This window comes from Sorex fumeus, unplaced genomic scaffold (genome assembly GCF_029834395.1).
Source record: "Sorex fumeus unplaced genomic scaffold, SorFum_2.1 ptg000002l, whole genome shotgun sequence".
Taxonomy (NCBI): domain Eukaryota; kingdom Metazoa; phylum Chordata; class Mammalia; order Eulipotyphla; family Soricidae; genus Sorex; species Sorex fumeus.
Window position 1 is genome coordinate 33,232,307 of NW_026606059.1, and position 144,179 is coordinate 33,376,485.

Sequence of the window (144,179 nt, forward strand, 5' to 3'; positions counted from 1 at the left end):
TAAGTTTTATCATTTGTTTTATTGGAAAAATGAATAAAAACCTATATTTCCCTATTTATAGGTAGTTGGTATAGCTTAAATTTTTTTTAAAGAATAAATTGATTCTAGGTAAAACCATTTCTGTGCTTGTTTTATATTCAATTTATTTTCTATAATGGGCAGTCAAGTTTGCATCATATAGTTTACTGGAACACCAGGCTCATATTTAATAACCTGGCTTGGTGCCTGCTGGGGAAAATCACAGACCAGTAGTAGAGGAAATGGGCATTTTGAGCCCATGCATGGAGATTTCAGCTCCACCTTTACCCTGAGCAATCACACAATAAAAGCTACTTAACACTTCTAAGCCTCAGTATTCTCATTTGTAAAGATGAATCATATACTATACACGGGGTTGCTGATGAGTAAATAAAATGTAAAGTGCCATAGAAATGTTCAATTAATGTTTGATTTTAGCAGGAATAAACTTCTTTCACACTTTCACCAGTTTTTAATAGGACAGCTACCATTTAACCTTATTTTCTCCATAAGCACTGTCCACTGTCCTCCTGTTGTTCGATTTGCTCGAGCGGGCCCAGTAACGTCTCATTGGAGACTTTGTTGTTGCTATGTTTGGCATATCGAATAAATCACGGGTAGGTTGCCAGGCTCTGCCGTGCAGGCAAGATACTCTTGGTAGCTTGCCGGGTTCTCCGAGAGGGGCGGAGGAATCGAACTCGGGTCGCCATGTTGGCTGCATGCAAGACAAACACCCTACCACTGTGCTATTGCTCCAGCATACTAGTTAGTGCTCATATATTATCATTAGATAATACTGTCTATTATGGATATAGATATGTCAGGACTTCCTGAGACCCTCGGCAAAGTAAATACACTTAAAATGAATGGATTTTGATTCTATCAGAGGGAGTCTCCTGTTTTTCATTTTTTTAACTATATATATGATTTATAGGCATGATGAAAGCAACAAGAAATTTAAGTTTTTTGAATACTAGAGTTCTATTAAAATGTATCACATCTTCATTAACACGAAACTGTCTTTCAGTTGGACATAAGTGATCAGGAAAGTACTGAACATGTTTGCAAGTTTACCTTTGGAATGACAAAGTAGATATTATCATCCCTGTTTACAGAAAACTAAACGGAGGAAAAGAGCAGGTCACTAGCTTCAGACCCATGGCGAGGCATTCTGTGGCCCACAGTTTCTGTTCTCTACTGCTTGTGTAGAAGCCTCTCTGTCCGGGTCAGTAATCTGGGCCCAGGAGTTGGAGCAGCTAGTGGAGAACATTGGGTTGGGAGTCTGTTTTAACATTCGATATTGGAGTCGTGCGCATTCCAGCTGTTCATTGTAACTTCTTGCTCTCTAGCAGTCTGAGGTCTCACAGGTTTTCTCAGGGATGGCGCAGCCTGTGACTCTTTGGTTCCCACATTGCTCTGAGCTCCGGCAGCCTCACGTGGTCCCAGAGCTCTATTTCAATCTTAGGATTCACGGGAGCTTTCGCAAGCATGAGGCAGCCTGTGACTCGCTGGTTCCTGCATTGCTCAGAGCTCTCCCTGCTCTTTCCTGCAGTTAAACGTGGTACCAGAGCTCTATTTCAGCACCGCCCCCAACACTTTTTGTTGCGGGGTGCAAATTAGGCAGCGCTCAGGGCTTTCTCTTGGCTTTCCATTCGGGGATCACTCCTGGTGGGGCTCAGGAGATCATATGGGGTTCTGGGGGCCCAACTCTGGTCGTTTGTGTGCAAGGCAAGTGCCCAACCCTCTCTACTATCTTTCAAGACTTCTTGCTGCTTTTACCCAAAACCAGGGCTCACTGTTTTCCTGGGTCTGTCAAAATATGTGCAGGGCATCACATATTCTTAAGAACAACCACTCTGGGATCCCAGATATGCCACCAGGCACACACGTATTCAGGCTGAAGGACCTGGCTGTGGGGTGGAAAGAAGTCTAATACTTTTTATCAAAAGCTCCACAAACTGGTAGCCTAAACTTTTACAAGGTCAGAACTGAAATCAGCCTGTTGATCATGTAAGTCTGGAGAAGGACTTAGTGTTTGTTTCATGTACATTTTACATAAAACACCCTTTCAAACTAATTAAGTTTGGGTTAATAAGTGAAAGTTGAAACTAGGTGTAAGGTAGAGGCTTTGAAAAGTAGCATTTCGTATATAGTAGAGAAGTTAAAATTTCCAACTAGAGAATACACTCTGTAGGAATGTATATTTCTCACTTCTAAAAGGATTTTAGCTATGCTGCGGCATTTTTTTTTGCTTAGAATTTATCCATTAAATTAGGTGGAAGGGTCATAAAGCATTCTGTAGAAGTGGCGCTGATATATCACTCTTGAAAGGTGTTAATTTGGCTCTCCAGCTCTGATTTGTTTAGTAGAACATATTAATTGCTTGGTGGATAGAACTAAACCATTTTCGGCTTCAAAAAATTGGAAGCTCTGAAAAATAAACAGCCCAATCACTGCAGATCTTTCACTTTGATTTCAGTAGCTGATTTGATCAAAGATAGTATAAGTTTATTCTCAGAATTCTTAACAATTGCTTTAAAAATGGGATGTGATACCGAGCCAGTAGTTTCTATGAAATATACCTTTCTTTAGTGACTAAATCAGAATGAGAGAAATGAAAGTATTGTCACTCTCCTGTGGAGGACATTATCACACGAAAGAGGGGCAGTCAGGAAGGGGGAAGATGCTTTGACCCAAACTGACTATTTAATATTCACCAGCAGAATATTAAAGTTATTAATTCTTTTTATTTATTTATTAGTGAAACACCATGAGGTACAGTTATAGACTTACAAATTTTTGTGCTTGGGTTTCAGTTATACAATGATCAAGTACCCATCCCTCCACCAGTGCCCATTTTCTACCACCACGGGTCCCAGTATCCCTCCCCCCACCCCATCCTAACCTGCCTCTGTGGCAGGGCATTCCCTTTTGTTCTCTCTCTCCTTTTGGGTTCTGTGGTTTGCAAGAGAGGCATTGAGTGGCAATCATGTTTGGTCTATAGTCTACTTTCAGCATGCTTCTCCCTCTCGGGAGGATCCTCCCATCACGCTTTATTTGATGCTCCCTTCTCTATCTGAGCTGCCTTTTCCCCTAGCACGTGTGGCTGGCCTCCGAGTCATGGAGCAAAATTCCTGGTACTAATCTTGGCCACTCCTGGGTGTTAGTCTCCCATTTTGTTACTTTATGTTCCTCAGATGAATGCAATCTTTCTGTGTTTATCCCGTTCTTTCTGACTCATTTCGCTTAACATGATACTTTCCATGTAGTACTACTTGTATGTAAATTTCATGACTTCATCTTTTCTAACAGCTACATAGTACTCCATTATGTAAATGTACCAAAGTTTCTTTAACCAGTCATGTGTTCTCGGGTACTCAGGTTTTTTCCAGATTCTGGCTATTGTAAAGAGTGCTGCAATGAACATACAAGTGCAGATGTCATTTCGACTATACATTTTTGCCTCTCTGGGATATATTGATATATTCCCAGGAGTGGTATTGCTGGGTCAAATGGGAGCTCAATTTCTATTTTTTTGAGGATCGTTCATACTGTTTTCCAAAAGGGTTGAACCACTTGGCATTCCCACCAGCAGTGAAAGAGGGTTCCTTTCTCGCCGCATCCGTGCCAGCACCGGTTGCTTTTGTTCTTTTGGATGTGGGCCAGTCTCTGTGGTGTGAAATGATATCTCATTGTTGTTTTGATCTGCATCTTCCTGATGATTAATGATGTAGAGCATTTTCTCATGTGCCTTTTAGCCATTCGGATTTCTTCTTTGAGAAAGTTTCTGTTCATTTCATCGCCCCATTTTTTGGATGGGGTTGGGTGTTTTCTTCTTGTGGAGTTCAACCAGTACCTTGTATATCCTTGATATCAACCCCTTGTCGGATATGTATTTGGGGAATATCCTTTCCCATTCTGTAGACTGTCTTTGTATTTTGTTCACTGTTTCTTTTGAGGTGCAGAAGCTTCTTAGTTTAAGATAGTCCCATTTGTGTATCTTTGTTTTCACTTGCTTGGCCAGTGGCATGACATCTTTGAAGATACCATTAGCTTCAATATCATGGAGGGTTTTGCCAACTTTGTCTTCAATGAACTTTATGGATTCTGGTCTGATGTTGAGGTCTTTAATCCATGTTAATCTTACTTTTGTACACGGCGTTAGGCAGAGATCTGAGCCCACTTTTTTGCATGTAGCCGTCCAGTTTTATCAGCACAATTTGTTAAAGAGGCTTTCCCCGCTCCACTTGACTTTTCTTGCCCCCTTATCGAAGATTAGATGATCATATGCTTGGGGGGGGGGAGATGTCAGTATATCCAACCCTGTTCCATAAAAGTGATTAATTCTTAATATTAATATTGCAGTTCATTGAGTTGTACCTACTTTGTGCCTGTTTCGTCCCTTTTGAGACTATGAATACATTAGCATATTTAATTCCCAGAACTTCCACCTAGGGGTAGGGTATCATTCTCACAATGCAGGTGAAGGCTCTGCAGGCTAGGAACGTATGCCAAATGTCAAATATAACAAATGACAAGTCTTTTTTTTTTCTCTTTTGGGTCATAGCTGGCGATGAACAGGGGTTACTCCTGGCTCTTCACTCAGGAATTACTCCTGGCGGTGCTCGGGGGACCATATGGGATGCTGGGAATCGAACTCGGGTCAACTGTGTGCAAGGCAAACGCCCTGCCTGCTGTGCTATCGCTCTAGCCCCATGGCAAGTCTTTCTGATCCTTTACTTTCTTTGAATTTTTTTGTTATTTGGGTTTTATTGGGCCATACTTGGTGGCAGTCAGGAACTATTCCAAGCTCTGTGTTCAAGAGTGACCCCTGGCAATATTTGGAGGACCATAAATGGACTCATAAACTGTGGTTTGCTGTATGCAAGGCAAGCTCCTTCCCTTATGCACTGTCCCTCTAGCCACTTGAATTTTTGTTTGTATATTTTACAGTCACACCTGGTGATGTTTAGGGCTTACTCCTGGCTCTGCACTCAGGAATTTCTTCTGGTGGTGCTTGTGGGACCATATAAGATGCTGGAGATTGAACCCAGGCTGGTTTTATACAAGTCAAGTGCCTTATCCACTGTATTATTTCTATAGTCCCAGGCCACTTTTATTTTTAAATTTCAGTTTATTTATTTTCCCTTTCCTTTCTTCCTATTGTGTTGTCATGATGTTCATGTAGTCACCCACTTAGTCTTGGCCCTTGCACACTTGGTTGTAGTTGTACACCCTTTGTTACAGTGCTCATGGACACTTGTCTCTGGTGCCCTGGGGTTCACACATTGGTAGTGAATATTACAAACGCAGGGCTTGGATCACTCGTCATGTGGGGTGCTTCTGGTTATTAAACTTGCAGCCTCACAAATGCAAGGCAGGCATTCTGCTTTTGAGTTACAACCCTGGTTTCCAAAGCTGTAGTTTAAGCTTTTTCAATCTCACCATCTTTAATCACTTACTCTGCTTCCTCAAACAGACTTGCTAACTCACTGTTAAATATCAGAATACTAAGTTTTCTATCTGATTTAATATTTTTCTTGATTCTGGGATCAAAATCCAGAACACAAACATGAGAGCTTTGTGTTCTACTATTACATTCCTTTTCCAGAAACAACCATGAAATGTTCTTTAGACAAAACATTTATAATAATTTGAAAGTAATAGCAGAATATGAGAAATATTCTGCAGAATTTTTCAGGCCTATTGAGATATAACTGACAAAACAATATATTTAAATTATTCAGTATGATGCTTGGTATAACTATACTTTGCAGAAGGATTCCCACCATTAAGTTCATGAACATATTCATCACCCCATGCATTTTTGCCTTTTTTGTCAGGTGGTAAGACTTAAGTGCTATTCCTTTGGCAAATTTCAGTTGCATAATAAGTATTATCAACTACTGTCACCATAGACACTTTGGATCCTTTCACCTTATTTATCTTTATAAGTAGTAACTTGGTTGTTGGAATGAGACAGTGGGAAAAGAAGGGTTCTTTTGGACTTGAGATTGTTCATAGTAACCCATTATGTATATTCATTAGAATTCCCCATATGTGTATTAATTAGAAACAAGACCCTTAGCCATTCAAAAAGCATATGAACAAATCCCTTCTATTGAAAGACTATGAAGTGAAATTTTTTTTCCTTCTCCTTGGGCGCTGAGCCCTGGACCTATAGCTCCAAAGGGAAAACTATTCTTTTCCCCCCTTTTTTAAATAAATTTATTTATTGAATCACCATGAGGGCAGTTTCAAAGCTTTTGCGTTTAAGTCTTGGTCATACAATGATTAAACACCCATTCCTTCACCAGTGCCCATTTTCCATCCCCCAAACCCTAGTATACTGCCAATCCCATACCCTCTCCTTACCTGTGGGACAGATGATTTTCACATTACTATCTCTCTACTTTGATTACATTCAATATTTCAACACCAGACCCACCATTATTATTTGGGATATTACACCAACACTCAGATCTGCCAAAAAGGCAACCGTAGACAATTTATTTTCTATTTCTGGTTATGAATAACATATGCTGGAGCGATAGCACAGTGGTAGGGCGTTTGCCTTGCACACAGCCAACATGGCCGACCCAAGTTCGATTCCTCCGCCCCTCTTGGAGAGCCTGGCAAGCTACCGAGAGTATCTCGCCTGCACAGCAGAGTCTGGCAAGCTACCTGTGATTGTATTCCATATGCCAAACACAGGAACAACAAAAGTCTCCAATGGAGATGTTACTGGCCTGCTCGAGCAAATTGATGAACAACGGGAGGACAGTGAAACAGTGAAACAGTGGATAACATATGATGCTGCGTGGCTGCAGTAGTGGTCACGCAATTTTGGAATTCTGAAATTCTATTTATTTATTTATTTGCGGCCGCGTGACATCTTATTATCTCATTCTTACTTTGGACAACCTGGCTGGCTATCGAATGTAACCTGCCCACATGGCAGAGTCTAGCAAACTCCCTGTGGTGTACCCAATAGACCAAACACCAGTAACAATGATGGGTCTTATTCTCCTAACCCTGAAAGAGCCTTGAATATGCCACTTTTTAAAATCTCAGGGCTAGGATGAAGGAGACGTTACTGGTGCCTGCTCAAGGCAATCAACAAACAACAGGATGATCGTAATTGTGGTTTATTTATGTATATATATTTTATTTTTTGCTTTTTGGGTCACACCTGGCGATGCACAGGGGTCACTCCTGGCTCTGCACTCAGGAGTTACTCCTGGCGGTGCTCAGGAGACCATATGGGACACTGGGAGTCAAACCCGGATCGGCTGCGTGCAAGGCAAACACCCTACCCACTGTGCTATCTCTCCAGCTCCGGAATTCTGAAATTTTAACAATTAAATCTGGAGGGATTTCTGCCAAAAGCCACTGGGTTCCGAGATTTGTTTCTGAGTCTCTGGGATCTTGGCTATTAAGCAGCTTGATCAGGAGCCAGAGAGGTCGTTCATAGGCAGCAACTCGGGGTCTTGTTGGGGTGGGGAGGAAAGGGCCAGCTCCACCCCCATCTCATGAGCCCCGCATGTCTCGTCACTGCGGGCTCAAACCTGACTATCCAGTGGCCTCTGGAGGTTAGTGGCCACCGAGCTGCCAAGAGGGAGCAGGTGGAGGGACAGCACCCTTTCTCCCCTGGGGTGGCCCACGCCGGTAACTGACTGTGGGGACCAGATGCATTTCTGCCAAAAGCCGCTGGGTTCTGAGATTTGTTTCTGTTTCTGGAATCATGGTCGTTAAGCAGTTTGATCAGGAACCAGAGAGGCCATGCCTCCAGTTATATAGCTGAGCCAGAGGTGGTTTGTGGGTGTGTCTCCCCCATACCTAACTTTTGGCCATTTACTTTCTTGGTAAATTTGTCCTCAAGTTGTTGGGGTCTGGCCAAAGGCACAGCAGCAATTTTGCGGTATCTAGAAGTCTGAAGGCACCTAAATAATGCTGATACACTCACCTCACAGGTACAAATTGACCTGCTGGCAGCACCATACTCCAGGAAAAATATTCTTCAGTTGCAGAACTGAAATTACCAACTCTGGAGGAGGGGGCACTAAAGGTACAAAGGCAGTCCACTAAAGTGAAAATATTATTTACCCAATACCCATCTGATGATGGAATAATATCGAAGATATATAAGGCTCTAGTAGAACTTTACAAGAAAAAAATCCAATTCCATCAAAAAATTGGGAGAAGAAATGAATAGAAACTTCCTCAAAGAATTATAAATGGCCAACAGGCACATAAAAATACTCTGTATTGCTAATCATCAGGGAGGTGTAAATCAAAACAACAATGAGATATCCTCTCATACCACAGAGACACATAAAAAAGAACAAGAGCAACTAGTAATGGCAATGATGTAGGGAGAAAGGGACTCTTATCTATTGTTGGTGGTAATGCTGGCTGGTCTAGTCTTGTTGTAAAACAATATGGACATTCCTCCGAAAAAACATTAGAAATAGAGCTTCCATATGACCTAGGAATATACCCTGGGGCCCCAAAAACACACTGCAGAAAATCCATCACGACTTTTATGTTCACTGTAGCAGTATTCACAATAGCCAGAATCTGGAAACAACCCAAGCACCTGAGAACAGAAGACTCAATAAGGAAATTATGTTACATCTGCACAATGGAATACTATGTAGCCATCATAAAAATGAAGTTATGAAATTCAATTATAAATGTATGGACATGGAGAGTATCATGCTGAGTGAAATGAGTCAGAAGGAGTGGGACAGGCATAGAATGATTGCACTCATTTGTGGGATATAAAAAAGCATAGTATGAGACTAATATTCAAGTCAGTAGAAACAGGGACCAGGAGGATTGGATTATGGTTCAAAGCTTGCCACAAGTGGTTTGGGGCAAGGACAGTTAGTGATAGTTGGAAATCAGCACTCAAGAACTGAGTGCTTATAATAGGTTAAAGGGACAAACATGATAATCTTTCAGTACCTATATTGCAAACCATAATGCCCAAAAAGGGGAGGGAGAGAGGGAGAGAGGAAGAAAGGGAGACAGAGACAGCCACAGAGGCAGGCTGGGGTGGGACAGGAGTGGTAGGAGGGAAACTGGGACATTTGGTGGTGAGAAATGTACACTGGTGAAGGGACAGGTGTTGGAACATTGTAAGACTGAAGAACAATCATGAACAGTTTTGTAATTCTGTATCTTACAGTGATTCAATGAAAAAGTTATGAAAAATAAAGCTAAGGGAGTCCAATGAACTGTATAAGAGGAATATTGACTCTTCCCCAGTGTGTAGGGTGTTGGTTATGTTCTTTTGCAAATCTGTTAACCTGTGCTCCTCACAGATGCAATGTTGTAATAGAATGTTACCTCATTCAAGATAACAGCAAACCCTGCTTCTTTGCTATAACACAAATGTTGGCTCTTGTAGGTACAAGCTCCAGTTACTTTAGTAACAAAGTGTCTTGAGTGCCAGTGACTCGCAGATATGAGTCTAAAAAGTTGGAATGCTAGATGTGTGGTCCAAGCTCTTTAAAGCAAAGATGTGAGCTGGAGGCTGGTCATGATCATGTGAAGCTGTATCAGTGGTGTGTTTTATGGTGAGAGTGGGTCGCAGCCTTTCCTACCAGTTTTCATGTGGTTATTTTCTCATTTGCTCAATGTGTAAGAATTATTCTAGCAGTTTCTGGGTTTCTCACTGGAAATTATACCATGGTGGCTCTATCAGTGCATTGATAGGAGAGAAAAACTGTATAAGCTCCCTTTACTGCCATCTTGGGGCTGGAGTGATAGCACAGCAGTAGGGCATTTGCCTTGCGTTCAGCCAGCCGGGCCGAGCTGGGTTTGATTCCTCTGCCCCATCTCTCTCTCTCGGCAAAGCCTGGCAATATACCTGTGATGCATTTGATATGCCAAATACATTAACACATTAACATCTCAAAATGGAGACATTAGTGGACCCGCTCCAGCAAATCAATGAACAATGGGAGGACAGTGCGACAATGAACAATGGGAGGACTGTGCTACAGTGCTACTGCCATTTTAGTCCCTATTTGCTAGTTGATCTATCTCTGGTCTTGCTATGGTTATACAGCTGTCAAATTGGTTAAACTGTATTGAGCTGCATATTTCAGACTTGCTAGTGTGTTTTACTTTGTTATACCTTAATAAAATTAAAAGCAAAATACTATCAAGTTTATGTGTTTAGTACGTTATATAAAATGGGGTAGGTGTTCTTCCTGTGCTCAGTTGTGCACAGCCTAAATAAATACCAGGCCTTCTCAATTTCTGGTCATCTCAGAGATGGAACTGATGATCTGAGACCTAGAAAGGATCATTAAAGTCATAAACGTGGAGCTCTGGGAAGTTCTTATCCCCCTTAGGTTTCATCATATTCCTGCTTCTCTTCTTTTCCTTTCTTCTTTCTTTCTTTCTTTCTTTCTTTCTTTCTTTCTTTCTTTCTTTATTTCTTTCTTCTTTTCTTTCTTTCTTTTTTTGGAAACAGACCAATATGAGACTTATTCAGATCAAATCTTCACTCTGTATGTCTGCAACATCCTAGATGATGAGACAATAAAATTTTGTTACACCAGAAATGAAAAGAAATGTTCTTTTAGAGACTATCTCCATTTGGCCTCAGTGATCTGGGCTCAGTTTGAGTGAGCTCACTGACGGCTTTTCTTAGTAAGAAGAAAGGAAAGCTAAATGGAGTGTTATTAAGCGTTTCCTCTTTTCTACTACAAGGCATAAAATTTTGAAATAAAAAATTATCATGATTATTCACTGCAAAATGACTTGCTTTAGGGTTCTGTAAATATTTGGATTTCTAGAGCAATTGCATATTTGATTGATTAAAAATTTCTTGACAGAGACTGCTAGTTGGAAAACAGTACAGTTGAAGATTTAACAGTCACTGATAATTGAAATTTAGTCACACATAAAGATAATAAAGTATCATAGAATCATGATCACGATCATGGCCATCCTTTATTCGTCGATTGCCTTGAGCAGACCCCAGTAACGTCTCCTTCATCCTAGCCCTGAAATTTTTTAAAAAGTGCCATATTCAAGGTTCTTTCAGGGTTAGGAGAATGAGACCCATCATTGTTACTGGTATTTGGCATATTGGACACGCCACGGGGAGTTTGCCAGACTTTGCCGTGTGAGCAGGTTACATTCGGTAGCCTGCCAGTTTGTCCAAAGTAAGAATGAGATAATAAGATGTCACGCAGCTGCAAATGCAGCTGCACACTTCTGGGACCTGGGTTTTATAGTCTCTGGGTCTTGGCCGCTGATGGGATTACACGGCACCAGGGGGCCAGTTGGTGGGTGCGACCCCTGCCTACAGGAATCTGGAGGATCTGGGTGGAGGATGCTCAGCCCCGATCCGAGCAGGCTTGGAGATCTCAGCCCTGGGACCAGCATGCCTTTCTTCCTCTGCCGGTACCTTCATGCGTGTGGAAAGTGGTCTCAGCATGGTTGTGGCTGGTTCTGGAGCATCCTCCACCCAGATCCTCCAGATTCCAGTAGGCAGGGGTCACACCCACCAATTGGCCCCATGATGCCATGTAATCCCATCAGCGGCCAAGACCCAGAGACTATAAAACCCAGCTCCTGGAAGAGAACAGCGCAGAGTCTCCTGCCCCCATGCCTGGCTGTCCTCTCCGGGTCCCCTTGGAGGGGAGCAGGTTGAGTTTCCCTCCCTGCCCCGACCAGGGCTCCGGCAGCCAAAGACCTCCAGAATCAGCCACCTCCATGCTGAGACCACTCTCCACACGCATGAAGGTACCGGCAGAGGAAGAAAGGCATGCGGGTCCCGGGGCTGAGGTCTCCAAGCCTGCTCGGATTGGGACTGAGCATCATAGAATAAAAACACATTTAAAAAGTAAGCTTAATTTACATCAAATACATGCATATATATATTTGCCAAGATGTCGAAAATCAGATGGGTTGGACATATAATGCAATTTGGAGATGACCACTGGACTAGAGCTATTACTGACTGGAATTCCACAGGACATCAAAAGAACACCTGGCCACCCACCTATGAGATGGTCAGACTTCTTTGTCAAGACCCTGAATGAATGGTTTGAGGCTCTTTGTGTTCCTGGAGTGAGCAGATGCCATTGGGCTACACTAGCAATGACAGGGATAAATGGAGACGTTACTGATGCCTGTTCAAGCAAATCTATATATTTCTTGTATCACACACACACACACACACACACACACACACACACACATATTTGGTGTTTCTTGTGCCTAATTCCTGCCTCTGAGCTCAGGGATCAGTCCTGGTGGTATTCAGGGGACTATCTGGGGTGCCAGGGGTCAAATTCTGATGGGTTGCTTGCAAGGCAATCACCTTCCCTCCTATACTGTCTTTCTGGCACCAATTTATATCAACTTTTAAGCACTCTATTATTTAAAAAATATGTTCTGAAGTATTAAAGAATCAAGTATTTATTTTCAAATACGAATCCTTATTTTATACATTACTCTTGTAAAGTTCTCATCAAGATAATAATTTAAAAGTATTATTTGTTGAATGGGCTGGAGCAATAGCACAGTGGGTAAGGCGTTTGACTTGCACATGGCCGACCTGAGTTCGATTCCTCCTTCCCTCTTGGAGAGCCCGGCAAGCTACCGAGAGTATTTTGCCCGCATGGCAAAGCCTGGCTAGCTCCCTGTGACGTATTCGATATGCCAAAAACAGTAATAGCAAGTCTCACAATTTGTTGTGAGACATTACTGATGCCTGCTCGAGCAAATCAATGAACAATGGGAGGGAGGACAGTGCTACAGTGCTATTTGTTGAATATGTACTAGGCTGTGCTGAAGTATTTCATGTAAATTACCTTAGTCCTCTAAAGTGTCTTTTGGGAAAGAATATTAATTCTATCGTATGGTAAAATTTTTGAAAGTACTGATAATATTTTCTTAAAGGCTAAAAAATATGATATTAAGTATGGTTCTGCTGTGTGTTTTTTATAACTTGGACAATTGTTAGGATTTTCATGGAATTTCTTCACTAGACATAATATTAAATTAGTTGAGTGAGGAATATGGAATCCAGTAGAAACCTAAGACTTAATGGCTATGTAACATTTTTCGTTCATATTTCATTTTCTCAGTCAACTCCTTAAATATTAGTTACCAAATTTAATTATATTTCATTACCAAAAATATAAGCTAAAAACAAACTAATACAGTTTGCTAATTCCTGGGATATCATTTGTTCTTATAAGGGGGAAGTTTAAAATTTAAAAAATGATTTATGAATGATATATGATGAGCCAATAGTTTCTTTTAACTTCTTAAACATTACCAGTTTTGAATGAATTAATTAATGGAATATTTTCCATATTTCTTTTTCTCTTATTCTTTATGTGTGTGTGTGCGTGCGTGTGTGTGTGTGGTGTAAGGGGTGTCCTCCACGGTAGTGGATGGGGACACCAGAGATATATTTGCATTGTCCTATGGGCCATGCATTTCTGGGGTCTAATCCCTTTGAGCTATTTCCTGCTGAGTAGTGAGTGGGAAGGCAGAAAGAAACTAGAATGTTGAACTCTAAAGTGGAAAAACAACTCTAAAATAAAAAAATAATTGATTTGATGTCAAGAACAAATTTTACCGTTGTTTTATTTGAGTAATACAGACTTGATACACATGCATTGTCTCTAAGCAGCTTATATATAAATGAGCATAATATCTTTTTAAGGATTTTTTTTAGAAAGTCATCAAAAGTCAATTCATGCTGTGGTATGCCCAAAGGATCACAAATGCCCTTGCCTTTTGCAAAAACACAAACAGTGTAAATTCTGAGTAATAAAAAGTGTCCATTTATTTATAAATTAATCACTTTTAATGAGTCCTTTTTTGGTCCTTTAGAAACCAATAGAATAATATTCTCTCTTTTGGTTTGGCAGAATATAAAAATGTGTTATTCCAAATTCTGATTGTGTAAGTTGGGAGAAAAAGTGACATTTATCATTTAATTAGTTCTTTTGATTCAAGATCCAAAATTACAGTCCAAATTTCCTAATAAGCTGAAGGCTGTGAGCAAATGATAACATCTTGCTATTAATAATAGTAAAAAAGCAAACCTAAGGGACAGCAGCAGCTTGTGTTCTTATTTAATTGTTAGTGGGTTTGTGGATATTTTTTCCTGGAATGTTTATATTACTGTACAGTGGCCACTGATGCATCGTTATTTTATTCATGAGATAAAAGTTTGTTAAGAACAGACTGGAGCTATAGAATAGGAAACTATTTTTAAATATTTGCTGTAGTTTCTTGGCCAATTTCTTGTTCCATACATTCAGTGGATGAATGTTACTTTCTAAATTCCCTTTAAGATAAAAAAATGTGATTCTACAACAATTGCTTATGTAAAAGGTAGCACTGTAGCACTGTCCTCCCATTGTTCATCGAGCGGGCATCAGTAACATCTCACAACAAATTGTGAGACTTCTTGTTACTGTTTTGGGCATATTGAATACAAAACAGGGAGCTTGCCAGGCTTTGCCGTGCAGGCGAGATACTCTTGGTAGCTTGCTGGGCTCTCCAAGGGGGGCGACGGGGAGGAATTGAACCTGGGTCAGCCATGTCGGCAGCATGCAAGGCAAACGCCTTACCCAATAAATAGTATTTATATGTGTCTATAAGCAGTACACAAAATTTGTGTTTTGCTATAGGAAAACACATACACACAAACACAAACCTTTCTCTATTTTTTTCTTTACAAAGCAATTGCAAACAATATCAAAAGCAATGTCAGCTCTAACTAGATCTTCATTGATTTTATCTTGAAGCATGGCTGACAATGAACTCATTCTAGGAGTCAGAGCAGCATCAGTTTAGCTATTTACTCACTTAGGTTCCTTATAATTAGTATTGTCTTCAATCAGAGGTTTCTTTTCAGTACTCTTCAAAGGCCACACAGTCTGTTTTGTGCAGGCTCAACAATGTAAAAGGTAACTGGTTAGAATATGAGAAAACAGGCAAATTCTGTGGCATAGGATTGGTGACTGATGGTCAGGTTTATTATTTTGCGAGAGAGATACGTAAAATCTGAAGACATTATGGAGGATTCTTGCCTGGAGGCTATTTTTAAAACATAAAATAATAAAAAATAGGTCTGTAAAGTTAATTGTATTCAAAGAGATTTTAATTAAGTTATTAAATAGCTCTTTCTCTCCCAGTCCCTATCTCTGCCCTTTGTTTTTGCTTTGATGACTGGAGTTGGTTTGTGCTCATGGTTGGTTGTGGTGCTCCCACAATTTGGTTATGGTGCTCACTGGGGAGGAGGAGATGGTCGCACAATTTCGTTGAGATTCTTGCACTTATCCTTGCTGGGGGTCATTGTGATGCTCAAACAAGGATTGAATCTTGCCTACAGAGTTCACATAGCTGTGTCATTCCCCTGGGATTGAACATGCCATTGCTGCATGTGGTTCCAGACAGTAGAGACATGGGTACCATAGTTGGCCTATGTGGGAAGCACTGGAAACCTGATCTCCTGCAGGCACAAAAATGCAAGGCAGGCACTTTTTTTTAAAAAAAATTTTATTAGTGGAACACCATGAGGTACAATTGTAGATTTACAAATTTTTGTGCTTGGGTTTTGATTATACAATGATCAAATGCCCATCACTCCACCATGGTGAGGGTCCTGGGCCCCTTCTTTTTCTTCTTTTTTTCCTTTCCTTTTCTTTTTTTTTTTTGACTTTGGTCACTGTCACGTGTGCCTTTTAGGAAGCACTTAGTGGTTTTTGTGCCTGGGTGCTCTGAAACAATAATCACACTCACAAAATCTCCCAGAATCCTGTAGCATCTACCCACAATGGGAGTGCTTGGTTTATAATAACTTCTCATTGGGGATTTTGAATGCCTCCTTTGCATGCCCCTTTTGTGCTAGGATCCATAGCACTAGAGAATAAAACTAGAATTAGATATTTGAAGATATTTTTATTGCAAGATTTATAATATTCACAGGCAATAATAAACCTCAGTAAAATAATAGTAAACCTCAGTAAAATGAAAGAGGGCAAGATGGGTGTTGGACTTTCAAGAACTCTACTTTCAGTTTTATTCTAATCCTCTTTTAATTCCACTAATCAACATATTACTTTAAAGTTTACTTACTATAGCTGAGTAAGAGTGCAGGTAGAACATTTTACTCTAAATGCTTTTGCCAAGAAACGATGTTCTCCCACATCTCATTAGCAGGAACTTCTTATATTGCTCCCATATAAATAAATGGGTGGTAGGTAAATGCTATTCTTTTTTATTCCAAATTCTGAGCAGAATTTGGACCTGGAGTTACTTTGAATATTTTTATTTTAGCATTTTTTTGTTTTTAGGGTCACCTTCAGTTGTGCTGGGTGGGTTACTCCAGGCTCAGTGCTCAGGAGTCACTCCCAGCAGAGCTTGAGGGATTATCTGGTGCTGAGAATCAAACCTGAGGCACCCATGTATAAAGCATGTGTTCAGCTTGTCTGACCCCAACTTGGGCATTCCATTTTTTTTTTTTTTTGGTTTTGGGCCACTCCCAGCTGTGCTGAGGCTTTGTATGCAGGACTCACTCCTGGCAGTGCTTGAAGGATCATGTGGGATACTGGAGATCGAACCTGGGTCAATCGCATACTAGGCAAGCATCCTACCCCTGTACTATCATTCCAGCCCCAATTTGGGCATTCTTATTTTATAAATAATATTGTACCTGCACAACAGAATATTATAAGCTTAGAAAATTGTTCAAGATATCTCTGAAGTATTTTTATTAATCTTATTTTTGTCTAAAACATAAACAGTCATATGCTTCTGATTCAGTTTTTTAAAAAAATTATTATATTTTTATAAAGTCATAATATTTGATCACATTCAAGCACCAATCCTACCACCATTACACCTTCCCATCACCATATTTCAGATGTTTCCATCCTAAACCCATCCCCTTTCCCAAAGCAGAACAAAAATAATTTATTTTTGTATTATTTGTTATGAATAAACCACTGAAAATTATTCAAAATGTTTCCTTAGAGGGAAGTGTGTGAAGATTGTTGTATTTCACCCAGGGACCATTATGCCCTTCTATAAGAGATTACTAACATGTTGTTAAAGGTTGAGCCTTGTGTGCTTATATGTGTCTATCTATCTATCTATCTATCTATCTATCTATCTATCTATCTATCTATCTATCTATCTCTCTATATATATCTGTAAAATGTATTTTCTTGGTCGCCTTCTACTTTAAACCCCATCAAATGTGGTGTGCTACTCTTGGAATGATAGTGGTGTGAGGTAAGAGATGTCGCATGACTGTGAATGTGGCCACATGGACCAGGAATAGGTTTATTCGTGGGTGAGGTGTTGAGTATGGTGGCCGTTGAGTTCTGGTGGTTTTCAGCCGCTGGATGCTGGGTTCTTGGGGCAGGGAGGAGAACTCACCGGCCCTCTTCCGGTTTACCCCGAATGAAACAGCCTGGCCGGGGGTCCAACAGCATGGCTATGGCGAGTCATTTGATCTCTCTTCTGAGACAAGGACAATGAGTCTCTAGATTGTGGTAGTTGATGAGATTATTTAGTACCAGCCAGAGGTGTCCTGAGAGCATGACTGCTAAGTTGCTGGAAATAGGGGGATATGGGAAGAGGTCACCCATTTCCGGTTCTGTTGCACCTGAAGTTTTCAGGCTACTCACCCATTTTTGATGTACCATTTTTTAAAAATATGGATCTTGTAATTGGTGCTGGATTTTCACTGATCCAGTTACATTTTATAAATTGCAATTTCTTGCACCACTTCTGATGACGGGTGAAACTGAAAGGTTAGCAGCTTCAAAGGAGGAAAAGGCAGTGACTTTAATTTCGCTGGCCTGCCCCAGAAATGAACCCTTTCTTGGCTTCATTTGGATTTTGGTATAATAAAAACACAGATTCATCACTCTATGAGGGCCTCAGGAATCTTAGGAAGTCCTGTGGTCATGAGTGGCATTCCTTACCCTTCTCTTTGATGAGAGTTAAGGGACATTTCTGAGTTAAAACAGTTTCTAGACCTTTTAGCTAAGACAACTGGGTTGAGTTTATGGCCAGGAGAAGGGGTCTGACTGCCCGAATAATGGGGGTGAGCTTCTGCTCCTGCCTGTGAGTCCACAATATGAAATTTGCGCATTAAAGAGATGCTTGCTGGCAAATGAAAGTTTTGCTTTTCTAATTTTTTATAACTTTGGGGGTATAATAAAGGTCATCCAATTTTTCAGATTCATCCATCTAAACTTTTTTGGTCCATCTGTTTTTGTCCTGGCACGCACAGTAGTAAATTCTTCATTTCAGAGCTGCTTCGCTGCTCTTCCAGAACAGAGAAAAAGAGAGCACTCAGAATTATTATTAATTTCTAAATAAAATGGGCCAGGTCTTATGCTCTCCTAAAAATGGAAACAGGTTTTTTTTTTTTTTCCTTTTTCACAAACCGTACAGGGGGTAAGATTTTAGTGCTGTTTGTGGGAGAGTGGCTGTCAAACTCTTTGTATGAAAAGGCAATTAACTGTTTGTTAAGCTGGCAGCGGGGCCCTGGAGAAGGGGGAGGAGCGGGAGATGAGAGGGTCAGGTTCTGATTCCCTTCGGCAGTCCATGTGGCTCTTTCCTGGCAGACCGCCCCTTGATGTCAAAGTGAGCTGCGTGCGCCAGGAATGAGGCAGTGTGAGGAGAATTAGATACCAGGTCTGAGTAGTTTGCATTTTTCTTTCTCCCCCACCCGTCACCCCTTCTCCCCTCACCCCCTCCATCCCCCACTTTTTTTTTAAATGGTGACAATTTTCAAAATAAAGCAACTTTACTTTCTGGACCGAATAAATCTTACAAAATTATTTTAAACGGGTGTCTTAAGCTTAAGTGGCCGTTCTGTGGCTATGGAACGGAGCACAAAGTTGAAGTTGAAAAGGGGAAAATTGAACGGAGTTATTAGTGTTGTTAAAACTCGGCTGAGTGGGAGACTTGTTCTCAAATTCGTAAGCGTGACTGGTCATTTACCAACTGCAGGGAAAGTTAGGTCACTGACTAAACAAATAACCTCTGGGTTATTTGTTCTTGTTTCTGCCATTAACATGCTTGGTGTCCTTGGGTAAGACCCTTCAAATCAGCTTCTTCATTTATAAAGTGAGGATGGATAAGGGCAGGAGAGGAGCCTGGAAAATGCGATGTTTAATCAAGCCTTTATAATGTTTTGGTGATGTGGTATACATTGTTCTGTGCCTAATAAATGATTTTTAATCAGGAGAAGGCTTATGAAAAGGCTGAGAAAATATGGTAATTAGCACTATGGGACTAGACATAATTAAGTACAAATGGCGCCTCAAGGTCATCTGGTCTGAACAATTGCTTCAAGGTAGGAGCATTTCAAACCATTTGATCTAGTCTTTTTATTTGAATTTCCTGATCACATTTGCTGGTGAGGTGAAGAGTGGTGTGCATGTGTGTGATTTAATTCTGTGATTTAATATTGTATAAATAATTGTGTTTTCAATGTGTTCCCCCATACCAGATAAATGCTCTGTATTTGTCACTGTAACTTTATGCGTAGAGTTTAAAAATATATAGTACCAGTTCTTCTCATGTTAATAATTGATTATTAAAAATGGAAACAATTTCAAATTTACAAAAGAATTGCAATAGTGGCACAAGTTATTTTTATTTTTTTTTCTTAAACCACCTGAGAGCAACTTGCAGTCTTGATGTATCATCATCATGAATGCCAGGTGCCTTACCATGACTTTAGATGGAATGCACAGACTTATTCAAGTCTGCCATCCTTTGTAGTAAAGGAATTCAATCCAGAAGCATGTGTTGCATTTAAATGTTTTTATAGTTTCTATCAGTCTGGAATAGTTCCTTATTATTTTCATGAATTTCATGATCTTGACAGGTGTGATGATTACATGATAATTATTTTATTGAATGCCCATTAATGTGTGTTTCTCTGATAATGCCTAATAGTTAGATTCAGATTATTCTCTTTTGTTTCTTGGCAAGAATGATCACAGGATTGATACTGCTTTCTTGTTGCAATTTATACGATGGTATGCAGTTTTATTCATCTCATTGCCAGTGATGCTAACCTTAATACCTGGATTAAAATATTGTCAGAAAGAATAAAACATTGTCAGGTCCTGGAGGCCGGGGGACAAGTCAGTAGTAAACTACTTGCCTCAAAAGCATGCGGCTGTGAGGTCTGTCTCTCAGCACCACCTTACATGCTGAGCATAATCTCAGTTGCGTGGCAATCTGTGATCCCTGTAGTCAGAAATAGTACGTATCTGGTTCACCACAAGCAGGTGTGTGCAAAACCACAGCTAACCTGTGCAATTAAAAAATGAAAGAGTATAAACTTTGTTGATTGCAATAATAAAGATAAAGGAAAGTGAATAAGCAAAAATACTGACTCCTTAGCTGTTTTGTAACCAGAAAATATTTTGTGGGAAATATTTTGAGACCATGTATATTACATTCCTTATCAAACATTCACTCACAGGATTTAATATTCATTATTTCTTGGCTAAATTATCACTGTCATGATTACCAAATGGTTATTCTTATCTACAATTCTTCTCATATTCATCAGATGGCTTATCATTGTTAAGAAAAACTTTATTTATATTAATAGAGACTCAGTAATTATTTCATATTTAATAGTTTATAATGGACTGCTATCATAATTTTTTGATACATACTCAAGATTTGGCCAGTGGGAGGGAGCCTCTTTCAGCCAACTTCTGTGTCCATTTGATATGTACCAGTCTCTCTTTAAATGTTTCCATATCCTCTGAAACAAGATGCTCAAAAATCACTTTTATTTTTCATGCCCCAACTTTTTAAATTTTTAAAAAATGTTATAAGGTAGTTCACAATATTTGATTACATTTAATATTCAAATACCCATCCCACCACCATTACACCTTACCACCACCAATTTTCTTAGAATTTGCACCTGAGTGTGGAAATATCGGGCTGCAGCTGAATCTCACCAAAATAATGTTCATAAAAAATGAACTAGCTCCTGACATTCCATTTCTCTCAACGGAACGAACATCTCCAAATGCAACAGCTATGTGTACCTGGGTCGAGAACTCAATATGAGGAACGTCTTGGTGCCAGAGCTGTACAGGAGCAAGAGAGCAGCGTGGAATGCCTTCAAAAGCATTGAGAAAGTTGCTAAGAGGACAAAGAAACGAAAACAGGATGAAAATGCTATTCAGGTATCCCAAAGCGGACTCAAAAGAGCTGTGCTTGGAATATCACATTTCACTCAAGTGAGAGAAGGAATCCGGAGTTCCAACTGTTGATTATCAAGAATCTGGGACGCTGTCTCATTTGCCAAGGCATCGAAAATCAGATGGACCAGACACGTAATGCGATTTAGAGACGACCGCTGGACTAGAGCTATTACTGACCAGATTCCACAAGACATCAAAAAGACACGTGGCCACCCACCTACGAGATGGTCAGACTTCTTCGTCAAAATCCTGAACAAATGGTTTGAGGCTCTTTGTGTTCCTGGAGCAAGCAGATGCCATTGGGCTACACTAGTACGTACGTGACAGGGACAAATGGAGACATTACTGGCGCCTGCTCAACCAAATAGAAGATCAACGGGATGACAAGTGATACAAGTGGTACCACCAATTTTGGGATGTTTTCATCCCAAGCGCCAATACCTGTCCCAAAGTAGAACCTAAATGATATATTTTGTATTGTCTGTTATGAAAAACCGCTGAAAATACTTATAAAAAAGTATCCGTAGAGGAAACAATACCTGTCTCAAAGTAGAACCTAAATGATATATTTTGTATTGTCTGTTATGAAAAACCGCTGAAAATACTGTAAAAAAGTATCCATAGAGGAAACAATGTAAAGATTGTTCTATTTTGCAGGGGCCACTAAGACATTCTTTAAGATATAACTAACATATTGTTAAAGGTTGAGTGATGTGAGCTTTCATCTATATATCTGAAAACATGTATATAAGCACATATATATATATTTTCCTCTATGATTTGTTACCTACTCTTTGAACCCCATCAAATGTGGTGTGGTACTAATGGAGAATGGGTAGGGAGTGTCTTATGATGTGTTCAGGAATACGTTCACTCGTATGTGAGGCTCAGCTCGGGTGTGTGGGGAGTGGCCTTGAGCGTGTTGGCGGTTCAGTTCTGTATTTCGGCTGCCGGGTCTGGGTCCCTTGGGGTGGGGAGGGCTCTCACCTGCCCTCCTTTGGGGTGCCCTGAGTGAAACATCCTGGCACAGAGTCTGGTGGCATGGCTATGGATGTGCCCCAACTTCTTTTTTTAAATTTTTAAAAATTTTTTCCTTTTTATTAGTGAAATACCATGAAGTACAGTTGTAGATTTATAATTTTTTGTGCTTGGGTTTCGATTATACAATGATCAAATACCCATCCCTCCATCAGTGCCCACTTTCCACCACCATGGATAATATCCCTCCCACCCCCATCCCCCCCATCCCACCCTGCCTCTGTGGCAGGGCATTCCCTTTTGTTCTCTCTCTCCTTTTGGGTGTTGTGGTCTGCAAAAGAGGCATTGAGTGGCAAACATGTTCAGTCCATAGTCTACTTTCAACATGCATCTCCCCTCCTGGGAGGATCCTCCAAACACCCTTTATTTGGTGTTTCCTTCTCTATCGGAGCTGCCCTTTCCCCTAGAATGCCCGGCTGACCTCTAAGCTATGGAGTAATCCTTCTGGTGCTGATCTCAGCTATTCTTGGGTATTAATCTCATATTTTGTTACTTTATATCCCCCAGATGAATGCAATCTTTCTATGTCTATCCCTCTCTTTCTGACTCATTTCGCTTAGCATGATACTTTCCATGTTGTACCACTTGTATGTAAATTTTATGACTTCATCTTTTCTAACAGCTACATAGTACTTCATAGTGTAGATGTACCAAAGTTTCTTTAACCAGTCATCTGTTCTTGATGCCCCAACTTCTTAATCAGTTATTTTGTTCAAAGATATCTGGGTGGCTTTTGGTGAAGAACAGTATTTACTATCATCTGTGATGCTAGCGTGCTTGTTATTGTTGGACTGTCACTGCATCATACCTCTTAGTGGACAGAACCAGGGAGCATATACTTTCATGTACATCCACTAGACATATCTATACACACCTGTCTCCATTGAAAATCACGAGTGTATATCAAAGCTTAAATTAGAATTCAGAAACAGTTCGTTATTTTTTTTCTCCTTGGCTCCCATTATCTTGTATATACTTATATAGTAGATCAATCTCCTGTATTTAATCAATCTTGCCAATCACCATTCAGTGATTTCTTTACATCTATCTACCTAGATATCTATACCTAGGCATACAGATAGATATAGATATCTAGATAGATATAATGTTTTTATATATCTCCATATAGAATCTTTAATCTCCCCGTATTAAAAAATGACAGGAAACAGAAGTTCAGAGAAAAACTAATTTACATAGCCAATAAATGACAGACCTGAGATTATAAAACAGTATGGCTTCAAAAACCATCTTTGGGGCATGGAGAAGACTCCAAGGACTAGTATGCATGATTTGGAGAGGTCTGAGTTCAATCCCCTGTACTTCATGATCCCTGAGGACTGCTAGAAATGACTGTTCAGGAGTATCTTCTGAACACCACTGGATATGGACCTCCAAATGCAAAAATCAACCAAATGAAAGAGACATATTTAAAACAACCAATTCTCACAGCTAGGCTTGATAACTCTAGACACTTAAATTTGGATACACATGTAATACACCTTGAAGACCACAAGTATTTTTAATGTTTCACTCTTCTTGCTTTTTTTTTAAAATATAGGAGTACTGCTATTTATTAAGGCATTGATTAAGCTGATTAAATTGGGCATAAGTTCCACATAAATTTTTTTTCTTTTTGTGTCAAACCTGGCGATGCATAGGGGTTACTCCTGGATCTGCACTCAGGAATTACTCCTGGCAGTGCTCAGGGGACCATATGGGATGCTGGGAATTGAACCCTGTTGGTTGCGTGCAAGGTAAATGCCCTACCTGCTGTGCTATCTCTCCAGGTCCAACTTTTTAAAAAATAAAAACTATTGAATATCCATGAGATAAACCATTATGAAGCTGTGCATAATCAGGTTTCAGTCATAAAATGATCAAGCATCCGTCCCTCGACTGGTGTACTTTTCCCACCACCAGTGTTCCCTGTTTCCCTCCCACCATCATCCAATACCCCACCCTGCACCCCTAGCCTCCATTTATGGGAGACACTTTCCTTCTTTCTCTCTCTCCTTTTCCTTTTGTGCATTATGGTTTGCAACACAGGTGCTAAGAGGTGGTGGTGTTTGTTCAGGGCATTCAGTATTTTTATCGGGATGATAAGTCTGAAGTAGCTTTCTAATTGGGTGGCAGCGTTGGGGTGTGGATGTGACTGCAGAGGCTTCTGGAAGTACAAGGATATGGAGGAATGTAGCCCATCTGACCCCGGGAAAGCCTGGAGATTTCAGTCACAAAATCCACATACCTGAATTTTCAGCAGATTATATGTTGGTGAGGTCTTTCCTGAGATGGTGGAATCAGGCCGGAAGTATGGTGTGGTGATTTTGGATTGTGGAAACAAGTGGCTGCCAGGGGCTCTACTTGGGTGGGCTCTAGGCTGACCTGCCCCCCTCCGATTTACCCCAGTCTGTTCAGCTATGCATGGATACAAGAATAACTGCGGCTTTTGATCTCATTCAAGATTTATTTATGGGTCTCTAAAATAAGAGATAAATGAACTCTGATAAATGAACTTGTATTACTGAGCTGGAGGTGGTTTGTGGGCCTGGCTCCCACATACCTAACTTTTGGCCATTTAATTTATTGGGAAACTTGGTCCCAAGTTGTTGGGGTCCAGCCAAAGCCACAGTGGCAATTTTGGGGTATGAAGAAGCCTGAAGGCTCCATCAGGCCAATGATGCACTCGTCCCACAGGTACAGATTGGAGGCAACATACCATAGCTCTTACATATATGCTTTATTTAAGGTGCAGCTTATTTAGACTTAGTAGTGTTAATCTCACTAAATTAAACTGTTACCTTAAAAGTAATAGACAAAAATATTCATCAAATATTAATTTTTCATAACAGTTCCATTTTACATAATTTACCCTGACAAAACTGTGGACTTGAGATTTAGGTGTCAAATGGCATTTTTTGGTGATTCATCAAACTGTAGTTGTAAGATGCAGAATCATCACCAACAGGAACCTAAACTCAGAAGGAAGTGGGATAGTTTAGAGATGGCTCAAACTGGGAAAGAACCCCATATTTAGGAAGCAAAACCAGAATGCTTTTGGAGTCATTTTAATTACAGATGTCCATGGACTCCAAACATATTGCTGCAAATGTTTATGCATGTTTTTTATGTAAAATGACTTCATAAATTGAGACCACATCATGTGCCCATATGCATATAGCGACATAACAAAATTATTCGATAGAATTCTTTCCTAACACAGCAGGCTTTAAAAATTTTGGAAATATGAACTCTGGCTTTCTAATTAGCTGACTTACAAACTGGTTTTTGCATTTACATCAGAGAGATTTTACTTCACTTATCTATGCTTTTTCCGACCTGTAGGATGGAAGTAATTGTACTATCTTAAGCTTTTTGCTGAAGTATGTTACTAATTTAAGAGGGATATGTTAGAGATATGAAGAGATAATCTAGTCTAATGGCTGTCTAGCTTTTTCTTATTCTGTCTTTTAAAGAATCCAGGCATGAGATCCCTTTATAAAAATTATAGCTAACATGTGAGTATTGATCTATTTTGGTAATAACTTACTCTGCTAAGTATGGAGTCTGGTCTGTTACTTTCTCTTCCCTTTTGGAACCATTAAAGTCAGCGGGAGCACAGTTTAAAAACCACTGATTCATCCATATCACCTCATTTTACATTTGAAAAAAAACAGGCCCTAAAGGCAAAGTGACAAGGGTACTCTGAGCAAGAAATTAGAGCTGAGGTCCAACCCCATGTCTTTTGACTCCTACTCAAATGGTCTTCCTAGTAAACTTTTATTTTATTCTGAATTTTCACTCTCTTTTTTGATGTCATAATTCTATAAAAATTCTTATAATTCTATGAAATTTAATGATATTTATGTATTGATGATACTATGATTTTATGGCACACTTTTCTATTTTTGCTGAGTATTTTCCATTTTTATCACAAGTTGCTACTTGGTTGAATTATAGCCACTTGAAACAACATAGTAAAAAAATTCTGTGGCTATGAATGTTCACAAAGTACTTTTCCTTTCCAGTTCAAAACATCATTTTAATTCATTCTTTATTACTAATTTATGGGGGTGATAAAATCTAAGTTATCAAAAGACATTTCAATTAAATAAATTGGATTTTATACTTTTTCTAAAATACTAAAAGCAAACTGTTAGTCACATGCTCTTCTTGTATTGCACTTGGAGAATGCAGATAAATAAATACAGGATTCAGGCAGTCTTTCAATCCTTTTATTCCTTTCCATCCCATTCTCTTCCTTCTACTTTCAGTTCTCCTCTTGAATTCACAACTAGTAGGAAATTCAGATGTCATCATAACTTATCATAACTTATCATCCAAGTTCGGTAGGATTCAGCTAGAGTCCTTCTTCCATATGTGTCCTTTCTTTCATGATTTTACTCTTGTTTGTAGATTTCACTTAGACTTTTTTCTTTGATGAATCCAGATCCACCTATCTCCACAGATAATAGCATCTAATCTTCACTACACAGGCATTAAGAGGTAATATGATCTTTTTTGGGACATTTTTCCTTTGATTCTTTAAAATATTTTAATACTTTGGATATTTAAATAATTAGTGCTGTATAACTTGGAGCAATAGGATAGCAGGTAAGGCATTTGCCTTACATGTGGCTGACCCGAGCTGACCCTGGTTTGATTCCTTCGCCCCTCTTGGAGAGCTTGACAAGCTACCAAGAGTATCCCGCTGGCATGGCAAAGCCTGGCAAGCTACCCGTAACATACTCGATATGCCAAAAACAGTAACAACAAGTCTCACAATAGAGACATTACCGGTGCCCACTTGAGCAAATGGATGAACAATGGGAGAACAGTGCTATAGTGCTATATAATTTATTGTCTCTACTGTAAGGATCTGGACTTGGAATTGTTTATAGTATTACAGTTGTGAACTATGTGATTGGTGATAATTATTAATTTTTTGTGTTGTTGCTAGGAAAGCTCAGGGGGAAATTTGTAGCCAGCCATTAGAAAGTTTTAGAACTTCTTAGAACACTTGTTACTTTTTCAGTTTCACCCAATGACCTTCTTTTAATTTTCCTTCTGCTTTCCTTTTGCTTTTTCAAACTCAGTCTTTATTTAGGCTATACCTAATCATGGTCAGGGACTACTCCTGGTTCTGTGCCTTGGGGTTACTCTTGCTAGCACTCAGAGGACCATATGTGGTATCAGGGATTAAATAGGCTTGATCACATGCCAAGAAAGCGCCTTATACCCTGTACTATCTCTTCAGCCCTTTCCTCAGTATTTTTATTCAATGTTGATGTATTATAATTTACATATGTTTTATTAATCATCTTAATTGACTTTTGGAAAAAATGTAGCAAAAAAGACATGGTTTCTTGTTAAACTATAGATTTTTTTGTTTGTTTTTTGAGTCACACCTGGTGGTGCTTAGGGGTTACTCCTAGCTCTGCACTAGGAAGCACTCCTGGGGGAACCATATGAATACTAGACATCATACCTGGCTCAGCTGTGTGCAAGGTAAGCTCCCTACCCACTGCACTGGCTCTTTGACCCTTAAACTACAGATTTAAGCAGCTAGCTAAATGCAAAGCAAGGTTATGCAATTCATGATATTCTGTTTGGCTTCAATACAAGACACACTATTGCAGTGTGCACTAAGATGTGTGTTTATCTACTAAACGACAAAAAGAAACTATTATAAATGCAAAATCGAGAAAAGTTTTGCAAGAGTTTTTTGAAAGTGTATTTAGAAGGCTCTTTCTTTTTCTAGTTAGTGCTTGTTTTCATGCACTAACATTTATTTTCAGAATTTGCTTTACATTATGCTTTCCTCAGAAAGCACTAGTTGTATTACTTATCAAGTTATCTGTGATGATCAATACTTAAATTTGTTTCTCTTACTTTTGTTGTTACTATTTTAAGGACCGGGGATCATACACTTAGTTGTGCTCAGAGGAGATGACAGTTGTGATGTAAACCTGGGCTGGAAATTACATTCTAATTTCAGCATTGTCGGGATCCCAAATGGAAGAGCTTCCAGGATTGCTCTCAGCATGCAGGGTCGTTCTTGAATTTACAGTCTCATACTTACTGGGCAGATGGTCTTACCATTGATTATCCCTGGCCTCTACCGAAATTCACTTAATAAAATTTGGGCCACACCCTGAAGTGCTCAGAGGCTTGGCTTTCTGCATGGGGGTTGTTATTGGTGGTGCTAGGTGCTAATGGTGTCAGGGTCAGCATATGGGTCTATTGCATGCAGAACATGCTCAGTCTACTGATCTGTCTCTCCAGTCCTACCCCCATTTGCTTTTTAAAGAGTTTTTTTTATTTTTGGGGTCACACACAGCAATGCACAGGGGTTACTCCTGGCTCTGCACTCAGGAATCACCCCTGGCGGTGCTCAGGGGACCATATGGGATGCTGGGAATCGAACCCAGGTTGGCTACCCGCTGTGCTATTGCTCCAGCCCCTTAAAAAGTTTTTCAAGGCACCATAATTTACAAAGTTACTCATAGTTGAATTTTAGATATACTGTGTTCCAGCCTCGATCCCACCACCAGTGTCATCTTTCCTTCATCAGGGTTCCCAGGTTCCTTCTCACCCACATTGTTTTGTATCTTTGTCTTCCCAGCCTGCAACCTTGACAGGAACATTAAAAAAATTATTTATTTATTTATTTAATTTTTGGCTTTTTGGATCCATATGGCAATACTTAGAGGTTACTGAGCTCTGAACTCAGGAATTACTCCTGGTGGTGCTTGAAGGACCATATGGGACACCGGGGATTGAACTCTGGTCCTCAGCATGCAAGTACAGCCCGACCCGCTGTACTATCACTCTAACCCGAATAGGAACATTTTTAAGTTTGGTTGTAGAATTGCTGGCCCTGTGGTTTGGATATTTAGGTATGCCACTTTTATATACCACTGAGGTACTGTAATTCCCTTGACCCCTGCTCCTCACTGCTTCCCTTCTGTCATTTCTTCTGAAATCCTGCTGGATTTCTTCTCTGGGGCTAAGGATGACCTAAGCATCCCCCCTTATTGCAATTGCAATCCTTTGTTCAATTTGAAGTTGACTTATTTACTTGCATTTTTAAAACTCCATTTACCAGTAATATAGTTACATTGTTGCGAACTCAACCTTGCTTTTCTGTGATGAGAAGGGGAGCAGAAATTGGGAGGAAAGATGTGTATTATTGGTTAAAGATATATTTTTATTTTATTAAAAATTAGTACATAGGTACCTATTTTAGAACACTTCAGACTGATTAAAAATACACCTTTAGTATCCTGCCAACTACGCCAAAAAAAAAATACATCTTAGTCAATCAGAAAGAACTTATGGAGCATAAGTGTTGTATAAGGAGATTTTTGTTACACATGCAATTTATATCAACTGTGTTTAATCAGATAGCATATTTCAAAGTATTTGCAATCTCTACATGTCCAAGAGCAATGGGAAATAATGACCTTGTTCAGTAAATGATAGGCTTCAAAAAGTCTAACCTGATCCAAAGAATACTGTTCTGATCCAGGAAAGACTGATCAATATCTCATGAGTTCTGCTCTCAGATGGCATAGGTCACATACTGGGCTCAGAAATATGCTATTCAGTGAGTATGACCAAAAGGTTATTTCCAGAACCCCGGTCTGTTTTAAGGGATAAAGAAATGTTTCGTCTGAAATATGAGAGAGAAATCATGATGTTAATGATGAAGATGGTAGAAACTGTAAAGTAGTTGTAATTTATTTATTCATTCTTTGTGCCAAACACTATGTTAAGCATTTTACATTTGTTATCTCATTTAATCCTAACACCAACCCTATGAGGTAGGTTCTATCATTTTCACACTTTATACAGATGAGGGAATAAAACATTAGGGAGTTTACTAGACAGGGTAGGCTAACTACTCTTAATAACCTCAACATCTGTGATGTCTAACACAATCAAGGCTTGTTTCTCTCTCAATGAAATGACAGCCCTGGAAAGGACTGCTCTGCTCCATATAGCCTTTGAGACCCCAGCTCTATCTCCCTGGTAACTTTGCCTTATTTAGAATTTTTGGATTCACTCCTGTATATTCCATACCAATCTGAGGGCCAGGTGAAGTTGGGAGGGTGTACAATGATCAGTGACAGTGCACATAAAGGGTGGTTGTTCTTAGTTGCTCTGCCCAGAGTGACCATTGTTTTTGCTATTATTTCATGGATGAAGATTCATAAAGATGGCTACACCAAATTTCAAGGGATCTGGTGTATGTGACTTTAGGAAGAAGAGGGTTGATAAACCAATGTCTGCCACAGAGATTTGACCCAAATCACACATCTTTGAAGGGGCAGAGCTGAGATGCAATCACAGAACCCCTCCCCAAAAGAGAACGTGTTAGAATGGTTGGTCACAAAGCAAATTTATTTAAAAGTTCTATTGTGAAGTGTTAAATTTATAAATTAAACCGAGAAAGAAACCTAGAGCAATAGCTTAAATCTATTAGTGACCTGATGAGAATATGAATTACTTTTAGGAAATGGGTATAGACCCTCTGCTATAGAAATGTCAGGCAGATTTTTATACAAAGAATTTTGTTGGTTTTCTTAATGTACCAAGAGGCATATCTCTAATGATAATTCCAATGACACCTGGATTTATGCAATTATGAGTAACAAAGTGGTAAGAAAATGGACAGGTTTTGTTAATAAAATCACACAAAATAGTTCTGTGTATATTGAGTTAAATGTGTATATGTGTATTAGAGTAAGCAAAATGAAAAGTCCAAAATTTAATTATTTTTCACCTGTAAAATAAAAAGCATTTCATGACCATTATCAGAGGGACAAGAAACAGTAAGTGTCAGAAAGGATAAGGAATGAAGGGATCCCTTGTACACAGATGGTGGGAATGTAAATTGGTGCAGTCATTATGGAAAGCAGTATGGAAATTCCTAAAAAATAAAAAATAGAAATTCCATATGATCCAGTTTTTCACTTCTGAGTATTTACCAGAAGTATAAAAAAACACAAATTCAAAGAGATATATGCATTTTCACATTTTTTTTTTTTTGCAGCATTATTCACAATAGCCAGATGTTAGACCCAATTGTCCAATGATAGATGATAGGATAGGATAAAGATGTGATATATTTATACAATGGATACTATTTAACTACTAAAAAACCCCGTTCAATTTTGAAATTTATAATAACACAGTGGGATCTAGAGGGTATTATGGTAAGTTAAATAAGTAAAATAGAGAAAGGAAAATACTGCATGATTTACATGTGTGTGGGAGATAAACAAAATGAATGAACAAAACAGAAAAACACAGTTGGACTGTAGGAACAAAACAGTGGTCGCCATCAGGGAAGGAGGAAAAAAGGATAAATTGTGCTAATGGGGTAAATTGTATAATGAAAAATATAAAATAGACTTTTAGTATTACTGATTTATAATCCTGAACATTGGAAACCCAATGCTTGAGTTGTAATCCAATGCTACTTTAATAAATTTTAAACACAAAAATTTGAGGACATTTTAGGTCTTGGAGATAGCATAGTTATTAGACCAGGTGCCTAGCACACCTGGAGTGTGCCTGACTCAGGTTCAACCTTCACATAGTTCACCATGCATGAAGAGGTTCAGCCCTTGGAGGCCCTCGTGCAGCTTCAGAGTTGCCCCATATTATCTACCTGAGCATCAGGGCAGCACAGCATTCTCTGGTCCCTACATCTAGTCTCTTACCATGTTGACTGAGAATCACCAGAAGGGCTCCCTGGACATACTGCACAACACTGATGGGGGAGAATACCCTCAGAAAAAATATGAGACCAATTCAATGCTTTTAGGAAATGAGTATCTTTACTGGTTAATTAACTCTAAATTAACTAATGAAGATAGTCTTTCATTATGTATTGAGCACTCAGTGCTTATCAATAATAAGCATATCAATAATATCAATCAATAATCAACAATCTTTCGACAGTATTGTTCCACTGGAAGGAAATTTCCAGTGAAAAAGTCCTTCAGCTGTATTCTGGTGGGAGACTGTCCAGCTCTCTCACCAGACCACTCAGCAGCATTCGCAGAGGGCAGGAGCACCAGAGCATGGCCTCCACCAGTGACTTTCACCTCTCCCCCACTTCCGGCGAAGCCTTACCACAGCTTTTCTCCCCAAATCCCTATTTCATTTGCATTCATCAATCAACCAGGTTAGTAGTTTTAAAAGCAAATATTAAAGAGGGAAATTTCCAGAGCAGGAAACAAAGAAAATCATCATGAGCTTCATCTTTACCAGCAACAAATGAAGAAGTTGGAAGACCTGGAACAGGTGGCATCAGGATTCTACCAGGCCTCGTATGGGGTTTCCGTTTCACTCTGAGCCACATCCCCAGGATGTAACAGGCAAGTTTTTTGTTTGTTTGTTTGGTTTGGGGGCCACACCCAACAGTGCTCAGAGTTTACTCCTGCTTCTGTGCTCAGGACAGAAGACTCCTCGAGGGCCTTGGGGAACCATATGGGGTGCCAGGAATCAAACCTGGGAGAGCTGCGTACAAGGCAAGCACCCTACTTGCTGTACCTATCACTTCAGCCCCTGCAGCAGGCAAGTTTGACAGAAACCCCTGACATGGTAGAAGGCCAGACCATTGGAAGTATTTGGCAATGGTTAGTTTGAGATCACTGTGTACCTGCTGTGGTTGATGAATCAAGGTCATACGATAGAAGGAAACCAAGTGCAGTGAACGAAAGAGAAAGAAAACGGACGTGATGTTAGAGAGGAAATTCTACTTTGTCATAGTTGGGCACAGGGTTTGGTTATAAGGACTGGGAGACGAAAAAAAACCAGAAATATTAGCATTTTATTTGGGATTATGTTTGCTTTGTGGGGAATATTTACCAACCCAGGTCAGATAGTGAAGAGGCTGATTAGTGAGAAGGAATTAAAACCTGCAGTGGTACCAAGGTTGAGAAATACACAGAAACTCTCAGATTATAGATGGGGGCACCAAAAGGCTAGATCCTGAGAGTGAGTGCAAACCAGATATAAACCAAGTTTTTCATGAAAGCCAACCACATTTCACATTCTCTGGGGCCCCCCAAACTTCAATCTCAATCTCAAGTTTAATCAAGTGCATCCTTTTTTTTTTTTTAAGTTGAGTCACTGTGAAGATGCACAGTTACAAAGCTGTTCATGATTGGGTTTCAGACATAGAATGTCCCAACACTCATCCCTCCACCAGTGTATCTTTCCCATCACCAATGACCCCAGTTCTTCCATTCACTCCCCCTGGCCCTGTATAACAGGCACTTTTCTTCTTTCATCAAGTAAATCCTAGATTGCCAGTGACCTTAAACTCCTGGCAAAACAATGAAAATTGGTTTTTTTAGAGTAAAGACCATCCTCAGTTTCCCATTATTATAGTAAGCTTTTACTTCAACTATGAAGTATATTTCACTGTGCAAGTTAACTAGGCACACAAGAAACAAGAAAACATGAACGAGAACCAGCATAAACAACAGACCAGAAACAGATCCATGGGACATCTGGATAGTGGAATTACCAGAGGCAGACTGACACAAACCATGTTTTTATGCTTATGGAGACAAAACTCAGTCCCAAACATTTCATTAGGCAACTGAAAACTATAAAATGTGATTTTACAAATATGAGGAAAAATAAATTGAAAACCCTAGAAGTGAAAAATAGAATAATTAAATTGGAAGTGTCATTTAAAAATTAGTATTCTCTAGTAACAAAATATTATTAAATAATGTTTAATGAATAATAATAATTGAATAATTTTTTATTTCACTTTTTTACTGCTATGTTTTGATTAACCCTAGATTTTTCCTTCTGTTTTTCTAGTTTGTAAAATTTCAGGTAAGAAAAATAGGAATTGTTAAACATTCTCATCCTCATCATTCTTCTTTGTTTTGTTTTGTTTTGTTTTTGGGTCATGCCTGGCGTTGCACAGGGGTTACTCCTGGCTCTGCACTGAGGAATTACTCCTGGTGGTGCTCAGGGAACCATATGGGATGCTGGGAATTGAACCCCGGTTGGCCGTGTGCTAGGCAAACACCCTACCCTCTGTGCTATCGTTCCAGCCTTGCCTCATCATTCTTTCGTGACAATTTAATGATAGTTTTCTTATTTAGTATACATGGTATTTTGGTTTTTGTTAAGAACAGATAGAGTTCCTTTTGTATATAAAATTTTATTTCTACCTTTTCTTTATCATACTATTTTCTATGGGATAACCAAAAATACAAGCATACTTCATCCCTCCTACACATACTACATTTGGAACAAGGCTTTTGTAAGTCTTCTTTTTTCATTTCCTCCTTCAATAACTGACTAATGTAGTTAAGAGACTTTAAAGAATAATGGAACTTTAGAGTGAGAGGAATTGTGACTAGAACTCCAAGTCCCTTCACTTCTGTGTATTTTAGAGAATCCTGTGAATTTGGGGGTGTCGAGAGTTACTGACTGGTCTAATTTTGTTAGCAGTCTCACAGCTGACTGGAACTCAGCAAAACAATTCTCTTGTCCTTTGTTAGCATTTGTTTGACTGTGATATTGTTGATTACATTTTTGGAGAGTTTTATAACTCTTAGATTGCATATTTGAAAGAAACTGTACTGGAAGAAGACACACCAGATGGCATAAAGGGGGGAAAAGCCAATCTAATCTAAAATGTGGTAATAAATGAATTTTTATTTAATTAGTATGCTAATGATTAATAGGAAAGTCAATACAACTGACACAAAGATATATTAGAAGTGTATTATAATAAACACTCTGATTTGTGCTTCTCTGGTCTGTCAGATTGACGTATCCCTTGCTTGTATATTATGTGGTTGGTTCAGGAGTAGAGAGAAAAGAACCTATTGTTGATAGAAATAACACTGAACTTCTTTTGGTCAAATGCCTTTGTTTTGTGGGATACAGCAAAATGCAGTGGTTAGATATCATGAAGGATTTGATAAAACAGCAAGAAATTCCAGTTCAAGTCAATATTTATTTAAACCAGATAAGGGCACATTCTAGTTGCAGGAGTTAGGTCTGTGTTTTTTAACTCTAATTCATACTCTATCACTGAGGTTTAAAAGCACAGTTCATGTTCCCAGAAAAAAGGAATAGAAAACAGAAAAGAAACTAAATGTTTTAGTAGTACAGATGAATGAACTGGGGATCAGAAGGAGGCCAAGTAGAACAGGAAACCTCAGGGCAAAGTAAGAAGGCAAGTCTCTAGATAGACAAACACAACTGGGGCCTCTAATAAGGGCTGCTTTCAGAGATCTGCAAGCTGGGAATGGTCATCCTAGGGAGTGTGCATGATGATCCCTGGAACAAAAAAAGAGAAGTGTTAGCATTGCCATTTTAATGGTTTTTAAATCTCATCCTTCAAAAAGTATACTTTATGTATATGATATATAATGTGTAGTACCATAACATAATCTACTTTTATCTACAAATACGAATCACATATAAATGCATATTTCAAGGGACTGCATGCTCAATAATCTTTATTTATGAGTTGCTACATCCACCTCGGAACAAGGAAGAGAATAAACAGGCCACTGAGGCTGAACCTGTAGGTGACATGATTCTTTGTCCTTAGAGGTGCACAGAGCAAGAATGCCAAGAACTGGAAAAATTTGAGAATTTTGTATAGATTTTTAAAAAAATCCCCCCTTCTGCTTTCCTTTCCTCTTTCCTTCTCTCCTTTCTCCTCCAAGTATTTGATCTTAATGGAATCTAGTTCTTTTATTCTACTTCTTTATTCTAGGACAAGGCTTTTTTGTTTTTGTTTTGTTTTCTGACTTTGAGCCATACCTGGCAGTGCTCAGGGGTTTCTCCTGGCTCCGAACTTAGGAATTACTCCAGGTGGTGTTCAGCGACCATTCTGGATGCCGGGAATCAAACTCCAGTCAGCTGCAAGCAAGGCAAATGCCCTACCCAATGTATGATCTCTCTCGGCCCCTAAGAAAAGTTTTAACAACTAGCAAAAACATCATTTGAAAACTTTATATTAAAATATTTTATTTTGGATTTTAGCAATTTATCACAAACTCCAAAAAACTTATAAAAACTACAGTGCAATCTTTCAGGGATTAATTTTTGGCATAAACAAAATGATAGCTGTTCTAATAACAACTCACATGACCATTTTTAACTTCTATTGCTTTACCATTGTCACTATTGCCTCTGTAATTTAGACTTTTATTAATTAGAGCTTTGAGTCAACTTTCATCTTTTCTTTATCTATCTTTATGTCTCGTGTTTGCAATCTAGGTAACAGCATTGTTTTATCAATTAGATAACTTAAACCTCAGAATAAAGGCTGGATAAAGCTCACGGAAAGAAAACTAACATTTTTATAGCACATAATAATAAATTGACCAGAAAGATTTCAACTGAATGTGCTAGAACTTTGTCATGCTACATAACATAGTAAAATTTATATAAATCAGTAAATATTTACTGAAAATACCTAAAATTCTGGTTGCTTTGCATGTTTCTGTAGAAGTAGAAGGGGAAATATAGGAAAGTATAAAATGTATTGCTACTTCTTGAGACAAAATGGTTGGGATGATAACACATATAAAGTCAGCTAACAAACAGTTCAATATATAAGTTCCAAGTACATATTAAAGACAAGATTTTAAAAATTGAGATAGAAATGTTTATTCCCTTAAAATTTATTTATGTATTTTTTCAAATAATGTGTAGATTTTTTTGGTCTATTTGATGAGGATGAAGGTTATACCTATTAAAATACATAAATTTAGCAGTAGAGAAATTTAATTACTTGATTTGGCTTCTTCCATTCATCCATCTTTTATCCATTATTGATCCAACATTTACAAGTCCTTATTATATATTAGGAAACATGATAAATAATGGAATTACAAAGGTTTCCTCCCATTTACAGATAAAAAATATAATTTGACTGAAAGCTATTTAATGAGTGACTCAGTAGGTGAACTATATGACTTGGACATGAAGTGATTTGTTTATTCATTCATTCAATGATGTATACATACATTAAATATTTATTGTTATGTACCAGGCAACATTCTCAATAATGGAGCTCTACAGTTAAAATAAGAAAACACGCTGTCTAGTCTATAGAGTAAATAGTACAACAGAAGAAAACAAATACTATATGATTACTGAATTACAATAATGAAAATGCCATAAAGGACCAAATCTATGTGGGTGATGTGGGCATACAAGCAGAACAGCTAATTTATTTAGCGATAAAACAGTTTCCTTAGCAATCACCACGGAAGCCAAGATATTTATGATAACTTACAATTAGTCAATTATAGAGTGATGGAGTATTCTAGGGAAAAGAGGTGAGAGCACATATGTTTTTACTGAGGAGGGAAGACACATCAATGTATTTTAAGGAGGGAAGAGAATGTGAGTAAGTCTTGGTGGGGAAGGGGCTGTCCTCCTAGGATTATGAGGATTAGGAAGAAAGTTGATGTGTCTGTGTGCTGGATAAGAAGTCCTTTGTAAGGAATGAAGCATGCAAAGCAAGCAATAATACAATTATGCATAAACTTTTGGTTTGTTCATTAGAGTTCTCCAGGGAAAGAGATGTCTGTTTGTCTATCATCTATCTTTTATAACTAAAGAGATTTGATTAGAAGGAGTTTTCCTGTGTAACTATGGAGTCTATGTCCTACAATTTAATATCTGAATGCTGGAGATGGAAAAAAGCTGATGATATAGTTCAATGTGAGTCTTAAGGCTAAGAATAGACCACAGATGGAGTAAGAATTCATCTATGGGCAAGAGAAGATCAATGTCTCAGCTTAAGGAGTCAGGAAAAGGTAGAGAATGGATTCTATTAAAGCATTCAATGGACTGGATATGTCCACCCACACCAGGGAGTGCAGTTGGCTGAACTGTCTAACAATTCACACACTAGTGTGTGAGGATATTTCCAGAAAACTAGAATTGGTAGACAGTCAGCCAACTGCACTCCCTGGTGTGGGTGGGCATATCTAGTTCGTTGAAAGCATTAATGGAATTCATTCTCCACCTCAATACCCTCACCCAGTGGCTGGAGTGATAGCACAGCAGGTAGGGCATTTGCCTTGCACGTAACAAACCCGGGTTCGATTCCTCCATCCCTCTCGGAGAGCCCAGCAAGCTACCGAGAGTATCCCGCCCACATGGCAGAGTCTGGCAAGCTCTCTGTGGCTTATTTGATATGCTAAAGACAGTAACAAGACTCACAGTAGAGACTTCACTGGTGCCCACTCAAGCAAATTGATGAACAATGAGAGGACAGTGCTACATTGCTACCCTCACCCAGTATACAGACTAATGTTTTATGAAACATCTGGGCACCTCATGCTTCATTCTAATTCACATAAGATTAAACATTATGACACTTTATAAAGATTGTGATTATTTTGCAGTCAGTGAGAAGTATTGAAGATATTTTCCTGGCAAGGATATAAAGCGATGTGCATTTTTCAAGTTTTCTGTGGCTGCTGTGGATTTATGTGATCAGAAATGGGCAAAAGAAGAGATGTGAGACTTCTTAGGTGGTCTTCTTGCAGGATACATATCTTTGCTTTAGAGTTCATTTTCCCAAAGATATTCTTTTACTTTAGGTAAAGCAAAAGAGTTTTCCCTCCCCTCAGAGAGAAAAAAAGAGCGTCAGATATGTTCAAGACAGACCACTGACCTCTCCAGAAGGGTCAAAGACTCAAAGATTATTTATTTATTAAATTTCATTTTCATAGAGTTGTTCACAGTGATTGATTACGTTCAATATTTTAAGACCAATACCACCACCATTACACCTTCCCACCACCATTATTTCAATTTTTCCCAGCACCACCCATGCCTGCCCCAAGGACAGATGCTAAATAATTTGTTGTGTATTGTTTGTTAAGAATAATTGACTAAAATGATTCAAAAAGTTTTCCTTAGAGGAAAGTGTATGAAAATTGTTGTATCTCATCTTGGAGCCATTAAACCTCAGTATTAGAGATCACTAACATGTTGTTAGAGTTGGAGCCTTGTGTGCTTATATAAATATGTATGTATATACATACATATATATATATATAGGTTATATACACTGTCACTGTCACTGTCCTCCCATTGTTCATCAATTTGCTCAAGCAGGCACCAGTAACATTGTGAGACTTGTTGTTACTGTGTTTGGCCTATTGAATACGTCACGGGTAGTTTGCCAGGCTTTGCTGTACTGGTGAGATACTCTCGATAGCTTGCTGGGCTCTCCGAGAGGGGCAGAGGAATCAAACTAGGGTCTGCCAGGTCATCTGCAAGTAAAGCAAATGCCCTACCCACTGTGCTATTGCTCCACACACACATATGTGTACATATATATGTTTTATCAAGATTGGTTGTCTTCTACCTTACACCCATCAAATGGAGAGCTACTCTTGGTATATCAGTGGCAGAAGTATAAGCTGTTGTGTGGCCACTTTTCTATCCACTCACCCCTGAAATCATAAAATTTCACAAAGGGTGCTAGAACTGCAGTTAATTTTTTTTAACTGGATGATGATTTCCAGAAGTATCTCTACAGAATATTGCTATCTTCCAAGATTCATTTGTGAGTCTCTGGATCATGGCCGTGAGTGGGCATAAAGGGCAGCCAGAAGTGGTTTGTGCCAGCGTGATTGCCAGGAAACCAGAAGCACAGGGAAGTGGGAGGAGGGGCCCATCTCCAACTTCGGACAAGACTGGAAATTTCAATCACAAGTCCGGCATACCTGGGTTTTTCAGAGGATTCAATCTCATGTGTGGGGGGTTCGGGGCAAGTCTGTGAAGGTCAGCTGTGAGTGTGGCGGTGATTGGGTTCTGGAGGTTTGCAGCTGCCAGGGTGCTTTTGGGGCTGGCAGAGGGACACACCTGCTCTCCACCCAGGTGCCCAGATGAAATCAACCTGGCTCAGGGTGGGGAGACATTTCTGCAATGTATTGCTCTCTTCCAAGATTCATTTCGGGTATTTATTTTTTATCATTTTATTTTCACAGTTTGAAATTTTACCAAATGAAACAAATATGTAACAAATATAAATTAAACCACAATTCTAACTCTGTGAAATTTATTTTTGTTTAGAAATGAAAGTTACAGGTGGAATTTTTATGATGGTGTTGATCTGCATCTCTTGTTTGTGGTTCCCTTCAAAAATTCTGAACACTTGAGACATCTACACTATAAGCTTTCCTGTACGCACAATATACATTCTGACATCACCTCAGCACTCTTCATCATGAAGCGAATTACTCACATATCACTGTCACTGTCACTGTCCTCCCGTTGTTCATGGATTTGTTTGAGCGGGCCCAGTAATGTCTCCATTGTGACAATTGTTACTGTGTTTGGCATATCGAATACGTCATGGGTAGCTTGCCAGGCTTTGCCGTGCGGGCAAGATACTCTCGGTAGCTTGCCGGGCTCTCCGAGAGGGGCGGAGGAATCGAACTCGGGTCGGCCATATTGGCTGCTTGCAAGGCAAACACCTTACCTGCTGTGCTATCGCTCCAGCCCTACTCACATAAAAGAATTTTATTTTAAATTTATTTTTATTAAGACATAGTGATTTAAAAAGTTGTTCATAGTAGAGTTCTTTCAGGTGCACAGTGTTCCAACACCAATCCCATGACCAATGTTTCCTTCTCTCCACCAATGTCCCCCATGATCCTACCAACCTCCAGTCTTCCCCCCTCGGCAGGCATATAACACATTTATTTCATATTAGTTGGTCCAATAAAACTTAAAGGAGTGGAAAATAGAGTTATCAAAAATAAATCAATGAAAATCTATTTATGATGATTGTAATGATTGTTATATGTTTTTAACTTTTCTTAATTTAGTAGAGGACAGTCATATGCACCATTTGTGAGTGTCACACTCAATGCCACATGATGGTAAGTTTTTCCTGTCCTTCAGAGGAACTCTTTCATTGCTTTTTGCAAAACTGGTTTCAAGCTATGAATTCTCTAAGCTGTTGCTTGTCCATGAATAATAGTTTAATGAATAGAGTCTCATTGAGAGGTGTTCATTTGGTTTGATAGATCTGCTGCACATCTTATGGGCTTTCCATTGTGTGTAAATTTTTTTTTTTGGATCTTGCTGCTTGCAGTATTCTGTCTCTATATTTGAATTTTGTTATTTTGAGTACAGTGTGTCTTGAAGTTTTCCCAGCCAAATCTATTTTTTGCTGGGACTATTTGGGCCTATTGAATCTTGATGCCTATATTCCTCAACTCTGGGAAATTGTTTTTTTTTCTTTTTGGGTCACACCCAGAGATGCTCAGGGGTTACTCCTGGCTCTGCCCTCATAATTACCCCTGGTGGTGCTTGAGGGACCATATGGGATTCTGGGGATTGAATCTGGGTCAGCTGCATGCAAGACAAATGCCCTACCCACTGACTGTACTATTGCTCCAGCCCCAACTCTGGGAAATTCTTATCAGTGATTTATTTGACTGTTGTTTCTTCAGCACATTTGCCTTCCTGTTCTTCAGGGACTCCAATGATTTTTTTAAATTCTTGCTTTTGAATTCATCCCATAATTCTCTGGTGGAATGTTAATTCCTTTTCAGATTATTTCCCACCTTCTGTTGCTTCCTAATAGTTTCCTCCTCTTCTAGGAGCTCCTTGATCAGTTTCTTTTATTCTGCTATTCAGAGTTTTTATTGACTTTATAAATATATATCATCCATCATGTTCTTTATTTTTGACATTTCTGACTGTAGTAGTTTTTTATTTCAACTTTCATACTTGTGCTTTGTTGATCTCCTGTGCTATCATTTCTTTGAACATTTTGAACATAGTCACTTTGGGGTCACTAAAGAAACTGTTCGCGCGTTTTTACTGCTGTTATGTCTTTGGCGATATTGTTTTTGCTCATTGATTCTGGGCTTCTGTGTGTTTTCCACATTGTTTTTCTAGTGTTCTTGCTGAGCTGTGGGTGAGTTTTGTAATTAGCCCCGTTTGGAATATGCTGAGGAATTGAGGGATTGAGTTGTAGATTGCTCTCTGTGTTTCCTGTTCATCCTGGGTTGGGTTGATGGAACAGCAAGCAGAAGATCAGGAAGGAGCTAAGATGTGGGCCTTTAATATAGCTCAGCTTGGGTATGGAGTCTGCTGGGTCTTACCCGGTAGGGAGGTGCTCTGCCTCCAGTTCCAGAATAGACCCAGTGATGTCAGCCAGAGGCAGGCCTCATCTGGCCTGGTGGAGCAGCAAGCAGAAGTTCAGGATAAAAGATTTTTTAATGCTCCATGCATTTTGATTGGTGTTACGAGGTTTAGAAAAATAGCCTGACACCATTGGTATAAAATGAATAGACAGGAAGCTTGTATTATTTAAGCCACGTCTTCTAGAACTTATAATCATATCTGTCACATTATAGGTGTTCAAAAAAATGTAAGGTTAAGAAGTGATGATAGAATTTCTCTGTAGCAACTGTGCTAATTATAAGTATTGAAAAATACTTGTTGACTTCAATGGAATCTCTTGGAAGCTAGAGAAGAATGTTAAATTGATGTCTTAGAATAAATGTGTAAATATTATGCATATTTAACACTTAATATTGAAGGTTTCCATAGAGACAAATTATATGTAAAACTCTTGACATGTTTTTATCTGTTTCTTCTAGTTTTTCTGCACCTCAAAAATGTTTTTGTTTGTTTGTTTGAAACTAAACCCAATGGATTAAACCATCTGCCTACTGTTTTCAAAATGAAAGAATTATTTTCTCCCAAATGAATGAAATATCCTAGAATGTAAACCCTTAGAGGGCAAGAATTAATATTTTTGTGTTATTTAATATTCTGCAAAGAAAAATGCAAAACCATACGCACAAGAGACACTAATAAACACCAGCTGATTATGATGAAGCCTTTTGAAACCAGGCTTAAAATAGTTTTTTGTTTTCCTATTTGTCAAAATGTTATCTATATTTAGCAATACAAACTTTAAAATAGATTGCTCTTTGTTTTCCAGACTGTCAAACACCCCCCCATGTCTAATGAAAATTTTAATAACTGACTTAAATATCTGTTAGATGGTTTTATAGTGATTAAAAATAAAGTGAAATTTATTTATCTTCTGAATTTTACATTTGTGCTAGTGCTTTTTCTGAATCACTAATCTATTAATTTTAAATGTTAACTTAACTTCTAACTTCCCACAAGACTTAAGATTATTGTAAAATTGCTGACAGTATAAAGTCCATTCAATAGAAAACTGCTATTTCTCTTGCTGTGGTTTATTTTCTTGTTTGATTTTTTATACACAGTTGTGCTCAGGGATTAATGCTGGTGGGTTTGGGGGACCATATGTGGTCCAGGGTATCAAAACCCAGGTTGGCTGAGTGCAAGGCAAGCACCTTACCCACTGTGCTATTTCTCCAGTCCCATCATAGGTCATTAAAAAATGTAATAATCTTCATAGGTAGAAAGAATGGGAACTTAGTCATTCTTTTTCTAATTAATAATCTCAGAAAATAGCTTTTGATAATTCTCAACAGGTTTCCAGAATGCTTGGATGGGGAATTTTATTCATCAGGGAAGAGAGAATGGATGGGTAAGGCATCTCATTTTTCTGGAGCTTCTACTATATGCTAGATGCTATTTAATTGACCTGTTTAACCCTCAAAACAGGTCAATTAAATTCAAAACAACTCTACAATAATGCTGCTCATTTTGAAACTAAAAAACTAATGAGAGATTGTGCCAGTTTCCCAAGACTACACAGATAGTACGTGGAGGAGAGGGATGCTACACCTAAGGGTGCTACACCTAGTAAAGCTATCTACTCCCACCATGCGAGGCTGCCCCCTCAATGATGTTAAAAAACTCAGAACAATTTTGTTCATTCTGCCTTGAGTACGCGAGACACAAAAGAGAAAGATTTCTCTATCATGGAAAAACTCTGAAAAAGGAGAGAGTAATCTGTAGAAAAGGATTTTCTCATCTTTAATACCAGAACCGCCCTGCCCCTGGCATATAAATGGGTTTCTGACAGGTCAGGAGAAAGTTTGATACAACTCAGCATGATGGGCCTCTTTCCAACACTCTTTTTGAATGGATTATCAAAGAAACACTAATATTTTTTCTCATATTCAAGTTCATTGTTACATTTTATCTACATTTAATCACTTAATAACTGCCACTAACCTTTATTTAGAAATACCTTAAAGTATATGAAGTTTGATGCAAAAGATATGAGGAAGAAATATCATCAAAGGCAAAAGATACAATAGCTCATTGTAAATGAGACTGCTAATACTCTCTGCCCTCTTCGATCTTGTTCATTTATTTTATTTTATTTAAATTTTGGACCACACCTGGTGGTGCTCAAAGCTTACTCCTAGCTCTGCACTCAGAGATCATTCCTGGTAGGCTCTGGCAACCATAGGGGGTCCTGGGTATTGAACTTGGGCCAGTCACGTGCAAGGAAAGTGCACTACCTACTGTTTTATCACTGCAGCCCCAATTTCAATAGAGCCTAAAGAAGCCAGAAGATTCAGGCATTTTTTCCCAAACTCTGTTTAAGATATTTGTATAAAATATATTTTGATAATAATTTAAAAATATTTAAAATAAAAAGAACAAATTGTTGTCTTAGTAATGTTTTGTCTTATAACCAATGGTGGATAAGTTGGTGATTGTTGTCATATCATCATGATCACGGTGGGATAGGTTTTTTTTTTTAAAATTTTTAAATTTTTATTAGTGAGACATCATGAGGTACAGTTGTAGATTTACAAATTTTGTGCTTGGGTTTCAATTATACAATGTTTTTACTTAATATTAAAATTATGTTTATATAAATACAAATATAACATAGAATCTAGAGCTGAGGTTTATATTTACATTTCAAAAAACATATAGGTCTCTCCACCCCAGTTTAAGCTCCAAATAGAAACTTCACCATCAACTTTAAATCTCTGCTTACCTATTCCCAATCAGAAGTTCCCACTGAATTTTCTGGTTAGTATTTTGTTTTTTAATTTATATATTCTTACCCACACATTTTTTTGCTGCTTTTTTGGGTCACACCTTTGGTGCTCAGGGGTTACTCAGGAATTACTCCTGACATGCTCGGGGACCATATAGGACTTTGGGGATTGAACCCTGGTTGGCTGTGTGCAAGGCAAACATCCTACGTGCTGTAAGGTCACTGTGGCCCCTCTTACCTACACCTTTTTTTGGATTTTTTTTGGGGAAGGGTAATACCCAGTGATGCTCCGGGGTTACTCCTGGCTTTGCACTCAGGAATTCCTCCTGGTGGTGCTTGGCAGACCATATGGGATGCCGGGGATTGAACCCGGGTCGGCCACATGCAAAGCAAACACCCTATCCACTGTGCTATCGCTCCGGCCCCTCTTACCTACACTTTTACAGGTAACATGGTTCATAGTGTTATCAATATTTATATTTTATACATAGAATACTTATTTTTAGACATGAAATGCTCCACTTCCACTCCCGAAGTAACAATATCCTTCTTCCACTTAGCCTGCATCTGGCCCTTCTCATCTTTTGTCTTCCCACCTCTCCTCTCTTAGTAAACCCACTTCATGTTTTAGTGCTGTTTAACCAGAGTCATCCAGTGATGCTGAGTTTCAACCCATGCTTTTACATCTCCCTGCTTTCTAAATTCAGTCCTTTTTCACAATTGAACGGTTTGTTTTTATGGGATGTTGAGTATTCCCTCACTTTATTATTTTACATTTCATATACGAATGAGATCATCTGGTATTTAAAAATTTTTCCTGACTAATTTGGCTTAACATGATATCTGTTTTTTCTTTTTGAGGTCACACCCAGCAATGCTCAGGGGTTACTCAGGAATTACTCCTGGCAGTGCTCGAGGGATCATATGGGATGCTGAAGATCAAACCCGGGTAGGCTGTGTGCAAGGCAAACTCCCTACCTGCTGTGCTATCACTCCAGTCCCCTTAACATGATATCTTTTAGTTAATCTGTGATGTAACAAAAGGTAAGACTTCATCATTTTTTTAAATAGCTGAAACATATTCCATTGAGATTTATGTCTCTCTATCGATCTATATCACACTTTATCCATTTATCTGTTGATGGGTACTTGGGTTGTTTCCAGATCTTGGCTATTGTAAAAGTGCTGCCATGAACATAAGTGTACATATGTATTGTTGAATTGGGACCATAACCAGCAGCACTCAGTGCTCAGTACTTACTCCTGGCTCTGAGCTCAGGGATCACTTCTGGTGGTCTGAGCACCATATGGGGTGCTGGGGATCGAACCAAAGTCAGCCATGTGAGAGGCAAACACCTCTGCTATACTATTTTTCTGGCTCTGAATTAGTGTTTTTGTGTTGTTGGAATAGATACCAAGGAGTGAAATGACTGGATCATATGGTAGTTCTATTTTTTTTTTTTTTATGAAAGAAGTCTCCATACTGTTTTCCATACAGGCTGAACAAGATGAAAGTCCACCAACAGTGTTTGAAGGTTCCTTTTCACCACATCCCCATCTTCACATATGCTTGTATTCCTTTATAAGATATTGCTTGTTGCATATTTTTAACTCTATGAGTTAGAATTATATTGTTTTTTAAATTTTTTCACTTAACACTACACCCTTTATATTTAGGGTGCTGACACTTAATATTTATCATGTACTGATAATGAATTAATTTTCATTATTTTCCTCTATCTCTGTAGCACTGTCCTACCATTGTTCATCGATTTGCTCGAGCGGGCCCAGTAACATCTCCATTTTTGAGACTTGTTGTTACTGTGTTTGGCATATAGAATACATCACGGGTAGCTTGCCAAGCTTTGCCGTGCGGGCGAGATACTCTCGGTAGCTTGCAGGGCTCTCCGAGAGGGGTGGAGGAATCGAACCTGGCTCGGCCAGGCTGGCTACGCACAAGGCAAACGTCCTACCGCTGTGCTATATGACCTAATTCATTCTATTTCTAATGAACTTTCTTTTTTTTTTCCGGTTTTTAGGTGACACTTAGCAATGCTCAGAGCCTACTTCTGGCTTTGAACTTAATGATTTTAAAATATTAGACATTCTAATATTCTAAAACACTCCTTGTAGTGCTCAGGGGACCATTTGGGCTGCTGGTGGTCGATCCTGGGTTGTCAGTGTGCAAAGAAAGTGCTCTACTGCTGTATTATCACTTGCGCCCTCACCCTCCACTTTGGTTTTTAAAAGTAGACAAGTTACAAGTTTCCTTCTCTGTTTCTGACCCTAGATTTTTTGCTTGCTTTTAGTTGTTGTTGTTGTTGTTTTTTAAATCTTTTTGCAATGTGTAAACTCAACTACTTTTTTTTTTTAATTTGGTTCTGTTTTGTCTTTGGGCCATACCCGTTGATGCTCAGGAGTTTCTTCCGGATCTGCACTCAGGAATCATTCCTGGCAGAGTTCAGATATGGGGTGCCGGGGGTGGAACCCAGGTTAGCTGCATGCAAGGCAAGTGTACTCCTGCTGTACTATCACTCCAGCCCCTTCAAGGTATTTGTTTAAGAGAAATTTAAAGAAATGGTCCTTATGTCCAGATAATGTAGTGTTGGGGTTCTTAGGAAATACAATGTGTTAGGAATGAAGTTTAGTAGCATTCTGTACTACCTTGCTAATGGGTAGCTTCAATATTTTATCTATGGCTATCTGCTAGAAAAAGACATCTAAATCTTTACTACAGTATTATTACAGTTCTCGTCATTTAGATTTTGGGAGGGCCTCCCCAGCAATGCCGGGGACACAGCTATCACTCCCAGTAACTATTGATCCAACTGTGCAGGTCTCACAGTTTGGTATTGAAGTCTGGTGCTGCAACTCAGATCAGGTCATATACCGCTGGACGTCTCTCGGGCCACACTCAGAAGTGCTGGGATGGAGTGGAGAGGAATGTGACACAGGGATTAAACTGGAGTCTTTACACATGCAAGTTACATACTCTTGCTCTTTGAACTAGCTCTCCACTCTTAATTTAGATTTTTTGGTATGTGTGTGGGGAGAGAGAGAGTCATACCTGGCAGTGCTCAGGGCTTATTCCTGGCTCTGTGATCAGGGATCACTCCAGGCTAGACTTGGGGGACCATTGATATGGTGCTGAAAATCGAATTTGGAGTGGCCACATGCAAGGAAAGTACCCTGTCCTCTATACTCTCTCTCTTGCCCCCTAATTTAGATGTTCATGTGCAACATAAAACTGAATGGATTATTTAATTATGGGTTGGAAAAAATAGTTAAAAATGAATATAGTATGTAGTGAGAACAATATACACTTTACTAAAATGTCATACTAAATAAAATCATGCATCCTGTATTAGAAATGGCATATATTGCTGTTGGTTTGATCTGCCAGTTCGCCTCCTTCCTAAATACATGCTCCAGGATGTTCTGTGCTTGTTATATCGAGGCCCTCACACTACAAAAAATTGCTCAGGTCTTTTTTGTACTTGTTTAAAAATCTCTTTATAACACTCTTTTATCTTGCAAATTTCTGAAAGGTAAGGCACTCAGCACAATTTTCAGAGCCTGGTGTTGATTAGTTAATAATCTAGGACTACACTGGTCATCTCTTTGTTTCTTTTTGATGTTTTTGTATATTTCTAACCTGCACAAGATGTCATCTCTGTCCATTGTCTTTCACCTCATCAGTTGAAGCGGGAGGCCAAACGTCTCATCTTGACAGTATAGACTACTCGATAGAGATCTGAATCTGATCTAGAATACATTTTCTAATGGCCAGGATGAGGGACGTGAAGGTCCTTATTGTAGAGAATAACTTAACCTTTATATTTAAAGATGTCCACAGGAATATCGGGTTAACTGCTTCATCATCTTACCAAATTAGCAACATAAACTCCCAATTTATCAGATCTTACAGCTTAAGCAGGTTACTGGAACCCTGATATTTATGCAGAAGAAAGTGAATATTTTTCTGTCGTGAAATTTGAGAAAAATCAGTGCTCTCTGTCACATATACACACACCTTAAAAAGCACAGGGAGCTGAACCCCGGTGGAAGGTTCCAGATTCAACCATCGAAGAAGGATAAAATATTTGCCCTGACTTCAGAAGCAACATTTTCTCCTATTACAGAGGGAGGATGGGAGTGGAATTTACATTTCAACCAAAAGCAAAAAGAGCAATATTTAGTCTCAGCTAACAGACTTTCCCAAAGCCCTATTGTAACTTAAGCACACTGGTGGCAGCTTTTTACTCATAAAAATACTTATTACCAAGCACATACAACTAAATGAACCAAATGTACAAAGTGGGGGTTTCTGTTTAAATAAATAAGCACCATTTGACATCTGGTGAAAGTATCTACTCAGCACCCTTTGTTCTCTTTAGCTTACACGGATGAGGTTTTAAAGTTGAGAAACTGCCCTGTTAAGGAAAGCAAGCACATGAAGAAACATGACTATTAGTTTTCCTTTGCTGCAAATGTCTGAAAATTTCACATCTAGAGTCTGTAGTTATTATAGGGTTTGGCGTGTGGGTGGCTGAAAATATGGTACTTGGCCTTTTGGTGCCAAACTTTCACGCGGCTTCAGCTGTCTGTATACAAAAGACATGGCAGAATGTGTCGCTTTACTTTTAATATTCGGAATTGTTTGCCTTGCCAGTGGAATAGTGAATATGTGGATGGTACTGTTGATCTCGGAGCCTGCCAGTCTCATAGAATCTTAATTGATGAAGTCGCTGTTCGGAACAGAGCGAGCATGTGGGTGGGGGGATGGCTTCGTGAAAATCTGCAAATTAGAAAATGCTGCCCTGGGAGCCATTTCCTCTCGCATCCCCTCACCCCCACACCCAATTTTTCATTTCCCCTCCTTTCCTGCCTCAAATGAATATTTTACTCAAATGATTTACTCAACCCTCCCCCATCAGTAGGAACGGAATGCACGTTTTAAAGACTCCAAAGGGTCATTCTTTGAATTTCTTTAAATTTTTGTCAGTTTGGGGGAAAGGAAAAAAAAATCTGGAACCATCTAGCACTGGACAGTTTCCTCTGGAAGTTTGATATCGTAAATGTCTTGGATCTGAAGAGAGCTGTGAGCTGTGATCTACGATGGCCATTTTTTTCTTTCCAACTGTCTGCATTTTTGTGTTCCTCCCTGAGCTTTCTCTTTCCGCTTCTCAGTTTTTTTTTCCTGGCTCGGTTCTTTATTCTCTGCATTTTAATCTAGTTAAATGGAGAGTTATTAAAACCTTAACTTCCAGGGAAATTGAAAAGATGGCAAAGTTATCTTACCTAGGGGAAGTCGTGAAAACCACATTTCTGGACAGTTTGAAAAATAGTGATTTTTTTTTCTGGCATGAATCCATGCATGACTTTTTATTTTTCCTTTTCTTCTTCTTCTTTTCCTTTCCTTCCTTCCTTTTCTGCACAATTTGTGGGTGCAAAATGAAAATTGGGAGTTCTGTCCAAATGGTATAAAATTTCAATATTTGACAGTAGAAACTCCAGTCCCTCTTAGAGCTGGGGACACTGTGGGGCATGAAAGTCTGAAAGCCATTGAGGTTGGTCAGGAGAAGGGAGAGTGAGGAGTATAGAAATAAAAGGTGAAGGAATACAAGGCCACTGCCTTAGGGTCGTAGGGAAGCCGCTGCAGCATGGTTCTTGGCCCCTCAGAGCCTTTCTGCCTGCCTCAGTGTCACTCAAGGTGTTAAGAAATATATATTTTTCAGTTATGTTCTCCCGTATACTTGCATACAAAAGAATCAACAGCTTTGTTTTGCCAGGCTGAGTATATTTTCATATGTAAATCCTTCTATATCTACTAAAAAAAAAGGTTGAAGTCATTGTACTAGAAAATCTAACAAATAATAATAAAATAATATTTTTTTCAAAAGTTGTTGAGGAGGAACTGGAGAGATAAGGGGGTTGGACTCACCTATGGCCAAGCCTGTGTGATCCCCAGCACCCCAAAGGGCCCTCCAAGCACTGCCAGGAGCAATTCCTCAGTGCAGAGCCAAGAGGAACTCCTGAAGTGTTTCTGGGTATGGCCCAAAGACCAAAAAAAAGTTGTGGAGGAAAAATTTTGTTTGTTTTTGGGCCATATCTGGTGGTGCTTAGGGTTAACTCCTAGATCTGCTCTCAGGGATCATTCCTGGCCTGGCAGGACTCAGAGGACCATATATGTTGCTGGGGATTGAAACCAGGTTGGCTGTGTATAGGACAAATTCCCTGTTCATTGTATTACATAGCTCAAGCTCCTCTCCCGCTCTCTTCGAGGATAATAAAGTACAAATAAAGTAGGGGTTAGGGGAGGGATAAAAAATGGTAATGCACTAAGTGCATAGTATATAAGCCATGCGATCCTTTACATTTGATTGAGGAAACGGCAAATTTGGTTTTTTAAATTGTAAAAATATTCATAACATAAAATTTAACTTTTTAAATATTTTAAACTATATTTCTCAGTGGTACAATGCATGGTCACATTGTTATGTAACCGTCACCATCACTCATCTGCAGAATATTTTCTTATTCTAAATGGAAATTCTACACCCATTAAAATAGTAACTGCTCATTTCTCTCTGGTAATCACCATTCTTTTTTTGACTATGAGTTTGACTACTTTAGATATCACCATAAAATTGGAATCATGCAGTATTTATTTTCCTTTGGGGACTGGTTTTTATGAACACAATATTTTTAGGGTTCATCTTTGTGTATTTCAGAATTTTCTCCTTTTTAAGGCTGAATAATATTCTATTTATGCCACATTTTGTCTCTGCAGTGGGCAGTGGATTGCTTCTACCTCTTGGCCATTATGAAAAGAGATGTTATTCACATGAGTGTTCAAATATCTGTTGGAGTTCCTGCTTCAATTTTTTTCAGGATATATATATATATATATATATATATAACCGGAAGTGGCATTGCTGGACCATATGGTAGTTCTATGTTTAATTTCTTGAGGAATATCAATTTAGTTTGAGGGTTTCTAGCTGCCATCTCAAGAAATATATAAATCATATGATTCACAGAACCCCTAAGCTAAACACACATCATCTGTTTGTGAGACTAGAAAAAACTTTCTCCCACGGAAAGTCATGAAGAAGGTGCCTTGTTGTGTGATGATTAAGTCCATCTGTAACAGCTTTAAAAGGCAAGATCATGGGTGTTTCTAGAGGTTGTTCACTGTAGTTCCCGGTACAATGATAGTGCAGGTTGATGAACACAGGCCCAGTGGATGAGGCTCTGAGTCAGACTAGATACTCCTAGGATGGATGTTGAAAAGAAGAATATGGTTAGTAAGGGAGAGAGAAATTATGAAGTGCTTCTAAGGGAAAGGGGAATTTTCTTTAAGAAAGCATTCTTTGTGCTTTGCCATCCAGGAGTATTTTTTCCCCTGGATAAGCTGCTCTTTATCTGTCTCTGTAGCAAACCTTATTGCTGATTAACCACGGCTTTCATAAACTTCAAGTGGGCCATTCAGACTGCCTTACCGCTGCTTAATGTCCTGTACTGAGTTCGTTCTTCCCGTAGCGCCTACCAAGTGTTTTGTTTTCATTAGAAATTCACCGCAACTTGTCTACTGAGGGGAAAGAAAAGGGAAATGATACCCCAGAGCTCGGCAAGCCCATAAAAATGGCAGAGATTCCTGAAGAAAACTGCACTGAACCCCAAGGCCCCGGCTGCCTGCTCTGTAATGAAATGCATGACTACAGGAGATAATAATAATTGCAGCAATGGCTCGTTACAGCTCCCGGATGATTTGGTGCTGTCAGGAGTGCGCTGTCCTCTGACATCCCAGGAGGCGAATGGCATCACTGACTGCAGGCCCTGATTGGGGCAGTGAAATATTGCTGGCAAAAATTAAAAGGTCCCCGTGTCAAAATAATTCATGATATGCATATCTTCCATTCTGATGAAACGGCTGATATCTGGATTAGCAAGATAATAAAACTGATCAGGCTACAGTTAAACAATTTAAGTTGGAGAGCTGTTCATTTTGTAGGTGTCACTTGTCAGATCAAGGGGTCAAAGCAGAATGAAAGGCTCTCCCCAGTAACCTTCTGATGATGTGGATCTGGAGTGTTCTTCATGATTTGTCCAAAGTTTTCATCATCGGGCTGCCGACTAGCATTACCGCAGCAGGCTGTATTCTGACATTCAAATCCCCGGAATGACAGGTTATTAGGAGAGGAGAACTGGCTTTACATACATTAAGCACCATATCTCTGACCTGTAATGTGAACTGATAGTGATATTGTAATTGAGTGAGTCTGAAGAAGAAGGAGGGGGACCTTTATTAAAACATGGGGCTAGAAAGGAAAGCATTTATATTTCTGATGACTTGTGGGTTTGTAAGGTAAGCTTTTTTTGGTGATGATTTATTTTCCATTTCTAAAAGGCTGAGTAGTGTGCATAGTGTTTATTTGGAGTAGCGGTTGTTTAACTGAGATAAAACAAACTCTCTCAGTCTCCTCTACATGCTGAGCAGGCACAGATCAAAAGAGATTTGTTCTATTAAAGGCAATAGCTTTAAAATGAACAAAGTGGTCCCAAGTACAACCTGAGGCTTGAACTCAGGACATTTGCCTCACAGCTCTGGCTTCCTGTCCTATTCTGTTGAGTCTGAGTTCTCTTCCCTCCGTGAGCTAAGCCAAGGGGGCATGAAGAGGGTGGCCTCCATTATTGGTGTCAGTGACTCCATTCTGGGGCGCTGTCGTGCACTGAGTGACTAATTTAATGTGCATTAATGGGGTCTCAGGTGATTCCCTTCAGACTTCTCATAAAAACCTAGTCAAAAGAGTAAGGCAGGAAAATCACCCCATTCTAGATTGGTTGTAAACCCTTTCAAGCACACTGATTCCTTGGTGACCATAAAGAAACTCAGTGTGTGTGTGTGTGTGTGTGTGTGTGTGTGTGTGTGTGTGTGTACACATGGATTAGGAAAAGTTCCAGTATAACGTGCACTGTAACAGGCCTAGAGAAACCAAAGTTCTGAGTTGAATTTAGGTAATGAACTAAGTGATTCTGGGCAAGTTTACCAACATTTACATCTGTAAAATGGCAATAACAGTTGTTATGGCATGGGAGAAATGACATGGTGGACATGGGAATCATTATAAACTACAAGGTCATTAATGACAAGAATATAACTGACATATCTGGTATTTGAGGTCTGTTTCATAAAAATCCCTCCCCCCAGTCAAATATGATACTTTAAAACCCTTTGGAAATAGTTATATTCATTTTTGTTCTTGCTGTTACAATAATCACCTTCTTTTCATTTTCTTAAGATTTAGATTAAAAGTTGTATGTGCAGAAGAGTTATGACAGCTTTCACTGAAACTGAGGCTACTAAATATCACTATTCTCATTTTACTGTAATGGTAAAATAAGAGTATTCCTAAGTGCCAATTGTGAGCAGAAAGAGAGAAGATATAAGGATGGTACAGAAATTTTGACTAGAGATACTGAGTAAATAATAACATTTTTAAAAGTAATAAATGTTAAGAGACGGACAGTTTCTTAGTATAAAAATTTAGGATTTTGTTTAGGATATAAGTTTGAAATCTATTTTAAACTTATGTTTCCCTTTGCTAAAAGTTTAAGAATAGTATCTTTGAATGATAGCAGAAATGTGATAACTTAACAAATTTAAAAATTAATTCATATAAATTAATTTTTGTAAAATAGATACTTAATGAATAAGGGGTCTTTTTAAATTCAATCAATCTATTTAAAATCTGTAAGACATGTGTATAGAATGTTTAAAGAGAACATAAGGCTTACTGGGTTGCTGTGTTAAAAAAAAATAGAGTACTAATCATTGTGTACTACAATAATACAGGAATGCTTCCTAGAAGAGGGAGACCAAGGAAAATAGGTTAATAAATGGGAAATATAGGGCATGCTAAGAGAGAAAAAATCATCTGTTTCTTCAAATATCTGTCTGACTGAAGGATATAAGTATAAATATATAGTAGGAATTTATGATTTAATAAGAGTGCAATTAAAACTGGAAGTAGAGATAGAAATAGGGTTTGAAATAACGCAAGAACAAGAACACCTAGCATTTTAGAGTAGCTGTAAGGAGTAACATAGATATAACATGGTCATGGTCACAGTCCTCCCGTTGTTCATCGATTTTGCTTGAGTGGGCCCAGTAACATTGTGAGACTTGTTACTGTGTTTGGCATATCAAATACGTCATGGCCAGGCTTTGCCATGCGGGGAAGATACTCTCCGTAGCTTGCCGGGCTCTCCGAGAGGGGTGGAGGAATCGAACTCGGGTTGGCCATATTGGCTGTGTGTAAGGCAAACGCCCTACCCGCTGTGCTATTGCTCCAGCCCAGATAAAACATGAAAGATATGAAATCATGTGTTCTAGATACTTTTCCAAGGTTTACCAGGGTTAAGAATATGTGAGACAAGTCAGATTAATTTAGTGGTAAAACCCACTCTTGTACACAAACTAAAAATATTTTCAGTTGCCAAAGGATTCCTGATTGAGAGTACCAGTCACCAGGATCTTGAAGAACTGACTCCAACTCTCCACCTGCTAATGTTAAATTGACTCTGCCTAGTCCATATATGGTCATAGGGATGACCACTAATTGGGTGACACAGGAGAAGAAGAATGATTGAAAGTGAGACTTTTGGGATAAAACATGGTAAAAAATACTTTGTGCTTATCCATTAAAAATTTTGTCTGACTGGTTAAAGAAACTTTGGTACATCTACACAATGGAGTACTATGTAGCTCTTAGAAAAGATGAAGTCATGAAATTTACATACAAGTGGTACAATATGGAAAGTATCATACTAAGCCAAATGAGTCAGAAAAAGAGGGATAGACATAGAAAGATTGCATTCATCTGGGGGATATAAAGTAACAAAATATGAGATTAATACCCAAGAATAGCTGAGATCAACACCAGGAGGATTACTCCATAGCTTAGAGGCCAGCCAGGTATTCTAGGGGAAAGGGCAGTTCAGATAGAGAAGGGATCACCAAATAAAGGGTGTTTGGAGGATCCTCCCAGAAGGGGAGATGCATGTTGAAAGTAGACTATGGACTGAACATGTTTGCCACTCAATGCCTCTTTTGCAGACCACAACATCCAAAAGGAGAGAGAGAACAAAAGGGAATACCCTGCCACAGAGGCAGGGTGGGAGGGGGGGTGGGGGGGATATTATCCATGGTGGTGGAAAATGGGCACTGGTGGAGGGATGGGTATTTGATCATTGTATGACCAAAAATCAAGCACAAAGATTTGTAAATCTACAACTGTACCTCATGGTGCTTCACTAATAAAAAAATATATATATAAAAAAATTTGTCTGAGACCACAGTGGCAATTGAAAGTAGTTTTGTTCCATCCTGGATCTAAGTCACTTTCTTCAGCGTAGATGCTTTGAACCAAAAAGCTAGACTTGTTAGACACTTATGAGAATCTATATATAATCTTGTTCCGAGTTTTGGGGCCATTTGATTTTTGTTTATTTATTTTTAAGTTTTTATTTAAGTGCTGTGACTTACAGTATGGTTAGTGATGGTTTCATGAATGCATTGTTCTGTCATTTGGGGTCATTTTTATAGGTAAAAGTTAGATAAAAAGCATTTCGAATCCCTTTATATTAGGATTAAGGACTGCACTTGTATTAGATGTCCAGTGAGTATGATCCTACTCTAATTTGAAAAAAAATACACAAAAATCAGCTTTCAAGAAGTATTGTCAGTGTCTGGGGGCTAATGTACAAGAGAGAATGAAAGAAAGGATGATTTGGTATCACCCAGTCTTTTTTTTTTTTTCAATTGAATCACCATGAGATACAGTTACAAGCTTTCATGTTTGAGTTACAATTATACAATAATCAAACACCCATCCCTCCACCAGTGCAATTCCCCACCACCAATGTCCCCACCCTCCCCCTGCCTCCATGGCAGGCAATTTCCCACATACTTTCTACTTTGGGGCATTATGGTTTGCAACACAGATACTGAGAGGTTATCATGTTTGGTCCTTTATCTACTTTCAGCATACATCTTCCATCCTGAATGATTCCTCTAACCATCATTGTCTTAGTGATCCCTTTTGTATTCCAGCTGCCTTCTTCCTCAGCGCATGAGACAGGCTTCCAACTATGGGGCAATGTTCCTGGCTCTGTGTATACTGTCCTTGGGGTATTACCCAGTCTTACTTTGGCTGAGATGCTCCTATGAGAAGTCCCATTTTGTTATCTGTTTAACTAATTTTTTTTGGAAATTCACTTCTTCTGAAGCAGTTCTTCCCATCACCATCAGGTCCTGCTGGGTTGAGAATAGAAATTTTTCTGAATATATATAGCCTGCTGTTTATTTACAGGTAATCATAATTCTGTAAAAATGGTAAATGAAATTAAAAATGAGGTATTTAATTAAAGCTCATCAACTTTTAATTTATGTTGAAACTCTAAGTAAAAGAATATTAAATTTCAATGTGTTACAAGGATCAGGCAGATAATATAGTCTTATGTAGGGTCTGTAATGTTTTTGGCGTAGTTTGAACAACTTTTGTTTATAAAATAGTATTTTTTTTTACTTTCTTGTGAATCTTTGGTTTAACAAATGTTTAATATATTGCTTAATTCAGATATATGTCGCTAGTCAAATATTCAATGTAGATCAGAGGTTTTTTGAATATGTTGATGTAATTTCTATAAACTTTTATATTGCATAGATACAAAATGTTTCAAGACTTTTTAGCTCAAACAGCATTTTAGGAGAATCTAGGATTTCAGTTCTCACCTCCCATCTTTCATTGGCATAATACCCTTTGTCTTTAGTTAATTAATTAATTAGCTTTTGGTTTTTGGCCACACCTGGCAGTGCACAGGGGCTATTCCTGGCTCTGTGGGCATGAGTGGCCCCTGGTGGTGCTTAGGAGATCATACGTAATTATGAACATTTGAACCAGGGTCACAGCTGCAGCCACGTGCAAGATAAATGCCTGCCTTATCTCCTGTGCTGTCTCTCCAGCCCCTATCTGTTGTCATTATCATCAAGATCCCATTTTCTCTAGTCCTAAAATAGATGGAAAGAAACACCTTCTAGTATGTGCTCTCCACTTAATCAGAAAGACAGCAAACTAGGGAGCCAGAGGGATAGTACAGTGCGTCGGGCGCTTGCCTTGCATGTGGACAACCTGGGTTTGATCTCTGGCATTCCATATGGTCCTCTAAGCACCACCATGAGTGATTCCTGGGTGTAGAGCCAAGACTAACCTCTGGGTATCACTGGGTTAGTGCCTCCCCCACCCCCGCCCACCAAAAAAAAATGAAAGAGAGTAAACTAGAGAAAGTCAGGGCACTTAGGACTTTGTCTGCAGAGTCTAAGGAATAATATGGTCCAATCTCATTTCACAGGGACAGTTTTTATTCTCACACACACAGAGTCTTGGGGGCCACAGCCGCAGATGTGCTCAGGGCTTACTCCTAGCTCTGTGCTCAGAAGTCACTCCTGGTAGCCATCAGGGGACCACAAGGGATGCTATACCCAGGTCAGCTGTGGGGAGGCAAGCACCTGATCTGCTGTACTCTCTCTCTCCAGACCCTATTCTTATAATTTTTAGCTGGAAAATTTGTAACATTTTGAAGAAAATTAATGAGGTAACTCAGTCATCTTCCTTGCAGCTTGGCCATTGGAACATATACTTGGAACCCGACAGCATAAATTGGAATCCCTGCACCATAGCTATGTGATTGCTAGATGGGATATTCATATCCCTCGGGGATTCCGTTTCTCTGTCTATAAAAAGGAAAATAATGGTAAATAGTAATAACCTCACAGGGTTTGTGATTAAAATAATTAGTGCTGTGTCCTCAGATTAATGTTAGGCAATACAAGTTGGTCACAATATTCCATGATGCCTTTATTTCCCTCTTTGGATCTTAGTGAAATAAGACTTTGCTCTTTTCCTACCTTCCTTTTGAAACCCTGTGGTTGCTGCTAGCTATAACCTGTATTGCGTCTTAGGAACATTGTATTTTAAGACATTAGTTTGTAACACTGTTAAACAACGTCCAGTACTGAAATAAAAGTCTTACAATATATGAAACTCTAGCAGAAAAGGGGACGGGAGGAGCTGGGAAGAGGCTCCAAGGAGGGAGCGTGAAGGCTGGAAAGATTTAAGACAGGAGCTGCCCCCCTCTGTGGGCCGAGAGGAGTCCTCACGAAGCTGGCAGAGTTCCTGGCAGGAGTCTCTGCAGGAGCCAGTCCCTAAGTCATGTGGTTCTCCTTCTTGCCTATAGGGGGCAATACCGCAGCTCTGGTCATTTGTTCCCCGTGCCTTTCTCTGTTCCTTCCCATTTCTTTTCTGAATTACATTGTTTTTACAGCCCATCTAATTTGGGTGTGAGCTTGGCCAGCCTCGTTGTCATTTTAATATATATTATTTCAGTTTTTCACACAATCTGTAATTTATTTTATTGACTTTCTAATAAATAGGGGGGGAAAGGCTCTTATTTCCATATGGACTGTGCATTTTGGAGAAGCTTCTCATGGCTCAATACTAGAGCAAATCCACTCTGGCTCATTTTCATCCCTCCCATCTGAGGTTTATGTGTCTCTCCTCTCCTAATTTTTCATTAGAATATAATAATAGTCGGAGGAAAGGGTGATTTGATATGTGATATATTTCATTATGTTCTTATGGTAAGGGTAGCGTCTAAAGTGGGAGAGCATCACTAATTTTTCGGCACAGTAATTTATTCCGCAGTATTTAAATGTTGTAATTTTCACACGGAGGCACATGCTGCCACATCTATCTTCCCCTGGACCAGTCTGTCTTGCTCTTTCCTTTTCATCTGTTTTGTTTTTGCATATTTTTTTCATAAATTCGACAGATGGCCTCTTGATGAATCCTTGATAATACTGTCATGTAAAGCAGCTAAGACTAGAAATCATCTCGCAACAATTTTTCATTGCAAAGGGAAAATTGAATAGAGACAAACATCACTAAGCCCATAACAACAGCCACAAAATATCCACTTCCTGTAAATAAAGAGGACAGGCTTGCCTCCTCATGCTTCAGTACAAACACCAGCGTCCTTTTAATGTCCTCAGAATATTTTATGTTGTGTTGGAGATCCCCCTTCATGCCTCGGGTTGTTGAGATTGGTGGGTTTTCCTATTCCCAACTTGCAGTCTTTCTGCATGTCCTTTCCTCTCGCCCGACCCCCTTCCCCCCCTTTTCGGTGCCTCATAATTGTGGATCAGGTGAAGTTTGCGTCCCCTCATTTCAAGGTCATGCACCAGTAGGACCATTTTCCTGACTCAGAGGGCACGTAATTTCACAGCCGTGTACTCCTCATTAATCCCCCCGAGTGGGGGCTTGGGAAGTTCCAGATCACAGGTTTGTTTTTGTCTTGTTCTCTGACTCAATGCTTCACAAAGGGATTAGATTAACCCCTTTGATTGTATTTGTATTGCACTGCATCATGTTAGAAATAAGTGATTTCTTTTACCCTCTCTCCTGCCCTCATACCCCGCCCCTTGCCATTTCCTGTCCTCATATTTTTTCCTCCCATTTAATGAATAGGCTGCAGTTCATTAAGGGGAGATTTGTAATAAATACAGGCAATTGTTCGCTTACTGGTTGCAATTATGGCTTTCTTTTCTCATACTTATCAGTAATATCTGCATCTACGTTTTTTATTCTTTCAGAAATAAAGGAAAACTCTGGAATTGCAGAATAGTTTTTCTATTATCTTCCAAAAACCTGCCTATGAAATCTAATCTCCAGAATTATCACAAAGATGAATATCTATTATCCAATGGCTGTGCATTTAAGTCCCTCTAGATCTGTATCCTTGGTTTCTGAAATTCTAAATGTCCTAAAACTTTAGCGCAGCACTGTTGCTTTGTAATGCTGGCTCCTTGGAGTAGGCATAGTAGTTTAGACAAGATCTTTCTAATTTAAAAATAGCTTCTTTCTTGTCTGCATGTCTCCACTTCAAGCCCCCTTCCCCCATTCCTAATTCTGATAGCTTTTGTGACTTCCAGCAACCATGAAAGGGACCCATCTGGGATTCTATGAGTTCTTTGATTGCCAGCGTCATTGCTACCCCTCCTTGTTACAGGTCCTCTCCCTACGGCAGCCATAGTAGCTCTCATAACCCTGTTTCTATCAAGCACCATAGACCTCCCGCAGAGGCAGGTGTTACTGTGCCCATTTCACAGAACAGAAAACCAAGCTTCAGAGGCCCTCATATGGTTAGAAGGATTGCATCGGGGACTGGCCCTCTTTTCCTACATTTCACACTTCGTGTTGTCTCCTTTCTCTGTGCCGTCTTGCTTCCTCACATCCAAGAACGTACTTATTGAAAACCCAAAAGCCCCGTTACAAGCTTTTTTTTTATTTTAATTTTATTGAATCACCATTAGATAGTTACAAGCTTTCATGTTTGTGTTACAATCACACAATGATCAAACACCCATCCCTCCACCAGTGCACATTCCCCACCACCAATATCCCCAGTGTACCCATTACAAGCTTTTATAGAGATATGAACACAAAATGAAAACTGTCCTCTGTTTGGGAAGATAATGCATCCTTACTTTTTTCCTCCTCATCCCTCAGACGGTGCACACTAGCAGGGAAATAAACTGGGGAGAACTGTGCTCAAATCCAGCTTAAGAGGCAGCCTATTAACTCGCTTGGCCGGTTGCCTTTTATTCCAGGAAGCAGTGGCCTTGAGAGCATTGTGCTGTCAGCTGGACCGAGTTTGAACACTGGCTTCTCTGTACACTCAAGTTATCTTATTTCTCCAAACCCAGAACATAGGTTGTTGGGATTATAAGGCATCTCCCCATTTTTCAAAGTTCAAGTAAGTTCAAGTAACATCACATTGATTTCTTGAAAGATGTTCATTACTTAGTACCTCTTTTCACTAACGGAATGAAATCTAAAGAGGATTTTAGCTTTTTGGACAAGAGGGAAAAAGCAAAACAGTGTTTAATGTTTTGTTTTTGTTTTTTCATGCAGTCTTTCTAGAAGCTACCCATCACTGGAGCAAGCTTCCTTTTGCCAAACTCCTTTCTCAGGAATTACGATATACAGATTGTGTATGTACCCTATCATTCCTGCTTTTACTATGAATGAGTGCCATTTTAGGGTTTCTTGTTATTTGATATGATATTTGGGGGATGCTGACTACTTTTTTTTCCATCCAAATTACAGGTAGTTGTTTCTTCCCTTCACAGCTGATGCCTGAAGACAGGTTTCACCGAAGTATTCGACTTTTGGGTGGGAGGAAGACCTGTATGTGTAAAGACTAAGCAGTCTCTAGTGGGGCAAGGGAGATCGTGCAAATGACTGCCCCTAGCACTTCTGTATATGCCCCGCATTTTATATATGTAAATATATAAAAATTATATATATATTTTTCTCTAGCTCTGAGAAAAAATCAATACATGATTGGTGTTGGTTTTATTATTGTTGGAGGTATTATTCTATGTATCAGCCTACAAAGGAAGACAAGGAGGAGCACATCTGAAGGGAAACTAAAGCCGGAGTTTCTTCACTTGCAACCAAGAGAGCTCTACAGCTGCTTGCTGTGAAGGACTAACAGGGAGAGAAATCACAGGGCACTGCTAGGGATGAATAATTATAAGAAGGGTTTAAAGAAACTGAGCTCGGTTTTGTTGGGTACTGTCAGAAATTAGGATCAGTTTCATGATATATTGTCAATAGTGATGTTGTGGGGTTTTCCTTTGTTTGTTTTGGGGGTGTTGGACCAGAACTGCCACTGGTAAGGAAGCAGAGATATTATTGTGAGGAAAGTTTCTGTGTGGCTGCAGACATGGTATCTTAGGAAGTTATGGCTATAATCCCCCTTTTCAAATGATTTAATTGTACTTTTAAAATTATTTTTATTTAGACACTATTATTTACAAAGTTGTTTATAGTAGGGTTTTCAACTTATAGAGGTCCTACCTCTAATTTTCCTACCTGTGATTCCATCCCTCCACTAGTAACCTCAGATTCCCCCCCCCCCCCCACTATCCTGACTACTTAACGGATACAATTTTTGTATTGCAAATTATATCGCCCCTCTCAGAGTGCCCGGCAAGCTACTGAGAGTATCTTGCCCACATGGCAAAGCCTGGCAAGCTACCCGTGGCGTATTCAATATACCAAACACAGTAACAAGTCTTAAAATGTTACTAGGCCCGCTGGAGCAAATCGAGGACAGTGACAGCGACAGTGACATATATAATTTACAAATTATAAGGTCAATCATTGTAGTTTGGGTCCTATGCTTTTACTCATGATGTGTATAGTGGGTTAGCTCTATTCAATATCTTGCCTCTAAATCACAGAGCACCTACTGCCCTCTAGTTTTTCCCTCTCCAGTTCTCTCCTTGGGATTTTTGTTTCTGTGGTCTAGAACTAATAATTTGCCAACTTTTGATACTTTCAACTCCTTTGACAAGTTATTCTGTAAACTATAGATTACTGAGAACGTCTGGTACTTGTCCTTGTCCTTCTGACAATTCATTTAACATAAGATTCTTCAATTATGTCCCAGCTGCCAAATTGCATAATTTCATTATTCCCTGTGGCTACATAGCATTCCATTGTGTGTGTATGTATGTGTGTATATATATATATATATATATATCATGATTTCATTATCCACTCATCTGTCATTGGACAAATGTAACCCCTTGTAGGATAACACTGTTTTGTCCTTCCTGCATAGCCTCAGGTAGTTTAGGTTTATGGGTTGCTCCCATACAGTACTGTATTTATTTGTAACTTCTTTCTTTGTGCTCTGTTGACTTGTAAATATTGTTTTTCTCTTCTCCCTAAGACCTTTGCATAGTTTATTCAGACCAATGTCCTTTTTGTATGGACACAAGAAGACAGTATATGCTATGCTTTTGTAATGTGACTCTCAGTGATATTTTCCTCCTGGGCATCTGTTCTCTTACCTAAACCTCAGCTATCTTTACTTCCTAGCGCCCCCCCAAAGCAGGGTCCTGAAGAGGGACTGGATGGAACCAGGGCAAGCGGTAAGCGGCATTGAGATGGACCTGGCCAAACTGCCATAATGCTTAAGTTAAGAGCTTGGTCATGGACACATGTTGTCATGATCCAAAAAGTAATAACTAGATCTGGACCCTGCTAGGGTTAGGAATGATTAATCTGGCCTGAGTACTATAGTCTGAGTCTGTGGCAAGATGTCCCCAGGAGAGTTGCCCTACAAGCCTCAATGTTGTCTCTTACTGTGTCCATACAAAAATAACTAGTATTAAGATGTTGATAGAGTTATTGGACTGAGAAAAGGAAAAAAACACCATGAGAGATCTTTTGCCTGAGGCAGTCAGGAAGGGCTTTGGAATACCTCTTAGGTGGTGTTCCCTTTGAAACTGGTGGGCCCTCAGGAAGGGTTGATAGAAAGCTTTGTTCTGAATTTATTTTTTAGTTGAAACAATATTGATTTACTTTATATAAGTCAATTGTGCAGGCTTATAAATCACTATATGTATATACCATATTATGCTTGTCACGAAAATGTCTAGCTTTCAGGCATCACTTGCTTTACTCTGTCCACTTCACTGACAATTTTTCCTTTTCATAGCAGCCATTTTGTCTAAGAGGGTTCCCCCTTTATTTAATTTGTTCACTCATTTTGTGTTTTTTAAATATTTATTTATTTTTAGGGCTAGAGTGATAGCACAGCTGTAGGGCGTTAGCCTTGCGTGCAGCCAGCCTCGCTGAGCCGGGTTAGATTTCTCCGCCCCTCTCGGAGAGCCTGGCAAGCTACCGAGAGTATTTGATATGCCAAACACAGTAACAAGAAGTCTCACAATGGAGATGTTACTGAGCCCGCTCGAGCAAATCGATGAACAATGGGAGGACAGACAGTGGTTTTAGGCACAGTGATTTACAAAGTTATTCATAATAAAGTTTCAAGCATAAAATGTTCCAACAACATCCCTAGTGTCAGCTTTCCTCCACCAATGTTCCCAGGTTCCCTCCCATTCCCAGTGTTTTGTATCTTATCTTTCATTTTTGAGTAAAATCATGTAGAATTCATATATGAGTGCTTCAAGTAAAAACTTCATTTTATGTTTGTAAGAATGCTATGAGAAGGTACTATCATCATCTTGATCTTAGCTGAAGAACTTGAGGGAGGGAGCAGTGTAGTAACTTGCCCAGAATCACAACTAGAAATGACTCGTGATTGCTTTTTTCCGCTCTCACCATATTCCTCATGGAAAGAGAAGCTCTTTATTTATTTTTCATTTTTTTTAATTAATTAATTTTTTTATGAGTGAAACATCATGAGGTACAGTTGTAGATTTACAATTTTTTTGTGCTTGGGTTTCGATTATACAATGATAAAATACCCATCCCTCCACCAGTGCCCATTTTCTACCACCATGGATAATATCCCTCCCACCCCCATCCCCCCATCCCACCCTGCCTCTGTGGCAGGGCATTCCCTTTTGTTCTCTCTCTCCTTTTGGGTGTTGTGGTCTGCAAAAGAGGCATTGAGTGGCAAACATGTTCAGTCCATAGTCTACTTTTAATATGCATCTCCCCTTCTGGGAGGATCCTCCAAACACCCTTTATTTGGTGCTCCCTTTTCTATCTGAGCTGCCCTTTCCCCTAGAATGCCCGACTGGCCTCTAAGCTATGGAGTAATCCTCCTGGTGCTGATCTCAGCTATTCTTGGGTATTAACCTCATATTTTGTTACTTTATATCCCCCAGATGAATGCAATCTTTCTATGTCTATCCTTCTCTTTCTGACTCATTTCGCTTAGCATGATACTTTCCATGTTGTACCACTTGTATGTAAATTTCATGACTTCATCTTTTCTAACAGCTACATAGTACTCCATTGTGTAGATGTACCAAAGTTTCTTTAACCAGTCATCTGTTCTTGGGCATTCAGGTTTCTTCCAGTTTCTGGCTGTTGTAAAGAGTCCTGCAATGAACAAACAAGTGCAGATGTCATTTCGACTATACATTTTTGCCTCTCTGGGATATATTCCCAGGAGTGGTATTGCTGGGTCAAATGGGAGCTCAATTTCTAATTTTTTGAGAATCGTCCATACTGTTTTTCAGAAGGGCTGAACCAGTCGACATTCCCACCAACAGTGAAGGAGTGTCCCTTTTTTGCCACATCCGCGCCAGCATCGGTTGCTTTTGCTCTTTTGAATGTGGGCCAGTCTCTGAGGTGTGAGATGGTATCTCATTGTGGTTTTGATCTACATCTCCCTGATGATTAATGATGTAGAGCATTTTCTCATGTGCTTTTTTGCCATTCAGATTTCTTCTTTGAGAAAGTTTCTGTTCATTTCATTGCCCCATTTTTTGATGGGGTTGGATGTTTTCTTCTTGTGGAGTTCAACCAGTATTTTGTATATCCTTGATATCAACCCCTTGTCGAATGGGTACTGGGCGAATATCCTTTCCCATTCTGTAGACTGTCTTTGTATTTTGGTCACTGTTTCTTTTGAGGTGCAGAAGCTTCTTAGTTTAAGATAGTCCCATTTATCTATCTCTGTTTTCACTTGCTCGGCCAGTGGCGTGGCATCTTTGAAGATACCATTAGCTTCAATGTCATGAAGGGCTTTGCCAACTTTGTCTTCAATGTACCTTATGGTTTCTGGTCTGATGTTGAGGTCTTTAATCCATTTTGATCTTACTTTTGTACTTGGTGTTAGGCAGAGTTCTTTTTTTGATTTTTTATCCTTTTTTTTTTTATTAGTGAAACACCATGAGGTACAATTATAGACTTATAAATTTTTGTGCTTGGGTTTCAGTTATACAATGATCAAGTACCCATCCCTCCACCAGTGCCCATCCTCCCCCACCACGGGTCCCAGCATCCCTCCCACCCCCCATCCCCCCCCCCGTCCCACCCTGCCGCTGTAACAGGGCATTCCCCCCTATTCTCTCTCTCTTCTTTTGGGTATTGTGCTCTGCAAGAGAGGCACTGAGTGGCAATCATGTTTGGTCCACAGACCACTTTCAGCATGTCTCTCCCACCCTGGGAGGGTCTTCACAGCACCCTTTATTTGGTGCTCTCTTCTCTATCTGAGCTTCCCTTTCACCTAGCACATGTGGCTGGCCTTCAAGTCATGGAGCAAAATTCCTGGTACTAATCTCAGTCATTCCTGTTGCTTTATGTTCCCCAGATGAATGCAATCTTTCTGTGTCTATCCTGCTCTTTCTGACTCATTTCGCTTAACATGATACTTTCCATGTAGTACCACTTGTATGTAAATTTCATAACTTCATCTTTTTTAACGGCTACATAGTACTCCATTGTGTAAATGTACCAAAGTTTCTTTAACCAGTCATCTGTCCTCGGGCACTCAGGTTTTTTCCAGATTCTGGCTATTGTAAAGAGTGCTGCAATGAACAAACAATTGCAGATGTCACTTCGACTATACCTTTTTGCCTCTCTGGGATATATTCCTAGGAGTGCTATAACTGGGTCAAATGGGAGATCAAATTCTAATTTTTTGAGAATCGTCTATACTGTTTTCCAAAAGGGTTGGACCAGCCTGCATTCCCACCAGCAGTGAAGGAGGGTCCCTTTCTTGCCACATCCGCACCAGCACCTGTTGCTTTTGTGGATGTGGGCCAGTCTCTGTGGTGTGAAATGATATCTCATTGTTGTTTTGATCTGCATCTCTCTGATGATTAGTGATGTGGAGCATTTTCTCATGTGCCTTTTTGCCATTCTGATTTCTTCTTTGCGAAAGTTTCTGTTCATTTCCTCGCCCCATTTTTTGATGGGGTTGGGTGATTTCTTCTTGTGTAGTTTAACCAGTACCTTGTATATCCTTGATATCAACCCCTTGCCAGATGTGTATTTGGTGAATATTCTTTCCCATTCTGTAGGCTGTCTTTGTATTTTGGTCACTGTTTCTTTTGAGGTGCAGAAGCTTCTTAGTTTAAGATAGTCCCATTTGTCTATCTCCGTTTTCACTTGCTCAGCCAGTGGCGTGACATCTTTGAAGATACCATTAACTTCAATATCATGGAGAGTTTTGCCAACTTTGTCTTCAGTAAACGTTATGGATTCCGGTCTGATGTTGAGGTCATAAATCCATTTCGATCTTACTTTTGTGCATGGCGTTAGGCAGAGATCTGAGCCCACTTTTTTGCATGTAGCAGACCAGTTTTGCCAGCACAATTTATTAAAGAGGCTTTCCCTGCTCCATTTCACTTTTCTTGCCCCCTTATCGAAGATTAGATGATTATATGTTTGGGAGGAGGTGTCAGTATATTCAATTCTGTTCCATTGGTCTGCAACTCTGCCTTTGTTCCAGTACCATGCTGTTTTGATTATTACTGCTTTGTAGTAGAGCTTGAAGTTAGGTAGGTTGATTCCTCCCATTTTCTTTTTCCCGAGAATTGCTTTAGCTATTTGTGGGGGCTTATTGTTCCATATAAATTTCAGGAGTGTTTGCTCCATTTCTTTGAAGAATGTCATGGGTATCCTTATAGGGATTGCATTGAATTTGTACAGTTAGGCAGAGTTCTGAGCCAATTGTTTTTGCATGTAGCCGTCCAGTGATGCCAGCACAATTTGTTAAAGAGGCTTTCCTTTCTCCACTTCACATTTCTTGCACTTTTATCAAAGATTAGATGATCATATGATTGAGGGGAGATGTCAGTGTATTCAACCCTGTTCCATTGGTCTGCAGTTCTGCCTTTGTTCCAGTACCATGCTGTTTTAATTATTACTGCTTTGTAGTAGAGTTTGAAGTTAGGGAGGTTTATTTCTCCCATTTTCTTTTTCCCAAGAATTGCTTTAGCTATTCCTGGGTGGTTATTGTTCCATATAAATTTCAGGAGTGTTTGCTACATTTCTTTGAAGAATGTCATGGGTATCCTTATAGGGATTGCATTGAATTTATACAATGCTTTTGGTAGTGTTGCCATTTTGACAATGTTAAGTCTCCCGACCCATGAGCAGAGGATATCTTTCCATTTCCTCATGTCCTCTTTTATTTCCTGAAGTAACGTTTTGTAGCTTTCCTTGTAAAGGTCCTTTACTTCCTTAGTTAAGCTGATTCCTAAGTACTTGATTTTCTGGGGCACAATTGTGAATGGGATTGTTTTTTTCATGTCGCTTTCTTCTCTCTCACTCTTTGCGTATAGGAAAGCCATGGACTTTTGGGTATTGATTTTATAGCCTGCAACTTTACTATACAAGTCTATTGTTTCTAGGAGTTTTTTGGTGGAGGTTATTGGGTTCTCTAAGTATAGTATCATATCATCTGCGAATAGTGAGAGCTTGATTTCTTCCTTTCCTACCTGAATGCCCTTAATATCTTTTTCTTGCCTAATCGCTATTGCAAGTACTTCCAGTACTATATTGAACAGCAGTGGAGAGAGTAGGTATCCTTGTCTCGTTCCTGATCTTAGAGGGAAGGCTCTCAATTTTTCCCCATTGAGGATGATGCTTGCTGTAGGCTTGTGGTAGATGGCTTTAACTATGTTGAGGAAAGTCCCCTCTATACCCATTTTGGCTAGGGTTTTCATCATAAAGGGGTGCTGGATCTTGTCAAATGCTTTCTCTGCATCTATTGATATGATCATATGCATTTTATCTTTTCTTTTGTTGATCTGATAGATTATGTTGTTTGATTTCCGAATGTTAAACCTTCCTTGCATCTCTGGGATGAATCCTACTTGGTCATGGTGTATGATCTTTTTGATGAGTAGTTGGATTCTATTTGCCAGTAGTTTGTTGAGGATCTTTGCATCTGTGTTCATCAGGGATATCGGCCTGTAATTCTCTTTCTTCGTGGTATCTCTGTCTGCTTTTGGTATCAGTGTGATATTTGCTTCGTAGAAACTGTTCACAAGTGTTTTTGATATTTCAATTTTGTGGAAAAGCTTAAAGAGGATTAGGAGTAAGTCCTTTTTAAAGATTTGGAAGAATTCACTTGTGAATCCATCTGGGCCAGGACTTTTGTGCTTGGGGAGACTTTTTATTACCATTTCAATTTTCTTGATAGTGATAGGTCTGTTCAGGTATTCCAGGTCTTCTTGGTTCAGCCTTGGGAGTCTGTAGGAGTCTAGGAATTTATCCATTTCCTCAAGGTTTTGATGTTCCGTGGCATAAAGCTTCTCAAAGTACTCCCCGGGGATCCTTTGAATTTCTGTAGTTTCTGTTGTAATGACCCCCTTTTCATTTCTGATTCGGTTTATTAGGGTTTTCTCTCTCCCTTTCTTTGTGAGTTTTGCTAGAGTCTTATTGATCTTGTTAATTTTCTCTAAGAACCAGCTCTTGGTTTCATTGATCTTTCGGATTGTTTTTTGGTTTTCCATCTCGTTAATCTCTGCTCTGAGTTTTATTATTTCCTTTCTCCTGTTCCGGTTGTTCTAAGAGAAGCTCTTTAGAGACATTTGGCCTTCCCAGAATTTTCTTTTCAAATATTTCTCATAGCTTCTTTTGTGATTAAAGCATAAGTAAAAGAGAATTCCTTAGTTCTCTTTGCCAAGTAGTATCACTGTACTTTAAATGTGCCTATGGTTTTAATTTTTCTACTTCATGATTATTAGCCTCCTACTATGCCTGATTTATAAATGAAACTTTATCATACACATGTATTTATGTTTGGGAGGTAGCTAGCAAATGATATGTGTGAGTTCATGGGAGTACGGGAGAAACAGGGGAAGTGAAACTTGTCCTTAGTGTTCAAACAAAATGTCCAGGAGAGCATTGTCATTGTCAAATTTATGATGAGAAGAAAACTTCTCTGGAGTTTTATGAACATCTTCAAGTTTTCTCCTTTTTGCTACAACAAGGGGGAGCAAACCTAGGTCAGTTATAGGTGATGTCACCTCTGAGAGAACTCTAACTGATACTATGACTGAAATATTTTTACATATCAAACTCATGCTCACTAAAGCCATGGCAATTTGTAGTTGCCATGGAAACTCATAAACATTGTCAAATATGGTCAGGACTTTAGATTCCAGGTATATTTAACAGGTCTGGAGAAGAGTGGGAGGGAATAAGAAAAGCAAGAACGTGAAACTATAAAAAGACGTCAAGCAAAGACTTTGGTGTCCTCCTTTGCGTTCCTGTGCTTATGGAAATGTCTTTGCTTTTTCTTTTCTGCAAATAAAAACATTGTTTTATCCCAGCTGAGTGCTAGCTTCCTTTCCTTTCATCCTGTATCTTTAAAAATAAAAGCTTGCTTTGGGGGCGGAGTGATAACACAGCAAGTTGTGTGTTTGCCCTGAACATGGCCCACTTGGGTCCAATCCTTGGCATCCCATATGGTCCACTGAGTTCACCAGCACTGATCCCTGAGTGCAGTCAAGAGTAAACTGTGAGCAATACTAGGTGTGGCTCCAAAACAAAAATAAACAGACAATAAGTAAAAGCTTGCTTTCATTATTTCTTGTTCTCCATGAAATCCTTCTTGGAGGAGCTCAGTAGTCAGGGTCAATGAGATCTGTGTGTACTGGTGTTCTGGCCCCCTTTGCTTCCCAATATGTATAGGAAAAATATTGAGATGTGGTTCAGTACTGTGTGTACCTTCAGGCATCCACTGGGGGTGCTGGAATGCAACTGGCTTCTCTATGCACTTTATCTAGAGTCAAGAGATGGAGGTAAACTGAAGGCTTAGCTTTAGTTTAAAATGTTCTCAACTGTTTGTGCATATATATATATATATATGTATATATATATATTCATGGCAAGGCCTGGAGAGTTAGTAAAGCAGATAGGGCATTTTCTATGCATGCAGCCAACCTGGATTCACTCCCCCAGAAACCCATACAATCCCCTGAGCCCTGCCAGGACTGACCCTTGAGCACAGAGCTGGATGTAAGCCCATGCACAGCTGGGTATGGCCTAAAGACAAAATAACGACATAATTGTATTTTTGCCCCTTAGATTCTTCACTGGGCTGGAGTGAACACAGTGGTAGGCACAGTGGTAGGGCGTTTGCCTTGCACGCAGTCAACATGGCCGACCCGAGTTTGATTCCTCCGCCCCTGTTGGAGAGCCCGGCAAGCTACCTAGAGTATCTCGCTTGCACGGCAGATCCTGGCAAGCTCCCCGTGACGTATTCGATATGCCAAACACAGTAACAACAAAGTCTCCAATGGAGACGTTACTGGGCCTGCTCGAGCAAATCGATGAACAACTGGAGGACAGTGACAGTGACAGTAAATTCTTCACCACGAAGCAGGTAACTATGTGTTGTTCATATTCTTTTGCTATGACCCAAGGATTAAAAAGTTTTCAGAAGTAGCACTGCATAATAACATAATTAAGGTTTCAGTTCTGCATAGTCATAAGTCAATGTCTGTACATGTTACATTAAGTAAATAACTAAAAGTCTAATTCTAGGCTTCATCATACAGCTGACCCCATTCACCCACTCTCCTATTCTTTTTGCTTCTGACAATCTAAAACTTTTGATGAAATCATGTATATAAGGATATGTTAAGACAAGTTCTGGTCTCTTTATGTGTCTCTTCATTAAATGTTATTTGTTAAATAGAGAAGCTTATAGATACATTTGTGATAAACAGCTATTAAACCTTTTAATAGGAGTTTGCAGATACATATGTCAAGGAACACCAGTTTGGTAGTTGGGCAGGATTGTGTGTAATGTAACCATGTGGTGAATTATTAGACTGAGGTCACAGGTCTGATGGTGCTGAAACCAGTGTTAATTTCTCAGTTCACGTTGGGGATTTCCATGTGAAGAATTTCTCTTTCATAGCGATCTTTGTGATTTGTTCTCTTCTTTAGCTTGGGGTGAAGCAGAATGTATGTAGCAGCATGCTTCTGTAACCATGTATGTAAGAGAACAGTATTATCCTGGTATGGTGTGCATATTAAAATTCACAAATTTCCATTAGCAGGAACTTATTCTGCATCATCTCAACTCCTTGGGGACTGGCTTATTTCATTTATAATTAAAAATTCTTTTACAATTTATGCACAAATGCAATTTGCCTTTCTGCAAGGTAACTCACCGACCTCTCTTCCTTCTCACCTATTTATTCTTGTACATTAAAAAAGAAAAAAAATCCTAAGAAGCCTATATTTTCCAATAAAATGCCTGGAGATATTTCTGAAAGGAAGTTAGAAAAATTCCCACATTCTGTTGCAATTCCAGTACTAGCAGAGGCATCAGCTGTTCGCAGCTCTCCCTTTGGGACAACAAAATCAAACAGTAATATCCCTGATATGGACAAAGCCTGGGTTTCAATTATTTAGCAAGAACCACAGTTGTGCAGGGAAAGCAGCATGCCAAAGTGGACTACATGCAGTCATAGGAGGAGAAAGCTCACTATTTAGATTCTGCCCTGATGCACTGCACTGCTGACAGAGTCCCAGGGCTTTCTGTACTCAGCTATTCAGTTCCAAGACCACTTTCTGAGCTCTTGGTCATGCTGTAAATATTGAGAGAATACTATCTCTCTGGTGCACCTGGTGACTTCCTTTTAGCCTTTCAGTTGTTAGGCAAAATTGCTCACTCCTAAGAGGCAAATTCTGATCTTTATCATCTGGGTGGTCAGAAATGTCCTAGCCTTTGGAGCCGTTGTATTCCACATCAACCCACTTGGATGCGAGAACTGGTGTATCTGGTGTTCTCAACATAAAGTCCCAACTATCACTTGACTATTGCGTTGGTTTGAAGGTATTTTCTAATCTGTCTAAATTTGAGACACACTCAAAAATGAATAACCTTGCATGTTGTCAATCTTTAACACTTAGCATGCCCCTTAGCTCCCACCCTACCCAATCAGGGAAACATAAAACACTGGTTTTTAGATCAAAGTCCACTTAGATGCAATGAAAAGTTACAGTACAGAATGAAACAACTCTGGACCTGTTTTATTTATAGAATGGGAGCAGGTAGAAAAGATACTGTACTTTCTTGTGAAGATATATATGGAGCATACTGGAGGATTGGATGACAGTTGCCAGTTCGTGAAATTTCTTTGATACAGAAGATTCTGAAATACATTGGAACATACTACTTAACATTTCTCCTGTCTTTTCTCATACCTAGTTGGGACTGCTCTCTTTTATTTCTCTTTCTTTCTTTCCTTTCTTTCTTTCTTTCTTTCTTTCTTTCTTACTTTCTTTCTTTCTTTCTTTCTTTCTTTCTTTCTTTCTTTCTTTCTTTCTTTCTTTCTCTCTCCTTCCTTCCTTCCTTCCTTCCTTCCTTCCTTCCTTCCTTCCTTCCTTCCTTTCTTTCTTTCTTTCTTTCTTTCTTTCTTTCTTTCTTTCTTTCTTTCTTTCTTATTGAGTCACCATTAGCTACAGTTACAAAACTTTGTACAGGTCCTTTACCTGTACAAAGCTGATTCCGAGGTGCTCTCTTTTAAAAAGACAAAATTTATCTCTTGTTACCAAACTGTAGTGAAGTTTTCTTCTACCTGGCTTCCACTCCCTTCTTTAATTTCTTTTCTTATTGAAAAGGAAGGATACTTAAAATTTGAAGCCTACTATATATAGAACATAAACATTAACATTGATCTATATTTTGAGTAGTTCATGATAATTTTTTTATATTTCTTATTATTTACCATAATGCCATTAAAGTAATAGTTTTACAGTTTTAGTGGTGTGTTGCAGTTAGCAGGTGATTGGATAAAAGCTGAAAAGATTGAACTTTAATGAAAAATGTTATTAATAATAAACTAAAATTTCATTATGAATGTGTAGTAATATAGTTTATGTTACTGATAAAGCAGAACAATATATTTGACTGCTACTGAATGTAACTAGGGATATGATAGTGCTTTTGATAAGGAAATAGAAACAAAATTAATTATATGATATGTTTATTTTATTCACTCATAAAGTAATTTTGGAATACCTGCTAGTATTAGGAATTGTACCAAAGGCTGAGGAAATAACAATAAATAAAACATGGTTGCTGTCCTCCCTAATGCCCTGGTATGATATGAGAGAAGATGTCAAAGAAATGAACTAGACTGACAAATATAGCATAAATATCAGGTAAAAGTAAAAAGATGGGTGTGAAGATGTAATAAAAATGACCAGGAAGAAGAGTAAGAAAAAATTAGCCTTGAAGATTGCCTTCAATAAGAAATGTCCTTTTTATCATTTTCTCTTTATTTTTATTTTTTTATTGAATCATTGTGAGACAGACCCTTACAAAGCGACAAATGAGTACAGTCATTTTATATCTGACCCTTTCCTTCTGACTCATTTCACTCAGCATGATACTCTCCATGTCCATTCATTTATAGGCAAATTTCATGACTTCATTTTTCTTAAAGCTGCATAGTATTCCATTGTATAGATGTGCCATGGTTTCTTTATCCATTTTTTTTGTTCTTGAGCACTGAGTCTGGAGCGAGATCACAGTGGTAGGGCATTTGCCTTGCGCGCGGTCAGCCCGGTGGAGCCGGGTTCAAATCCTCTGCCCCTCTCGGAGAGCCCGGCAAGCTACTGAGAGTATCTCGTCCTCACGGCAAAGCCTGGCAAGGTACCCGTGACGTATTCAATATGCCAAACACAGTAACAACAAGTCTCAAAATGGAGACGTTACTTGACCCGCTCGAGCAAATTGATGGATAATGGGAGGACAGTGCTACAGTGCTACAGTGAACACTCAGGTTGTTTCCAGGTTCTGGGTATTGTGAACAGTGCTGCAATGAACATAGGAGTGCAGATGGTGTTTCTGCTGTGTGTTTTTTGAGCCCCCAGGTTATATTCTCAGAAGTGGCATTGCTGAATCAAATAATAGATTAATTTCTAATTTTTTGAGGAATGTCCATATAGTTTTCCAAAAAGACTGGACCAGTTGACATTCCCACCAACAATTAAGGAGAGTCCCTTTTCCCCCACTGCCGCACCACCACTATTGCTCTTGTTCTTTTGGATGTGTACCAGTCTTTGTGGTGTGAGATGATATCTCATTGTTGTTTTGATTTTCATCTCCCTGATGGTTAGTGGTGAAGAACATTTTGTTTCATGTGCCTTTTGGCCATTCAAATTTCTTCTCTGAGAAAATTTCTTTTCATTTCTTCACCCCATTTTAAAAAAATTTTTATTAGTGAGACACCATGAGGTACAGTTGTAGACAAACTTTTGTGCTTGGGTTTCAATTATACAATGATCAAATACCCATCCCTCCACCAGTGCCCATTTCCCACCACCACAGATTCCAGTATTCCTCCCACCCCCCATCCCCCCCATCCCACCCTGCTTCTGTGGCAGGGCATTCCCTTTTGTTCTCTCTCTCAGGTGTTGTGGTTTGCAAAAGAGGCATTGAGTGGCAATCATGTTTGGTCTATAGTCTACTTTCAGCATGCTTCTCCCATCCTGGGAGAAACCTCCAAACACCCTTTATTTGGTGCTCCTTTCTCTATCTGAGCTGCCTTTTCCCCTAGCATGTGTGGCTGGCCTCCAAGCCATGGAGCAAACCTCCTGGTACTAGTCCTGGCCACTCTTGGGTGTTAGTCTCCTATTTTGTTACTTTATGTTCCCCAGATGAATGCAATCTTTCTGTCTATCCCTCTCTTTCTGACTCATTTCGCTTAACATATCCTTTCCATGTAGTACCACTTGTATGTAAATTTCATGACTTCATTTGTTCTAACAGCTACATAGTACTCCATTGTGTAGATGTACCAAAGTTTCTTTAACCAGTCATTTGTTCTCGGGCACTCATATTTTTTCCTGATTCTGGCTATTGTAAAGAGTGCTGCAATGAACAAACAAGTGCAGATGTCACTTTGACTATAATTTTTTTGCCTCTCTGGGATATATTCCCAGGAGTGGTATTGCTGGGTCAAATGGGAGCTCAATTTCTAATTTTTTGAGAATCGTCCATACTGTTTTCCAAAAGGGCTGAACCAGTTGGCATTCCCACCAGCAGTGAAGGAGGGTCCCTTTCTTTCCACATCTGCGCCAGCACCAGATGCTTTTGTTCTTGTTTAACCCCATTTTTTGATAGGGTTGGATGTTTTTTTCTTGTAGAATTCATCCAGTGTCTTGTATATCTTTATGGTTAATCCCTTTATCAGCATGTAGCTGTCCAGTTTTGCCATCATGATTTATTAAAAGTGAATTTCCTTGCTCCACTTCATATTTCTTGCTCCCTTGTTAAAGATTGAATGATCATATATTTAAGGGTGTGTATCAGGATAGTCACCCAATTCCATTAGTCTGTGGGACTGTCTTTATTCCAACACCATGCTGTTTTAATTACTATCACTTTGTAGTAAAGTTTGAATTTGGGGAAGGTGATGCCTCCCATCTTCTTTTTTCCAAGAATTGCTTTAGCTGTTCGTGGAGGTTTATTGTTCCACATGAATTTCAAGAGTGTTTGATCAATTTCTTTGAAAAATGTCATGGGTATCCTTATAGGGACTGCATTAATCTGTATGATGCTTTGGGGAATATTGCTATTTGACAATGTTAATTCTCCCAATCTATGAGTAGGAGATGAGTCTTCATTTATTCTACTACTTGAAGTAGCATTTTGTAGTTTCTTTGTATAGGTCCTTTACCTCCTTAGCTAAGGTGATTCTGAGGTGCTTGATTTTCTGAGGCATGATTTTGAACAAGATTGTTCACAATTTTTAATATCAATGTCTCCTCTTTCATTATTTGCATATAGGAAAACCATGGGAAAATGTTCTTTTTCTTAGGAGATACAAGCCAAAATATTTAGGGGCCAAAGAGTAATACTTAGAATTTATTCTCAAAAGAGAAAAATAATTCTACTTGTGTGTTATAGAGAGAGAAATATAGAACAAATGTAGCAGCATAATATTAGGTACTGGTAAATCAGTGAATGGCAGAGCCTGGCAAGCTCCCCATGGTGTATTCTATATGCCAAAAACAGTAACAACAAGTCTCACAATGGAGATGTTGCTGGTGCCTGCTCAAGCAAATTGATGAACAACGGGAGGACAGTGCAGTGTAGTGGTATATCAGAGTGAAGAATTTCATTATTCTATCTATGCAATTTTTCTATAGTTTTCATTTTTAAAAAGTAAATAATAAAGATTTTATTTTCTCAGCACTTTTATTTTTATTGATAAATTGATTGATTGATTGATTGGCTTTTTGTGTCACACCTGGCAATGGTCAGTTATTACTCCTGACTCTGTACTCAGGAATTACTCCTGGTGGTGCTCAGCGTACCATATAGGATACTGGGGATTGGCCGTGTGCAAGGCAAATGCTCTACCCGCTGTACTACTGCTCCAGCCCCTCTCAACATTTTTGACACTTTAAAATTTCCTGAAGAAAAATTAGAAACAATTGAGATTATATTATATTTGCACTGGGGAAAACCAGTTCATATAGATTACCTTTGAAGTATTAATACTGAATTTATAAATAGTCCTCAAATATCTGGAGGAATTAGTTGGTGTCTAAGTGATTTAAAGTTTAGATAAACCTGAAAAAAGTCTTCATTTTTTGATGAAGTAATTAAAATCTGTAAAATTACATCATGGGATAGAGACCTTTCTTCAAATTCTCATTATATAATAGTTGTTTGAATACAATGTAAAATTCTATTGATTTAAAGCATATCTTAAGAGTTATTTTTATAAAACAAATCATGTAATATTTGTTATCCACTTATATTGTGCCTTAATGAAAAGAACTTTTAATATCTATTCTATGGAACAAAAATTGACACAATTGTGAACTAGTCACATCCCCTTTATACTGTTTCTGAAGCACTTTCATCCTGGTTCCTTGGGAAGCTGGTAATTGCATTCACAATCATATTAATTACAGTTTCCACTACCAGCTTCCTTTTGAGGACACCATATGCCAGGCATCATGCTAGGCATTTTATATTTGAGGTATATCTCCTTGTAAACATATAGTTTAAAAAACTCACTCTGACACTTTTTAATTGGCATGTTTAGTCTATCTGTATTTGATATACTTACTATTATATTTGGGCTTTATAGCAACCATCTAACAATTTCTTTCCCATCTGACCCTTCTATTTTATTTTTTTTTATAATTTATTTATTTATTGAATCACTGTGGGAAGAGTTACAAAGCTTTCAGGTTTAGGTCTCAGTCATGCAACTATCAAACACATTTCCCTTAACCAATACTTATTTTTCACCACGAAGAACCCCAATAGACCCCCATCCCCACCCCTCCCAATGCCTGTGAGGCAGATGAATTCTAGTAACACTCTATCTACTTTGACTCGATTCATTGTTTTGATAAAAGATGCACCATTATTATTTAGAATTTACCCCCCCCCCCCCAATCAGATATGCTGAAAAAGCACTGTGAAATAATTTGCTTTCTACAGTTGGGTTCAAGAATTAAATGATGTTGCGTGGCTGCTATTGCGGCCATGCGGTTTTGGATTTCTGCTATTTTACTTATTAACCCTGGAAGTATTTCTACTGAGAGTCAGATAATTAAGAGATTGGTTTCTGTGCTCTGGAGCCATGGCCGTGCCGGAGAGCCGCTTGTGGGGGCCAACTGGTGACCTCGGTAGGGTGTGAAGGATGAGCCGGGAACACACCACTTCCCATGAGGTTTTAGTCGCCCCATCACCACCGGCTCATACCTGGCTTTCCATAAGGCTTCAAAGCGACTGCCATCTTTCTTTCCAGAGGTGACCCTTCTATTTTATGTGTCCCTTTCTCTTGTTGTCTTTCTTTGGATTAATCAAAATTTTTATTATAGCATATTTTCCTTGTATAGTCAGTTATTCATCTTGTCATTTAAAATTGTTTACTAGGAGCTGGAGCAATAACACAGTGGGTAGGACGTTTGCCTTGCACTCATTCGACCTGGGTTCGATTCCCAGCATCCCATATGGTCCCCCGAACACTGCCAGCAGTGACTCCTGAGTGCAAGATCCAGGAGTAACCCCTGTTCATTGCTGGCTGTGACCCAAAAAGAAATAAAATTAAATTGTTCACTATATAGATTATAATGGGCTGGAGAGATAGCACAGCAGGTAGGGCGTTTGCCTTGCATACGGTCGACCCAGGTTCATCTCCTCCACCCTTCTTGAAGAGCCTGGCAAGCTACCGAGAGTATCTTGCCTGCTCGGCAAAACCTGGCAAACTACCCATGACGTATTCGATATGCCAAACAAATAACAACAAGTCTCACAATGGAGATGTTACTGGGCCTGCTTGAGCAAATCGTTGAACAATGGGAGGACAGTGCAGTGCAGTGCTTTCACTGTCACTGTCCTCTCGTTGTTCATTGATTTGCTCGAGAGAGCCCAGTAATGTCTCCATTGGAGACTTTGTTGTTACTGTGTTTGGCATATCGAATACATCACGGGGAGCTTGCCAGGCTCTGCCGTGTGGGCGAGATACTCTCGGTAGCTTGCCGGGCTCTCCGAGAGGGGCGGAGGAATCGAACTCGGGTCGGCCATGTTGGCTGCGTGCAAGGCAAACGCCCTACCGCTGTGGTATCGCTCCAGCCCTACAGTGCAGTGCTATGGATTATAATATGCATTCATATTTAGTCTAATACATATGGTTAATTTAGTCACTTCTATAATAGTGCTAGAATCTTAGAATACTCCTACACCATTCATCTCTTCCCAACTTTGCAGTATGCTTTAATTTTGAACACATTTTAATCCCCAAAAGTTATTATTTTTTTTCTAACAGTCAATATTTATTTAGATTTTTCTGACTTAGTCTGCTCAAGCTACCATATTAAAAAGTCACAGACAGGGTTGTGTTAACCAACAAAAAAGTACTATTTTCATGGTCTGAAAGTTGAGATGCTCAAGATAAGGTACTAGAAGGACTGGAGTCTGATGAAAGTTCCCACTATGGATTTTTGACAGTTCATGTGTTCACGTGGCTTTTCCTCAGTGTGTGCACAAGACAGAGATATCTCTTATATCTTTTGTTTGGGGGAGTAGTAGTGGGGGATGAAAATCGAAAGGTTAAGGGCTTATTCCTGGATCTCTGCCCCAGGAATACCTTCTGGTAGTATACTGGAAGCCAAATAAGATCCAAACAGAACCTCTACTCATTTCATCAGTCTTTCCCTTTTCTTATCATACCATCAAAGTTTTTTTTACCAACTTTAGAAATTAGTTTTATTTTTTCAGTTTGTTTGCTTTAGTTATTCATATTCTATGTATGGGAGAAGCCATAAAATAATAGTTTTTCAATTTGTTACTTATTTTACTTAGCATAATCACCTCACATGCTACACGTTCTGTCTCCAATGTATGAGTTATATATTTTAATAGCAGATAGTATTCCAGTGAGCATATATAGCACTGTGGGGTTTTATTTTATTTTGTTTTGTTTGGGGGCCACACCCAGCGGTTTTCAGGACTTACTCTTGGCTCTGCACTTCAGAATCACTCCTGGAGGGCTTGGACCAGATGGGACTCTGGGGATGAAACCCTGGTCAGCTACACTCAAGGCAAACACCCTACCTCTTATACTATTTCTCTGGTCCCCAATACCACAGGTTTTTATCCATTCATCTGTGGATGCACATTTAGATTTATTTCTTGTTTTTCATATTACGAATAAAGCTGCTATGACCATAGCGAAGCAAATATTCTTTCAGAGGACTGTTTTCATATCTTTCAGGTCTGTGCCCAGGTATTGGTATTACCAGAGCACAGGGATTCTCATTTTATAAAAAGCTAATCTCCATTCCTTTTTTCTATTAGAGACTTGTACCAATTTACATTTTTACCAGCAGAGTTCCTATTTCTTTATATACTTGCCAACATTTGTTGTTTCCAATATTTTGACATAGGCCATTTTCACCAGTATGAGGTGATATCTCACTGTGGTTTTGATTTGCATTTTCCTAATAATATTTTTTTTTCATGTATCTAAAGACCATTTATATCTTCTTTGCAAAAGTGTCTTTGTTTGGGGGCCACATCCGGCTGTGTGCAGGCTTACTTCTGGCTCTGTGGTCGGGGATCACTCTTGGCAGAGTTCAGGGAACCATATGTGCTGTTGGGGACCCTGATTGGCAGCATGTAAGGCAAGTGACATATCCACTGCACTATTTCATTCATTAAGTCTTTGACCATTTTTACTTTTTGTTGTTGAATAGTGTGAGTTCTTTATATATTTTGGATGCATGGTATTCAAATATCGTCTCCCACTCATTAGGATTTTGTGATACTTTATTTACTGTGTAAAATCTTTTAAACCTGATATAGTCAATTTGTTTGTTTTTGTTTTTGTTTCCTTTGCAACTGGGGTTGACTTTCCAACTATATTTCTGATGTTGGTGTATTGTAGTATATTGCCTGTTTTCTTCTATATATTTTACAGCTTGGGATCTCCTATCCAATTGTTTATTCCATGTAAAGCTTTGAGTTTGTTGTTAAATACTAAATAGCTGTGGGTTTTTGTTTTTTCTTTTTACATATGGCTGTCCAGATTTCCCAATACCATTTGTTGGAGATGTCACTTTCTCCAGTGATTGGTCTTGGCTCCTTCTTAACACTGCTTTTACTATATCCCATAGCACCAATAGCTTTATCTCTTTTGATTTTTTTTTTCTTGAGGTAATTAAAATTTTTTCCTTTGTTATTCACATGGATCCAAAAGTTATTCAGAAGCATGTTGTTTAGTCTTCATATATTTGCAATTCTTCCCATTTTATTTTGATTCCAAGTCTTATACAATTGAGATCAGAAAATATGCTTGATATGGTTCCAATCTTCATGTATTTGTTAATATTGTCTTTGAGTCCCAATATACAATCAATATTTGAGAATGTTTCATGTCTACTTGGTAGAATTCATGCGTATTCATTTTGGGGGGGTTGTAGAGATGGAAGGACATAAATCTACTAAGTCCATGTCATTGTTTACTTCATGTAATGTCTTTATATACTTAATTTTTTGGTGGATTATCTCTCCACTGGTACAAGTGTATATTGAGAAACGCTGCAGTTTTATTGTTATCAATGTATCCCTTATGTTCTATTTGTACTTGTTTTGTTTATTTTAGTGCCTTTGTATTAGGTGCATTCATATATTGACTACCTGTGACGTATTCGATATGCCAAACACAGTAACAAGAAGTCTCAAAATGGAGACGTTACTGGGCCCGCTCGAGCAAATTGATGAACAATGGGAGGACAGTGTAAAAAAAAAAATATATATATATCTTCCTGATGGACTGACCCTTTGATTCATATATAATCTTAGTCTTTGTCTCTTATTGCCATTGTTGATTAAAAATTCATTTTAATTTTTCTGTTTCCAAATTTTTTTTTATTAAAGACTTGTGATTTTCAAAGGTATTGATGAATTTTAGGCATATAATATTTCAACACCAATCACACTACCAGTGTCAATTTCCCTCCACCAGTGTTCCTATATGAAAGTTCATTTTATTATATAAAACGGTTCACTGTTCACTGTCCTCCCATTGTTCATCGATTTTCTCGAGCAGGCCCAGTAACCTCTACAGTGTGAGACTTTGTTGTTACTGTGTTTGGCATATCGAATACATCACGGGTAGCTTGCCAGGCTCTGCCGTGTGGGCGAGATACTCTCGGTAGCTTGCCGGGCTCTCCAAGAGGGGCGGAGGAATCGAACTCGGGTCGGCCATGTTGGCTGTGTGCAAGGCAAATGCCCTACCGCTGTGCTATTGCTCCAGCCCATATAAAACAGTAGTAATTTCTATCTCTTTTTGCATTAAAACTGTCTTGCAAGATCTTATTTTATCTTTTTACTCTGAACCTATGTATTTTTATTTTTATATATCTGATGTGACTCTAGTATACATGACATTAATCAGTATACCTCAAAGGGGTTGATAACAGCTCCTGGAGTCACTGGAGTACAGTGCAGTTCTTTTGTTTATTTGTTTAAAGAATGTAGATTTCCGGGAGCACAGAATATTTTTTCCTGAGAAGAGGAAGTAGGCCACAAAAGTTGGGAACCTCTGATATAGATGGATCTTGTTTTTTAAGTTTTTTATTTTATCAATCCAGCCATATTATTCCTTTTGATTGAAGAGTTCATACCACTTAGGATAATTATTGGTATAAAGGACTTTCTGTCATTTCACTGTTTGATTTATGTTTCTTTTGTGTCCACCTCCTATCTGTTCCAATCTGCTTCATATGTGGTTTCCCCTAAAGATTATGTGTGTGTGTGTGTGTGTGTGTGTGTTTTTAAAATTTAGTCTACCAATTGCCTCTGCTCTAGATTTTTGTGTTGAGGTTACAATAAGGGTTACGTCAAATTTACCTATCTAAAAATGTCTTTTTATTTACATATGTTTTTATTTTCTAGAATCTTTAGTTTTTTTGGTGGGAAATACTACCTCAGCATTTGTCTGGCACTAAAACTAAGTGCAATCTCACACTTGCTGTGGATACTTGCTAAGCTACTGAGCAATCTTCCAGGCCCTTTGTCACTGAGAACTCTCAACAGAACAGCTGTCAGAATGGCCTTCATGCATATCACGGCTTGAGAATTTGATTTTGCAGCTTTGCTTTTGTCACACAAGTGCTTTAAGTCACGAAGTGACTTAAATCCATCACCTTTTAACTGTGAAACATAGACAGTGGAATTATCTTTGCTCATGAGGAGCATCCTGGTTTGGAATCATGACCTTGCACTTGCCAGGCAAGCATTTAACTCATTAGGACATCTTCTAGACCTCCTTAAAATTTTCTTTTTTTATACAATGATCAGATTGTATAATTGAAACCAAAGCACAAAAAATTGTAAATCTACAACTTTAAAAAAAATAAAATAAAATAAAGGGGAAAAAAAAATTTTCTTTTTTTCTTTTTTGTTGTGGCATCATCTCATTATTAAAGATTTTGAGATTTTATATTTTTCCTCTTCTATGTTTTGTTGTTATTTATATTTCTACTACTATATTACTATTTATCACCAAAAAATTTGCATTCTTTGCTTTCCTGTTTTCATGTAGAACTTGTTTTTATGAAGACGGTCTAGTGATGGTAAGATCTATTAACTTCTATTTGTCTGAAAAAGTTTATTTTTCCACTACTTTTGATTGTTGAATGATCTTTTCAAAAAGATAAAGTCTTCTTAGCTGAATTTTTAAAATATATATTAGAGGTGTGAATATGTAATTCTAGCTTTTTAAAATGTAGGATTTTTGCTAACAGTAAAGTAAGTAAAGTAGCTGTAAGTAAGTAAAGTAAGTAAAGTAAGTAAAGGGCTGGAGTGATAGCACAGCGGGTAGGGTGTCTGCCTTGCACGCAGCCAGCATGGCCGACCCGAGTTCGATTCCTCCGCCCCTCTCGGAGAGCCCGGCAAGCTACCGAGAGTATTCGATATGCCAGACACAGTAACAACAAAGTCTCCAATGGAGACGTTACTGGGCCCGCTCGAGCAAATCGACGATCAATGGGAGGGCCTTTTGCTAACAAGTCAGATGAAATCTAATATACCTTTATATATATTTTTTCTTATCAGACTTCATATTTTTTGACCATTGATTTATGATAACTTAACAACGATATGTCTTTGTATAAATTATTGTGGATTTAAAAATTGGGGGGGGGGGTGTCTCAGGACTGGAGTAATAGTATAGCAGGTTGCGTGCTTGTCTTGCATGCAGTTGGCCCAGGTTAAATCCTTGGCACCACATAAGATCCTCTGAGACCACCAGAAGTGATTCCTGAGTACAAATCCAGGAGTAAGCTTTGAGCACTGCTGGGTCTGACCCCAAACCAAAACCAAAAACAAATGGAATGTTTTCTCTGCTTTGTGTATATTTGTGGTTATTTTGTTAGATTTTGGAAATTTTAGTACTTAAAATATGCTTTTTGTTCTTTTGAAATGCCCATTACCCTGCTATTTGTCCTTCAAATGAAGAAATATTTCTCTTAAATTTTATTTTTCCTGCCACATTTTTCTCTCTCCTCTTTCCTTTGAATCATTACTGTAATATTTAACTCTCGTTTTCTGCAAGATTCAGTCTATGTGTCATGTTTTTCATGTTAGATTAAATTTCATTCAATGTTCTCTCATCTCTCTTTTGAATTAAATACTTTTTTATTTCTGTTGTAGAATTTTTGCTCTAATAGATTCTCTTTTTATTTAGTTACTTATTTTGTTTTTGGGGTGATACCCAGTGGTGCTCAGTACTTACTCCTAGCTTTGTGCTCAAGGATTACTCCTGAGCTCAGGGAACCATTTGGGATGATGGGGATCAAATCCAGGTCGGCCACATGCAAGGCAAATGTACTAGTCACTGAGCTATCACTCTAGCTCCCCAGTTTTTATCTGCTTTTTAGCTGGTGTTTTTGATTTTGTTTCTGGGTCACACCTGCCAATGCTCAGGGCTTACTCCTGGATCTGCACTCAGGAATTACTCCTGGTGGTGCTTGGGGGACCATCTAGTATGCTGAGGATTTAACCTGGGCCAACTGCATCCAAGACAATTGCTCTACCCACTGAACTATTGTTTTGCACTTCCAACTCCCTCACAGTTTTTATCCTATAGCCAAAGGGCAAAGGGAGGAAGGGGAAGGAGTTTATATAGTATCTGCCTATTTCATTTCTTGCTTCTGGAAATAATTTCTTGCTCATATTATGTTAAAGAAGCATATGTGTGATCTAAAGAAGTATACATATAGATCTCATGAAGGAAAGTGTTTTTATTAAGTTGATGAAAATCCAGATATTTGAAACATTGTTGGTGAGTTGCCATGAAGAAAATGGCAATATCACATAATTGTTGTGAATGCAAAATGGGAAAATCTTTAAGAGAGGAATTTGGCAGTATTCACAACATTTATTTATGTACTTTTGCCCTTGACCCAACAAGCCTACTCCTAGATGATACTCACCACAAAAATATACAGACAAAAATAAAATTTTGAAGCTTTGTAAGTAATGGTAAACTAGGGAATAAACACATAGAGAACTATTCAGTTGAATTCTGGAGTATGGACAAACAGGAGTATTATATTTATGCAAAGTACTATACCTATGAAGTCCTAAAGCTATCAAAAGGCATGAGGAATGTCTTTATAAGCTCTTAGGTAATAATCATCAGGACGTATACACAAAGGTTAAAAAATCAAGATAAAAATGTGTGTAACATGGTACTACTCTAAGAGCAAGACTTGGGACTTAGCAAATAAGTTTCTTAGGGTTGACATATCAAGCTCTGTAGCCGATATCTCAAATGAAGTTACAGGATACCAATGGCTTTAGGAAAAACCGCTTTATTAAGTGTATCTGCATTGGCTCCGCAGGATTCACATCCAAAGTACAGAGCCCTGAATGGCAATTCTTCTCCATTTATATACCCTACGAGAGCAGGCTTACGGAAGCAGAAAGGGAAGGAAAGTTATTGTTTTGTTTTGGTATAGTTTGGGGGTTTGGGACCACATCCAATGGCACGCAAGGTTTACTCCTGGCTCTGATTGGGGATCAGTCCTGGCAGGCTTAAGGAAGTATAAGTGGTGCCAGGTAATGAACCCAGGTCAGTACATTCAATATTAGCGCCTTATCCCCCTAGTCTACTATACTATCTCAGTGGCCCCAAGTCATTGTTACTTTTAACTCTATTTTCTTTCTTTCTTTTTTTTACTTCTTGGGTCACACCTGGAGATTCACAGGGGTTACTCCTGGCTTAGCACTCAGGAATTACTCCTGGCATTGCTTGATGGACCAAATGGGATGCTGGGAATCAAACCCTGGTCGGCTGTGTGTAAGGCAAACGCCCTGCCCGCTGTACTATCACTCCAGCCCCTTAATTCTATCTTTTAACACTGTTAATCTTTTAATTCAAAGCTAAGGAAAACACCTTTTGTAAGTGGCCTTTTTGGTCATGATCTGTTGTAGTGCTCAGTTGTGGTTTCTCAGTTTCTGTGGTAAGCTTACAATTTCTCAGAGAGAACAGGAACTTGAGAGAAGAGTCACCACATCTAACTGAGACTGGCACAAGTTTTTGTGGGTCAGTGAAAGTCCCTGCAGCCTCCTGCCACAGTTCCCCTAAACCAGGTGAACAAAAACAAGCTCTCCTTTAATGGTTTTGAGTGTTACAAGTTCAAAATCAAAGTGAGGGTGGCAACATCTTCCAACTGGCAACATCTTCCTTCTTAGGAAGATTCCTGACTTGCCCCTTCCTAGCTGCTGGTGCTTACTGACTATCTTGGATGTTTTGCATGTATTACTTCTCTCCAATTTCTGCTTCTGTGTTCATAGTGCCACCTTCCCTTGAGTGTAATTATGCCACTGTGTCAAATTCCCTTCCGTTCTCTTTTATAACAATTTTAATCACTGGATTAGAATCCATCCTCATAGAGCAAGGCTTTCTCTTAACTTGATTATGTCATCAAATACCCTATTTTAATATTATCATATATTTAAGTACCTGAAGTTAGAAACTCAACAGTCTGGGGCCACAGAACTCAACTAAAAGCTGATTTTATATGGATATTTATGTATAGTGGAAAGAGAAAGGTAGAAACTTATTGTTTTCTGAATTGGCATTGTATTATAGATTTGCTTTTTGAAATCTCCAAAACTCACATAATTTTAAAATTAAAAGCAAGATAGAATTGTTAGTAGAATAATGAGTTTGTGGTATCATTTTAAAGAAATTATTCAAAACAATTTTGAACACACTTATTTGGCCATATTTCCCTAGTACAATATGCCCAAAAGAAAATAGATTTAAAAAAATCTTAAGCTGTTTTCGGTGATCATATTGTAGGTGGTAGTGTTGACATTTTTATTTTAAGATGGTTGAATGTATATTGTGTAGATGAAGTGAGTAGTGATGTTCATATTATTGGAAAACAGGATTTGGGGATGAAAGAAAGAATAAAAGATGCAACATAATTGAAAGTAAGTTAAAAATGAGCTGTCTTACTAAATTAAATAAGAAATACAGCTTAAATTTGAATATATCATGCCTTATAATGACAACAAAAAAAACCCCAAACTATTTCTATCTCTGCTTAAAAAGCCTGGAAATAGTTACTACCATCCCAGTAGTAACCAGCAACTTAATGTTAAGATTCTGGTCAGTTAACTGTGTTCACTTCTGGAAGGCAGAAAACATTCCAGTTGAACCCTGTAGCATCTCATCTTACAGAGCACAGAAACCAGAAAAGATGGATATGTGTGAAGAACTCAAGGGTCAGCTTGAAGAAATGCCCCATCCTGTTGGCAAAGGGAAACATGAAATCATCCACAAATAATCATGATAATGACAATTGACAGAAAAATTTAAAATATGCTAAAATACATGATTTCATAATCTTCCTAAAGCAAAGATAATCCCAATGGACACCTATGGAAGGTGTTAGGAAAAAAATTATAGTATTTTAAAATCACTCGTTTAAGGACCAGAACTATACTACAGTGAGTATGGAGCTTGCCGTGCATGTGGCAGACCCAGGTTTGATATCCAGCATCCCATATTGTCTCCAGTCCCACCAGGAGCGCTCCGTGAACACAGTCAGAAGGAAGCCCTCAGTACTGCTGGGTGTGGCCCCAAACCCAAAATAAGTAAATGAATGCATAAATTGAAACCACCCATTTAATTGTCTTTCTCTTATAAATAAGGGCTCAAGAGTTTGGAGGGAATCTCGAATAGAGTTTCAGGACACCAAGGACTTCAGGAAAAACAGCTTTATTGAGTATCAAGGTATGGTCTTGGCAGGATTCACATCCGAGATACAAGCCCTGAATGACAGCTTATTTCCCTTTTTATACCTGAATCAATTCGGTTTACAGAAATGGAGGTGAAAGCAAAGTTAGTGTTCCTCTTAGCCCTTTTCCTTCAAAGGTAGGAAAAATATCTGCTTCTTCAGGTGACCTTTGTGGCCATTATCTCCTGCTCCAGTGCTCAGCTATAGTTCTTCCCTAAAGGTGGCAAACTTGGCCTTTTGCAGAGAGAACTGACAGCCCCCTGCCACTAGAGGAGACAGATAATTGATGGGACATTTCCTTTACTGAAATATTCAAGCTGAATGAGAAAAAGCAATGAAGAAGAAAAATAAGAAAATTGCCAGCTTATAATGAATGAAATAATGGTTCAGGCAATGATCGCAAATGACTGCTAACACAACATTGGTAGGAGGAGGTGTTGATCAGAGAAGGAGTAGCCACACAGAGAAAGTGTCTGCCTGCTTGACCCACCTCTATCTCCCCTGTGCAGTGTCTGAGACTGAGAACAGTCTGCCCCAGTTCCTGCACAATGTGAACTCGAGGGTCTTACTAGCCCACTGCACCCAAGTTCCACTTAATCCACCTGCCATGGAACTGGTTCCTTGTGCCTCAGGAACCAGTTCAGGGGGTTGTGGCCTCAGGCAGGAGCAAATGATTGCTCTTTGCAGGAAATAAAAGGCCAGTCACTGACCTCCAGCCAGGCTTCCCAGATTTGCCACGTGATCTTAGCACTGAATTGCCTGGCTGGTTGGCCAAGAAAGGACCAGGAACAGAGCCTCTACTCCAGTAACTGCTTGGGGGTTCTTCTCCCCCTCACCAAAGAAATTTTATTTAGGATATATGAGAGAAGTGAATGGGGGAGAGAACTCTTTTATTTTATTTATCTATTTATTTTTTTAAATTTTTATTAGTGAGACACCATGAAGTACAGTTGTAGACTTACAAATTTTTGTGCTTGGGTTTCAATCATACAATGATCAAATACCCATCCCTCTACCAGTGCCCATTTCCCACCACCATGAATCCCAGTATCCCTCCCACCCCCATCTCCCCAATCCCACCCTGCCTCTGTGGCAGGACATACTCTTTTGGGGAGAGAACTCTTTTAAAGTAGCATTGCACTGCACTATCCTCCCGTTGTTCATTGAGTTGCTCTAGTGGGCCCAGTAACATATCCATTATGAGACTTGTTGTTACTGTGTTTGGCATATCGAATACGTCACGAGGAGCTTGCCAGGCTTTGTCATCCAGAAAGAAAGAAATTACACATCCTAAGTTGGAATGCTGTGATTCCAGAAAAGAATGTACATTACTTGCTTTTGCCGAGTTGGTTTTGTTCGTTTGTTTTTTTGATTTTCTGAGCCATACCTGCCTGAATTCAGGGCTTACTTCTGGACTCAGCCCTCAAGGATCAGGGACCATGTAAGGTGCTGGTGATCAAATTCAGGTTGGCCACAGTCAAGGCAAGCAACTTACCCCATTCCATTTCTCCAGCCCCTGCAAAGTTTTATAGGATTTTCCTAAAGTGCCCCAGTTTGGAGATTTCGATGTAGATTAGAGTCAATTGCTAGGGAATTGTCAGGGGACAAGAACTTTGAACTTCCAGTGGTCTTTTACCCCTAGACTTAGGGCTTTTAATTCCTGCTGAATTTTCTCCTCTCCTTAGGGGATCTAGCCTTCTCTAGGTTGGTAATAGGATCACTTAGAGTTTTATTAGATTTCATTTCCTTCGTTTCTATGGGAGTCCTTTGAATTTTTGAGTGGGTAAACAGAACTGATGGCAATCATTTAAAAAATATTACTTCTAGGGCTGCGTGCAAGGCAAACACCCTACCCGCTGTGCTATCGCTCCAGCCCTAGAAGTAATATTTAACTTTTATTTTTAATATTTTGATTGAGAATACATAATCTAAAAGTTTATAACAATTCTTAAAACTTTGCTTCAGGACCCTTTGCACTCCCAAAATTACTAAAGATTCTAAATAGCTTTTGCACAATATGTAAGTATATATTTTTATTTATGTATTCACACACATATGCCTACCATATTAAGAAATTAATACTGAAGCATTTTTAATTTACTTATTTATCTAAAATGGGGTAATGAACCAGTTACATATTAACATAAACAGTATAATTTTATTACAATTGTGGTAAATTATTCCCTTAATAATAATCCCAAGGTTGGGATAGTCTCTTGAGTAAAATAAGTCTAGTTTACAATGTGGGCAGCAAAGCACTCTCAAATAAGAATACAATAAGAAATTACCATGATGTTAGTACTATAAGGTTCCTGCTGATCATTTATCAACCTACTGGCCATACATACTGGCCTGACTTTGCTATTTATGTACCTGATAACTGTTCTGAATGTACCTGTTAATGGAAACAATAAGAGCTACCCTGTTCAGGACTGTTGAGGCTAGCTTGTGATCTGTTGCCTGCCATCTTTTGATCTCATTCTTTGATTTGTTTTTTTGCTTTTAAGTCAAACCCTGCAGTGTCCAGGACTTACTCCTGGCTCTGTGCTCAGGGATTGCTCCTAGCAGGCTCAGGGGACCATATGGGGTGTGAAGAACTGAGCCAGGATCATGTGCAAAGCAAAATCCCTACCCTCTATACTGTTGCTTGAGTCCGCATCTCATTCTTTGTGATCAACCTGCTGGACAAAGATAGAAGGTGCCAATCCTATTGGTTTCGTGTGATAAATTACCACAAAATAATGATTTTTTCCCCCAGAATAAAAACATTTTTATGAATTGGCATCTTCTACCTGCTTCAGTATTCCATCGGTGCGATGTTTTGGGAAGAGTAGAGTAACTGAATAAGCCTTAGATAGAGATTTAGTCAAAGCTGTCACTGTCACTGTCCTCCCGTTGTTCATCGATTTGCTCGAGAGGGCCCAGTAACGTCTCCGTTGGAGACTTTGTTGTTACTGTGTTTGGCATATTGAATATATCATGGGTAGCTTGCCAGACTCTGCTGTGCGGACGAGATCCTCTCGGTAGCTTGCTGGGCTCTCCGAGAGGGACAGAGGAATCGAACTCGGGTTGGTCATGTTGGCTGCGTGCAAGGAAAATGCCCTACCGCTGTGCTATCATTCCAGCCCCTTAGTCAAAGTAGGGGAAATATTAGTCAAAGCAGGGAGAAATATTTTAAAATCTCTTCAGATTATTGTAGCTATTCTTCTTTGATTAGTACACCAAAACTATATAAGCATAAATGCTGACACTTTCAAGCCTTCCACTGCAAAATACATGTACTGCCAATGTTCTTCTGTTTTCTACCATTTCTCTAGTCTATGCGAAATTTTTATTTTTGGAGAACCAGATCATACCTCACCAGTAAAACATTATCCTACACCCAAGCCAATCAAGATTTCTTCCTTTTCTGGGTTGTTTTATTTATTTATTTATTTATTTATTCATTCATTCATTCATTTATTTACTGGCCATACCTAGAAGAGCTTGGGGGCTACTCCTGGCTCATTACTTGGTGCTCAGAGATCATGTTGAAGCATGCAGGCTAGTAGATAAGAAAGGGCCCCTTATGGGAAGCAATAAAACCAAGTAGCCCTGAGGCTGTAAGAACCCACCTATGGACACAGGAACTAAGACCTGATCAGACCTTTATTTGGCACCAGCCCAGACCCAGAGAAGGCTGGACCTCTTTCAGAGAGAAGCAACAACAGAAACGAAGGCCAGGAAAGGAATTTAAAAGAAGGCCATCAACTACCCCCCGCTCTGTCCTCTATCATTGCAACTACCCTAGCAGTGGACTCTTACCTAGGTAGAAAGTTTCACATAGGGCACCTTGGGAGAAACCCTGTAAAAGTCAACTTGAACAGAAAAAACATGAACACGCGCTACCCGAGTTCATGTGCTGCCTATGCATTGTGTTGCTGCTGAGCGCCAGTGGTGCCCAAGCACATGTGTCACCCTCATCTCCCCTCCTGAGATGTGTACTTCCATACTTTCATATCTAAAGCTGGGATGTGTACTGGGGCTCTTGCTCCACTCTGGAGAAGAGCGTGTTCGTTCTTGAGCATGTTCTCTCTCTCTCTCTCTCTCTCTCTCTCTCTCTCTCTCCTTCTCTCTCTTTCTCTCTCTCTCTCCACCCTGGAGAAGTCCCTGTTGTCTCTCTAGTATTCTCTCTCTCTCTTTCTCTCTCTCTGTTTTCCTCACCTTCTTACATCTTGCAAATAAATCTATTTGTTTTTGCCTGCTTGTCTTCTCCTGAAATTCTATAGAGAAAGGCAGAATACCCCACAGACCTGGGTAAGGTCGAGGACTGACTTTCCTTTCCTGCAAGGAGCAAGGCAATCAGCAGACTCTTATCAGTCCTAGATTTCCCCAGCCTTTCTTAGGGTGGGAGAGGTGGACAGAGAGAAAGCCCTTCACATAAGTCATTCGGTGACCCCACTGGCATCAACGTGGTGCTTGGAATCTAATCCAGTGCCTCACACGTGCCAGGCTAGGGACCTTTTACTGTGCCACAACCCTGACTGTTATGGATTCTTATTGTGCTTTCAACTAGGGTGAAAATAAAGTGCTGAACTGAGACCTTTGTTTTAGTAAAAAATAATACTGTCTCTTTAAAAAAAATGCTTATTTTGGAGCTGGGTACGTGATTTAATTGGATTTAGTGTCTTTGTGTATGTAAGACTTTGGATTCGATCCCTGACACTAAAAGACAAAAACCTACAAACAAAAAAACCTTGTTCAATTTTACCTATTCAGCTATACTTTTAAACACCTTGAGGGCATAGTTTTGTACTTTGTATCCCTCCCAAACATTGGCATAATATCTTCTATGAATATTTTGTGCTCCTTATTAAAAATTGTTTGGAGATATGATAATAGCAATGAGGATAGCTTCCTTTATGCCTGCACTGAGAGTATATCCATAAGGAAGGAGGGAACTAGCACATGTAATGCATTCATCTGCCCACATCAAAGTCTGTGCACAGGGAGATGCTTGTTCTCACTCCTCTTGTCGTCTTGTGAAAAGACACCCTCTTTGCCTCTTTCCTGCCCTAAAGTCGTTCCAAAGGGAAGAGTGAACAGAGCTAGTGAAATCTGACAGTTGAATCTGAGAAAGACAGAGCATGCTATTTCTCCATCTCTGTCTTGCTTTCACCCACCTGCAGAGAATGCATGTCTGCTCCTGGATATTCCACTCACTTAGCGAGACTGGCTCTGCCCGGGGTTGGGGGTGGGGAAGGAGGCCCGTGATTGCTGCACTCCGGTGCTTCCTTTGACACAGTGCATAATTTTAATTCTGTCGCGCATCGTTAGTGAGCCCATTTAGCTCTCCCATCTGAGACAAATTCTCCAACAGCTTTATTGGGAACAAAGGTGATATTTTATTTTCATCTTTCCTGGATCTGTGTCGATTCTGAACTTGGTTTGGGGAGAGAGAAGTTATTTCCCAGCCTTTTAAACCTTAACTAGGTAAAGAAAGTCTATGCTAGAGTCAGTACCACGAATAGCAGCAATTAATTTGGAGATGAAGAGCTCAATCTATAGCTCAATTTTGTTAAAACAGAAGCTTTAAATGAGGCATTGGGGTGGGGACCATCCATGACTCTCTTAATTCTGAAACGATCTTATTCTGGGATGATGGCGGTGGTGACTGTGATAAGAAGAACACTGTTCTCCTTTAGTCACCCACCCCTGGTGAGAAGAGAAAAAACAAAGCACAGCCATCAAAAAGAGAATAAAAATGGGTGAGAAGAAAAATATTCACAGAGTGGAAAAAAAGGCGGAGGGATATCAAATATTCAACTGTCAATGTCCAATTAACAGCAGTCATGCAAGAAAATGAGGAGCAGAACTGGGAGTAGGACCTGAAGGTAAGACATAATGATGTGTGCTTTTAAGTCAAGGAATGAGCAGACTCCTTGGTTGGGCTCACTCTTTTGAACAGTTTGGGATCAATATTTTTAAAATGCAAACAAGAGAAATATGGTTCAAAAATGGAAAGGTCACAGCTATTCTCAGACTCCTCTCATCAAACAGGCCTATTGCCCTCTGGATCCTGGGGGGGGGGGGGTAAGAGAGTACACAGTTCAGGTAGGAGAAGTGGAATGAGACTACACATACATATACACACATACACCCACACGCACATGCATGCACACACGCACATACATAACATATTAATATAACAATATAACCACACCTTTAACACACACCATCCATGTATTCCTCTTAACACATGTGCCCTCAATACACCTCACATATTTCAGTTATACCACACAACATTCATGTACCACGAAGTAGATACCACATACGTACTATACCATATCATACAACACATACTCTTATACACACATGTACCACACTCTCATACATACCACATGTCACACATCCCATACCACAAATACACATATTACATATATCTGCACAAACCACATTCCATACCCCACTCATCACATATTACTCATATACCTCTCACATACAGGTTGGAGCCATAGCACAGCGGGTAGGGCATTTGCCTTGCACACAGTCAACATGGCGGACCCGAGTTCTATTCCTCCGCCCCTCTTGGAGAGCCCGGGAAGCTACCGAGAGTATCTCGCCCGCACGGCAAAGCCTGGCAAGCTACCTGTGAGGTATTCGATATTCCAAATAGAGTAACAAGTCTCACAATGTTACTGGGCCCACTCGAACAAATCGATGAACAACGGGAGGACAGTGACAGTGACCTCACATACACATACCACACCTAACACACCTACATCAAACATGAACTACATATGCCGCACACATATATACTGTGAACACTCACCACATACATATATCACGATGCACACACTATACACATTTGAGCAATTTCACTTTTATGCCCTTTATAAACTAAACTTCTGAATATAATACCTTGGAATGAATGGTTCTTGGCATTCAAATAAGTTTAAAGACCGCCATACCGTGCAATACTGTAATGCTTATTTAGATACTTTATTGACTGCTGTATGTTTTTATTTACTACCAGTATACATTTAGGAAAAAGAGTGATTTTTTTCTTACTGAGATATACAGATCAGATTCATTACTGTGCCTGAGAGCTGGCTAGAAATAGAGAAGCTCAGAATTTGCTGCAGAATCAGAATCTGGATTTTAATGTGGTCAGGTTGATAAGCTCTGATCCAGGTGATCACTATTGAATTATCAATTAATTTTGGCAATTTTAAAATTTTAAATATCTGACTGGACATTTTCCCTTTATAGTTCAATTGAGTAATTGCAGTCTTGGAAGTTGACTATGGTGTCAACTCTTATGTGTATCCACCTTGACTAAAATTATTTTACCATGTATCCATGACACAATTCATATGCTGTCATTAGCACATAACTACTGTATAATCATGAAGTGAACATTATTTTCTCTCAGGAAATATTTATCTTTCATTCTTTTTAACTTAACAAAGCATATTCTCAAAAATACATATATTTCAGGGGCTGGAGCAATAGCACAGCGGGTAGGGTATTTGCCTTGCATGCGGCCAACCCAGGTTCGATTCCCAGCATCCCATATGGTCCCCTGAGCACCTCCAGGGGTAATTCCTGAGTGCAGAGCCAGGAGTTATCCCTTTGCATCGCCAGGTGTGACCAAAAAGCACACATACACACACACACACACACTATATATATATATATATATATATATATATATATATTTCACCCTTGAAAGGGAATTTAAGGTGGATCATTATAGCTCCTCAATGTGTCATGATGAACATGTTTGAATTTTAAACAATAGTGTCATGTGGAGGGGGAAAATCCTTAATTGGCTCATTAGCTGTAATTTTACTTTTACAGTATAAACAATCTTTTGCAGAAGTCATAATTACTTATAGATGGTAATGCTGACTGTACTTTAAAAATCTAAAAATTGCTGTCATTGGAGTTGTGTCTTGAAAATATGTTTATCTATCTTAGTGCAAATGCTTTCTAAAATCCTGGAAAGCACTTAAAAATTATTTTTGAGGCACTTAAGCTCAACAGCTAATGGAAGATCATGTATTTAAATAATTTACACTTCCATCTGGTTTGAAGAACACCAGGTGGAAGTTGCTGATCAGGATGAGTCTGTTACGTGGAAGGAAATGTTTGCTCAAAATAAATGAAAGACAAACATTTACATGCGCTCCATCTTTTTGTCTGTGTGGGTAGACTTCTGTCTCCTGCTCTCATATTCTTTGGTCTTGGTTGTTATGCTGCTTTTACTGTATGTTGATGAGCTCTCAGAAGGAGTACAATTAAATGAGTGACTTCCACGGTTTTATTTCCTTCACAGTCTTTTGATCATACGCAATATTGTTTCCCTTTCTTGTCCTTTCTGCATGTCAACCTGAAATCAAAAGGGGCTGTCCCCTTGCTGCCTGAGAGAGGAAGCTGCACTTCCTGGATGTGCTTCTCCTTGTTGCTGGGCCAACTGGCAAATTGTAGGTTTCCCACTGAGAGTCACAGTGTGTTGTCAAAAGCTTGGTTTTGTGAGTTGACTTTTGATAGGCACTTACTGTATCTTACCTGTCAACTCTGCGGTGGACTTCCTCATTTGCAGCATGTGGCTTGAAAGCACAGACCAAACCCTTCAAGCCAAGAAGAGTCCTACGGAGCTCAAGGCTCCATTTTCCAGCTCTCTTCTGCTATTGTGCTTGTCAGACACATTCTCCTGTGTGTGGAATTTTTTGGTGTGTCTCTCTGTGTCTGTGTGTGTCATTTGAGGGTAGATAAAAGAATCAGTACCATTCCTGCTGTTAACCTGACAGAGGCAAAAAAAAATAAATGTTCCAGCATCATAAGGAAGAATTACTAGTTGTGGAGGGCAGTTGTTCTCAGGGCTACAAACCAACTCATCTAACAATTTCTTAGCTTACACAGGACAGTTCAGAATGGTTACTGCAAACTGAGTTAATGCTGAAACATTTCAAAGCATCACGACCTCCATAGTTTACCAGTTGGGCACTAAAGTTTACTCACTCAGCTCCTAGGGATCCCAAGGAAAGAAATTGCTAAGTCTGTAACAGCCTCGTACTCACTTCCTCCTCCCTGTCCCATCAGAGTCAAGTGAAATACAAATTTCAAGTGTTTTGAGTTTTATTCTAAATTTAGTAATAACACCTTTACTTGACTATTCTAGAGTTGACATCCTCCCCTTTCTTATCTCTGCAAACAATCCTGGGCTGGGCTGGGCTGGGCTGGGCTGGACTAGCCGTGAGGAGACCCTGGACATTACTCACAGTGACCACTTCTCTGGTTGTGACAGCAGCATGGGGTTTTTTTGAGTTTATTGTAAAGAAAATGGAAAAAGGAAGGAACTGGGAGTGCATGGGAGTGCTTTGGGGGCATTTTGGGAAATTGTTAGACTACCTTACTTGATATAGACAATAGTACATTTTGTTATCACTTTTTCTTTGGAGTCATTCCTGACAGTGCTTGGGAGACCATACACAGTGCCAGGAATTCAATCCACAAGTCAAGTTTCTTAAACCTGTACCACCTCTCTGGTCTCTTATCATTGCCTAGATGTGGACGAGAAAGGAGTCCTGGTAAAAGATGTAAGAGACATCGCTGTGGACTTCTTTCTCTCCTTCCAGAATGACCTGCAAGTCTCAGTGGGATGAGGCTAATCTCTGTAGTACTGGGAACTCCCAATAGTCTTCATGTTTTCTGTGGCTGTCAGATGGTGCCATTTCCCTCATGTCACTCTTAGGTAGGGACTGTTCTCTTACTCAGGGTGGAAAGCACATGGCAGAACTGACTTAGGAAGCGTGGCAAGGACTACACTGTAGCACTGTCCTCCCTTTGTTCATTAATTTGCTCGAGTGGGCACTAGTAACGTCTCCACTGTGAGACTTGTTACTGTTTTTGGCATATTGTATATGCCACGGGGAGCTTGCCAGGCTCTGCCGTGTGGGTGGGATACTCTTGGTAGCTTGCCGCGCTCTCTGAGGGGGATGGAGGAATCGAATCCGGGTCGGCCAGGTTAGCCGCATGCAAGGCAAATGCCCAACACACTGTGCTATTGTTCCGGCCCTAGAATATAATATGCGAATAAATTACTGTTCCAATGGAACTCATACAGTAAGAGAAAAATAAAACTGTACTTTCATAAATTTTGTTCATGTTATTGTATACAAATCTGGTGATGCTGAAAATTAATAGATCAAAGTAAAGAAGTTTGGTTTGTTAAAATAAAGAAAAGATGACTCTTAAAATTTTTTGAGTCACTGTGTTGAGCAACTGAGACTCATGAGGTGAGCTCTGAAAATATCTTCATTCATCTCTCTCACTGCTTGTTTCTCTGCTCCCTTAGGGCTGGCCTTTGGATTCTCTGGTTGTCCCCAGGAAACAAAAAGATCCCTGATTATCTTTGGTAATGAATCAACTTCAGTTCAGTAATTAATATGTCAAGCTAGGGGAATACATAAAACACCTGTTTTTATTTAGCAGTAAGTTTTTCCCTTAGCCTGACTCTGCTGCAACTGGACCCCTGGCAGGCTTGCCGGCAGGTCTTGCTTCACTAGAGCCAAAGTTGGAGGTGGAATGGTAGAGGAGAGGGAGGTGGATCTCATTTATGGAATTTTCTCATACAATGAGTTTGTAAAATGCCTTTTCTATTGGGGTCACTTTTATGGATTTTCTGCTCCTTTCACACAAAAGAATTGCTAGGGTGTTCTGTCCTGCTAATATGTTTTTGCTGGCCAGTCACATTCATGGATCTTGGTCCTGGAATCTGATCAGGGTGTGCCTTGTTGGGGTCAGCTTAGCTTTCTAGGAAGGTTCTAAATTACTCATTTGCTGGTTTTCTCTTATGAGAGGTCAAATCTGGAGGTCTTTTGTTTCAACAAGCCCAAGTAACTGTCCTATTCCTCTGTTACTATAGTTGGGTATTATCAGTTCTTTTCTCTACATCACAGAGTCTGACAGTAGTGCTTGGTGATACCAGCTCTGGGAGGATGGATGACAAGTTCTTAGAGGGAGACCATAAAATGTTCTTTTTGTATGCTGGAAGGGAGGATCATGAACCGACCTTTCCCCTTGCCTCCAACTCCTTTAATTTTAGGTGGGATTGACACTCAGAGCACCCAGCCATTTCCCCTAAGTTTTATAATCTCCAACATTTTTTTCATTACTCCTAATCCTTTCTAGATTGAGGATAGGTAGTCAGCAAAGTGTTAATAACCAGTTCTTAAGTGAGTCTCATGCATGTTCAGACTGGTGTCTTGCATCTCACTTTGAAATGTGATATTTATTATCTTAGTGTCACTGCTGAAATTAAAGTCAAAATGATTTCTTTAACATCTGGTTACATTAAATCAAAGGTTGAGTCTACATACAGGTCTTATGTGCATGTGGATCTGTTTAGTTGAACAAGTTAAAATATTATGTTTCTATTTTGTTTCCTCTTTAATTTTGTGTGCATTTGAATTGTGTAGTCACCAGGGAAATAATATCTTACCCCAAAATAGACAATATTATGATTAAAAACCTCAATAAAGTTTCAAGAAGTAGGAGAATTATTTAATATTTTGACCTATTTCTTCAGTAGCATTATCTTCTTCAGCTGCAGAGTTGAATATCTTTCACAATGAAGGAATAAGATTAACAACAAAAACAATGATTATAGAGCTAACACTCATGGAGTACTCATATTGTTCCAGATGTTTTGCTAAGTGCTTTATGGAGATTGACCAGGGGACCCTCATAACAGCCATATGTGAGGTGATGTAATTATTCTCATTCCATGGCATTTCAGCACTTGTGCAAGGTCATACAGATTTTAAGTGAGAATTTAGATTTTAATTCAGGAAATCTAACTACTTAACTGATGTTCTTAGAGTACTCGAGTTCTGAAAAGGGCTGTCCTGTGAAACAGTATTTTACAATTGTATACCACCTCAATCTCATGAGTTTGCTTAGTTCAGTCATTTCAATTTTTAAATTGTAAATAAGTTTGCCACTTAACTTAGTCTGCTTTTTTGTTACATGGGAATAACAGGATAAAGGGGTAAGTTTTTGAGAAATAAAACATGCTTTATTAAAGTATGATAGGCATATTAAATGTATACAACTTGATAAGTTTGGGAACAATCTCTGAAACCATTTCCACCATCAATGCTATAGATAGCTATCACCTCCAAAAGTTTCCTCCAGTTTAATAATTAATATATATATATCCTGTGGTAAGAATATTTAACATAGGATCTCTTATATTAGCAAATTTTAAGAATAGGATATAACAAATTTTTACAATAAAGTAGTGTTAACCATAGACACTATGCTGTATAGATCCCTATAAGTACAAATTTATTTTCTGTAACTAAAACTGACTGTTCCCTTTTGTTTCCATAACCTTCAGCTAAAGGAATACATTTCTAAAATAGAGCTAAAATGTCTCCTAATAAACATTTTTCACTCTTCACCAACCTTCCAGAAACCTGCATTTAGTGCATTTCTTTTAGTGAATGTGATAAGATTCATCTGTTATCACTACTTTCTAAATGGTTTCATGGCTCTTTTCTTGGAATTGGGACTTTAGTACTCAGTTTGGTGTTTGTATATCTGGGCTGGAGCATGTGTGTCGTAAGCATGCTTTGTTGACTCCCTAGAAGAGAAAGACCATGTCTGAAACTGGCCAAATAGAAAATTCAAGTGGACCAACTTCTAGTAGACATTATCAACTTAACTTTTGTTTTCACCACAATCCTGTTAGTGGACTAGATTTGATTAAGCCTGTATCCCTGCCTAAATGAAGAATGACATGTGCTTAAATTAGATTATATCTTTTGCTTACTGATAGTGTGAGTTTCTACAGTGGAAGTGTCACACATAAACCACAGTGGAATTTGGACTAAATAAGGGATTACTGTACATTTCTGAAGGGTGAATGAGTGGTAAAGTCTAGGTAATACCCAGGGGAACAGATGTGGGAATGCTGATTTTATAGATTTTGCCTATTGACAGAACTAAGGAAACTACCCTTCTCTTTTCTCTCCCACGCAGCATTTAAGAAAATCTTAAGGTTTTACTGGTATCCCTTACTCTCTGCATACTCTTTTGTTATTTTTAGCACTTTGGTTCTAAAGTTATTCTGACTTCTTAGGAATTTTCTGATATGAGGGTCAACTTGGTTAATTGGAACTGTAATTTTCAGATATTGATAGGATTATTACTTTTCTTCCTTTGGTCATCTAAAAATTTTTATTTTTCGCAATATCATACACATTTTATGACCAGTTTGAATAGAAGTTCTTATAAAAGCAAAGTCATTTTTTATTGTGTTAAATATAATCAAGTGAAAACTGTCAGATTCAGGCCCAATCCCTCCTACATACACAGTGTCACTAAAGTATTTTCTGTGTAGGAGACTATTTTGTAAAGTTTTATTCTATGTTTTTTGGTTGCTTACTATGTACTAGATCTGTTTCAGGCACCACAGTGGAATGAAAAAAAAATCCATGCCTTAATGAAACAAATTTTCATGAGTAAAGACTGAAAAGAAAACAAAATATGTTGGTAGCACTTTTGTTATGTTAGAGATATATCCCAGGAAGAAAAATAAAACAGAAAGTGGGGGTATAGTTGCTGGGGTTTGGAAAATTAGTTTAATTTCAGGTCAGAACGTTAAGAAAGCCTTGATGGGAGGGTAATGTCTGAATAGATTTTAAGGAGGGCAGGAAGTGTGTTGCACAGATATTGAGGAAACACCCTAACTTTGATAAGAACTGCGGCCTAGGAGGATTCCTTTGGTTTGATTCTCTCTATCATGGCATCTTTGGTATTTTTATTTTTGTTTTTGTTTCTGAATCACACCCAGTGGTGCTCAGGGTTACTCCTGGCTCTGAACTCAGGAAATACTCTTGGTGGTGCTTGGGGAACTATATGTGGTACCAGAGATTGAACCAAGTTGGTCATGTGTAAGACAAGTACCCTTCCCACTGTACTATCCCCAGCCTCTGTCTTTGGGATCAGTTTGGAACTCATCTGATTTCTCAGTGTCAGGACAGAGACAATGGAACTCTCAGGGGAAAAAAAGATGGGAAAGAAAAGCCTGCTATACAAGTGGGCCACGAACTTACTAGGAAACACTGCACTGCTATATTTCAGTTCTCAGCCACAAAATCCTTTGTTTCCCCAAGTTGTTTGTCTATGCAAAATTTAGCTAATTTTAAGATTAAACAGAAGACAGAGCATAGAGGACTGTCCTCACTTCTAATAACAATGGCAAGTTCAGTGGTTTTCCAAACTCTTAGATTCTCTACCTTGCTAAAAAGACTCATTCTTTGATCTTTATGAAAGCTATCATACTCATAATTATGTTCTTTTTTTGTTATTTTTGTATTTTTTATTTTTATTTTTTTATTTTTGAGTAACACCCAACATTTTACAGGGGTTACTCCTGGCTTATGCACTCAGGAATTACTCCTGGCAGTGCTTAGGGGACCATATGGGATGCTGGGAATCGAACCCCGGTCAGCTGCGTGCAAGGCAAATGTCCTACCTGCTGTGCTATTGCTTCAGCCCCTCCTAATTGTGGTTTATAAGAGATTGAGATTAGTAAAAGGAAGAGATGCATAGGGAAGAGGGCCCAGGTGGAATTTAAACCCTCAGCTTTCAATTGTCCTCTCCCCATGGCCATGTGGACAACCTTATACTCCAGGCATCTACATGTGACACAATACACTAAGAGCTGCCAACTAGGGAGGCTCACTCAAAGTTTACTTGTCCTTAGATTTTAAGCAAACTCAATCATATATTTCCCTTTGACTGTCCTTTAGTTTCCATGCATCCCAGAGATTGGCGTGATGTCTCCAGTCTTTAACTCCTTAAAACAGTGGCAAATGCCATGTGAGCTAATGTTATCACACTATTCTACTCTCTGGATGCCAACACTTCCAGACAAAGAAAGATACTCTGGTTTGGCTTGACATTAAAGGAGCTAAGAGATTACTTTTCTGTAGCTGAAAGGCCAAACCTCCCCTTTGAAAAAGGTTAATTCTTTACAATATAGTTTGTAACATACAATTATTTCCCTCCAACACATTTGTTCTTGTAACATCACTCAGAACTGCTCCTCATTAAAAATCCACATGATAGGTGACGAGGCAGAGGCAGGTCTAGGGAGCTCTTCATCTGTATACATGAGAGAACCTCATATTTCACATTTGCATCTAAGTTTCTTTACTATTAAAGAGTTGATGGCTTTAAATAGTATCTTCTCATTGTCTTTTGTCCCTTCTGGGTGCAAATATAAAAACATGATTCATGGCAAAAATATGTATATATTCTGCAGAAAATCATTGAAGGTAAGTAAACTAATAGCACATAGATTTCAATGTTTACTGGTTTGTGTCAGTGTCTGGTTATACAATGAATAATTCATATCAAACTAGTAGAATGTAACATTTACATAAAATAATACTTTGCAAATTTATGGTAAGTACTAATTACTTGCCTTATTTGCCATGACTATGATATTAAATATTCATAAAAATGTGATTATTTCTTTGATTTGGCAGGCATTTAGATTTCTCTACAGCTTTTCACACTGCTAATTTTAATCCAGTAAATTATCTGGAAGAAAACAGTATGCAGCCTAAAAACTGTTCAAAATTCACTCCAACATTGAGCACATTATGGACGTAATGATCCATTACAACCAAACTTCAAGAAGGTCTTAGAAGAAAACTGAGAATTAAACAAAGAAATATGGAGGCTATCATCATGATTTATCAGATATTTTTATTAGGATTTTTTTTAACATGTACTGTGGACTGCCTTTGCAACTACTATCCTGATATATGACAAGAGCATTTTGAGGTGTTTTGCTCCCACCAGAAGCCAGTTTAAGAGAATTTGCCAGAACTCTGCCAGTGTTCATATCCCAGCTTGATGTTCAATAAGATTATTTGTGAAGCACATTAATGCAAGAATGTGTACTGTGATTAAGTAGAGATGCTTTCCTTATGGGATCAGGGAAGGACACCTAACACCTATCCTGCCTATTCCTGTTTGAGTTGGGTTTTCAGGTATTATTAAAAAAGTCAGAGTTCCATGGCACAGGACTCATTAGGGGAGACTTTACTGCGTGACCTTTTAAATGTTAAATAACAATGATACTGTTAATAATCTTCCTTCCTTCCTTCCTTCCTTCCTTCCTTCCTTCCTTCCTTCCTTCCTTCCTTCCTTCTTTCCTTCCTTCCTTCCTTCCTTCCTTTTCTTTTTTCCTTCCTCTATTTCTGTACAAAATGAAACTCTTATGGAGAACCAGTCCAAAAATTCAGAGGGAAAGAGATGGTAACTCTTAGGATCATAGGCCTAAGGAAATAAGAGAAAAATCGAGGTGTAAAACTGGGGAAAGATTCTTAAGTTTAAGTTTGCTCATGAGAAAGTAGTTGGAATGCCCCAGATATGGGGCATTTCTCTCTCTCTCTCTCTCTCTGGTTTTGGGGGCTACACTCAGTGTTTCTCAGACTTACTCCTGGCTCTGTCTCAGGGATCACTCCTGACTCCTGACTGGCTCTGGGGACCGTATGAGGTGCTGGGCATTGAATCTGGGTTGGCCATGTGCAAGGCCTTAAACACCCTACCTGCTTTACTAGTACTCTGGCCCATATGGTGGCATTTCTTGTTACAGTTCTAATCTCTGTCACTAAATTCTTATGAAACAAAGCAGTTATGCAACCAGTACTTCCGTTGGAGGCTGATATTAACAGGATTTGTTTTATTAATCCATTTTTCTGCAGGTAATGTTAGGAGACACTAATACATTTATTTTTATCACTCTGTTTATGAAAGATACTTGAACCAGATCAAGATCATGGTATTGAATAGCAGCTGAAAAGCAAAAACACTGAAAAGTAATATAAATTTTGAACATAAAATTCAACACTGAAGATTCATAACTCAAGACTGATGAAAATTAACATATGGCATGGCATATAGACACAATAGAACAGAAACTGGGGTCTATACAAAATTTAAGAAAAATTCAAAATCAAAATTAAGACTGAAAATGTGAAAGGAAAGCTGCTGAAGAAAGTTTTTCAACCTGTAGTGAAAGTGTTCTGCTTTAACTTTGGAGGTGACCACTGTTTCTCTAGTGGAAGGTTAAATTTTCTGCTCAGAAGGAAGATGGATTGGTTGTTTATTTCACCAAAAGGCAACACAGCATGGTGGAGAGATTAGGATAAGACAGATGTAGGCAGTACTTCATATGGTTGTTGATTTTGGATAATTTACTCCACTTATCTGTTTCAGTTTCCTCAACTCAACTGTGGAAAAAAAGTATTCATTTCATAGGAGTCTTGTGAGATTATGCTGGGAATGTTCATAAAAGATTTAACATAGTGCCTGGTTAGTAGTGTGTGCTTAATAAATCTTAGCTAATGTAGTTATGATTATTGTATATAGTAAGTTAAAACGGTCTGGAGTGATAGCACAGGGGGTAGGTCGTTTGCCTTGCATGCGAGTCGATCCTCTTAGAGAGGCCGGCAAGTTACTGGGAGTATCCTGCCTTCACGGCAGAGCCTGGTAAGCTCCCCGTGGTGTATTTGATATGCCAAACACAGTAACAACAGCTCACAATGGAGACGTTACTGGTGCCCGCTCAAGCAAATTGATGAACACTGGGATGACAGTGCTATAGTGCTACAGTAAGTTAAAACGGAAAGAAATCAATTAGTTAAATGGAGAGTTCACGTAAAAAAGGATTTTACGTATTTTCTGAAATTTCTTGAGATGAGTAAATTGACTATACCTCATGGTTTTGTGAGTAGAAAACTAGCATATTCTGATTTAAAGCAGTGACTGGCATTCTATACAACTATACAACTTGACTGAAAGGACAAAGCAAGTATTTCAGTGTGAGTAACAAAACTCAAGATGAACCTCGGTTTCAGAGCACTTCAGTGTCTGGTTGTTCAGACATATATTCTATGTCAGTATTTCCTACTGTGGAATCCATGGGTAATTGGTAATGTGCATAGATCCTGGAATAAATCTGTGAACACTTGGAAATGTAATGAAAAAATACATGTACATACAGTTCTTTTGGAAAATGTCCATAATTTTGATCTGATTATCAAAGGGTCTATGGTTTTTCAGATATGGGTTATTTGGGATCCTTATAATGAATACTACTGGAGGAACCAAAGAGGTTACAGGCTCCAGGTAAGGGCTGGACTATATAAGGAGGTTTGAAATCTTGTCTGGCTTTACTTGGGCATTTAAAGAACATATGCATTGTGTTAGCTGGTTTTTTTTTTTTTGCAAGCCAATTCACTTTGAATTTGCTTTAAATAAATTTTTTTTGTCATTCCCTCAAATCCTGCCTTTTAACTATTGTCATCTCATTCTTCCTTTTGTTTTTGTTTCTTTTTGTTTTTGAGTCACACCTGGCATTGCTCAAGGATTATTCCTGGCTCTGTACTCAAGAATTACTTCTGGTAAGGTTCAGGGGACCATATGGGGTCCCAAAGATTGTACCAGTGTCAGCCTTGTGCAAGGTGAACATCCTACCTGCTGTACTATCATGCTGGCCCCATTATCCTTTCTCTTTTAATTGTAATTTTGAGCCTCATCTGCCAGAGTTTGCTATTATAAAGAGGTTACAACTATGCTCTAGATTTTTTTCATAATTTTATGATATTGAAATTTTATGACACTTTCCATTTCCTCTCAATCATAACCTTGGTAATCATGACATCTAAATAAATATGGAAAATCCCATATTCATTAAAAAGTTCTTTTTCTTTTTAAAAAATAATTGCTTCAGCTTAATAAACTTTTATATACAAAACAGTGTAATCATCTTCCTGACAAAATATGAATGATATTTACAGATCAATTTTTGAGTCCCTTGTTAAAATGTTGAGCTGATGAATTAGGGAGAAGCAAGAATAGATTAAAGTATGTTATTTCATTTTAGCCAGTCTTCTTGTGTTATTGTTTAAAAAATTAGCAATGATACATGAATATGATTTGCCTAAAATGAGACTATAAAAAAATAATGCAAAGAACGTTGTAGTAGAGTGTGAAACTATTCTGACCCAATTTTTACTTCCCTAACAAACCCACACAAATTTTTCAGAAAATCTGCTGCAAGATGGCACAGTATAAAATAACTATGTATAAGTTAACCCCTCCCATCTTCATCTCCCCACCTATGTTGCTAGCTAGCCATACTACTGACAACAGAAAATGTGTTCTGCAGACTTGCGTATTTTCTCTGATTTCTATTATCTCCTTCTGAATTGCTTTTCCCACAAGCAGTGACCAAACTTTCCCAAGTGATTGCTTTACTAGGTTTGAGAAATGAGAGCCAAGTTGCCTTAAAATTAATGGTTGGGTCTTATGGAGCGTCTCCAGTTCTTGGTGCTAATCTTAGAACTGGAGCCCACACTTGTACAAAAGCAGAACACTCAAATTTTCAAGGGGGATAAAATCCTACTTCCCAAGAAAAAAATGTGAGATATATTTCATTTTCCTTCCTTTACTTCCCCAAACTTATTGTTATTAATCATATATACGTTTACATTTTAACAAGGACTGTGGGTTCTTGACAAGTGCCTAATTAAAGTTACAATGAACTGCAGACAGCAGAGAATATGGGAGGGAGGAAGTTTCTGGAAAAACCAAAGGAAAGTGATACACAAGAGGTCAGAGCAGTTCACAGTGGCTGTTAGCAGCTGTGGGCACCATCTGACTGATCCCAGTTCGTCCTCTGAGCTGCCTCAACAATATGTGGAGCTTACTGGAGATCCAGGCCCGGCTGCTGAATGTCATTTTCCATAAAAGAACTGGCTGAATTGGCATCAGTTCTGTCCCAGGCAAATGTGCCTATCAGACCAAGTGTGGCCTTCGTTTACCCAAAGTCTCCGAAAGGAACACAAAGGGAGAGAGGAGATGGTTTCCTTTGTTAACATGGAGATAACATTGTTTGCCTGTGTTAATTTAAAAGAAAAACCCAAACTATCAGACATCTGGTTTTTAAAAAGTCAAATCTGTGCTCTATATTCAGAATTTTTCATTTTATTGGGATATAATTAAAAGCATAAACAATGAAAAACAAGAAGCATCATCAACTAGACACTGTTTTCATGGCTGGGACTCTCTCAACCCACCTGAATTCAAACAGGCTTTTCTATTCTATCTGAAAGTCCTCACTTTTACTTTGCAGATGCTGAGGTTGACCAGCGCTGCTGTTCTTTTCCTGCTTCTAACACTGCAGGATGAAGAGAGGTCAGCTCTCTGGAGTCTGAGATAATTTTTCTGACAGTGCTGAGAGTATTAGGCCAAGCTGCTCAAAATATGCAGTGTCTAGGAATAGTGGGCACCGTATTTACTGGAGCCTCAGTGCACACAGTGTGGGCTTGTGACTCTTGAATTGAAGGCTTTTGCTTTATAAACGATGTTGCACTGAATTTTTCTATTGCATCTTTCAGCTTCAGATGCTCCTTGATTTGTGGCAGTGTAAATAATGTGTGCCATGTCTTTACCTGGCCTTCTCCTTGTGTCTCTGACTTCACATAGTTCTCTATCTATCTTCTTCTTATTAGGACATGGTGAAAATGAATTAAGGGTCTCCCTTATCTTGATATTACTTCATCTTAATTTAACTAGCTACATCTTTGTTTTTGATTTTGCTTTTTTGGAGGGTGAGGGTTTGGGTCACACCTGACAGTGCTCAGGACTTACTCCTAGCTTTGTGTTTAGGAATTCCCATTTGGACGGGCTTTGGGAGGACCAAGTGCGGTGCCAGGTATCAAGCCCAGGTCAGCAACATGCAAGGCAAGTGCCGTACCTGCTGTACATCTTTTCCTCATGAGATCCTAGTTACACCTTAACAACGCTATTTCCAAATATAGTTTGTAAATGAAGTGCCAGGGTTAGTATGTCAATAAATTTTTTGTGGGAGAGAGGGAAAATTCAACCCCTAATAAGTTGTGCAAAATAAACTAGAGTAGACTAAAAAGGAATAAGGTCATGAACAGAGAGGAAATTGAATTTTGATACTATCTTCTCAACATGTGATATTTAGAGTTGGTTTTGAATTGTGATAAGGTAGAATGGGGTACTGTTGTGGGATTTTTGAAGCTACAGGCAGAAATTTAATTTTTAGATATTAAGAACTACAGAAAGAAGGAAATATATACATTAGCAAGATTTATGAGTGAAGTCAATGCTAAGTCACATGTGGTGGCACCATAGATTGCTTGAGTCTGATAAACTGGATAGATACTTTTTTTTTTTGCTTTTTGTGTCACACCCAGCGATGCTCAGGAGTTATTCCTGGTTGTGCACTCAGGAATTACTCCTGGCGGTGCTTGGGGGACCATATGGGATGCCGGGGATCAAACCCAGGTCAGCCGTGTGCAAAGCAAACGCCTTACCTGCTATGTTATCACTTCGGCCCTGGATGGATACAAAGATGTTCTACCATCTTTACAAAGATGTTCTATCTGGATGGATACAAAGATGTTCTATCATCTTTACAAAGATGTTCTAACATCTTTTTTTTCCCTTTATTTTATTTTATTTTATTTTTTTAAAGTTGTAGATTTACAATTTTTTTTCCTTTGGTTTCAATCATACAATGATCAGATACCCATCCCTCCACCAGTGCCAGATGTTCTAACATCTTTACAAAGATGTTCTAGCACAGAATTAAGATGCCTTTGTAATTTTTGTCATGAATTTTTAGAGATAACATACCCATGTTTAGTCAAATAAATATAAAGCATCTTCTTAGTGGTAAGCTCTATATTTTGAATGAAAATTTAATGTGATCTAGTTATATATGATTAAGGAAATATAACTATAATGATTATGGAATAAGGAGTTATGGTTAAAGTTCCTATTTCATTAGAGTCCGCTTTTTATTTATTATCTGGGGCCCTTTGAGGAGGCTATACAGTTACTTCTAGGCTTGTTCTCCACTTTCTATTACTTATGATGCTTATTAGTTGTACTACTTTTATAGATATCTCTCTCAGTTTCTCCAGATAAAAAGGAGAGCTTTCTTAAAACAGAACTAAACTAAAGCTGTTTATTGTTTTGTAAAACTTTTATTATTCACATTTTTTTTTATTAGTGAAACACCATGAGGTACAGTTGTAGATTTACAAATTTTTGTGCTTGGATCTCGGTCATACCACGATCAAATACCCATCCCTCCGCCAGTGCCCATTTTCCACCACCAGGATAATATCCCTCCCCCCCATCCCCCCATCCCCCCCTGCCACTGTGGCAGGGCATTCCCTTTTGTTCTCTCTCTCCTTTTGGGTGTTGTGATCAGCAAAAGAGGCATTGAGTGGCTAACATGTTCAGTCCAGTCTACTTTCAACCTGCATCTCCCCTCCTGGGAGGATCCTCCAAACACCCTCCACTTGGTGTTCCCCTTTCTATCTGAATTGTCCTTTCCCCTAGAATACCCGGCTGGCCTCTAAGTTATGGAGTAATTCTCCTGGTGTTGCTCTCAGCTATTCTTGGGTATTAATCTCATATTTTATTATTTTATATCCCCCAGATGAATGCAATCTTTCTATGTCTATCCCTCTCTTTCTGACTCATTTCGCTTAGCATGATACTTTCCATATTGTACCACTTGTATGTAAAGTTCATGACTTCATCTTTTCTAAGAGCTACATAGTACTCCATTGTGTAGATGTACCAAAGTTTCTTTAACCAGTCATCTGTTCTTGGGCACTCAGGTCTCAGGTCTCTTCCAGTTTCTGGCTACTGTAAAGAGTGCTGCAATGAACAAACAAGTGCAGATGTCACTTCGGCTACACATTTTTGCCTCTCTGGGATATATTCCCAGGAGTGGTATCGCTGGGTCAAATGGGAGCTCAATTTCTAATTTTTTGAGGAACGTCCATACTGTCTTCCAAAAGGGCTGAACCAGTCGGCATTCCCACCAACAGTGAAGGAGTGTCCCTTTCTCGCCACATCCACGCCAGCAACGGTTGTTTTTGTTCTTTTGAATGTGGGCCAGTCTCTGAGGTGTGAGATGGTATCTCATTGTGGTTTTGATCTGCATCTCCCTGATGATCAATGATGTAGAGCATTTTCTCATGTGCTTTTTTGCCATTCGGATTTCTTCTTTGAGAAAGTTTCTGTTCATTTCATTGCCCCATTTTTTGATGGGGTTGGATGTTTTCTTCTTGTGGAGTTCAACCAGTATTTTGTATATCCTTGATATCAACCCCTTGTCAGATGTGTATTCGGCGAATATTCTTTCCCATTCTGTAGACTGTCTTTGTATTTTGGTCACTGTTTCTTTGGAGGTACAGAAGCTTCTTAGTTTAAGATAGTCCCATTTATCTATCTCTGTTTTCACTTGCTCAGCCAGTGGCGTGTCATCTTTGAACATACCATTAGCATCAATGTCATGGAGGGTTTTGCCAACTTTGTCTTCAATGTATCTTATGGTTTCTGGTCTGATGTTGAGGTCTTTAATCCATTTTGATCTTACCTTTGTACATGGTGTAAGGCAGAGTTCTGAGCCCAGTTTTTTGCATGTAGCCGTCCAGTGATGCCAGCACAATTTGTTAAAGAGGCTTTCCTTACTCCACTTCACATTTCTTGCACCTTTATCAAATATTACATGATCATATGATTGAGGGGAGATGTCAGTGTATTCAACTCTGTTCCATTGGTCTACAGTTCTGCCTTTGTTCCAGTACCATGCTGTTTTGATTATTACCGCTTTGTAGTAAAGTTTGAAGTTAGGGAGGTTGATTCCTCCCATTTTCTTTTTCCCAAGAATTGCTTTAGCTATTCGTGGGGGTTTATTGTTCCATATAAATTTCAGGAGTGTTTGCTCCATTTCTTTGAAGAATGTCATGGGTATCCTTATAGGAATTGCATTGAATTTGTACAGTGCTTTCGGTAGTATTGCCATTTTGACAATGTTAAGTCTCCCGACCCATGAGCAGGGGATGTCTTTCCATTTCCTCATGTCCTCTTTTATTTCCTGAAGTAGCGTTTTGTAGTTTTCTTTGTACAGGTCCTTTACTTCCTTAGTTAAGCTGATTCCTAGGTACTTGATTTTCTGGGGCACAATTGTGAACGGGATTGATTTTTTCATATAGCTTTACTCTCTCTCACTGTTTGCGTATAGGAAAGCCATGGACTTTTGGGTATTGATTTTATAACCTGCAACTTTACTATACAAGTCTATTGTTTCTAGGAGTTTTTTGGTGGAGGTTATTGGGTTCTCTAAGTATAGTATCATATCATCTGCGAATAGTGAGAGCTTGATTTCTTCCTTTCCTACCTGAATGCCCTTAATATCTTTTTCTTGCCTAATTGCTATTGCAAGTGCTTCCAGTACTATATTGAACAGCAGTGGAGAGAGTGGGCATCCTTGTCTCGTCCCTGATCTTAGAGGGAAGGCTCTCAGTTTTTCCCCATTGAGGATGATATTTGCTGTAGGCTTGTGGTATATGGCTTTAACTATGTTGAGGAAAGTCCCCTCTATACCCATTTTGGCTAGGGTTTTCATCATAAAGGGGTGCTGGATCTTGTCAAATGCTTTCTCTGCATCTATTGATATGATCATATGCTTTTTTTCTTTTCTTTTGTTGATATGATGGATTATGTTGATTGATTTCCGAATGTTGAACCATCCTTGCATCCCTGGGATGAATCCTACTTGGTCATGGTGTATGATCTTTTTGATGAGTAGTTGGATTCTATTTGCTAGTAGTTTGTTGAGGATCTTTGCATCTGTGTTCATCAGGGATATCGGCCTGTAGTTCTCTTTCTTTGTGTTATCTCTGTCTGCTTTTGGTATCAGTGTGATATTTGCTTCATAGAAACTGTTCGGAAGTGTATTTGATATTTCAATTTCATGGAAAAGCTTAAAGAGGATTGGGAGTAAGTCGTCTTTAAAGATTTGGAAGAATTCACTGGTGAATCCATCCGGGCCAGGGCTTTTGTGCTTGGGGAGACTTTTTATTACCATTTCAATTTCCTTGATGGTGATCGGTCTGTTCAGGTATTCCAGGTCTTCTTGGTTCAGCCTTGGGAGTTTGTAGGAGTCTAGGAATTTATCCATTTCCTCGAGGTTTTGATGTTCCGTGGCATAAAGCTTTTCAAAGTACTCCCTGAGGATCCTTTGAATTTCTGTAGTTTCTGTTGTAATGACCCCCTTTTCATTTCTGATTCGGTTTATTAGGGTTTTCTCTCTCCCTTTCTTTGTGAGTTTTGCTAGGGGCTTATCGATTTTGTTAATTTTCTCAAAGAACCAGCTCTTGGTTTCATTGATCTTTCGGATTGTTTTCTGGGTTTCTATCTCGTTAATCTCTGCTCTGAGTTTTATTATTTCCTTCCTCCTGTTAGTGTTGTGCTCCTTTTGTTGGTCCTTCTCCAAGTTCTTAAGCTGTGAGGTTAGTTTATTTATGTGGGCTCGCTCCTCCTTTCTGAGGAATGCTTGTAGAGCTATAAACTTTCCTCTTAAGACCGCTTTTGCTGTGTCCCATAAGTTTTGGTAACTTGTGTCCTCATTTTCATTCGTTTCTAGGAATCTTTTGATTTCCTCTTTAATTTCCTGTCTAAGCCACTCGTTGTTTAATAGCGCACTGTTTAATTTCCATGTGTTTAATTTAGTTTTCTGTTTTTGTGTGTGACTTACTTCTAATTTCAGCGCATTATGGTCTGAGAAGATTGTTGATATAATCTCTATCTTCTTAATTTTATGGAGGCATGTTTTGTGGCTCAGCATGTGGTCTATCTTGGAGAACGTTCCATGTACGCTTGAGAAGAATGTGTATTGAGCTTTTTGTGGATGAAGTGTCCTGTATATATCTACTAAGCCCCTTTCTTCCACTGTTTCCCTCAGATGAATTATGTCCTTGCTAAGCTTGAGTCTGGTTGATCTATCAAGAGGTGACAAAGCGGTGTTGAAGTCTCCCACTAGTATTGTGTTGCTATCGATGTCTTTTTCCAAATCTATGAGTAATTGTTTTAAGTACTTTGCTGGTCTCTCATTAGGTGCATATACATTTATTATTGTAAGTTCTTCCTGTTGTACAGATCCTTTGGTCAATAGGAAATGGCCTTCACTGTCTCTTATGACCTTCTTCACTCTGAAATCGATGTGGTCTGATATTAGGATAGCTACCCCAGCTTTTTTCTGGGAGCTGTTTGCCTGTAGGATTGTTTTCCAGCCTTTGACTCTGAGTCTGTGTTTGCTTTGACTATTGAGATGCGTTTCTTGCAGGCAGCAGAATGTTGGGTTCAATTTTCTAATCCATCCTGCCACTCTATGTCTTTTAATTGGTGCGTTTAGCCCATTGACATTGAGAGAGATTATTGTTATGGGATTTTGTCCCATTGTTCTGTTGAAATTTGGTGTATTTGAGAGACCTGGCTTGCCTTAAAGTAGCCCATTTAGTTGTACTTGTAACCATGGTTTTGAGTCTATGAAGTTCCTGAGCTGTTGTTTGTCAGTGAAACTGTGTGTTGTTCCTTCTATTATGAATGAGAGTCTCGCTGGGTAAAGTATTTTTGGAGAAGCATTTATTTCATTGAGTTTTTTCACTATGTCCCACCACTGTTTTTGGGCCCTGAGGGTTTCATCAGAAAAATCAGCTGTGAATTTTAAGGATGCTCCTTTGTAAGAGATTTCTTCCTTCGATCTTGCTGCTTTCAGAATTTTGTCTCTGTCTAAAGTTTTGGTCATTTTGATCAGGATGTGTCTTGGGGTATTTTTATTCGGATTTCTTCTAGCTGGTACCCTTCGGGCCTCCTGGATGTGGTCACAAGTTTTCTTCAGCTCTGGAAACGTTGTAGCAATGATTTCTTTGACTGTTTCTTCTTCATCAAGGTTTTCTTCCCGTCCCTCTGGAACTCCAATAATTCTTATGTTACCCCTCTTGGCTTCATCACGATCTTCTCTTGCCATCTGTTCCCGAATTGTGAGTCTCTTTTCCATTTTCTGCTCTTTTCTGGAGAGTCTCTGGACTTCATCTTCGAGCTCACTGATTCTGTTCTCAGCAGCTGCTACTCTGCTGCTGAGGCCTTCCACTGAGTTTTTCAATTCACCTATGAGATTTTTCAGGTCTGATATTTCCGATTGCATTTTCCTCATTTCTGCCTTCAAATCCTCTTGTATTCTATTGGCATTGCTTTCCATTGTTTCTTTTAGTTCCCTAAGCATCCTAAGTAGCTCCCTTCTGAATTCCTTGTCAGAGAGGTTGTCTAACACTACAGTACTGTTGGTGTCATCTGGGCTAGACTCTTCAATAAGAAAGTTTGGTGGGCTTTTGCGTTGCTTTACCATTGTGACCAGTGTGGTTTGGTCCTTCACACTTGCTGCTTCTGTTCTAGTTGAGTGAGGGGAGACTGCCAGGAGCCGTTCAGCTTTGTTGCTGCTAGATGCGTCTCTTCTACCTTTCTGAGTCTGACCTTCTTCTCAATCAGGCGTTATTCTTTGTTTTATAACTGACATTGAGTGAAACTTTTGGAGGAGTTACTATTTACTACTGAGCTTGTATAGCTATTTTCAAACAGAACTTTTGTTGGAAATGGAGCAGGCGAGTGGGATTTTGTTGAATTGTAGTAGAAGAGGTGAGAAATTTTGGTTGGTATTAGGTAACAAGTTGATGAAAAGGATGAAAAGATGAAGGTCCAAGTTGCTTAGAGTGAGTGATATACCTGCGGCCGCGTAAGCGACCGGCCGCCCGGAAGCAGGCCACGCCCACTTTTAGGAGGCTATGTCCCCTTCTTAGAGGCCACGCCCCTAGACAATCCCAGGCCACTCCCTCCCAGGATCCTGGGATCCCTGCTGTCCTCTGGTGGGGCTCGCTCGGCGGGCGGCGCGTTGGGGTTCAGGGGCGGGGCTCCGCTGGGGTCCTCCAACCCACCTGGATGGGGGGGCCCGGTCGGCTGCTGTGTGCGCCGGTCCGGATCTGGCCGCGCGCTGGGGCCTGGGGTCCGCGCTCTCCTCCAGCGGAGCTCGCTCGGTGGGCGGCGCGTCGGGGTTCAGGGGCGGGGCTCCGCTGGGGTCCTCCAACCCACCTGGATGGGGGGGGCGGTCGGCTGCTGTGCGCGCCGGTCCGGATCCGGCCGCGTGCTGGGGCCTGGGGTCCGTCGCTCTCCTCCGGCGGGGCTTGCTCGGCGGGCCTATTATTCACAATTTTTTTGGTTTGGGGGCTACTTGCAGCAGTGCTCAGGAATCACTCCTGGCAGGACTTGGGGGACCATATGGGGTGCCAAAGATCAAACCTGTATTGACTACATGTAAGAGAAGTACTCTGCATGCTGAACTGTCTCACCAGCTCTACTTATTTGTTTGAGGGTTTGAAGATGAAGGGTACAGTAATGGAAGATAGAGCACTGATTGTGTTCCCAAGATAGTTACCTCCCAGTGCTCCTGGGTCCATGTCTTCAGCAGAACCAGGGAAAGGTCACATGGGAGGATGCTGACAGTTCTGCTCAAGATTATATTGTAAAAAGACATGTCCTTAGACTCACACCTCCCTCTCTGGTTTCAAAAAATCTGTATCCATTGTCTGTCTTTTATTTTTTTAATTTAATTTTAATAAAGTTGTTCATGAGACTGACGCACTACCTACTGCGCTACAGGTAGGGTGTTTGCCTTGCATGCGGCCAACCTGGCCAACCTGAGTTTGATTCCTCTGCCTCTCTTGGAGAGCCTGGCAAGCTACCGAGAGTATCTCGCCCACATGGCAGAGCCTGGCAAGCTCCCCGTGGCATATTTGATGTGCCAAACACAGTAACAACAAAGTTGTTCATGATGATTTATTACATTCAGTATTCCAACACCAATCCCACCATCCTTACACCTTCCTACAACCATTATTTCCAATTTTCCCAACCACCACACAAATCTGCCTCAATAGCAGGCCCTAAATAATTTATTTTGTATTTCTTGTTTTGAATCAGATGGGCTGGTCAAGTAATGAGATTTAGAGACGACCACTGGACTAGAGCCATTACCGACTGGATTCCACAGGATGTCAAAAGACCATGTGACCGCCCACCTACCAGATGGTTAGACTTCTTCATCAAGATCATGAATGATCGGTTTGAGGCTCTTCATGCTCCTAGAATGAACAGACGCCATTGGGCTACACTAGTGTGTGACAGGGACAAATGGAGACGTTACTGGCACCCACTCGAGCAAATCACCAATTAACGGGAAGTCAAGTGATCAAGTGATCAAATGTTTTGAATAATTCACTAAAAATGATGCAAAAAGATTTCATTAGAAGAAAGTGTGCAAGATTATAAGAGATTACTAACATGTTGCTACAAGCCTTATGTGTTAATATTTTCTCAACTGAGATTGGTTGCCTTCTACTTTACATCCCACTCAATGTGCTACTCCTGGTATATCAATGGTGGTGGCCACATGCTTCAGGAATTCTATATTTTGATAGGGTAATACAGCTGGAGTTAAATTTTTAACTGGGTGGTGACTTTGGGGTTCGGAGCATCTCTGCAGATTGTTGATCTCATTTGAGATTTATCTATGAGTCTCTGGTAAATGAGCTTACATGGCACCAGAGGCAGTGACTGCCAGGCTTCCAGAAGAACAGAGGGTTGGGAGAAGGTCGCCCCATACCCAACTCTGAGAACCTGGAGATTTCAGTCACAAAATCTGCATACCTGAGTTTTTCAACAGATTAATTCCTGGATGAGATCTGTTCTGAGTCTGTGGAGTCCAGTTGTGGGTACGGAAGTGATTGGGCTATGGAGGTTTTTGGCTGCTGGGGCTCTACTTGGGAAGGTGGTGGGCTCACATCCTCCACTCCAGGGTGCCCTGGATGTGGTATCTGGAGGTATCTCTGCAGCTTTTTGATCACTTTCGAGATTTGTTTATCAGTCTCTGTATCCTGGCCATTAATGAGCTAATATGGCACCAGAGGCAGTTAATAGGAGTGACTGCCAGGCTCCTGGAAGAACAAGGGGATGCAGGGTTGTCACTTTCATGACTTCATGAGAGCCTGGAAATTTCCATTGCCTGTCTTTTTGTAATCAATGGCTAAATGGGGAACAAAGTTTTTCAGGACTGTGAAAATAGTGTTAACAGAAGTCAACAATGGAATATTCAGAAAAATGTGTTATTGAGGTCGTCAACTCTGTGCTGGTTCCTTTAGGATGTTGATTTAATTAAAATAATCTAGTGTTTTTCTTGTGCTGCGAGTTCTCAGAAAAATCAGGCAAAATATTGTTTCCATTTTTCCCCCAGTAGAACAAACTGAAACTCAATAAAGCTTCAATTTTAATGATTTTTCTAAGGAAATACAGTTTTTCTGCTGGATTGAGCTTTGCACAATTGCAAGTGATTAGTGAAGAATGGCAATCATTTCGAATTATCCAGAGCAGAAGTATCTTGTTAGTGAGCATGCAAGATAAATTTGGAAGTGTGTGGGCAATTGATAGAGGGTTCTGAATATAATCCTGAAGACTATATCTACAACAATGATATCACCAAGCAACTGCAGATTTTGAGCAGCTGGGTAGAGTGATGTAAACAATATTGAAGAAGAGGAGTCCAGCATTTGTGAGGGTTGAAAATAGAGTCAAGGAAACCAGCCAGAAGGTTTTATAGTCATTGAGGTGTAAGTTGAATTGGGCCTTCTGTGTGTGGGGCCTGTGGAAAGAAAAAGAAATGGAAGCTTGTTTTTTTTTATACCTACCTCATGCCAAAGACTTTAATACGGTGTTCAAGAATATTGAAAATATAGCAGAGCAATACAAAGAAGTGACACAAGGAAAAACATTAAAATAGAGGAGGAGGAATGAAATTGAATTAGTGTTAAGACCAGTTGCTTTCCAAATGCCCTACCTGCTGTGCTATTACTCCAGCCCATATCTCTAACATAGTTCAATAAAGGAAACAAAGAGGGGTACATTGGCATCTTCAGGTCAACATGTATCTGCAGGGTGAGTGCATCAGCAGCCTGATGGTGACTTCAGGCTTCCTGATACTCCAAAATTGCTGCTGTGCCTCTGGCTGGATCCCAACAACTTGGGATAAGTTTCCCCAGAAATTAAATGACCAAAAGTTAGGTATTGTAGCCTTGGCCTCAAACCACCTCTTGCTCTGTAATAAAAGCCCATTTATCAACCTTACTTCAGAGACCCATAAATAAATCTTGAAAGAGATCAAAAACTGCCGTTAATCTTGGACCCATGGAAAGCTGAGCAGATTGGGGTAAATTGAATGGGGGGGCAGTGGGTTAGCCCAGTGTCTGCCCAATCAGAGTCCCCAGCAGCCACTTGCTCCCACAATTCAAAATTGCCACCACTCCCCTGACTGGACTCCACAATCTCAGGCTGAACTTCACTGAAATATTAACCTGTTGAAAATAGGGATATGCAGATTTTGTGACTGAAATTTTTAGGCTCTCTTTGACTTGGTTGGGCCACCTCCCCCACCTCCCTGTACTTCTGGAAACCTTTGCAATCACATCCATACACCAAAGCTGCCACCCACTTAAAAAACTACTCCTTCCTGATAAAAATACTGACCGCCATAAACAAACACAATGACCTCTTTGTACTTTTATTGCAAACCATAATGTACAAAAGGAAAAGGAGAGAGAGAGAGACAGAGACAGAGAAAAATACAGAGATAGAGAGACAGAGAGAGAGAGACAGAGAAGTGCCTGCCAACAAGGCAGGCTGGTGGTGAGATGTGGGGTGTTGGGGATGGTGGGAGGGAAACGGGGGACATTGGTGGTGGAAATGTACAATGCTGAAGGTAATGGTATTGGATCATTGTATGAATTAAACCCAATCATGAACAGCTTTGTATGGTCTCTCTCATAAATTTCCAATTAAAAAAAGAAAGTAATGTAGAATTCATTCCTGCTTCAGTCAGTTTAATCAGTGGCTGACTGAATTTGAGTACTCCTACATAAAACAAAACAAAACAATGGAAAAAAAGAAATCTATATAATATTGTAACACAGTTCTACTCCTCTAGTTTAACGTAGAGATGAATTTTAAAGCACACAGATGAATTTGTGCAAGCATTTTAACACTTGCACAAATCTTTGATCACTTGATCACTTGACATCCTGTTACTCATCGATTTGCTTGAGTGGGCGCCAATAACGTTTTCACTGGTCCCTGCCACGTACTAGTGTAGCCCAATGGTGTCTGCTCGCTCCAGGAAAACGAAGAATCCCAAACCGATTGTTCAGGGTCTTGACGAAGAAGTCTGACTATCTTGTAGGTGGGCGGCCACATGATCTTTTGACATCCTGTGGAATCCAGTCGGTAACAGCTCTAGTCCAGTGGTCGTCTGCAAATCTCATTATGTGTCCAGCCCATCTGATTTTCGATGCCTTGGCAAACGAGACAGCGTCCCTGATTCTTGATTATCGATGGAGGTTGGAACTCGGGATTTTTTCTCTCACTTGAGTGAAGCATGATACTCCAAGCATAGCTCTTTCGATTCCTCTTTGGGAGACCCGAATAGCATTCTCATTCTGTTTTCATAGGACCCAGGTCTCTGAGGGGTATGTTAATGCAGGAAGAACAGTGGAATCCAAGAGATGTGCCTGGAGCCAGAAGTATTTCGCCCTTTTAGCTATTTCTTCGACGCTCTTGTAGGCATTCCTTCTGTGCAACTCAGGTGCCAGGTCATTTATCATGTTGACTTCTTGACCTAGGTACACATAACTGTTGCATTTGGAGCTGTTTGTTCCCTTGAGAGCAATGGAACATCAGGAATGCTACTGTTTCTCATAAACATTGTCTTCACAAGGAAGTGATCATTCACAACTCTTTAAGTTATTATCTGAGAGCATGTTCATGTAATAGGTAGTGTATTTAATATGTGCTATAGAGGAAGCTCAGAATTTGTATGTATTTACTGCCTTTCCTTCTTTTTCATTGTTGTTGTAATGACCAGGGTCACACACAGACTTTGTGGTGGTGCTTGTACATTTGAGTTACTTGCTGGGAATCACATAAGTATTCACATACATGCTGACTGTGGTCAGTGTATTGACCATAGTACCTGCACATTTCTTTAAATTGATTTGTTTGTGGGGATTAAATACTTTTAATTTAAATACAGAATCCTCTGTGAGCTGTATTACGCATTCACTACCAGTATCTCACCAATCTACAAGGAGGAGATCATCCATGTCAAGAGAGGGGTTTGGCAGGGTGATACCATTTTGCCGAAATTCTTCAGTGCCACCCTCGAGAACATCATAGGACGACTGGAATGGAAAGGAATGGAAGTGAAGATAGACAGTCAGCAACTACACCACCTCTGCTTCACTGATGACATTGTTCTAATAACACCAAACATTAGCCAAGTGGCACAAATGCTGGCTGACTTCGACTGTCTGTGTGGAAAGGTCAGACTGCAGCTGAATCTCACGAAGACAATGTTTATGAGAAACAGTTTCATTCCTGATGTTCCATTTGCTTTCAATGAAACAACCTTCTCTGAATGCAACAGTTATGTGTACATAGGTCGAGAAGTCAACATGACGAATGACCTGGCACCTAAGTTGTGCAGGAGGAAGAGAGAGGCTTGGAACGCCTTCAAGAGCTTTAAAGAAATAGCTAAGAGGACAAAGAACCTCTGGCTCCAGGTACATCTCTTCGATTCCACTGTTCCTCCTGCATTAACATACCCCTCAGAGTCCTGGGCCCTATGAAAACAGAATGAGAATGCTATTCGGGTTCTGAGGAATTGAAAGAGCTATGCTTGGATAATCATGCTTCACTCAAGTGAGAGAAAGAATCCCGAGTTCCAACCTCCATCAACAATCAAGAATCAGGGACACTGTCTCGTTTGCCAAGGCATCGAAAATCAGATGGGCTGGACATGTAATGAGATTTGGAGATGACCGCTGGACTAGAGCTATTACTGACTGGATTCCATGGGACATCAAAAGATTGTGTGGCCGCCTACCTAAGAGATGGTCAGACTTCTTCATCAAGACCCTGAATGATTGAGGCTCTTTGTGTTCCTGGAGTGAGCAGACGCCATTGGGCTTCACTAGCACATGGCAGGTACGAATGGAGTTGTTACTGGTGCCTGCTCGAGCAAATAGATGAGTAACAAGATGTCAAGTGATCAAGTAATTGAAGTACTTGGCACACACCTGATTGCGCTCTGGACAATGAACCCTCTACTGTGACTCTAGAAGTCCCAAACAGAAGAGTTTCTGGGACACTCTTTTAAAATAATTGTTTTTCTTTACTTTATTTTTATTGACTTGCTGTGAAATACATAGTTGCAAAGTTATTGGTGATCAGGTTTTAGTCATACAATGTTCCAACACCCATCCTTTCAACAGAGTACATTTCCTGCTACAAAGGTATCCCTAGTTTTCTGCCCACTCCAACCTCTAAGGGACACTTCTCTATCCTTTTTCTTCCCTTTTTCCTTTTAGGCACTGTGGTTTGCAAAACTGTTACTTAAAGGATAACACACACATCACTTTTCCTCTTTTTAGCACTAGATTCTTGTCCAGAGTGATCATTTCCAACCATTATTGTTCTAATTTAAACTTTTCTGTCCTAATTGCACTCCTCTACCCTATGGCAAGCTTCCTATCATGGACCAGTCTTCCTGGTCCTTGTTTTTATTATCTTGGGAGTAATTATTATTATTATTTTATTTTTATAAAGTTTTTCACAATAATTTGTTACATTTAATATTCCAACACCAATCCCAACATCATTACAACTACCCACCACCATATTTTGAATGTTTCCACACTGACCACAACCCCTGCCCCCAAAGCAGGACTTAAATAATTTATTTTTATTGCTTGTTATAAATTATCCATTAAAAATGATCCAAAAATTTTCCTTAGAGCAAAGTATGTGAAGACCTTTACATTTTACCCTGGAGCCATTAAGCCCTTATATAAGAATGGGATGTCATGCAACCAAGAATGCAACCACACACTCCAGAAATTCTAAAATTTTAAATATGGTTAGACAGCTGAGGTTAATTATTTTTTTTTTATCTGGATGGTGACTTTGGGATCCAGAGGCCCAGAGACATCTCTATGGCATATTATTCTATGTTGCTCTCTTCCAAGAGATTTATTTGAGAGTCTCTGGATCATGGTTGCTAATGGGCTTATGTAGCGCCAAAGGCAGCTCCTGGGTGTGCCTGCAGACTACTGAAAACACCCGGAAGTGCGGGAAGGAGGCCTATTTCTGACTCTGGGTGAGTCTGGAGATTTCAGTCACAAGTTCTGCATACCTGGGTTTTTCAGCAGATTCGCTCATGGGTGAGACTCGTCAGAGCATGTGACCTATCGGCCAGGAGCATGATTTAGTTCTGGGAGATCTTTGGCCACTGGGACTCTGTTGGGGTGGGAAGGGGAACTTACCTGCATCCCACCGAGTTGCCTCATATAAAACAGCCTGGCACGGGGCCTGGAGGCATCTCTATGACTGGGAATTATTTTCATAATAATTTTTTCTTTTATATCCTGAAAATGAGTGCGATTCTTCTATATCTGTTTCTCTTTCTCAGTCTCATTTCACTCATTATGATACTCTCTGTGTCTATGCATGTATAAACAAATTTTGTGACTTAATTTTTCCTTATAGCTGCATAATATTTCATTGTGCAGATGTACCATAGTTTCTTTATCCACTCAGCTGTTCTCAGCTTCTTGGGTTGTTTTCAGATGCTGCAGTGATAATAGGAGTGCAGATGTAGTTTTTTTTTGTGTTGTGTTTTTGGGCCCCAAGGGTATATTCCCAGGAGTAATCTTGCTGAGTCATATGGTAGCTCAATTTCTAGTTTTTTTTGAGCAATGTTTATATTGTTTTCCAAAAAGGCTGTACCAGTAGACATTCTCACCAGCAGTGAATGAGAGTCCCTTTCTCCCTACAGGGACTCTCTTGGTGCATGTGGATAGGATTAGAAACTAAAATCAGTCTTTTAATGGCAAACACAACGTTTTTGACACTGAGCTATTTCCCAGGACACCTCAATACATGATTCTAATCCAAGTCAGACTGGGTAGGATTGTTATCTTTCACATCTCCTGTAGAGAAAGCAAGTGTGCCTGGGCAGGCCATCCTAATTTCGTTCAGATGGGAGTTAAAAAAATATCAGGGAGGAATAGACTTTAAGTAGAAAAAAATTAATGCATAGTAAGACGTTATCATGGCCTCCATTTTCAACTTCACTATAACATGTTCATTTGGGAAAAATTGAGGAAAGTATAACTAATATCAAAGACATGAATATCAACATAAATCATAAAATTTTAATCATTTTAGTTTGTGTAAAGATTTTCCTGGTTGCCTTTCCAATAAATTGTGACATGTGCTTTAGAAATGAGCTAGTGTTTTTTTCTGGGTGGGATAGCAATTAAATAAAAGATACTAGATGACAAATCAGCAGGACTTAGAGAACAGTGGAAAGTGATAAGAAAGAAAACATGACTGGTCTGTTTATATTAGCATGTCAGTGGATTCTCAGTTGCAAACAATAGAGTCCTTATTCTAGATTTTAAAGCCAGAAAAAGGTTGTTTAGATGATTTTTAGTTAGTGCTTTCTATGGATTGCGTTTTAAGTTATGGCATTAACATACCCATACTTTTACTCCATGAGAAAAGCTCATTACTCCCATTCTATTATATTTAATTAAACATGATTGCTGAGATACTAATGAGTTGTAAAAATACCATATTATAAGTTATTAGACTCTGGGATTGGGCAGGGTGAAAATTTATGGGATAGCTAAGAATTGGCTGAAGATGTAATACAATCACAACAGCAAATACATACCATTGATTGGTTTGGTTTGTGGTAAGTCAGTTTTTTTATATACATATGAGCCATAGCTTTGACACGGGACACTAAGTAATACATCCGTTGCTGCCCTAGTTGGAACATGGATTCTGCCTCACTGTCTTTCTCAGTGTCTCAGTTCCAAAATGAAGGCACGGTGATGTCTGATGATGGGCTCTGATGTGTTGGGACTTTAGCTGTAGAAAAACACATTTTCTGGTTCCACTTTTGAAAAGGCAAAATTTAAGTGGTGTAGATATGAGTAGTTTGCTCTGGAAGTGCTGAGTAGATGGGAAAATTCAAGTGCTCACTTAATTGATAGGATATAACTCATGTTGATTAATTGTTATTTTCAATGATTAGTATAAAATCAAATATACAGAAGAGTAGAAAATAGAGTAACAGGGATTGGGTCTTGGAAAGTCATAGTGAAAGGTCTCCATGATTATAACAAGGTAACATATATTAGTTACCTTGTTAGCTTGTTGTTGTTTCTGAGCCACACCACATGGTACTCAGGGCTTAGTTTTGGTTCTACACTCAGGGATCACTTTTGGTGGTATCAAAGGGCCATTTGGGGTGCTGGAGATGGAATTTGGACGAGGATGGAACCTGGATCATATGCATGCAAGAAAAATACCCTACCCCCTATAATATTGCTCAAGCCCAGCGAGTGTGTGTGTGGGTGTTTGTGTGTGTGTGGGGGGAAGGTGTGTTTGGGCCATACCCGGATGTGCTCAGGGCTTACTCTTGGTTCTTTGCTAGGGATCACCATGCTAGGGCTCAAGAACCACATGTGGTGCTGAGGATTGAACTGTGGTTTGCCACATGCAAGGCAAGAACCTCATTAACTACTATTTCTCTGATCGACCATCCTAATTTTGAGCAGAGTATTTTTTTTCCAAGAAAAGTATCATAATATCCTCTTATAAGGTTTAATAACAATGTCTTATTTTTAAGAGAGCCAGTAGTTTTTTTTAAGTGATTTCTTTTTTTAAGTCTAAATTCTTAATCTTGGGACCCTCAAATAACTGATTATAATTATAGATTATAATTATAATTGATGGGGGGGATAAGGAAAGATTGATACATTTTCCTTTTCTCGGCATAGAACTTACAGCCTTTGTATTATTTTCAACAAATGTGATTTTGATGAAAACTGTCAATTATGGTAATACACTAGATGACAAAGAAGCTGAGAGAATATAGATATGACCTTTGTGGTTATAATTATCATCACTGCAATGCATGACAGCAGAAGATAGAACAAATGACTTAACTAGGGCATGATTATTTAGGATGATGGTATTGATGATGCATTGTTTGGCTTATGCTGATTTTATTTGGTGGTGGTGATAGGATGTCCTAGTTAAATGGGATATTGACATCCTAGTCAGAATTTGTCGAGTACTTTTTAATAGTACTTTGGTTCTGTTCCTTATTAAGTCAGTTGTTAAGGAGAAAAGGACATTACTGGGGTGAGTTAATCTAAATGTGGTTACTTTTTTATCCAGGACAAAACTAAGTGCTGTTGCTTTAAAGGATAAAGAAAAAGAAAAAGTGATATAGATGCTCAAATAGGTTGAAATAGTTATACCAAGTGTGGTATAAGTTTGGTTGCATTTATAACTACTAAACTCAAGTGTGCCCTGAGGGCCACTTTGTGATCACATTAAACTTCTCTACTTAATTCATGGGCTGGAGCGATAGCACAGTGGGTAGGGTGTTTGCCTTGCACCTGGCCAACCTGGGTTCGATTCCTTCATCCCCTCTTGGACAGCTCGGCAAACTACTGAAAATATCTTGCCCTCATGGCAAAGCCTGGCAAGCAAACCGTGACGTGTTCGATATGCCCCAAACAGTAACAAGTCTCACAATTTGTTGTGAGACGTTACTGGTGCCCGCTCGAGCAAATTGATAACAGGAGGACTGTGCTGCTCAATTCACACATATATGAATTGTATATATACAATATACAATGTACAGGGGTTACTCCTGGCTGTGCACTCAGGAATTACCCCTGGCAGTGCTCAGAGGACCATATGGGATGCTGGGAATCGAACCTGGGTTGGCTGCGTGCAAGACAAATGTCCTACCCTCAGTGCTATTGCTCCAGACCTCAATCCATATTTTTGCTCTTCTCTGTGATTGCAGTATATCTTCTCTCCAATAAATCTCTGATATCACCTTCACTTTCATTACTTTTTTGGTGATAGCTGTTGTTATTTATTTATTTTTTTGATGGGGTGGGGCCATACCTGGCAATGGTCAAAGGTTACCCCTGGCTCTGCATTCAGGAATCATTCCTGGTGAGCTTAGGGAACCATATGGGATGCAGGGTATCGAACCTGGGTGGACCATTTTCAAGGCCTTATATATTAATGTGTATAACATTTCTTGAAAATAACTTTTTTAATGAAAATAAATATATTTGACCAAACAAAAGCTTAGTAAAATTGGCATAGATTTTACATTTAACTAATCTTGTAAACGTACAGATTAACAAATGATAGATGGGTTCTCATATCTGCCTCTGCAATTTGTTGGCATAAAACATTTTTCATGTTCAAGTCTTTAGAAAAATCCACTATACATGTGTGACAGAATGAGAATGAAAATGGAACATGCTATTACGTCAGACAGATAACATCAGGTATGATATCTGCTTCTCTTTTACGAGACGAAACAGGGTTCGATCTCTGGTATACCAAGTCCTGACGGGACTGATGCCTGTATGCAAACCAGGCATAAGCCTTGAGATAAGTTTGATGTGGCCCCCAAACAAAAAGCAAAGCAAAAAAACAAAAGAAAAAAAAGGAACATATTGCAATTATTTTGAAAATATTGTTGACTATATGACTTTCCTAAAAGGATCTTAGGAAGTTGTATGGTTTGTGTATGATCACTTGTGCTCTTAAATACTACCTGTATTCTGTGACTCCCAGCTTTACAAAAAAAAAAAAAACCCTGCATTTCTGGAGATGCATATTCAATTTTCTGTGTTGCATTTCTTCTTAATTTAAGAGACTGTTCAAAACTAGTATGTCCAATTTGAGCTCAAGTTGTCCCACAAATTTCATCATTTTATAGAACCCCATAAGTGTTTTCTACTAATTTTGGGCTGGAGTGATAGCACAGCGGGTAGGGCATTTGCCTTTCATGCGGCTGACCCGGGTTCGATTCCTCCCCCCCTTTCGGAGAGCCTGGCAAGCTACCGAGAATCTTCCGTCTGCATTGGCAGAGCCTGGCAAGCTTCTCGTGGCATATTCAATATGCCAAAAACAGTAACAAGTTTCACAATGGAGACATTACTGGTGCCCGCTCAAGCAAATCTATGAACAATGGCGGGATGACAATGCTAGACAGTGCAGTGCTACTAATTTGAGTGAGAAAATGGGTTCAGTCTTAACTTTTATCTCTTGTATTTCATATAAAACATACTAGCGTGAACATGTAAATTCTGTATTTTAAATATTTCCCAAATCCGACTCCTTGTTATCACTTAATTTTCCTCAAGCCACAAATGTTTTGCCAACCTAACTGTATTCAACCTTTAATCACCTCCCTGCTTCTACGTTTCACCAGGTACTTTTCTTTATCCCATCTCTTCACAGGAAGCCCAAGAATCCTTTTGAAGTTTCAGTTTTTGAAAGTAAAATCTGAAACTTCTACTAAGACTTGAAGTATTATAGAAATACAGGGACAAAAGGGAAATAGGCAGGGTGCAACTAGAAGAATGAACCCAGAGAACATTTCATAAAAATAGACCCAGGATATTCAGAAGATAATTCTCTTAATGTCCTGTTCTTCCGGATCTCTTTGTCTTAGTGTTATGCAAATCTTAAACCCAATGAAGAGTGCTCACCCCTCTCCCTAGCTAAGAAAATACAGTAAGAGTTTTTTTCACCTTCTAGCTTCTCACCTGAGGACACTTAAGCCCCAGATTCCTTGTCCTGCTCTGCCCTTCCTTTCCTCAAAAAAAGTTTTTACTGAATTTGACCATCTTACCTCTAGTCTTCTGCTTTCAGTTTTGACTGCCCAGGTACAAGAACCTGTGCTTGCTGTAACAGAAGGATCTCATCTTTTGCTACCTCTTTCTACTCTATATTTCCTGGAGTACAAAGAACCTTGTTGATTTTTCTCATATATAGGAAATAATTTCCTGCCTCAAGGTCTTTGACCTGAGTTCTCTGTGCCAAGAATACTTTTCCCATCCCACAAACATGACCCAATCCTTTCTGTCACTTTTCAGATGTCACTTGGACTGACTATTCTGTATGCCACCATCATTATTCTATCTCACTTGGTAATTTAATTATTCGTTATATCACTTATTACCACTTGACACATTATCTTCCTAATTTTTAGCTTTCTTCCTTAAAAAAAACTTTTTAGCAGGCCAGACCTTACTGGGTAGGGTGTTTGCCTTGCAAGTGGCTGACCTGGATTTGATCTCTAGCATCCTATATGGTCCTCTAAGCACCGAGCCAGCAGGTAGCCCTGAGCATCACTGGGTGTGACCCAAAAAACCAACCAAACAAACAAACTTTTTATTTATTGAGATTCTGTGATTTACAATATTGTTAGTGAAGGGTTTCCCTGTATACAATCCAACATCTCACCCATCTTCCAGTTGTGTTGTTTTGGCTTCTTTCTCTACCAGGAGAATGTAAGCTTGAGGGCAGAGACTTTCTGTTTTGTTTACTTCTGTGTCTCCAGAGCCTGATTTATTGCTAGTACTTGTATATCAAAGGCAAATGGCCAAGGCGCACATGCACCAGGCCTGCTGGAACAGTTTATGTGGAAAACTCATGGAGAGGTACAATAACAGGTCCTCTGTTGCTCATTGCATTAATGGACATTGCAAAGAGATATAGCAAGTACAGATGTTAGACTCTGGGAAAGGGTCCCTGACCCTTAGGCTATGGGCCTTTTAAGCTGCATGATTAGATAAGCATCATTCACATCCCTGAATACAAAAGCATTTCAAAGTGGCAGAATCTTGGCTCTAGTCCTATCCTAACAGCTTGTTTGTGTTTGGGGGTAATACTAGTCCTTTCCCTGTTCAGATTAGGGGAACTGCAATTGTGTCCCACTGTTGTAGATCTGTGCTGAAATGAGACAGTGGTACGATTTTCCTCATAAGCCTCAGGATTGTCAATGGAAGACTCCTTCCTGTGGTATCACTGGGGGCTCTGGACTAAGCCTTTGTGTGACATGAAGTCATTGTTTTAGGTGCTGGACCATGTCCATAGCTAGTACTCTATCTAGAATGTCTACTCCTTTTCTGACCAGCTACCAATCAGTATCAAGTCACTGTCAGCACTTAATGTTTATTGAGGGTCAGGGTAATCCCTGCCACCTCATGACCCTGAACACTGCTGGCACTGAATACTCAAACTATCAATAGTTTCTAAGCACCCATTTGGGATATTCTTATTTTTAAAATGTATCTTTTATTATTTTATTTTATTTTTGGGTTACACCTGGTGATGCACAGGGGTTACTCCTGGCTCTGCACTCAGGAATTACTACTAGTGGTGCTCAGGGAACCATATGGGATGCTGGGAATCGAACCCAGGTCGACTGCGTGCAAGGCAAACGCCCTACCCACTGTGTATTGCTCCAGCCCCTGTATTTTATTATTTTAATTTTAGATTATTTTGGTCACTACCAGATCTGCTCAGGGTTTACTCCTGGCTCCATGCTCAGAGCTTACTCTTCGTGGACTTGAGAGGCCATATATGGTGGCAGTGATTGAACCAATGTTAGCTGTGTGCAAGGCAAGTTTACACTCACATACATATATATAGAGAGAGATAGGAAAGCAGAGACAGAGAGAGACGGAGAGTTGACAGTCTCATAAGTGTTATTGTATGCAATGCAAGGATTCCTCAATAATGACCATGATTTTGCCTGGAAGCGACAGAGTGCATAAAATAGAAAGAAGCTCTAACGAGGAAGGGGGAATCTCTAGAGTTCATAATAATGCTCTCTTTTTTGTTTGTTTTTGTGGGCACCCATTGGTACTCAGGACTTTTGGCTCTGCACTCAGGAATTACTCCTGAGGGGATTGGGGGATCATATGGGATTCCACGGATCAAACCCAGGTTGGCTATGTGCAAAGCGCCCTACGTGCTGTATGATTGCTACAGCCTCAACAAAGATCTTTTCTGATCCTATTTAGCATACTGAGAAAGGACTGAGCTATAAATTACATATTCTCTTAGGCAAATGCAGTGGAAAAATTAGTTTTTAAAGTTTTGGGCCTCACCTAGGGATGATCAGGGGTTTCTCCTGGCTCTGCACTCAGGAATCACTTCTGGCAGTGTTCAGGGGTACTATATGAGATGCCAGGGATCGAACCTGGGTTGGCTGCATGCAAACACTCTGTTCACTTTATTATTATGCCTGCCCTGTGAAAAAAATTTTTTTATACCAATAAGAGATTTACTTGCTTTATTTGCTTTACAAGTTATCTGTATTCCTATTTACAACCTCCAAAATAGATCACTTGATCACTTGACATCCTGTTACTCATTGATTTGCTTGAGCAGGTGCCAGTAACGTCTCCATTCGGTGGTCTCCAAATTGTATTATGTGTCCAGCCCATTTGATTTTTGATGCCTTGGCAAACAAGAAAGCGTCCTCAATTCTCGATCATTGATGGAGGTCGGAACTCCGGATTCCTTCTCTCACTTGAGTGAAGCATAATACTCCAAGTATAGCTCTTTCGATTCTTCTTTGGGAGACCCGAATGCTATTCTCATCCTGTTTTCATAGGGCCCACGTCTCTGAGGTGTATGTTAGTGAAGGAATAACGATGGAGTAGAAGAGATGTGCCCGGAACCAGAGGTTCTTAATCCTCTTAGCTATTTCTTTGACACTTTTAAAGGTGTTCCACACAGCTCTCTTTTTCCTGTGGAACTCAGGTGCCAGGTCATTCATCATGTTGTGTTCTCAACCTGGGTACACATAACTGCTGCATTCAGAGATGTTCATTTCATTGAGAGTGAATGGAAAGTCAGGAACAAGTCTGTTTCTCATGCACAATGTCTTCATGGGATTCAGCTGCAGTCTGGCCTTTCCACACTCACAGTCAAAGTCGGCCAGCATATGTACCACTTGGCTAATATTTGGTATCATTAGAATGATGTCATCAGCGAAGTGGAGGTGGTATAGTTGCCGACCATCTATCTTCACTCCCATTCCTTCCCATTCCAGTCGTCACATGATGTTTTCCAGGGTGGCACTGAAGAATTTTAGTGAAATGGCATCACCCTGCTGAACCCCTGTCTTGACCTCGATGATCACTTCCTTGTAGAATGGTGAGATACCGGTACTGAGTCCTCAATACAGCTCATGGAGGATCCTGATGTATTGACTTTGAGTGCCCTGCTTGGCTAGGACTTCAAAGACTGCTTCCATCTCAACAGAATCAAAGGCCTTCTTTAAATCAATGAACGTTAGATAGCGGCATCTTGAACTCCTGAGAAACCTCAATGAGCTTGGTTATTGTGTGGATATGGTCGATCATGCTGAATCTTTTTTGGAACCTGGCTTTCTTGCCTGGTTGTCCTTCATCTAGTGTACTGCCAATCCTATTCAGGATGATTTGAGTGAACAGCTTATAGACAACAGACAACAGGCAGATCACACAATAGTTGCCAATGTCGTGGATGTCTCCCTTCTTGTACAGTAGTATAGTCCTGCTGGTTTTCCATTGGGATGAAACCTTGCATTCAGACAGGTAGCGTGTGAAGAACCAAGTCAGTGTATTGATGAGTACTAATGGCAGGTTCTTCAGTGTTCGGGTCTGACTTTGTCTGGGCCGGTGCTGTTTGCTTCTTTACTGAGGAAATGGTGTGTCGGATTTTGGAAGGAAGAACATTGGAAATGACATATCTATCCTGCGGAATTGGTATATGGGCAGTTAGGAAATGGTGTGTCGGATTTCGGAAGGGAGAACATTGGAAATGACATATCCATCCTGCAGAATTTGGTATATTGGCAGTTGGATGTGGCTATCGAAGAGATCTGAGTAGAAGTAATGAATAATCTTCCTCATTGTCCTGGAAGATATGATAGCTCCATCAGGATGTCAGAGAGCAATCATCTTGGTCTTGTAGTTGGCGAAGGACAGGTGGGTGTTACAAATGCTTTTCCTGGCTTCTGCTGCATTGACCAGCACTGGTGCTCTTCTCTCTTTGAGGTCTTCCTTTATCACTTTTCTGCACAGTTTTGTGAGCTAGTACATTATCTTGTGGTTGCCTGAGGCTCTTGCCAAGCCACATTGGAAAATGAGCTCAAGAGTTTCTGAAGACAAGCATCGTTTTCTATCTCTTGGCGTTCCAAATTTTTCCAAAATAGATATGAACTAATAATCACTACAGAGTGAGGAATAAGGACTTATTATAATTTATTAAAAATAATGTTCAATGTTCAACATATTCCAGATTTGAAATTAACTATATTTGAAATCAAATTTTTAGCACATTTTTAGCACATTATAGCTGAAATAAATATGTAGGACTACATAGGTTTAGAAATTTAATTATTTTTTAGAATTATTTTTATCCCCCCATAAGAAATTACTTTTGGGTACCATATAGCTTAAATTAATAATTGGATAATAACTTGTTTATAATTTAGAAATGGTTCCTTAGTAATCTACATTTTACCAACTAAAGATCAGTCTTGATTATTAATTACATTCAAAATTTGATATGTAGATGCAACAGTGTAGTTGCTGTAAGGAAAGATTAAGAATCTATATGTGACAAAATTAGTTTATTTATTTTGCAAAGAATGGAACACAAGGCCTTACACATCAAAGGCAAATGTTCAGTCCCTAGAATTAAATCCACATCTATCTCCTTGAAAGTTATTTTAATATTTTAATCATAACAAGTTGTACTATTTTTTCACCAATTCCTTTATACACCTGTATTTTTTTTTAGCTTTTTGCGGGTCACACCCAGCAATGCACAGGAGTTACTCCTGGCTTTGCACTCAAGACTCATACCTGGCGGTGCTCAGGGGACCCTATTGGATGCTGGGAATCAAACCTGGGTCGGCTGTGTGCAAGGCAAATGCCCTACCCGCTGTGCTATTGCTCCAGCCCCATACACCTGTAAATTTGTCTTGTACCTTGACACATATTACATGCCCTCTCTATTCAGGAGCAGAAGTTCTTTTTTGTTAAGGTAGTTTTCTTCATAGTTCATTTTTCTCAACTTCTCTGTGTAATTATACAGGTGTAATTACATGTAATTACACAGGCCTAGCCTGTGTAATTACAGTTTTCTTCAGGTATTCTCTTCTCCTTCCATAATAGTGTTTTGGGGGCTAGAGCTCAGTAGAAGAACTAGCTGTGTGTGTTCAAGGCCCTGAATTTGCTTCCTGACACCACCATCAGTAAACACACACACACACACACACACACACACACACACACACACACACACACAGTCCAATCTCCCACGGAGTGTTTGAGTCTCTTCCCAATTTTCTTCCATTTTCATTGTTTCTGTCTCCTTTCTGTCCTGTCAGCTGAGTGAAGGCATTCCCCCAATTATTTCCTTGTACCTCTACACTTATCTGTTATTATATTTATGTCTAAAGGCAACATCATTAGCATACAGTTTTCTCTTTCTCTTTAGCTTTCACTTTTGTTCTATGTTCCACAGTCCTATATTTCAAAATATGGAACAACTGTTAAATTTCTTTGATTTTTGCCTTGTTATGTGCAAACCATTAATCCTTTTATCTCCAAGTCTTTTAAACTGCACTTCCTCTTTGTAGAATCAAAGCAAAGGAATAATTTTGGGGGTCTCTTTATTCTGCTTTGGTACTTGGCAAGAAATGTGGGGTTTTTATTCCAAATGTTTTATAAACTCAATTCTTATGCCACCTCATTACAGATCAATTGCATGATGCTAAAAAGATTCTTCATGTAATTTCCCTTACTCTGTTTTCTTCCCATTCCAATTATTTCTAACTTTGCTTTTTGATTAATTACAGTTAGGTTTATCTAGAGTTCTTAGATACGAAATTTAGTATAATGTCCTTATACAGTCTTCTTGGTTTATTTCAACTACAAGATCTATTCTATCTTTCCAAGATTCTTTCTCAGTACTTTGCTCTTCACCTATGTACCATCCCAATATACTGCTCATCTAGCTTCATTGTTTTCCTCAGTTGGTTCCTCAGCTCCACCTGGCCTTCTTCTCACCTTTCCCTGCTGAAACTTAAATATGCATCCAACAGAGATGCTGCTCTACATCATGTCTCTTTATTTCTGTTCAACTGGGGATCTTCTTGCTCTTTGGTGTGCCAAAGGATTTTATTTATATTCTTCTCATGGGCACTTTCTTTCCCCAGGCTCTCTTTAAGTTGTGTGTATACTTATCTTGTTTACTTCACTGCTATAAGCACTGATGTAGATACAGTTGCCACTAGATTTACCTGGGGATTTCACCTTAAATAAGATGTTGAGAGCCCATACCCTCACAGAACTGAATTTTAGATCTCTAAAATCTTTTCTACAGCAGGCTTTGTCAACCATGGAACCAGTGACATTTTAGAACTGATAATTGTTATATGTACAGAATTCTGTTAAGGTATGGGGCTTAGTTATGTTCCTGGTATCTACCTAGTAACTGCCACTAGCACCTTTCCCCCCAACCATGAAAACCAGAAATACCTTCAGCCATTGCCAAATGTCCCATGAGAGAAATGCCACTTCAGTTGAGATCCACTGATCTACAGTATTTGTCTCAATGAACTTTATTTAGACTTCAAATAAATGACTGAATTAAGTTGAAATTATACTACTCTTTTTTTCTTCCAAGTTACCAGAATTCATTATTTGGTGTTATAACATGGTGGAGAAAACATAAAGAACAGTTTTGAGAAAGATTCTTGGATATCTGTTTGTCTTACTGAGTCTTTGAACTTCAGGTAATATGATGCCTTATTTATTGACATGAAGAACGAAACAAAGCAACAAATACAAACCATTCATATATTCTAAAATATAAAGAACAAAGTAAATGTTTAATAAACATCTGGGCTAAGAGCTTAAGGGGATGAAGTTCCTTCCTCTTGTCAGCTTTAAAAAGAACAAATATAAGCTAAGAGACACAATTTCACACTGGATTGGCATTACAGATATCTCCCATTTTTGGAAAATGTATACTATTCCAAGATGCTTTTCTGAAAGTCCTACATTAGTACCTGTTTTCACTAACTGGAAGAAATCCAAAGAGCATTTTGCTTTTACAAAAACAAAAAGTCTTAAATAGCTCTTAGAACTGTGAGAATGATATATCAAGCTCATTTTCTGGGAACTACTTGATTAGACTGTGCATGCATTATATTATTCTTATCTTTACTATATGCTGGTGTTATTTTTATGTTTTATGTGTTATTTGGCATGATTTGATATATTAGGTTTTTGGTTTTTATTACTAATGTGTGAAATGTTTTCCCCCCATTTAAATGAATGGTTAATTGGGGTTGGAGAGAGAGTAGGTAAGTTACTTGTCTTGCATGTGGCTCCCTCTGTCACAATTCTGGTTCGAATCCTCAGCACTACATATGGTCCCCTGAGCACAGAGCCAGGAATAGCCCCTAAGCACTGCCAGGTGTGGCCCAAAAACTAAAACAGAACAAAACAATATTAATAGGAATTGCTTCTTTATGTCATCTTGGCTTACAAAATTATCAGAGGATTCAACTTTTGAATGATGAGAGAAATCTGTAACCATTAATAAAATATAACTGAACACAAAATTGAAGGGATTTTGGGGAAAAAAAGAGCAGAGATATGGTTATACAGGGAAGGTGGATCTCTGTTTTGAAACGTGAGTTTTTAGTTAAATTCTGGAGACTTAAAGGATGAGCATTCACAAAAAAGAGGGGTACAGGTCTGAGTGTTCAGGTCATTTTCTAAAAAGATTCTGAATTGTAGGGATAGTTAACATACCATCATATCCCAAAAGAATAAGGACAGTGAATACAAAATTTTACAAATTTTCAAGATTTTACAAAATTTCAATGAGCAATTGCATTTACAACTCAACATAAATCAAGAAAATACTGTATGGGAGACTTTTGTAATGAGGTGCAACAATTCTTTAATTTTGGTGAAAGTGTAAGCTTTAGAATTTCATTGTATCACTGTATCACTGTCATCCTGTTGTTCATTGATTTCCTTGAGCAGGCACCAGTCAGTAACGTCTCCTTCGTCCTAGCCCTGAGACTTTAGAAAGTGCCACATTCGAGGCTCTTTCAGGGTCAGGAGAATAAGACCCATCATTGTTATTTGTTTTTGGCATATTAAATATGCCACAGGGAGTTTGTTAGACTCTGCCATGTGGGCAGGATACTTTCGGTAGCCCGCCAGGTTCTCCAGAGTAAGAAGTAGATAATAAGATGTTGCGCAGCCGCAAATGCGGCCACGCTTATGGGAGCTGAGTTTTATAGTCTCTGAGTTTTGGCCGTTGATGAGATTACACGGCGCCGGGGGCAGTTGGTGGGTGTAACACCTACATACTGGAAGATGGGGGATTTGGGTGGAGGAGGTCCAGTCCTGATCTGAGCAGGCTTGGAGATCTTAGCCCCAGGTCCAGCACACCTGGGTTCCTCTGCCAGTTCCTTCATGCGTGAGGCTTGTCTGAATGTGTGAAGAGTGGTCTTAAGCATGGCTGTGGTTGTACAGTAGGTCTTCAGCTGCTGAAATTTATACGTTTTATATTTACCTCCTCAAAAATTGTATATACTGGAGACTGGAGTGTTAGTAAAGTGGGTAGGGTGCACCATATGGTCCCCTGAGCTGTGCCAGGAATGATACCTGGGTAGAGAGCCCTGGAGTAATCCCTGTCCACCAGCCCTGATGTTGTCCAAAAACAAACAAGCAAAAACATATATACCAGGTAATTGCTTAATTCTCAATTTTGTGTCCTGGCTTTTATTGATGAATGACATATGCTTTTTGATTCATCTGGAATGACAATGATTCTACTCTACTCTCATCTGAAATAACAATAATTTAATAGTTACCCCCCACCCCATTTTTCCTGTTATCACTCACCTTGCTTGTAATGAGAGCATCCTTAAGGGTATTGTGAAGGCTCTCAGTGAAAAGCATTGTTTTTCTAGGGCATGCTGAACATTCAGACTAATTGGAGTTTCACAAACTTTCTTCACAACCTCTCTTTCCCTTGCTATTATTATATTTCCTGCATTGGAGAAGTTGGTGCTTCAAGAAAAAAGCTACATCCCCCCCCCCCCATGACAAAAAGATTTTTGGAACATTTCATTTGTTTGTTTCTCCGTTAGTTTTAATCTCTCTTTGCCTTTGTGTCTTACTTCAGGCTCTCTTTCTGGCAAGCACAGAGCATGAAAAGGAGCAAGGGTTTCTGACACAGGTATCTTAATTTTCATCCTTGGCTCTTCTATTCACTCATTTTCTTTGTTCTGTTTGTCTATTTTGGGGTGATACTTCATGATTCTTAAGGCTTATTCATGGCCTTGCTCAGAATTTACTCCTGGAGGTGCTTGAGGTCCTTATAAAGTGCTGGTACTATATGTCTGGCCCCAGGTTTTGAATATTGAAATATAATAATCAGTGAACATAAAGAGGCTAGCAAAAAGGACTAATATTTGCTTTATGTTCCAGAATGTCTCAACCCATGACAAAGAAATGTCAGGTATTACCATTTGTAATATTATTACAATATTGAGGTATAAAATGGGAAGAGTTTATTGATACAATAACAAGGAGAGCTTTGGAGAACTCCATGGAGAAGGGGAAAGCACTCCCCCCCAATCATGTGAGAAGGGAAAAGAACTTTGAAGTAAAAATAAGAACAAATAAAGGAGTTATTTTTCCTTTCTGTCATTTATGTCAGAAGAGTTTCTAGATTTTGTTATGTACATTGGGGCTGGAGCAATAGCACAGCGGGTAGGGCATTTACCCTGCAAGCAGCCAACATGGCCAACCCGAGTTCGATTCCTCCGCCCCCCTCAGATAGCCTGGCAAGCTACCAAGACTATCTTGCCTCCACGGCAAAGCCTGGCAAGCTACCCGTGATGTATTTGATATGCCAAACACGGTAACAATTGTCACAATGGACATGTTACTGGGCCCGCTCGAGCAAAATCGATGAACAATGGGAAGACAGTGACAGTGACAGTTATGTGCATTATTTTTGAATTTTTGAATTTTTTTGCTTTTTTTTGGGTCATACCGAGCAATGCTCAGGGGTTTCTCCTGGCTCTACACTCAGGAGTTACTCCTGGTGGTGCTCAGGGAACCATATGGTATGGCCAGGATTGAACCCAGGTCAGCCGCATACAAGGCAAATGCTCTACCCACTGTAATATTACTCCGGTCCCTGGTATGTGCATTATTATATTTGTGTTAAAGTCAAATCTCAGATAAAGGTTAGTTTTAACCAGACACTACCAGCTTATAATTGCCCAGAAGGTAGGAAGTTTAGCATTTAAGACCAAATAAGCAGAGCAGAGAGAATCTAATTGAGCAGATATGGGAAGCATAGGGGAATGGCAGGGAGGACTGGAGACGGGAATATTTCGAGAGTCAGTTTGGGGAAGGAGACTTTCCAGTTGCTTTCACGGCTTAGTACTGCATAGGCTTCAAAGGAAGTGTGATGAGTAGTGTGCACATGCTGGACAAAGCAAAGCTCTAATTTTTAACTCAGGAGATGAAATAGAATGTGATAAATGTGAACTTAATTGTTTTTATTTGCTTTCGGTGGTGCCAGGGTTAAATGCATGGTCTCATATTTATATTTCCAGCCCTAAATAGGGTTTACAGTTGAGAAATTAATGTTTACTTATGATTTTCTAACTAACTTGTAGCAATATAACTTATGTGATTTTTATAGCAACTTCTTAATATAACAAAGGTTTATTATAATGTACTCATCCTGGATTTGAGATGGTGTTATGAATAGTGAGAAAAATAGGCAATATACAAAGGGGCCCTACAAGGAGAATGAATATTCTACTGAGCTAACACATAAATAAATTTGTATAAAGTTGGCAAATATTACATTTTATAGAAACATTATCAAGCTTTAGAAATATTTACATGTATAATCTGTTGATCACAATAACTCTTAGAAATAAATTTCTATTAGAACAACATTTAATTTAAAATTTGTATAGATATTTATTTGATGCACATTGATTTATGCATTTGCTATTATAAATGAATTTCTGTTGTAATTATTTGCTGAAGAGTATAATTTTTATCTTAGTACTGAATTTTAGAATGAGTCTGGGGCAAAAGAATGAAGACACAAGTTTTAATTAACTTTAGTACCAATTACTTTTAACTTTTAAGTCATTTCTTTAACTTATACAATTATCTCTTTAAGTGCCTATAGTAGATCATTCATATATAAGGATTCTGTAAATTGAAAAACACTTTCCCCCCTTCTGCTTTCACTTCTAATGAAACATGTTCTATTAAGAAGGAATAGATATACGCAGGCTGGATATCTGTTCTTTGGCTCCCAATCTTTCAAATATGAATTTTAGAATGAACAACCCAGAAGAGATTAGCCATAAAGAACTGAAAACTATGTTTCTAAGTATAAATGTTAAATACTTTTTATTTGAACAGATTGCATGATTAAGGGTCATTTTTGATGCCTTCATGTTTACCTTTTATATAGCCTGAACACATTTATTTCAAAGATGTGATAGGAATATCGTGAAATTTTGTATGTTACTTACAGGCTAGCTTTGCAGAAGAACACTTTGTTTTATTTTGTTTTTTGCTTGTTTTGTTTTAGAACCACACCCAGTGATATTCCAGAGTTACTGCTGGCTCTGTCTAAGGTATTACTCCTGGTACTGCTTGAGGGAACTACATGGGATGCCAATGATCAAGCCTGAGTAGGTTGCATGTAAGGTAAGTGCGCTATCCACTGCACTATCTCTCTGGCCCCTATGAAGACACTTTGTTTGTTCAACTACTTAAGGAAATATAGTAACTTAGTATATGCACCCCCCCACACACCTATTTCATTAAATATGCCAAAAGAATTTATTGTTTTATTTAGAAAGATATTTTAAAAATCTTCTTGAGTCTTTTTTCAGGTGTCATGTTTCTTAAAGTTTTTAACTCAGTAACATTGATGAACCATAGACTGAAAACTTAGGGGAATTTCTTCAAAAAGTTAGGACAAAGTAATGTAAACAGTAGTTCTATTTATGTATGAGCAAGAAAGGTGACTGCTAGTAAGTTGGCATTTTTCTGCTTAGCTTCTCTGTCCTGAAACAGAACCTTGAAATCCTGGATAATAAAAATAATCACACAATTTGCTCTGGATGTTTGATTATGGGAATTCTGTTCCTACACCAAGAGCGTGACACTTTCAATCATGTCTTGGATTTATAAATATAGAAACAATGTTGTAATATAGTGTGCTTATTTAGAAGCGGAGCCAATTACATAGGTTTCATTTTTTGACTGAAGATGACAGTATGCTAATCAGGGCAAGGCAAAAATTTGAATCAAGTGAGAAATGTCTTGGTGATCAAGAAGAGGTGCCCATAACCCAAGAAAAAGGTTTTTTTTCAGTCCATTGGTCTGGCATTACTGGTGATTGGAATTCCTGAGAGGTTGGGATAAAACTCTAAAAGGTAGGAATTAGAGAATAAAGAAGTTGAGTTTGGTTCTTCCTCTTATATGCGTTATTACATTTCAAAAAAAGTGGATATTCTTTTTAGAACCAATGCCTCATATACTTTGTCCAACAACAGAATTGAAAGATTTTGGCAGAAAGAAACATAATGAAGTCATTTTTCAACCAGGCACAATTTTGGCATAGTAAGAAGGTAATTTTTGTTGTTTTACGGATGCTATTGGCATCTAGTGGTTAGAAGCCAGGGATGTTGCCAACATCCAGGGACATCCAGAACAATATCTCATTGCAAAGAATTATGTAACTTAAGGAATTGTTTTGGATGGGAGATGTGTGCTGAAAGATAAAGGACCAAAGGTGATAACCTCTCAGTATCTGTATTGCAAACCACAATGCCCCAAAGTAACGAGAGAATATGGGGAAAATTGTCTGCCATGGAGTCAGGGAGAGGGTTGGAAATGGGGAGGGAGTACACTGGGGAAATTGGTGGTGGAGAATGTGCACTGGTGGAGGGATGGGTGTTTGATCATTGTATGATTGAAACTCAAACATGAAAGCTTTGTAACGCTAGCTCACAGTGATTCAATAAAAAAAATAAAAAACAAACAAAAATTATGTAATTTAAAAATAAATAGAAAAAAAATAAAAAAAAATAAAAAAAATAAATAAAAAGATGGCTGAAATGGAACATTTCTGTGAGCGCTTCTTTGGTATTAAATAAAGAATGCATGAAAACTGAATGTGAATGGAGCACCAAAT